The sequence below is a fragment of the Macaca fascicularis genome, chromosome 11 (assembly GCF_037993035.2).
Source record: "Macaca fascicularis isolate 582-1 chromosome 11, T2T-MFA8v1.1".
In the NCBI taxonomy this organism is placed as follows: Eukaryota; Metazoa; Chordata; class Mammalia; order Primates; family Cercopithecidae; genus Macaca; species Macaca fascicularis.
In genome coordinates this window covers 129,169,826-129,310,631 of record NC_088385.1, presented here as the reverse complement: position 1 = coordinate 129,310,631, position 140,806 = coordinate 129,169,826, and the positions used below count along the sequence as shown (strand labels likewise).

Here is a 140,806-nt window from a genome sequence, read left to right as displayed (position 1 = left end):
ATGACCCCAAGAGGGGTTCATATGACAGCCACAGCACCCCCAGACCGACATCCACATGAGCCTTCTGCCCTGCACAACTACTCAACCCGATTGTCCCATCTTTTGGCAGGCGCAGATCAGGCCTCTATAACTGCCAGAAATCACATTCAGCTGGTGAAACTGCAGGTGGACGAGGTGCACCAGCTCTCCCGGAAAGCAGAAACCAAGCTGGCAGAAGCACAGATAGAAGAGCTCCGTCAGAAAACACAGGAGGAAGGGGAGGACCGGGCTGAGTTGGAGCAGGAGGCCTACCTGCGTGAGGATTGAGGGCCTGAGTCCACTGCCCTGTCTCCCCACTCAGTGGGGAAAGCACGGGCAGATGCCATCCTGCCCAGGGTTGGCATGAGTATCTACACCGAGAAGAGGTGGCGGGTCCTGCTTTGGCCAATCAGGCGAGACGCCTTTGTGAGCTCTGAGTGCCTCCTGTGGTCTCAGGCTTGCACCTGGACCTGGTTCTCAGCCCTTGGGCACTGTACCTTGTTTAACATTTCACCCCACTCTGTACAGCTGCTCTTACCCACCCATTTTTTCACCTCACACCCAAAGCATTTTGCTGACCTGGGTCAGAGAGAGGAATCCTTTTTGTCGTGCCCTTAAGTTCAGCAGCTGTTTAACCTGTTTTCAGTCTTATTTACATTGTCAAAAATGATTTAGTACTTGTTCCCTCTGTTGGGATGCGAGTTTTGGCGGGGGGCAGGGAACCTGTCCAGTTTGTACGATTTGCTTTTAAGTGTTTCTAATGTGTTCTCTGATCTCCCCTCACTGCCCTGTGAGGACAGCTCAGGCCAAGGAGTGAAAAGACTACTTACTAAGGGAAGGGATGCAGAATGTTTACCTGGTGCTCTCAACAGGACTCTTAACACAGGCCTCTTGTTCCTTTCTTTCCTTTGTGTTTCTCTGTTGTATCCAAAGGAGAAGAGTAAGATTTTGTTTGCATCTAAAAGAGAAAATACGTCTCTCTCCTGGGGTCCTATGCAGCCTCCTTCCATTAGGCCCCAGACTGGCAGCGCCCCAGACTGGCAGCGCCCCAGGTGGCTACAGGAATCCCCGACAGGTTCCTGGCAGCATTTGCTACCCTTTGGCTCCCATTCAACATATGCTAGACAAGTTAGCCAGGTTGCAGTGTTTTTAATCAGAGCTAACAACGTGAGGGGAGTTACAAAAACCAAGTCGCATGTTCTGTAGACCAGCAGGGATCAGTTTCTCACGGTGATAGAGAATCAACACTGAGTCCACTCTCAGGCTGTTGCCCAACCCACCCTTCAGCGCTGGGGTATGGGGGCAGCTGCACACTTGAGCCCCTCATCTGTCACCAGTGCCCACATGGTCCACATCTCTAGGGGGCTGAGGCGGTGCACCAGCAGGAGCCCCCTATACAGGCAGGGGTCTAAAGGGTCCAGGGGCTGCCGGATTCCAAATGTCTTGAAGCCAGCATGGTGCATGGGGCTCAGCCCCAGCCGCCTCAGGCACATACCCACAAAGACGTCATCAATGGGGAAGAGTTCAGCCTCTTCCATGGTAGCCTGGAGGCGCCGCACGGTGGCTCTGGACATGACATACCCTCCCCCACCAGCATAGGGTGGGTAGTGGGTGGCTCTGTACATTGAGAGTGGGATGAAATATTTGACCTTAGTGTTCCTGTTGGGCAGGGCTTGATGGATGACATCTCCCACCAGGAGGTCCTGGGCCGGGTCCCAGCCATCCAGGAACTCTAACACATTGGGAATGTGGACAAAGACATCATCATCTCCCTTTAGCATGAAGTGGGCCTGGGGGCAGGCAGCCACCACCCAGCGCTGCAGGTGCAGCTCCTTGAGCGTCAGGTTGAAGAAGTCCTCAGTGAAGTCCCACTGGAGGATGTCATCAAACTCTCTACTCTCATAGGCCAGCAGCTGGGCTGGGGGAGCGGGTCCTGCCACCCCCAGGAGGAACACCAGCTTCAGCTGCCGGCCCTTAGCCCAGCCCCCAGCCCTGCCCCACGTGCTGCGGATAGCCGCACGGCGCTCCACGTGACCAGGCTGTGACTTGATGGCCAGGAGCAAGAAGGTATCCTTGGAACAGCCGGAAGGCTCCAGCAAGATAGAGAAATTTCGGCAGTGGCGATATGTCAAGAAGAGGCGGTGACGGCTAGGCAGGGACAGAGAAGCGCTAGCCACTGTGTGATTGGGTGGACACCGGCTGTGACGGGGTGCTGGGGGAGCCCAGAAAGGTTGGTGGGCCGTGGGGTCTCCTGCGGGCTTGGCCTCCTTCCTCAGGAAGAGCAGGCAGCCGAGCAACAGCACAGCCAGGCTGTACGAGACCAGCCAGCCCAGCCTGCGGAGCATTGCCGGTCCCTGCAAGGAGAGAGCCACCTGAGCAGGGTCCAGTCCCGGGTCCCTGTTGCTGTCCCCAAGAGCTGGGCAGGAGTTAACCTGCACCCCAGCAGCTAAGTCCCTGCTGGCTTCTGGACTTCTTTTTTTTTATTCTCAGTGTGTCCTCAGGCTCTTTCCAGAGTCCTCCCTCCCCTGAGGATGGGCTAAGCACAGCTCCTTTGCCAGCCCTTGCCCTCCTCTGCCATCATCTGAGGACTCCTAGGTCTGTCTTTCCCAAAATGATTTGCTGCCACTTTACAGCTGACACCATAAATGTTCCCAGCCATTGTCCCAGGAAACTCGAGCACCTGATGAGTTTTAGGCACAGACTCAGTTTAGCTTGAATCAAATTCACTAAGTATGGAACTGACACCATTTCCCAAAAAAAAGCCTGGTGCCTGTGGGGTCCTGTGTTGGGCATCTCCAAGATGACCAGGAGTGCACTGCCTCCCTTGGAGAGGAACCAGCACCACGGGGTGGCCGTGGCCACCAAAGCACACACCCTTTACACCTGCCTCAGAGGTTCGGGCTTCCAGGCGGTAGTGAGACAAAGCCACACACAGCAAGAGGGGGAGCAGGAAAGCTGGGGACTTGTATCAGGGATGGCTTCGGAGGCCCCCGCCCTGCCTTCCCACCATGCTCTAAGGGCTGATTTCTCCCAGGGACCTGAACAGAGAAGGATGAGGAGACAGAATCCAACCAAGTGGCCCGAGTTCCACAGTAGCAAAGCCAGGCTTCAGTTTCTCATCATTTTGGTCCCTTTGGTGTCTCCCTCTGCCCCAGTCCCCTCCCCTTCACCTCCACTGCCAAGTCGTCCTGTCCCTTCACTTCTGACCAGTCTGCCGCACCGGCCACTGCCACAGCCACCGCCACCAGAAAAGCAACTGCTAGGTGCTAGGGATGCAGTGGCAAGCAAGACAGGGTCGCTGCCCTCTCAGAGGGAAGCACAAAATACATAGGAACCGGGTATGTTGAGAAGTTACAATCTAATGCAGATAATTGGCTGACGGGGAGGACGGATCCTATAGCCAGGGGTAGCTAACAAAGCCCTCCTTGATGGAGGGACGTGTGAGCAAGAACTGGGTGAGGAGTGGGACCTTGCCTGAAGACCTGGGGTCTCTGCAGGCTGAGGGCAGAGTCAGGTAGCTCCAGGGCAGGAGTGAGGGGAGAGAGAAGGGAGAGGGGGGCCCAGCGGGTTTACAGTAGGAGACGGCCTGCCCGGCCAGTGAAAGAGTTAAGGTTTTGTTGGTTTTTTGAGACAGTGTCTCTGTCACCCAGACTCTACTGCAGTGGCACAACTATAGCTCACTGCAGCCTGGAACTCCTGGGTTCAAGCGATCCTCCGGCCTCAGCCTCCCCAGTAGCTGGGACTACAGGCGTGCAGGGCCCGGCTAATTTATTTTTTGTAGAGACGTGGTATCTGGGCTGGTCTGGAACTCCTGGCCTCAAGCGATCCTTCCGCTTTGCCTCGGCCTCCCAAAGCGTTGGGACTACAGGCGTGAGCCACCGGCCCGAGTTTTCTGAGCGCCCTGGAGATCTATGCGGGGGCGGGGGACAAGGGGGTCTGGCCGAGGTGGTGAAAGAATCCGACCTTTGGTAAAAGGCCACTCCTACCACCCCTTCCCTGGTGGGCTGCGGAAGGCTGGGGAGGAAGCATGAAGGGCAGCTGGAGACTGTCTCCGTGCTCGGGATGCCGGGCGGCGGCAGGGTCGAAGGGAGATGAGTCTCGGGTATGAGAGCACCGCAGGCTATGGGCGAGGGGCCCGGGTGGGCGGCGGTGCCATTCACCGAGAACAGCGCACGGCAGGTGGCTTGGTTCCGTCCCGGGAGGTTTCAGTCCAGGCTGCGCCGCGGCCCGGGTGGTCCGCGGGCGTCCCCAGGCGCTGGCCGCACAGCCTCGCCCCGCCGCCCTCCGAGCCGCGGAGACCCCAGAGCCCGGCTCTCCACCCGCCGCAGGGCGCACGACCCCTTCTGGTGGAGCGCGGGTCCTGAGGCTGCGCTCGGCCTCGGGCGACAGCCGCCTCTGGTCCTCACAGGACTAGGTGACCCAAAACGCCCCGGCGCGGGCAGGGGGCGAACTCTGGTTCATTCTTTCAACGCGACAGTCTCTGAAGGGCTGGCGGCAGCAGAGACCCACCCCGCGGGTCCCCCGGGCCGGGCTTGGCGGCAGCGCTGCGCGTCGGGCGCGGGCGGCCCAGGCTGGCGGGGTCTACGACGCCCGGCTCCGGCCTCTGTCCCCAGCCCGGAGAACCAAAGCCGAGCGGCCCGTGGGTCCCGAGCCGTGCCCGCCGAGGCCAGACTCGCGCCGCACCCGGGCGGGGCCGGCGTCCTCGCGGGGACCCTGGGGAACCGGGGAGCGGGCCGCGGGGTGCAAAGACACGGCCGCCCTGGCGACGCCCCTCCCCGCACGGTGACCCAGCCTCTCACAGCAGCGGGGGCCCGGCCCCCAACCTACCTGAGCGTGACGCCGGGGTATGGGCGAGGAGCTCGCGCAGCGGAGCCAGGGCGGATGGTCCCCAGGTGCACTGAGCTCTCGGGGCTCGGGGGTGGGCGGGGCTTCTGGAGGAGGCGGGGATTTAGGGCGGAGATTCTGGCGGGGGCGGGTTCTGGCGGGGGCGGGTTCTGGCGGGGGCGGGTTCTGGCGGGGGCGGGTTCTGGCGGGGGCGGGTTCTGGCGGGGGCGGGTTCTGGCGGGGGCGGGTTCGGGCCCTCCCGGGTCCCAGCAGCGAGTCTCCGCAGCGCCCGGGGCTGGACGCACGGGTCCCGTGCCCGGTCCTGGGGTCCGCACGAGCGGGTCGGGCAGAGGCTGCTCCTCCTCCCCAGGACGCCGGCGCCACGCCCGCCCACCCCGACGCGCGCAGCGGGACAGACGCCGAGGCGGGAGTGCTGGGAACAGCGTTTATTGCCCACGCCCTACACGGCGAACATGCGCAGAGCCTCCTCCGCCGAGCGGCACTGGTTCAGCTGGATCTGCACCTCTACCGTCAGGGGCTCGGGGTGGTAATCGCTTTCGTAGATCGGATTCACGGCTTTTGGCTTTTCTGAGAAAATTAAAACACGAGCATAAGCCCCGGGAGACGGATGGGCTGGCGTTCTCGGTCGCTTTGACCCATCCCAAATGCAAGCCCTGGGCCCTATCCCAGCAGGAGCTCAGTTTCCGTCCTCGGGTCTTAACCGTAATAAGAAAATTAAATTGAATTTAATTAGATCATTTAATAAGTCGCAGCTGTTTGAGTTGCAAGACTGGCTGCTTTTTGCTTTGAGACAGTGTCTTGCTCCGTCGCCCAGGCTAGAGTGCAGTAGCGCGATCTCAGTTCACTGCAGCCTCCGCCTCCCAGGTTCAAGCGATTCTCCTGCCTCAGCCTCCAAGTAGCTGGGATTACAGGCGCCTGTCACCACGACTGGGTAATTTTTGTATTTTTAGTAGAGACAGAGTTTCACCATGTTGGCCAAGCTGCTCTCGAACCCCTGACCTCAAGTGATCCGCCCGCCTAGGCCTCCCAAAGTGCTGGAATTACAGGCGTGAGCCACAGCGCCCAGCTGCAGATATTTTCTTAAAAAGGAAGTAATTTGCCGGGCGCGGTGGCTCAAACCTGTAATCCCAGCACTTTGGGAGGCCGAGACGGGCGGATCACAAGGTCAGGAGATCGAGACCATCCTGGCTAACACGGTGAAACCCCGTCTCTACTAAAAAATACAAAAAAAAACTAGCCGGGCGTGGTGGCGGGCGCCTGTGGTCCCAGCTACTCCGGAGGCTGAGGCAGGAGAATGGCGTAAACCCGGGAGGCGGAGCTTGCAGTGAGCTGAGATCCGGCCACTGCACTCCAGCCTGGGCAACAGAGCCAGACTCAGTCTCAAAAAAAAAAAAAATGAAGTAATTCTAGCACTTCGGGGGAAACAACTGAAAGCATTTCAATAAATTATAACATTTGCCCTAAAAATGAAAAAACATTGTTACTGCCACCATGAAGTTACCAATTTTCCAATACTCAAAGATCTTTCTAATGACGTGGGTGCTGATAGTAAAGAACGTGATTTTTGGAAAATGCATAGTGACGGGTGTCAACAGTTGGAATGTCTGCATAAGTCGGTTAACCTGTAGTTTACAAGTAACTCATGCATGTTACAAACCGTGCATGGTAAAATATCCATTCAAAATGCAAACTAGACTTAATTTTAATCTGATTATGAAAAATTCAATATAGATTGTTTTCACATTGTAACAACCTTTAAGAAACTACCACTTGTCAAATTTGGTGTAATATTAAAGAAATTATATTATTTGAAGGTCTATTAAAATACTCCCCTCTTTTCCAATTATAGGTCTGAGGTTGGATTTTCTTTATGCACTTCAATTACAGCAACATATTGCAAGCGGTTGACTGCAGAAGTAGCTATAAGAATCCAGCTGTCGCCGGGCGCGGTGGCTCAAGCCTGTAATCCCAGCACTTTGGGAGGCCGAGGCGGGCGGATCACAAGGTCAGGAGATCGAGACCACAGTGAAACCCCGTCTCTACTAAAAATACAAAAAATTAGCCGGGCGCGATGGCGGGCGCCTGTAGTCCTAGCTACTCAGGAGGCTGAGGCAGGAGAATGGCGTGAACCCAGGAGGCGGAGCTTGCAGTGAGCCGAGATCGCGCCACTGCACTCCAGCCTGGGCAACAGCGTGAGACTCCGTCTCAAAAAAAAAAAAAAAAAAAAAAAAGAATCCACCTGTCTTCAATTAAGCCAAACATTAAAGAGATTTAAAAAAACTTTTTTTTTTTTTTTTTTTTTTTTTTTTGAGACGGAGTCTCGCTGTGTCTCCCAGGCTGGAGTGCAGTGGCGCGATCTCGGCTCACTGCAAGCTCCGCCTCCCGGGTTCACGCCATTCTCCCGCCTCAGCCTCCGAGTAGCTGGGAGTACAGGCGCCTGCCACCACGCCCGGCTAATTTTTTGTATTTTTAGTAGAGACGGGGTTTCACCGTGTTAGCCAGGATGGTCTTGATCTCCTGACCTCGTGATCCGCCCGTCTCGGCCTCCCAAAGTGCTGGGTTTTTTTTTTTTGAGACGGAGTCTCGCTCTGTCGCCCAGGCTGGAGTGCAGTGGCCGGATCTCAGCTCACTGCAAGCTCCGCCTCCCGGGTTCACGCCATTCTCCTGCCTCAGCCTCCCGAGTAACTGAGACTACAGGCGCCCGCCACCACGCCTGGCTAATTTTTTGTATTTTTAGTAGAGACGTGGTTTCACCGTGTTAGCCAGGATGGTCTCGATCTCCTGACCTCGTGATCCGCCTGCCTGGGCCTCCCAAAGTGCTGGGATTACAGGCAGGAGCCACCGCGCCCAGCCAAAACAACCTTTTAAGGCCATCTTAACCCACAGATAAGTATCACAAATCATGTATTCATATAGGCATGGGTTTTGAAGTCCAGTAGCATATGCCCTTCAACGTTTACTTCTTCAGGCTGGTGTGAAATGGCACGATCTCAGCCTACTACCTGAGCTTGAACCTGCCTTCCAGGTTCAAGCAACTCTCCTGCCCCAGTCTCCTGAGTAGCTGGGATTACAGGCACTCACCACCGCACCTGGCTAATTTTTGTTTTTGTTTTTGTTTTTGTTTTGAGACGGAGTCTCGCTCTGTCACCCAGGCTGGAGTGCAGTGGCAGGATCTCAGCTCACTGCAAGCTCCGCCTCCCGGGTTCACACCATTCTCCTGCCTCAGCCTCCCGAGTAGCTGGGACCACAGGCGCCCGCCACCTCGCCTGGCTAGTTTTTTGTATTTTTTTTAGTAGAGACGGGGTTTCACCGGGTTAGCCAGGATGGTCTCGATCTCCTGACCTCGTGATCCGCCCGTCTCGGCCTCCCAAAGTGCTGGGATTACAGGCTTGAGCCACCGCGCCCGGCCTAATTTTTGTGTTTTTAGTAGAGACGGGATTTCGCCGTGTTGGCCAGGCTGGTCTTGAACTCCTCACCTCAGGTTTATATAAGCACGCCAAAGTGCTGGGATTACAGGCGTGAGCCACCACGTCGGGCCTGTTTCCACTTTTCAGCTTCAGCATGATGGGTTGCTCTGCTGTGATCAGGCCTCGTGCCTTTGCAGCCACCTCCCATGGCTCTCCCTGTCTCCTTTCTCTCCCTCCCGGCTGGATGTTCTTTCTGAACCTCAAATCTGAGACGCACCCGTTTCAGATGCTTCTGCAGCTCCCCACAGGACAAGTCCAGGTCCCTTTTACAGCAAATGAGGGCCGATGGCCTGAAGCTGGAGGCAGATACCTCGGAAGCAGATGAACCCCAGGCAGCCCCAGCTCCAAGCCCTTGCCCCCTATGGCTCTACCACAGGTGCCTTCCCCACCCGCGCCACAACCCACACAGGCCCTGTGGTCTGAGGGCTGCAGAGAAGAAATAACAACACTGGATCCTAAGGGGGGATGTGGCCTCTCCCCAGGCCAGGCCAGAAGCTACCATTCCCCACCCTTCTGTTCCTTTGGCCTCCACCAGGGCTGGCTCTCGGCGGGTCCTACTGACACTCCCTGCCCTCAGTCACCACCATCGGCACTCACCTTTTTTGGCAACTTTCTTAATCTTCTTTGAATCCTGAGAGAAAGAACCACAAAACGAGATGCTTACTGGAGAGGGGAGGTGCTGGAGGAGTGTCTCTGGGGGCCCACGTCCTCCAAGACATCTGACAGGTCCAGGAAGGCGGGGGTCTCCTGGTGAGGGTGCCTGCCCCAGCCCACCCCCAGGGGAAGGCTGCTGACTGGGCCAAAGTCCCCAGAGGCACCCTCTGTGCAGGCAGCAGCACCAGCAGCCTCGCTGGCTGCGTGACCCAGGGAAAGGCCCTCCCTGCCACCTCCTCCCCATCCGGTGACCTAGGCCCTCAGCCCTTGCTTGCCCACAGGGTTCCGGTGGGGAGGGCGAAGGCAGAGGTGGAGGATGTGGCTGGGGCCCGGCTGTACCCTGGCCAGTGTCAGCCTGTCCGATGTCAAGGTGCGGACCATGCCGAAGTTGCACACAGTGGACACCAGGGGCTCCCCGGCAAGCAGGGGCTCCAGGATCACCAGGCCCCGGCCCAGCACCTGGAGGATGGGGGGGTCCTGCCGGAGCTCCTTGGGCAGCTCTTTCTTCTTCTTCGGCACCTTCCACTCCTGCTAGGGGAGGACAGGAGGGTGGGACATGTCGAGGCAAGGATGTGGCCAGGCTGCCCTCCCCAGCACCAAGGCCCAGTACCTTGGCCGGCTCTTTCTCTCCTTGCCCCTTCCTGTCTTTCTCCTTCCCTTTCTTGTCCTTCTCCCCCTTTCCTCTCTTGGCAGACAGGGGACTGTCAACAGCAGGTAGCACCACAGGCCAGGAGAGAATCTAGGGGGAGGAGAGAATCCTCGAGTGAGCAGAGGCCCAGGTGGGCTGCCTGGGGTCGCCTCTCCCTCACCCTTTCTGGAGCGGCGCTGAGACCTCATCTAACCAGGGAGCGGGGCTCCCATGGGGGACGGCCCAATGGGAACAGGAACAGGGGCAGAAGTGCAGCCTGTGGACAGCGGGCGCTGACTCCGCCTGCCCACCTTCTCTTCCACGATGGTCACAGTGGTCCCCGCCAGCAGGAAGGCCTTCAGTGGCACCAGGTCCCTGAGAGAGTGCTGCATCTCGTAGCCGCACGGGATGACCTCAGCCCAGGGCTTGTGGGTGGTGTTGAAGAGGACAGTCCTTGGGGAGGGAGAGATGAAGACGTGGGTGCCGTCAGCCAGGGGCTGTGGCCGGGGACCCGGAACAGGACTGCGAGGGGACATCCGAGGAGACCATGAGCATCGAAGCCCACAAATAGCGTGAGGCAGGGCCCGGCTGCCAGCAGGTAGGGCAAGGGGACCAGAAGGCCAGAAAGGAATGTGGCCACAGAGGAGACAGCAAAACAAAGGTGCGTGGAGCCCTCCTTCAGAGGCAGGACCGCCCTGAGCAACTGACAGAAACCAACCACAATGCACCAAGAGTTGTTTGTAAAGAGTTCAGCCAAGGGCTGAGCGTGGTGGCTCTGGCTTCTAATCCCAGCACTTTGGGAGGCCGAGATGGGAGGATTGCATGAACCAAGGAGTTCGAGAGCAGCCTGGGTAACATGTCGAGACCCCGTTTCTACAAAAAATAGACACATTAGCTGGGCGTGGTGGCACATGCCTGTAGTCCCAGCTTGAGGTGGGAGGATTGCTTGAGCCCAGGAAGTCAAGGCTTCAGTGAGCCATGTTCATGCCACTGCACTCGAGCCTGGGCAACAAAGTGAGGCCCTCCTACAGGAAAAAAAAAAAAAAAGCAGAGGCTGGACGGGGTGGCTCACGCCTGTAATCCCAGCACTTTGGGAGGCCGAGGCAGGCGGATCACGAAGTCAGGAGATCGAGACCATCCTGGCTAACAGTGAAACCCCATCTCTACTAAAAATACAAAAAATTAGCCAGGCATGTTGGCACGTGCCTGTGGTCCCAGCTACTCAGGAGGCCGAGGGAGGAGAATCGCTTGAACCTGGGAGGTGGAGCTTGCAGTGAGCCGAGATTGTGACAGGGCACTTCAGCCTCACAGAGTGAGACTCCATCTCAAAAAAAAAAAAGCAGAAACAATTCTAGCCTAGCCCCAGGCTAGAACACACAGGCGACTGGAGTTTCCTAAGTCTCAGAACACCATGGCAATCCTGAAGCAGCATCCCACTCGGGAAGTGACTTAACATAAACTGTTCTACCAACTGAATCACAGCATGAAGGAGAATTAACAATATACTCCAACAAATTTAAAGTATGTCCAAGTTGAACGTTAATAGAAACCAGAAGAAAATAGAATAAATAACTTATTTCATCACTGAGGATAGAGAACACTTTCCCTCCAAGATAAGTAGAGACCAAGTTGCTAAATGAAATATCACAGCAGGTAAAGCCCAGTAAATTAACGAAGGCTTGTAAACTGTGAAAAACCAAGTGTTACAAGGGAAATGTAAAAATCGTGAAACTAGGCCGGGCGCGGTGGCTCACACCTGTAATCCCAGCATTTTGGGAGGCCAAGGCGGGCAGATCATCCTGGCCAACATGGTGAAACCCTGTCTCTACTAAAAATACAAAAATTAGCCGGGCATGGTGGCAGGTGCCTATAATCCCAGCTACTCAGGAGGCTGAGGCAGGAGAATTGCTTGAACCTGGGAGGTGGAGGTTGCAGTGAGCCGAGATTGCACCATTGCACCCCAACCTGGGCAACAAGAATGAAACCCCATCTCAAAAAAAAAAAAATTAAATTAAAAAAAGAAAAAAGATTGAAGCACTGATGCTACACCATGGATGAACCTTGAAAATATGATACTCAGTGAAAGAAGCCAGACACAAAAGGCCACTCATTTTGTGATTCCATCCATATGAAATGTCCAGAACAGGCAAATCCATAGAGACAGAAAGTACTTTAATGGTTACCTTGGACTAGAAGGATAGGGGAATCGAAGGTGACGCCTAATGGGTACCTTTCTGGGGTAATGGAAACGTTCTGGAATTAGACCGTGGTAATGGTTGCACGACTCTGTGAATATACTAAAAACCACCGACACATGCGCTTTAAAATGAACGTTATGATATGCTAACTATATCTCAGCCGGGCGCAGTGGCTCATGCCTGTAATCCCAGCACTTTGGGAGGCTGAGGCAGGTGAGTCACTTAAGGTCAGGAGTTCTGGTCTCGAACTTTCCTGGTCAACATGGTGAAACCCTGTCTCTACTAAAAGTACAAAAATTAGCCGGGCATGGTGGCGGGCACCTGTAATTCCAGCTACTCAAGTGGCTGAGGCAGGAGAATCACTTGAACCCGGGAGGTGGAGATTGAAGTGAGAGAGATCGCACCACTGCACTCTAGCCTGGGCGACAGAGCGAGACTCCGTCTCAAAAAAAAAAAAAAAAAAAAGAAGAAGAAGAAATGTAGTGAAATGGACACATAGAAAGAATCCAAGATAGAATGTGAAAAATTGTACTTCTCGCCAGGCACGGTGGCTCATGCCTGTAATCCCAGCACTTTGGGAGGCAGAGGCGGGCGGATAACCTGAGGTCGGGAGTTCGAGACCAGCCTAACCAAAACGGAGAAACCTTACCTCTACTAAAAATACAAAATTAGCTGGGTGTGGTGGCACATGCCTCTAATCCCAGTTACTCGGGAGACTGAGGCAGGAGAATCGCTTGAACCCAGGAGGCGGAGGTTGCAGTGAGCCGAGATTGCGCCACTGCACTCCAGCCTAGGCAACAGAGTGAGGCTCCATCTCAAAAAAAAAAAAAAAAAAGAAAAAAAAGGAAAAGAAAAATTGTACTTCTCAGCTTAAAGAAATGTTGACCCTCCTGAATAAAAAATGGCATTAAAAAAATCCCAAACCGGCCGGACGCGGTGGCTCAAGCCTGTAATCCCTGCACTTTGGGAGGCCGAGACGGGCGGATCACGAGGTCAGGAGATCGAGACCATCCTGGCTAACACAGTGAAACCCCGTCTCTACTAAAAAAAAAAAATACAAAAAACCAGCTGGGCGCGGTGGCGGGCGCCTGTAGTCCTGGCTACTCGGGAGGCTGAGGCAGGAGAATGGCGTAAACCTGGGAGGCGGAGCTTGCAGTGAGCTGAGATCCGGCCACTGCACTCCAGCCTGGGCGACAGAGCGAGACTCCGTCTCAAAAAAAAAAAACCCAAACCAGTGATAACATATGTACATAAATGATACAAACATATGAAGGCTAGCACTCAACAATCTAGCAGAGAAGTGAGGAGAAGAGTTGAAAGTCTATCTGCACACTGTCACCGTGTCCACTGCAGTCATCTTCCTCAAATGTGAAACCTGATCTCATTACTCCTCTGCTGAACAACTTTCCCATAGTTTCTGCTTAGGAGAAAGGGGTCTTTTTCTCTCTCTCTCTCCAGCCCTGTCTCTTGCCAATCCCTGCCTTCCTCCATAGTTAATCTTCTTGCTACCATTCCTCCTGTGAGAAACAGTTTAAATGGTCCATTTGCAAGGCATGAAAAATCTAAGTACTGGCAGCCAGCCTTGCAGACGTGACAAACCACACGACTCAGGCACCTAGAAAGTCACGCTTGGCCGGGCGAGGTGGCTCAAGGCTGTAATCCCAGCACTTTGGGAGGCCGAGATGGGCGGATCACGAGGTCAGGAGATCGAGACCATCCTGGCTAACACAGTGAAACCCCGTCTCTACTAAAAATACAAAAAAAAACTTAGCCGGGGGAGGTGGCAGGCGCTTGTAGTCCCAGCTACTCGGGAGGCTGAGGCAGGAGAATGGCGTGAACCCGGGAGGCGGAGCTTGCAGTGAGCTGAGATCCGGCCACTGCACTCCAGCCTGGGTGACAGAGCGAGACTCCGTCTCAAAAAAAAAAATAAAATAAAATAAAAAAGAAAGTCACGCTTAGCGAACAGGAAGTAGAGGAGGGGTCAGCCCATAAAAGGGGGCCAGGCGTGATGGCTCACTCCTGTAATCCCAGCACTTTGGGAGGCCAACGTGGGTGGATCACCTGAGGTCAGAAGTTTGAGACCAGCCTGGCCAACGTAGTGAAACTCTGTCTCTACTAAAAATACCAAAAAAAAAAAAAAAATTAGCCAGGAGTGGTGACGTGCGTCTGTAATCCCAGCTACTTGGGAGGCTGAGGCAGGAGAATTGCTTGAACCCAGGAGGCAGAGGTTGCAGTGAGCCGAGATCGCACCACTGCACTCCAGCCTGGGCGACAAGAGCAAAACTTGAGTGGGGAAGGGGATGCAGTATGATCTTATAAGGGGATAATGAAACTTAGGTGACACCCAGGAAGATTGTAACCCCACAGTACTCAACCAATGAGGAACTGGGAGAGGGGTTTGCCCACTAGGAGATAAATGACCTGTTGTGACTGCCCCAGCTGCCTGCCTACCAGTCACCGGATCTTGCAAAACTGCCATTAAAAGTCTCATTTCCACTGTTCTTTGTGTCTAAGTCTATGTGCCCACCCTAGGGGCAGAGATTTGTCCTGTACTTTCTCTGGTGTACCGCTTGTGACATTAGAATATGTAATTACTGTTTGTTCACTTCCTTCATGAAAAGGTAAGTGCCCAAATAGAACAGATCTTTTTTCTGAGACGGAGTCTTGCTCTGTCTCCCAGGCTGGAGTGCAATGGCGCGATCTCGGCTCACTGCAACCTCTGCCTTCCGGGTTCCAGCGATTCTTCTGCCTCAGCCTCCTGAGTAGCTGGGATTACAGGCATGTGCCACCATGCCCAGATACTTTTTTATATTTTTAGTAGATACAGGGTTTCACCATGTTGGCCAGACTGATCTCGAACTCCTTACCTCAAGTGATCCACCTGCCTTGGCCTCCCAAAGTGCTGGGATTACAGGCATGAGCCACTGCGCCCAACCCTCTAGAACAGACCATTTTCTATCTGATTTGTTGTTTGTAATCCCGATACCCAGCATCACACCTGGAAATGGTATGTGGATGACTGGCATTTGCTAATTGTTGAACTTGGGCAATTACATATGGCAAATAATTATATGGAAAATATAAAGGCTTACAAGTAAACTAAGGAATATAACTTAAGACAATTTAAAATAAATCTATTAGACTGCAAAAACAAAATGTATTTTTAGAAAATCAATGTGGAAATTCTGTTTTAGGACATGGTAGACTAGACTATACTGGACAAACCTTCCTGCTGAGAACAGTCATATCAGCTGGACACAATATTAACATTATCTGTTGAAGGTGCTGAAGAGCCAAGTCACAGAATTTTCAGGGCCAACATCAGGGCAAAGGGGAACAGTCAAAGAGAATGAGCTTAGTGCCACATTAATGCTCAAGAGCCAATTCCAAAAGTGGTGGCTGAGAAGCTGAAGGGAACTTTAGGCAACCTCATGGGCACTAGGGGGACAAAAATTTGTGTTCAAAGCCCTCCAAGGAGGTGGGCCCCTGGTAAACACTCCAGATTTTCCTTGGGTTTTCTGAAGAGCTACTAAAATAACACATAATAGAAGTGCTAGAAGGAGAGGCGATAGAAAAAGGAATAGAGAAAAATACTTGAAGGATAATGGCTGAAAACTTCCAAGATTTGATTTAAAACATTCATCTATATATTCAAGAAGCTTGACAAGCTCCAAGCAGGATAAATGCAAACATATTCACACCCAGACACATCATAGTAAAAATACTGAAAGACAAAGTGAAAATCCTGAAAGCAGGAAGAGAAAAATGACTCATGACAGACAAAGGAATCCCAATAAGATGAACAGCTGACTTTTCATCATAAACAATGGAGGCCAGTAGGCAGGCAGGAGACATATTCAAAGTTCTGGGGTAGACCAGGCATGGTGGCTCACACCTGTAATCTCAGCACTTTGGGAGGCTGAGGAGGCTCGAGTGTGAGTTCAGGAGTTCAAGACCAGCCTGGGCAATATTGTGAAACCCCGCCTCTACTAAAAATTAGCTGGGCATGGTAGCAGGCACCTGTAATCCCACCTACTCGGGAGGCTGTGGCAGGAGAATCGCTCACTTGAATCCAGGAAGCAGAGGTTGCAGTGAGCCAAGATCCAGCCACTGCACTCCAGCCTGGGCAATAGGGCGAGACTTCCCTCTCAAAAAAAAAAAAAAAAAAAAAAGATGTTCTGGGGTAGTGGAGGGAAAAAAATACCAAAACTGTCAACCAATAATTCTATACCCAACAAAACTATCTTTCAAAATTGCAGGTGAAATATCAAGAGAAAGAAAAAACTGACTTTGTTGCCAGTAGATCTGCCTTACACGAAACATGAAAAGAAGTTGCATACATGAATACATTAACTTCCTGAAGGAAGTTCTTCAGGCTGAAAGGAAGTAACACCAGAGGGTAATTCAAATTCACACAAAAACAAAGAGCACCAATAAAGGTAATCACGTAGGCAAATACAAAAGACAGTATCGTCATATATTTCTTGTCCTTGATTCTAATTAGAATAAAATACAATAGCATAAGATAACATCTATAAGATTGTAGTTTGGGCTATAACATGTAGACATGTAATATATTTGACTATAACAACATGAAGGAAATGGAGGTGAGAATGAAGCATACTGGAGAAAGAAAATGACACCAAGCCCAGGCATAGTGCCCCACAGCTGTAATTGCAGCACTTTGGGAGGCCGAGGCAGTAGGATTGCTTGAGATCAGGAGTTCAAGACCAACCTGGTCAACATAGTGAGACCCCACCACAAAAAAGAAAGAGAGAAAGGAAGAAAGAGGGAGGGAAGGAATGAAACCAGAAAGTAAATCAATTCTTTTCTTTTTTTTTTTTTTTTTGGAGATGGAACTTCTTTCTTATTGCCCAGGGTGGAGTACAATGGTGCAATCTCGGCTCACTGCAACCTCTGCCTCCTGGGTTCAAGCAATTCTCCTGCCCCAGCCTCCCAAATAGCTGGGATTACAGGTGCGCATCACCACTCCTGGCTAATTTTTTGTATTTAGTAGACACGGTGTTTCACCATGTTGGTCGGGTTGGTCTCCACCTCCTGAACTTAAGTAATCTGTCCACCTCGGCCTCCCAAAGTGCTGAGATTACAGGCATGAGCCACAACAGCAAATCAATTCTAAAGGAAGACATGAAAGGAACCAGAAATGGTAACTAAGAAGGTTAACAAGCTTAAAAAAAAATTTTTTTGTGCTCTCCTTTCTACTCTGCAAGACATGGATTATATAAAGCAGTAATTATAACAATGTATTGTTGGGTCTGTAACATGTATGTTTATAATAAAATTAATATTTATAACAATTACTACAATCTTCATAACAAAAGTAGCACAAAAAAGAAAGAAGAAACAGAGCTAGACTGGCAAGAAAGAACATGATATACAGGATGGAAGATGGAAGATCCTTACAGCACTTTATGTGCCAGAATACATCTTAGATGGATTAAAATGTTAAACCAAAAAAGGTTTTCACACCCAAGGGCTGAAATGAAAAGGGCTGTTAATTTATAATCTCTCAATCGACTCAAGAAATTCAGGCTGGGTGCGATGGCTGACGCCTGTAATCCCAGCACTTTGGGAGGCTGAGGCAGGCAGATCACTTGAGACCAGGAGCTCGAGACCAGCCTGGCCAACAGGGTGAAACCCCATCTTTACTAAAAATATAAAAATTAGCCGGGCATGGTAGCACATGCCTGTAGTCCAAACTGTAGGCGCAGGCATAAGAATTGCTTGAATCCGGGAGGTGGAGGATGCAGTGAGCTGAGATCACACCACTGCACTCCAGCCTGGGTGACAGAGCGAGACTCTGTCCCCGCCAAAAAAGAAATTCAATCATTCCGAAAATCTTGGCTGGTCAGGGAAGTGGGACTCAGTTGTACTTTGAGTAGATGGTTAGAGTAGAAGGATTGAGCTAAGTTCAACCCTTCAGAAAAGAGGGCTGAACACTAAATCTAAATGCTGCCAGCACAGCTAACAGCCTAGTGGGGCCTTAACCATTCCTGGGGCTGGGGGATCCAGGAGAGACTCAGTCTCAGGACCTTTTTTTTTTTTTTTTGAGACAGAATCTTGCTCTATCGCCCAGGTTGGAGTGCAGTGGCGCCATCTCAGCTCACTGCAAGCCCCACCTCCTGGGATCACATCATTCTCCTGCCTCAGCCTCCCGAGTAGCTGGGACTACAGGTGCCCGCCACCACGTCCAGGGCTAATTTTTTTGTATTTTTAGTGGAGACGGGGTTTCACCGTGTTAGCCAGGATGGTCTCAATCTCCTGACTGCCCGCCTTGGCCTCCCAAAGTGCTGGGATTACAGGCGTGAGCCACTGCGCCCAGCCAGCCTCAGGACTTTTAATGGAAGGCCACAGTGTGGTCTAGGCTTGTGACCCTACTGCTCTGACCACTTGCCCTGGTTCAGGTTTCCATCCTTACCCTGGGGACGGGCAGAGCCGGGGATCTATACGCAGCCGCAACTTGGCCAGCTCTTCTGCAGAGGCCCTTGGCGTCTGCAAGACGGTCGAAGGCCCCGAGATGACAGACAGCTCCGACTCTCCTGACTCCTCCACCTCAGACTCCAGAGATCCTTCGACCTCTTCAGTGACCCCTCCAACAATGTCTTTGATGACATCTTCGCCGACCTCTTCAGGAGATTCCTCAACTAATAATTCTGAGCTGGGAGAGGGCTTGACGATCTGCAGGAAGACAGAAACTCGTCCAAGGCTGCCGTCCTCAGGACACGCTCAGCTGATGCCCGGGGGTGTCTGTAACACAGCTCCCGACACCTGGATGAGGTTCACGCATGAGCAGATACACCACGCCAGGAGGCAGGAAGGCTCTTAGAAACCCAGTTTTGTTTTTTCTGAGAGACCTATGTTAAGAGTAAAAGCAAGAACCACTTCTACGTGGGAGCAGGAGACAGGCGTCATCACATTTCTCCTAGTCGGATGGTATCCTTGGGTTTTCTTCTGATGTGGAGGGAGATGGGAGGAGTTGTAGAAATTGCAGAATGGGGCTGGGCGCAGTGGCTCACGCCTGTAATCCCAGCACTTCGGGAGGCTGAGGATCACTTGAGCTCAGGAGTTCCAGACCAGCCTGGTCAACAAGGTGAAGCCTCATCTCTACTAAAAATACAAAAATTAGCTGGGCGTAGTGGTGGGCACCTGCAATCTCAGCTACTGGGGAGGCTGAGGCAGGAGAATCGCTTGAAGCCAGGAGGCAGAGGTTGCAGTGAGCTGAGATCGCACCAGTGCACTCCAGTGAGACTCTGCCTCAATAAATAAATTAATTAATTAAAAGGATTTTCCTGGGGCCCACGAAGCGGTTCAGCCTTCACAAGAGCCTCCCACACTCCTAGGGACAGCCCAGGGCACACCTCGGCCAGCTCGCCTGTGTCCTCAACCGCTTCACCTTCTTCGTCTCTCACAAAATCGTACGTCACGTAATAGCTATAAGCGACGAAAGGGCCTTCGGGCCCGGGTTCCGGGTCTAGGACAGAGGTGTCCAGGACTCCTCTGATGTTTCCGATGGTCACCACAAACTGCGCCTCCTGTGCCAAGAGATCTGCAGAGAGGAATGGGCAGGACAGGGGGCCCCGTGGAATGGAAGTTGGCAGACAGAAAACAAGAGGGCTGGGAAGGCACAGGGCCCTGGATTCTCTCCAGCACTCAGGGCTGAGCCTTGGTGAGGCAGTCAGGTTCAGGCCACCGCTCCGGTAAGCTGGCCTGGAGTGATCTGGGTGTCATTATACCCTCTCTTCAGCTTGTCTTCCTGATCTGTATATGGGAGTGATAAGGGCTGCTGCAGGTCACCTTAGTATTATCTAGCACGTCACAGTGACCTGAAGAAGCCTCCAGTGCACCTTGCAGCATGAACCACAAGGGGGTGATCTCCAGCCACCAGGGAGGTGAAGAAGCTGATTGAAATAACTGTCCCAAGTCCCTACAGGTTTTTATTTTTTATTTTTTTAGAGACAGGGTCTCGCTCTGTCGCCAGGCTAGAGTGCAGTGGTGAGATGAGAGCTCACTGCAGCCTCCACCTCCTGGGCTCAAGTGATCCTCCCGCACCACCTCTTTTTTTTATTTTGTCTCGCTCTGTTGCCCAGGCTGGAGTACACTGGTGTCATCTCGGCTCACTGCAACCTCCACCTCCTGGGTTCAAGAGATTCTCATGCCTCAGCCTCCCGAGTACCTGGGATTACAGGCACTTGCCACCACGCCCGGCTAGTTTTTGTATTTTTAGCAGAGATGAGGGTTTCACCATGTTGGCCAGGCTGGTCTCAAACTCCTGACTTCAAGCGATCTGCCTGCTTCAGCCTCCCAAAGTGCTGGGATTACAGGCGCGAGTCACCGCGCCCAGCCTCCCCCTCTCATTTCTGTCTCCAAATCCCAGTCACGGAATCAAAGCCTGGCGGAAAACTCTGGCCCAGAAGAGAGGCTGTACCTGACTAGGGTCTGGGTCAAATGGGGAGTTGCAGGACAGAGGGGTGTGCGGACCCAGGAGGGCGGGGCACAGCCAGGCGGAGGCTGGGGTGTCACGCGCCACCCCCTCCCTGCCTGCCAGCACCCTCACCGCCATTGAGGCTGAGCCCCCGGAAGAGATGCTTCTCGTTGGGAGACACGGTGATGTCGTCCAGCACGCAGAGCTGGGCCAGGCTGTCGATGGTGAGGCCGCGGTAGTAGGGCACCAAGGCCAGTGGGTTTCCCTGCAGCACCAGGAGTCGCAGGTGCCGGAGGGTCCTCAGGCTGGCAACCATGCTCTGCAGGTCTGTCAGGTCATTGAAGCCCAGGTCCAGGGAGACGAGGTTGGGCCTGGAAGGTAAGCAGGACCGTCTGAGGGTCAAGAAGCCAGGTGAGCAGGGGACAAGCAGCCCTGCAGCCAAACCAACGGTGGGCCTGGGCCTAAGGACTCTGCCCACCCATGGCCTGCACACCCTGTCCTACCCTTGACCCAAGTTAACCCCGGGTCGGGAATGAGTGCCTGGCTCTTCGTCTCCACTCTCCGTAGCACTGCCGCCCTCAGTCAGAGCCAGAGACGCCCCCACCGACCTCCCCTCGCGTGACTCCTCTCTTCTTGGCCAAACCTCTCAGTAGCTTCCGTAGAGCTTTGCACACTGCGTGCGTCTAGGAGGCTCTGCACAAATACTACGGGCAGACTGGATGGCACAGCAGGGGACAGCCACCGTGGGGGAGCTGTGGACAGGGGCAGGAGTGGACAGGGCAGGAGTGGGGTTGACGCTGGGGACTGGGAGGAGGGAGCCAGAGGCTGGAGGGCTGGGCATCCTAGAAGCAGGAGATGGCGTCTCAAAGGCAGACTGGGGCAGGACCCCAGGAGGCAAGGGGGCTGGGAGGGGCCTGCAAAGGGCATGGGCCGAGGCCTGTGGCCAGACCAAGACACAGGGCAGGGGCAGGGTGAATTTCCTGCTGTCACAAACTAGAAAGCGACTTGATCTCAGCTCTGAGAACAGACGAAAAACACAAGCGGCCGCTGCCAGCGCAGCGTCCCCCAATCCTAGCCTCACTCTTCCCCTAAGAGCAGAAGAGAAGAGGAGGAAGAGGAAAGCAGGGTCCGAGAGGGGCTTCCCTTCCCTGCTGCATCCGCCCGCTCCAGGCATGCAGAGGGTTGGACCCCCCAAGGGCGTGCCCTCCAGGTTCCTTGGGGGAAGGAAAGGGGGGAGGCGGTTCTACCCCTTCCGTCCTTGCTGGACTGCTGAAGTCCTGGGACTTCTCACAGCATGCTTTGCAAAGCCTTCCTCTCCCAGCTTCCTTTGATGGCCTTTTCTGGGTGGTCTCTGGTCCCCCTCCTACCCCTTAGGTCCAGGATGTTAAGTTTTCTGCCGCTCACCCACGGAGGAAACCAAGCTGAGTATCAACTGGGAGCTGAACCGTCTGCAGGCTCCTAATGAGCCTGAACCTTCAACAGCGATGGAGCAGCTGGCGCTAGGAGGGCTTGGTTCCAGGGCAGCGGTTCTCAGCTTGGGGGATTTTGCTGCTCAGGGGACATTAGGTACTGTCTGGAGACATTTTTGCTTGTCACAACTAGCAGGGAGGTGCCCCTGGCATCTGCAGATGCAGGCCAGGGATGCTGTTCAATATCCTACCATACCCAGGACAGCCCCACAGCAAAGAATGATGGGGCTCCAATGCCAGCGAGCCCAAGGGGAGAAACCTTCCTCTAAAATATGGCACCAGGCAAAGTGCAGTGGCTCATGCTTGTAATCACAGCCCTTTGGGAGGCTGAAGTAAGTGGATCACTTGAGGTCAGGAGTTCAAGACCAGCCTGGCCAACATGGTGAAACCCCATCTCTACTAAAAATACAAAAATTAGCCAGGTGTGGTGGTGGGTGCCTGCAATACCTGCTACTTGGGAGGCTGAGGCAGGAGAATCGCTTGAACCTGGGAGGTAGAGGCTGCATAGTCGAGACAGCACACAGCACTCTAGCCTGGGCAAGAGGGAAACTCCATCTCAAAAAAAATAAAAATAAAAAATAAAATAAAAAAATTAAAAGACGGCACCAAAGCAAAGGCTTTCACACCCACCACCTCTTGTTCTCTGGGCTTTTTGTTTACAAAATCCCACTGAAGGGGGATTCAGAAAAATAAACCATAAGTCTGGAGTTAGCAGCCAGCTGGGAGTTACAGAAAAGACCAAAGCTGAGTTCTCACGCCACCGGGGTAAAATCGCCTCAGCCTGATACTTAATCCCTCCCTCTCGCTTTCCACCTGGGCTCCGGAGTTACCAGTGATCAGCGGTGACGTAGAGACTTTCCAAGGGGCCTAGAAGCTTGTTGTGGCCTAACCCCAGGTGCTGCAGGCCGGCGGGCGGGTGGGCGCACAGACACTCCATGCTGCTGATCTCATTGCCGTAGAGCTCCAGCACCTGGGAGACCACACGGAAGGCCCGGGACGATAGGGCGCCAAGTCAGCGCTGAGGATCAGGCCCCTCCCCTCCGTCCCGCAGAATTTAGTAGAGGAATCACAGATTACTCACACCCCGCCTCCCTGGCGCCACCCGGCCTCCCTTTAAAAAACCCAGGAAGAGGCCGGGCGCGGTGGCTCAAGCCTGTAATCCCAGCACTTTGGGAGGCCGAGACGGGCGGATCACGAGGTCAGGAGATCGAGACCATCCTGGCTAACACAGTGAAACCCCGTCTCTACTAAAAATACAAAAAAAAAACTTAGCCGGGTGAGGTGGCAGGCGCCTGTAGTCCCAGCTACTCGGGAGGCTGAGGCATGAGAATGGCGTGAACCCGGGAGGCAGAGCTTGCAGTGAGCTGAGATCCGGCCACTGCACTCCAGCCTGGGTGACAGAGCGAGACTCCGTCTCAAAAAAAAAAAAAAAAAAAAAAAAAAAACCCAGGAAGAAAAGATTCCTGCAGCAGGTCTCGGGAAGTTTCTTTGCCTTTTGTGAAAGACACGTCAACATCTGGAATGGGGGGTGATGTTGGATTGGCAGTGGGGATCTGCATAACATCTGGCACCTTCTCAACCCATAGGAATGTGTCCCTGGGAGGCCCAAAGGGCCCCTCGATGGATAAGGCAAAAATCCAAAGCTAACCTTCCTTGCTTGTAGTTCTCATCCACGGCCTCACACACCTTTTTTGTTGTTGTTGTTTGCTTGCTGGTTTGGGCTTTTTAAATTTTTACTTATTTATTGTTTATTTATTATTATTTTGAGGTGGAGTCTTGCTCTGTCGCCCAGGCTGGAGTGCGGTGGCACAATCTTGGCTCACTGCAACCTCCGCCTCCTGGGTTCAAGCGATTCTCCTGCCTCAGCCTCGAGAGTAGCTGGTATTACAGGCACCAGCCACCACACCCAGCTAATTTTTGTATTTTTGTAGAGACGGGATATTCCTGTTGCCCAGGCTGGTTTCGAATTTCTGAGAACAGGCAATCTGCCCACTTCAGCCTCCCAAAGTGCTGGGATTACAGGCGTGAGCCACCGCACCTGGCCTGTGCCACATTTTTTGTTTGTTTATCCGTTCATCTGTTTATAGACACTTGAGTTCTGTCCACCCTTCTGCTACTGTGAGTAAAGCAGCTCTGAACTCTGGAGTACAAGAATCTGGCTAAGTCCCTGTCTTCAGTTCCCTCATGGATACACCTAGGAATGGAAGCACTGGGTCATACGGTAATTCTATGTTAAACTTCTAGGAAAGTGCCCTACATTTTAAAAGCCTGGAGCTGGGCCCTACCCTCCACCCACACTGGCCACACCTTTGTGGGGTAGGGTAGAGCAAGGCCTCTGGGCTGCGGTGGCCCAAATACTCAAAACAGACCAGGGCTCCTTCACCTTGAGTGTTGGGGGCAGATTGGTGGCATCCACCTCCTTGATTCGATTGGCGCTCAGTACCAACTCCTCCAGCTTTAGAAATTTCAGGAGGTCTTTATCCACCAGGGTGACCTGGAAGAGGGGAGAGGAAGCTGAGGGCTATAGCAGGCAAGGGAGCACAGGCACAGAACCCATGTCCACATTAGGAAGACAGCGGCTCCTCCATCAGTTACCTCCCCTCCCTCCCCACCCCCTGCTTCCCTGGAAGCCGTTCCCACACTGCATTGTTCTGCCAAGATCCAAGAGCCTCTCCCAAACTCCATCCTTCTCTGACCATAGGCGGTGCGTGATTTTCAGGCCAATGACCTGTGTCCTGTGTTGGACCATAAGCCACCTGTGAGGGCAGGAACCTCTCTCCTTTCTGTCTGCCCCAGAGCCACAGTGAACTCTGGGCACTGCAGTCAGTCAAGGTGTCCAGGAATCACCCAGAGCAGGGTCTGACTAGAAGCTGCAGTGACCCATCCATGACTCCTCAGTTCCTGTGGCCTCAAAGACATCCGGACCCTTTCTAGCGGGGCCTCCCTTCTCCAGGGTCACCAACTGTGCCAGTCTGCCAAGGACGGAAGGGGTTCGTTCCCAGGACACGAAACCTTCTGCACTGAAACTGAAAGTCCCTGGCAAACTGCTACCAGTCACCCTATTTGTCCCCCAGTGCCGTGTCACTTCCCAGTGGCTCTGGAAAAAGCAAGCCAAGCCTGGGGAAGGCTGAGACCAAGTTTCCAGGCAATGTTTGGGCTGGCTTGCTGACATTATTTATTCACTGAGACAGAGTCTCACTCTTGCTTGCTTGCTTGAAACAGGGTCTCATTCTGTCACCCAGGCTGGAGTGCAGCGGTGTGATCATGATCACTGCAGCCTCTACCTCCCCAGCTCAAGTGATTCTCCTGCCTCAGCCTCCGAGTAGCTGGGGTTACAGGCGTGCACCACTATACCTGGCTAAATTTTAAAATTTTATAGAGATGGGATCCCACTATGTTGCCCAGGCTGGGTCTCTAACACCTAGACTCAAACGATCCTCCTACCTCAGCCTCCCAAAGTGCTGAGATTACAAGCACCAGAGAGCCACCGTGCCGAGCCTGGGCTCTGTTACTGATACAAACAAAAAATGTTTTTTGGTAACAAATTAAAATAGTTGGAACTACACCAACCACCCTCCACCCTGACTTCCATGGTTTAAATGAAGTAAAACTAACACAGACCCTTTGGAAAACCTTTACTAGAACCCAGGAGGGTCCACTGCAGAACTCAGCTGTGGAAGATGTGCCATGATGGCCTCCAGGGGTAAAGGAAGAAGAAACGCGAGGCTGACCGAGTAGCTGGCCCTGCCTGGCACACAAGCCAGGGAGATGAAGCAGAGGGCAGGCTGGCCTTGGCTTCAGCCCCCAGGGCAGGATCCCTGAGGCACTGTGGGGAAGGGTGCCCTCCCCGCAACCTCCCTTAGGGAAGCGGCCACCCTAGCATCACCCCCCTACGTGCCCAGCACTCACCTCCTTATCTACCACCCGCAGGGACCGGAAGTAGGAGTAGAAGAAGGTGTCTGTGATCATCAGCGGGTTCCGGATGGCCAGTTCTCTCAGGAAACTGTCTTCAGCATTCGAGTCGTTCAGCAGAGCCCAGGGGGAGTGGGGGCTGCGGACCAGGCCCAGCAGGGCCTCCACCGTCTCCTCCCCGGGGCTCACCACATCCTCCTCTTTGGGGACCAGCTCTCTCCATGTTCGCCAAGTTTGAGGAAGAAAGCGTGACTTATTCTGCAGTGGCAGAGGTGGGGATTTCTCTAGGTGTGACACAGCCCCCTTAAGGACACCAAATGCTCAAAACAGAACAGATCATAAAACTGGATGATTAGGGATCAAGTTTAGAAATCTAGAGAGTGGGCTGGGCACGGTGGCTCACGCCTGTAATCCCAGCACTTTGGGAGGACGAGCCAGGCGGATCATGAGGTCAGGAGATCGAGACCATCCTGGCTAACACGGTGAAACCCCGTCTCTACTAAAAATACAAAAAATGAGCCAGGCGTGGTGGCGGGTGCCTGTAGTCCCAGCTACCCGGGAGGCTGAGGCAGGAGAATCGTTTGAACCCGGGAGGTGAAGGTTGCAGTGAGCCGAGATCACACCACTGCACTCCAGGCTGGGTGGACAGAGTGAGACTCCATCTCAAAAAAAAAAAGAGAAAAAAGAAATTTAGTAATCAATAATTTTGACGGATTATTAGCCGTGGATATAACTACAGATGAGGTGAGATACAACATAATTAAAAGATCCCATTCCTTTTAAAAAGGCGGGCGGATCACTTGAGGTCAGGAGTTTGAGACTAGCCTGGGCAACATGGTGAAACTCTGTCTCTACTAAAAATACAATAATTAGCTGGGCATGGTGGCAGCTGCCTGTAATCTCCGTTACTCAGGAGGCGGAGGTTACAGTAAATCGAGATCGCGTCACTAAGCTCCAGCCTGGGCAATAGGCCTTCCTGGGCTACACCTGGGCTCCCCTCGTGGTTGAAGCCACGGAAGGGAAGGGTCTAGGACTCTGGACACAGGTAGGATGCAGGGGTAACCCCTTCTCCTGGACCCAAGGTCACAGGCTTCAGGCTCAGAGCCACGTCTCACACTGCCTCAGGCTCTCATTAAATGCTCGGAGGCTGGGAAAAGTTGTGGCACTCTTTGCCCAAAACAAAAGCTTTTCACCCCAAAGGAACCTGCCCACTGGAAATCTGGGGTGTTGGCATCGAGTCAGGGAGAGGCCCCGGCCCAGGTCATCTGAGGTGCTCAGGACGGGCCCCGCTCTCCTCCCCCCCGGCAGTGCCCACGGCCCGGTCCCCACCTTCACCCTCGAGCCCCACCCGCCCCCACGTTGGCGGCCCCCAGAATGCGCAGATCCGAGGCCCCAGGGACCAGCCCGCCCCGCTCGCCCGGGCCCGTGCCTCCCCGCAGCCGGTCCAGGCCCCCAGAGTCCCAGCCCCGGCGCCCGCACCCAGCTGCCGGCGCCGCACGGGAACTCGCGCAGACACAGCTTCCGCAAGTGCTCGCGCACCGCGGCGCTCACGGTCCCGGTCCCTGGCCGCTGAGTGCCAGGCCAGGCCTCAGACTCAGACTCAGACTTGTAAGACGCCTCCATGGCCGGGCTGCGTTGCCAGGCAACCGCCAGGACGCGTGCGCGGGGGCCGGGGCCTCTCCAAGCGCGCTCACCTGCCCCGAGGAAAAAGCTCCCCATCCGGATCACAGACAACTCGGCCCCAACCACCTGGGTTTTCTCTTCTGCCCTCATCTACAAAAATGGGATAACAGCTGGTGGTTCTAAGTGCAGCAGCTCCCGCAGGCAGTGAGCGCTGTAGCTGACCTGTTTCTTACCTCCTGTCAAGCACTCCCCACGGAAAGTCATCCTATACCCATCTGACAGCTGGAGAAAGGAGAAGAGGACCCAAGGTCAAACCTCTCGACTCCAGCCAGCCAGTGGGTTCCAGGGTGGGTCTCTCTAAGCCTGGAGTCAGGGGTTTCATACTGTCCACCTGTATAACTGTTTAAGCACCCAGTCCTCATTTTATGTTTTTAACTTTTTATTTATTTTATTTCATTGAGACAGAGTCTCACTCTGTCGCCCAGGCTGGAGTCCAGTGGCGAGATCTCGGCTCACTGCAATCTCAGTGTCCCGGGTTCCAGCGATTTTCCTGCCTCAGCCTCCCTAGTAGCTGGGATTACAGGCGCGCATGACCACTTCCGACTTTTTTATTTTTTAGACCGAGTTTCACTCTTGTTTTCCAGGCTGGAATGCAATGGCGCGATCTCGGCTCACTGCAACCTCCGCCTCCCAGATTCAACCGATTCTCCTGCCTCAGCCTCCCCAGTAGCTGGGATTATAGGCGCCTGCCATAACGCCCCACTAATGTTTTGTATTTTTAGTACAGACAGGATTTCACCATGTTTGCCAGGCTAGTCTCGAACTCCTGACCTCAGGTGATCCACCACCTCAGCCTCCCAATGTGCTGGGATTACAGACGTGAGCCACTGTGCCCGGTCTAACTTTTTGTATTTTAGTAGAGATGGAGTTTCACCATGTTGCCCAGGTTGGTCTCAAACTCCTGGGCTCAGGCAATCCGCTGGCCTCAGCCTCCCAAAGTGTTGGGATTACAGGTGTGAACCACCACGCCCAGCCATGAAGCTTCTTTTATAAGGACATTAATCTCATTCCTGAGGAGCCCCCACACTTAATCACTTCCCAAAGGGCCCCACCTCTTAATACTATCACACTGGGCATCAGGTTCTGACAAATGAATTTCGGAAGAACACATTAACATCTCTCATTCTTTTTAACTATACGATATTGGGACAACTTTACTGTTATTAGAAAAATTAGGCTGGGTGACTGGGAGCGGTGGCTTACCCTGTAATCCCAGCACTTTGGGAGGCCGAGGTGGGTAGATCACAAGGTTAGCAGATCAAGACCATCCTGGCTAACACGGTGAAACCCCATCTCTACTAAAAATATAAAAAATTATCTGGGCGTGCTAGCAGGCGCCTGTAGTCCCAGCTACTCCTAGGAGGCTGAGGCAGGAGAATGGCATGAGCCCGGGAGGTGGAGCTTGCAGTGAGTGGAGATTGTGCTACTGCACTCCAGCCTGGGCGACAGAGCGAGACTCTGTCTCAAAAAAGAAAAAAAAAGAAAAATTAGGTTGGGCATGGTGGCTCATCCCTGTAAACCTAGCACTTTGGGAGGCTGAGGTGGGTGGATCACCTGAGGTCAGGAGTTTGAGACCAGCCTGGCAAACATGGTGAAATCCCGTCTCTACTAAAAATACAAAATTTAGCCAGGCATGGTGGCATGTGCCTATAAACCCAGCTACTTGGGAGGCCGAGGCAGGAGAATTGCTTGAACTCATCAGTCGGAGGTTGTAGTGAGCCAAGATCATGTCACTGCATTCCAGCCTGGGCAACAGAGCAAGACTGTCTCCAAAAAAAAAAATAAATAAAATAAAAAAATAAATAAAAAAAATTATCCAAAACAGGGAGTTAAGGCAAAAAGATGACCATGTGTCCTTTCGAAAAAGAAAATATCCTTTTTTTTTTTTGGGGGGGGGGGACAAGGTCTCACTTTGTTACCCAGGCTACAGTGCAGTAGCGTGATCACAGGTCCCTGAAGCCTGGACCTCTTGAGCTGAAGTGGTCCTCCCACCTCAGCCTCCTGAGTAGCTGTGACTACAGGCATGCATCACAACGCCTGGCTGTTTTTGTATTTGTAGTAAAGACAGGGTTTCACCATGTTGCCCAGGCTGGTCTCGAACTTTTGACCTCAAGTGATCCACCCACCTCAGCCTCCCAAAGTGCTGAGATCACAAGCGTGAGCCACCATGCCTGGCTCTCAAAGAATAAAATAAGTATCTTTGAGTCCATAGTGATATAAATAAATCAAGGAGATGAATCACAGACATGGCTCCTGCGATTTTAATGGAGCAACAGATGGACAATGTGCAGTGAAGGAAGAGAAGACTGAGAGGGGAAATCAAGCATCCTGTTTGGAACAAGTTAAGGTCCAGATGCCAATGGGCATCTACTCTGTCAAATCAGCCATTGGTTAGGAGTAAGAGCTCAGGAATGAGGTCAGGTCTGGGCGGACCACAGAACCCAAGATGCACAGAATGGGCCCAGCCAGGAAGTCCTTCCACCCTTCATCCCAAGTCCCCCTGCCACCACCACTGTCTCTTATCTCTTCCTTCTCATCCAAGCTTCTTGACACAGTGATCTATGCTCACTTTTTCTTTTTCTTTTTTTTTTTTTTTTTTTTGAGACGGAGTCTTGCTCTGTCGCCCAGGCTGGAATGTAGTGGTGCAATCTTGACTCACTGCAACCTCCACCTCCTGGGTTCAAGCGATTCTCCTGCCTCAGCCTCCCGAGTAGCTGGGATTACAGGCGCCCCGCCACCATGCCCAGCTAATTTTTGTATTTTTAGTAGAACGGGGTTTCATCATGTTTGCCAGGCTGATCTCGAACTCCTGACCTCAAGTGTTCCACCTGACTCAGCCTCCCAAAGTGCTGGGATGACAGGTGTGAGCCACCATGCCTGGCCTATGCTCACTTTTTCCTCACTTCCCAAACCACCACGATATAACTGCCACACCAACAATTTATTCAAACTCTCCCAGCAAAATTTCTGTGACCTCATGTTGCCCAATCTAGTGAATCTCCGCAGCCTTTATCTTATTTGACCTCTTCGTGGCTTTTGATGATGCCAACCATTTCCTCCTTCTTGAAAAACTACTTTTCATCTTATTCCATGACAGCATATGTTTCTGGTTACTTTTCTTTGTCTTTCTCTTTTTTTTTTTTTTTTTTGAGATGGAGTCTCACTCTGTCACTGAGCTGGAGTTCAGTGGCGCGATCTCAGCTCACTGCAACCTCCGCCTTCTGGGTTCAAGCAATTCTCCTGCCGCAGCCTCCCAGGTAGCTGGGACTACAGGCACATACCACCACACCTGGCTAATTTTTTGTGTTTTTAGTAGAGATGGGGTTTCACCATGTTGGCCAGGATGGTCTCGACCTTCTGACCTCGTGATCCGCCTGCCTTGGCCTCCCAAAGTGCTGGGATTACAGGTGTGAGCCACCGCGCCCAGCCTTCTTTTTCTCTTGAGAGTGCCTTCTCCATGTTCTAGATTAAATCATCTTCTCCTTGTCCTGTTAATGGAGGCATGTCCCAGGGCTCCATGCTTGACTTCCACACCTCACACTGCTCGTCTCTTACTGGCTTATAGTTTTATCTGCCACAATACCTTGATGGCACCCACATTTACGTCTGTAGTTCCCTCCTTCACGCTCCAGATGCACACGTCCGATGGCCTGCTGTATGTCTTCAGCTGAGCATCCATAACGCTTCCCATTCACTATGTCAAAAGCTGAATCAGGCCGGGTGTGTGGCTCGCACCTATAGTCCCAGCACTTTGGGAGGCCAAGGTGGGTGGATTGCTTGAGCCCCGGAGTTCAAGACCAGCCTAGGCAACAGAGCAAGATCTTAATTCTACAAAAAGTTAAAATTCAAAAGTTAGCCAGGCATGGTGGTGTGCTGTGTGCCTGTAGCCCCAGCTACTCAGGAGGCTGAGGCAGAAGGATCTCTTGAGCCTAGGAGTTTGAGGCTGCAGTGAGCTGTGATCACACCACTGCACTCTAGCCTAGGTGACAGAGTGAGACCTTGCCTCTTAAAGAAAACAAAACAAAACAAAACAAAACTAGCCAACCAACAAGCAAAGAGCTAGAATTCATCACCTCACCCAAGCCCCAAAGGCCTTAGGCCTGTAATCCTCTCAGTTTGTACCAATGTCATTCTTCCAGCTGCCCAAACCAAAAACCTAGAAGTTGTCCTCAACTCTTTGCTCTCCACTATCCCCATATCCAATCAAACACCACTTCTGGCCTGGCGCCATGGCTCATGCCTGTAATCCCAGCACCTTGGGAGGCCAAGGCAGGTGAATCACAAGGTCAGGAGTTCAAGACCAGCCTGGCCAATATGGCGAAACCCCATCTCTACTAAAAATACAAAAAAAAAAAAAAAAAAAAAAAGGCCAAGTGTGGTGGCTCACACCTGTAATCCCAGCTACTCAGGAGGCTGAGGCAGGAGAATCGCTTGAACCCAGGAGGTAGAGGTTGTGGTGAGCTAAGATCGTGCCACTGCACTCCAGCCCAGGTGACAGAGCGAGATGCTGTCTCAAAAACAAAACAAAACAAAACACAACAACAAAAAGTCACCTCTTATGTATTTTCCCTCCTAAACATTTCTACAATCCATCCACACCTCTTCATCTCCACTGTCACTATTACCCTGTTCTCACGCCCACCTTTGTGCATGCTGATTTTGAGGTATCAGTGGGACATTGAGGTGGACATTTAGGTCTGGAGTGTGAAGGAGACAGACACTAAAGTATGAGGAATCCAGATCACGGGTGGAGTCCATGGAGCTGGGGAGAGGGGCAAAATGGATCAGGATGAAGTTGTTTTAGGAGAGGAACAAGAGGTTGTCAGGAAAGTGGAAGTGGTTGGCAATGTTTCATGCTATAGATGGGTTATGTAAAATGAAGGCTGAAACCCCGGGAAGGCTGACAACATGTGGTCTCTGGGTACTGTATTAGTTCTCTATTGCTGCCATAACAAATATCACAAACAGCAGTTTAAAACCACAAATGCAGCCAGGCGTGGTGGCTCCCACCTGTAATCCTAGCACTTTGGGAGGCCAAGGTGGGTGGATCACTTGAGGTCAGGAGTTCAAGACCAGCCTGGCCAACATGGTAAAACCCCATCTCTACAAAAAATACAAAAATTAGCCAGGCATGGTGGCACGCACCTGTAATCCCAGTTACTTGGGAGATTGAGACAAGAGAATTGCTTGAACCCAGGAGGCAGAGGTTGCAGTGAGCCAAGATCATGCCACTGCACTCCATCCTGGGCAACAGAGCCACACTCCATCTCAAAATAATAAATAAATAAATAAAACCACACATGTGGCCAGGTGCAGTGGCTCGTGCCTATGATCCCAGCACTTTGGGAAGGTGAGGTGGGATTGCCTGAGCCCAGGAGTTCAACACCAGCCTGGGCAACATGGTGAGACCCCATCGCTACAAAAAATACAGAAATTAGCCAGGCATGGTGGTGGAGGCCTATAGTCCCAGCTACTTGGGGGGCTAGGGTAAGAGGGCTACTTGAGTCTGGGAGGTCAAGGCTGCAGTGAGCTGTGATCATACCACTGCACTCCAGCCTGGATGAGAGAGCAAGATCCTGTCTATTAAACACACGCACACACACACACACACACACATTTTCTTTCTCATAGCATCTGTAGGTCAAAGTCTAGCATGCCATGGATAGATTATTTGCTCAGGAACTCACTGAACTAAAATAAAGGTGCTGGCTGGCTAGGGTTCTCATTTAGGTCTCAGCATCCACTTCCAAGCTCAGTGGTTATTGACCAAATTATTTCCTTCTCGTGCTTTCCACGCTGCCCCCACCATCTTCAAGCCAGCAACAGCAGGTGAGCTCTTCTCTCGTTTGGAATCCCTCTGACCTCCTCTTCTGCTTGATGGGCTTGTGGGATTGTGTTGGGGCGGCCCAGGGAACCCAGGAAAATCTATTTTAGGTAAACTGAATAGTAACCATGACCATACCTACAAAATCCCTTTTGCCATGCAATGCAACATAATTATGGCAGTAAACACCTGCGGATGAAGGTCATGCCTACCATGGACTCTGCTAGAGGATTTTGATTACATTAGTGGGGTGGTGAAAGCCATATTGTGGTGGTTTGGGAAGTAAAGAAAAAGTCAGTGGTGGCTGGCGGCAGGGGGACTTGGGAGGATGGGTGGGAGGGCTTCCTGGTGTGTCCCCTCTGTGCATCTTGGGTTCTATGGGCCGCCCAGACTGACCTCATCCCAACATGGTGAAGCTCCATCTCTACTAAAAATACAAGAATTAGCCAGGCATGGTGGTGCATGCCTGTAATCCCAGCTACTCAGGAAGCTGAGGCACGAGAATCGCTTGAACATGGGAGGTGGAGGTTGCAGTGAGCTGAGATTGAGCCACTTCACTGCTGCCTGGGTGACAAAGTGAGACTCTGTCTCAAAAAGAAAAAAAAAAAAATGCTACTACTAATAATAAATAAAGTGCCTCAGGGCCAGGCATGGTGACTCATGCCTGTAATCCCAGCACTTCGGGAAGCCAAGGTGGGAGGATGGCCTTGAGACCTCTCCAAAAAAAACAAAAGACAAAACAATTAAGAAAAGAAAAAAATAAAGTGCATCCGATCCTTTGTTTCCCTACTGAAAGCTGTCCAGCACTGCCTCGTCACATGCGGAATAAACCCGGGCTCTTTGTCCCAGCCTTAGGCCTCTGTGATGGGGCCGCAGCCCGCCTCCCCACCACCCTCCTGTCCTCTCTCGTCACCGAGGCTGCCATGACCCTCTTCCCGTTCTAGGAACAGCATCGAGCTCATTTTCGCCTGAGGACTTTGCACTCCTGTCCTGTCGCCTTGGAACACTCTTCTCCCAGGTCTTCGCAGGACCGGCTCCTTCTTGCCTTTCAGTCTCTGCTTCAATGTTGTCACCTCTCAGAGAGACTTTTGCTGATCACCTGACTAAAAGTATCCCGCCCGTCACTCTCCAACCGTAGCAGTGCCTTCTAGCTTATTTATGAATGTTGTTGCTATTGTCTGCCACGGCCCACCGCAATGCCGGGCCCACAAGGGCGGGGACCCTGTCTAACTTCTTCGCCACTATTCCCAATACCCTAGAAAAGGGCCTGATCAAAGCTGGCACTAAAATATGAATAAGGAGGCCGGGTGCAGTCGCTCATGCCTGTAATCTCAGCACTTTGGGAGGCCAAGGTGGGAGGATGAGCCCAGAAGTTTGAGACCAGCCTGGGCAACATGGTGAAACCCTGTCTCTACGAAAAAATTTTAAAACTTAGCCGGGCAGGCTGGGCGCGGTGGCTCACGCCTGTAATCCCACCACTTTGGGAGGCTGAGGTGTGTGGATCACCTGAGGTCGGGAGTTCAAGACCAGCCTGGCGAACATGGTGAAACACCATCTCTACTAAAAATACAAAAATTAGCTGGGTATGGTGGCACGTGCCTGTAGTCTCAGCTACTTGGGGGGCTGAGACTGAGGCATGAGAATTTCTTGAGCCCGGGATGCGGAGGTTGCAATGATCAGGCCACTGCACTCCAGCCTGAGTGACAGAGCAAGACTCCATCTCAAAAAAAAAAAAAAAAGATATGAACAAGGATTTCAAGCAATAACTCTGGAGCACAGCCTCTGGTTCTGGGCCCTGAGATTGCAGAGGCATGATGGAGAGTCCAGTGATGTCCAAGGATACACGGAGTTGAGATGAAGCCTTCGACCCACCACACTCACAGCCGTTACGGGGCCGTCCCTGCACACCGGCGTGGGCATAGACTGCAGAAATTTCCAGAGATACCGCATTCCGCACATCTCATGCCAGATTCGCATTTCCTCCCCAGAAATTCCCTGTGGGCGCTGGCCTTGAACTCCTGGACGTCACCTGCTCCTTGGTGGTACGGTTGTGTCTGTCAACCCTGGGCTTCGAAAGTTTGTCTAGTCAAATCAACAGGTTCCTTCCACGAAGAAAGGCAAAGATGCATGCATGTGTCTTTTTGTGAAGTATGTGTGTGTCTGAGTCAGGCATCTGCCCACCTTGAGGGTAACCTCAGCATTTCCTTTCAGCCCTTTCACTCAGCCGTGGCCAGCAGAACTTTGTGTGTTTTCTGGAGAAAAGCTGAGTAAATGGTTTTGCCATGGGCGGGACGCTGACTGCTCTTCCTCCTCACCCTGGCCCTTTATATATCTCCAGGCAGCCATGGCGAACACATCTGGCTCCAGAAGCCCCCACCGAAGCTGGCCTTGCTCTCTCTCGCCATGGCCTCTCACTCAGGTATTGCTCGCTGGTCCTGGTGCTTCCGGAGTCTTGGGCATCATCTTATCTCACCAGGAAGATTCTGGAAGCACTGCCCCCAGGGTTGGCTCAGCACAGCTGCAGGGGGAGCCGGGGTGGACAGGGGTGTGTGATGCATGCGTTCACGGCATCGTTCTCTCTCCAGGCCCCGCGACGTCCGTGCTGTTTCTGCTCTGCTGCCTGGGAGGCTGGCTGACCTCCCACACGTTGCCCGTCCATTTCCTACAACCAAGTGATATACAGAAAATAGTCGAGGAATTACAGTCCCTCTCGAAGATGCTTTTGAAAGATGTGAGTGCTCTAGAGATTTCTTTTCTAAACGATTTCTTTAAAATGCCTTCCATTGCCCTCCGAAGAGGTTCATCTCTCCAGACCTGAAGCCAGAGCTGTGGCTATGCCAGGAAGGGATGGGGGCAACTAGACAGGAGAAGATGGCTTTTTTTTTTTTTTTTTTTTTTTTTGAGATAGAGTCTCACTCTGTCGCCCAGGCTGGAGTGCAGTGGCGCGATCTTGGCTCACTGCAACCTCTACTTCATGGGTTCAAGCGATTCTCCTGCGTCAGCTTCCCGAGTAGCTGGGAGTACAGGCACATGCCACCACGCCTGGCTAATTTTCATATTTTTAGTAGAGACAGAATTTCTCCATGTTGGCCAGGCTGGTCTCGAACTCCTGACCTCAAGTGATCCATTTGCCTCGGCCTCCCAAAGTGCTGGGATTACAGGCGTGAGCCACTGTGCCCAGCCAAGATAGCTTTGATCAAACAAACAAATACCCAAACTTGGAAGCAATTCATGAAATTGGCATTACCCTTCTCATCTGCCTTGGCATTTAGACTTTAGCCTTGGCTTTTATAAAAGGCAGAGGTTGTTACCAACCAAAGATGACTGGGCAGTTCAGGTTGATGAGGTGCTGCTGGCAATTTGGTCTGACTCAAAAATGGTTAGTCCTTAGAAAGAGGGCAGGGAGGGAGTGGTCTAGACTCCTTGGTTTGTTTGGGAAAACTCTCCCCTGTATCTTGGATGCCTTTCTGGACAAGCCTAACACTGTCCTCTCTAAGTGGGGCGTACGTGGCTTTAACACAGAGTACAAAGGGCGGAAGTCCATGGAAGGCCAGATGTGCTACAGTTTCCACCACCCTGAGCACGTGAGAGTGGGTTCTGGAAGGCTGGGGAGGCCTCAGCTGGATGGGTCAGTGGTTCAGAGCACAGGCTTCAGGACTGCAGCCACCTAAGCTCTAGTTTCATCTGGAAATGGGGTTACTGATGGCACAGCCTCATAGGGTTGTGACATTGATCAGATAAATATATCCACCAGGCGGGTTGTGGAGGAAGCATGCAAACATTCACTGTTAGGACTTGCAGCTGTTATTGCAAACCCAACACTCACCATTTCTCCTCATTCCACAGGTGAAGGAAGACAAGGGGGTGCTCGTGTCCCAGAATTACACGCTGCCGTGTCTCACCCCTGACGCCCAGCCGCCAAACATCATCCACAGCCCAGCCATCCGGGCATATCTCAAGACAATCAGACAGTTAGACAACAAATCTGTTATTGATGAGATCATAGAGCACCTCGACAAACTCATATTTCAAGATGCACCAGAAACAAACATTTCTGTGCCAACAGACACCCATGAATGTAAACGCTTCATCCTGACTATTTCTCAACAGTTTTCAGAGTGCATGGACCTTGCATTAAAATCGTTGACTTCTGGGGCCCAGCAGGCCACCACTTAAGGCCATCTCTTCCTTTTGGAATGGCAGGAACTTAAGGAGCCTTAAAAAGATGACTGACAGCTAAGTGTGGGAACTCTGCCGTGATTCCTTAAGTACATTTTTCCAGTGAATAATCTCAGTGACCCCTCAGATGGGCTAGTCCTGGGAGGGCTGAGATGTAAATTTGTGAATTACCTTGAAAAACATTAGGTTATTGTTATTAGTCTTGGTATTTATTAGTCTTGGTGTTTTTCCTCAGGAGGCTTAAATCTTACTTATGATACCTTTGTGAGGGCAGGAGGTGGCAGCTATGTTAATTTATTGATATTTATTGTACTAAAAGTTGTTAATGCTCCCTGCGGGAGCCCTTGGAATCTATTTAATAAATTATATTGAATTTTTCTCATAATCTGTGATGCGTTTTGTGAGGGGCTTGACACTGGCAAATGGGACTCCAAGCTGGGTAGCGTTGTGGCAGAGGGCGGATGGACATGCTCTAGAAAGACGTATCACTTTACCACTGTCATTTCTTCCCACTGGACAGGCTCAATAAAAAATAATGACCCTGAGCTGGGCACTGTGGCTCACACCTGTAATCCCAGCACTTTGGGAGATAAAGGCAGGAGGATCACTTGAGCCCAGGAGTTCAAGACCAGCCTGGGCAACATAGTGAGACCCCATCTCTATTTCAAAAAAGAAAGAGAAAAAAACTAATGACTTTGGCGGGGCATGGTGGCTAGTTTCGTCTGGAAATGGCAATGGTGATGGCCACAGCCTCATAGAGTTGTAACACAGATCAGATATCCCAGCACTTTGGGAAGCTAAGGCTGGAGGACTGCTTGAAGCCAGAGTTTCGGACCAGCCTGGGCAACATAGCAAGATCCCATCTCTAAAAAAACCAAACCAAACCAAAACAAAAAAATCAGCATGGTGGTGTGCTACTTGGGAGGCTGAGGTGGGAAGATTGCTTGAGCCCAGGAGTTCGAGGCTGCAGTGAGCTAGGACAGTACCTCTCACTCCAGAGACAAAGCAAGATCCCAGGAGCAATAAATACTCATTGAGCATTTTCTTTATGCCAGGTCATGTTAAGTACCATCCTCTTTTCATAGGTAGGGAAACTGAGGCAGGAAGTCAGTCAGTCACTTGCTCAAGGCCACACAGCTATTAAGGGGTGGAGCCCAGACTCCAGCCTGGGCTTCTCCGCCTTACCCAGCCTTTGACCCTCCCTGGACAGTGGCTGGGTCTCACAGGCCCTTGATGCCAGGTGCGGCATGCAGCAATCTTACAATGTCCTCTGCACAACTCCCCACTGGGTTTTCAGGGCCTAGGGGACTTCTTCACAGCCAGGTCCAAAGATTTTGTCATTTGAATCATTGTTAAGTCCACAACTGTTAAGGCTTCTTAGAGATCACCCAGACTCAAAGCCTGGTCCCTGGGCCAGCAGCAGCAGCAACAGCCCGTGGCAACATTTTAGAAATGTCAATCATCAGGTCTCACCCCAGACCTACTGAATCGGAAGGTCTGTGGGTGGAGACAGCAATCTGGGCTTTGTGGAGCCCTCCAGGGGATTCTAACACACCCTAGAGTTTGAGAACCACTAATCTTGAGTCAACCAGCACCTATATCTTCATTTTATCTCTGGGGAAACTGAGGACCGAAGAGGTGTGGTTTGCACAAGTTCACACTCAAGGGGGGATGTGGTTAGGACTCTGAGACATGCACTTCAGTCTTGGACTTCTCATTTTCATTCTCGCAGGTTATTTATACTGCAGTCCCCTAGCAGGCTTTTTTTTTTTTTTTCCTTTAGAGAGTTTCACTCTGTCATCTAGGCTAGAGTGCAGTGGTGCAATCTCAGCTCACCGCAACCTCTGCCTTCCAGGTTCAAGCGATTCTCCTGCCTCAGCCTCCCAAGTAGCTGGGATTACAGGCGCCCGCCACCACGTCTGGCTAATTTTTTGTATTTTTAGTATTTTAGTAGAGACGGGGTTTCACCATGTTAGCCAGGATGGTCTCGATCTCCTGACCTTGTGATCTGCCCGCCTCGGCCTCCCAAAGTGCCGGGATTACAGGTGTGAGCCACCGCGCCCAGCCCCATAGCAGGCATTTAAGCCCCCAGATATCCTAGTCTCCAAGGATGAGGTTTTGGTGATCTTTCCAGAAAATATCCAGTGTGGTGGACTTCTCTCTCTCTTTTTGACTGTCCTACATCAGAACACCTTTACATATATTAGAAAAATTATCTAAAACTGGGAAATAAGGCAAAAAGATGACCATATGTCCTTTCAAAGAATAAGGTAAATACCCACAAGTTCACTGTGATATAAACAAATATATATATATATATATATATATATTTTTTTTTTTTTTTTTTTTTTTGCCAGGTGCGGTGGCTCATACCTGTAATCCCAGCACTTTGGGAGGCTGAGGCTGGTGGATCACCCGAGCTCAGGAGTTGAGACTAGCCTGGCCAACTTGGTAAAACCTCATCTCTACTAAAAACTACAAAAATTAGCCAGGTGTGGTGGTGCACACCTGTAGTTCCAGCTACTAGGGAGGCAGAGGCAGGAGAATTGCTTGAACCTGGGAGGCAGAGGTTGCAGTGAGTGGAGATTGCACCACGGCACTCCAGCCTGGGCAACACAGTGAGACTCCATTTCAAATTAAAAAAAAGTTTCTTTTTTAAATTCAGTTCCTCAGTGTCCACATCTTGAGTGCTCAACAGCTGCACTGGCTAATGGCGACATTATTGGGTAGCACAGACACAGAACATCTCCATTACCACAGGCAGTTCTATTAGATGGCATTGTTCTCAGAGAATGGAACTTTGTTTGACGTATTATGTATTATTCATTAGGTCCCAGGGTCTTTGAACTTAGAGAAAACAGATAAGATGCAAACGATCTCTACCAAGTAGAGAAGATGACTCCAAAGGTTATGGTCGTATTGACTGTAGGGCGTGAACCACTTTCGCATCTAACAGAGCTGTTTGATTCTGGCATTCTTTATCTTCATTGACAACAGACAGACAGACACCAGTATTAGTCTCTCATCTCCTCCTTTGAATCAGCTGTGTTATGCTGATTCCCTCAACACCGAGTTGAATAAAAGCTTGACATATGCCCGCTCTGGGGAAGGGTTGTTTGGTGGGCAGCAGGGCCTGCTGTCTGCTGCAGAAGCTGAAATGTGACACTTGTCTTTCCAGCCTCCCTCGCAGCTAGGCTGTGGGCCTGAGACCGCGGCAATGCAATCAGACTTCAAATCAGACGCTGGTGACATGAAGCAGCAGAGGTGGTGGCAGGTGCTTCGTTTCAGGGAGAGGTGGCAATTGCAACAAGATCCCCTCTCTGGAGGAACAGGGGCTGAGCCCTCAGTGGCCGCCTGGTGCTCCCCACCCTGGGTTCCCCATGAGCAACAGGCTCACAGGGATTCCGCGAACCACCTGGTATCCTTTAATGAACTCCCATTCTGATTCAATTCGCCAGAAGAGTCATTTAATGCTGTTGGATTGATGGATTGACCTAGGAGCTCCCGTAGATCTCGCGCAGGCTCAGCCTTTCTCCTTCTGTCACTGAAAGCCCGCAGTTCTGGAGATGACTCAGCCATGGGCCGGGGGACTCCGCTGCACTCTTCTCACTAAAACCACTGCATTGCTCTTGCAGAGGAAACCTTTAGAAGTTGCTAATTTCTCCTCACCTTCCAGGTCCTCGGATGAAGAGGCAAACCCGCGAAGCAAATGCTCTATTCATCCTTTGGGTAGAGCATGCAGGCTTCATTCCGGGCTGCAGGGACAGCTTCACGAGCCTGTGACCTACTCAGTCATGGGGCCCAGAGCTCAGAGGGCCCCGAGCTTGTTTTCACTCTCTGTTCTCATCACTGTCTTGAAATGCTTAGTGATTTCTAAACAAAGTGCACAGCCGGTACCGCTGAGAGGGAGGTGAAATGCAGATTCCCAGGCTCACACCCAGAGGTTCTGATTTAGTCGTTTTGGCTGGGCCCTGGAATCAGTTTTTTTTTTTTTTTTTTAAACAGAGTCTTGCTCTGTCGCCCAGGCTGGAATGCAGTGGCACAATCTCGGCTAACGGCAGCCTCTGGCTCCCGGGTTCAAGTGATTTACCTCCCTCAGCTTCCTGAGTAGCTGGGATTACAGGCGCGCGTCACCACGCCCAGCTAGTTTTTGTATTTTTAGTAGAGATGGAGTTTCACCATGTTAGCCAGGCTAGTCTCAAACCCCAGACCTTATGTGATCCACCCACCTCAGCCTCCCAAAGTGCTGGGATTACAGGCGTGAGCCACTGTGCCCAGCCCGGAATCAGTATTTTAAACAGTTTTTTTAAACATATAATTTATATACTGTAAAATTAGTCCATTTAAAGTGTATAATTGGGCCAGGTGTGGTGGCTCACACCTGTAATCCTAGCACTTTGGGAGGTTGAGATGGGCAGATCACTTGAGGTCAGGGGTTCATGACCAGCCTGGCCAACATGGTGAAAGCCCATCTCTAATAAAAGTACACAAATTAGCCAGGCGTGGTGGCGTGTGCCTATAATCTCAGCTACTGGAGAAGGTGAGGCAGGTGAATTGCTTGAACCTGGGAGATGGAGGTTGCAGTAAGCTGAGATCATGCCACTGTACTCTAGCCTGGGTGACAGAGTGAGACTCCGTCTCAATAAATACATACATACATACATACATACAGTTTACAATTAGATGTCTTTTGTGCTTGTTTTGGTTTTTTTAATGCAGATGAGGTCTCACTATGTTGCCCAGGTTGGTCTCGAACTCCTGGGCTCATGCCTTCCTCTCACATCACTCCTAAAGTGCTGGGATTACAGGCAAGAGCCACCACACCCAGCCACGATTTGATGTTTTTAAAGATATTCACAGTTGTGCCACATCACCACTATCTAATTCCAGAACATTTTTATCATCCCCAAAAGAAACTGTACCATGCTGGGTATGGTGGCTCACCTGTAATCCCAGCACTTCGGGAATCCGAGGTGGGAGGATCGTTTGAGCCCAGGAATTCGAGACCAGCCTGGGAAACACAGCAAGACCCCATCTCTGCAAAAAAATAAAGAAACTTCGTGCCTATGGGCAGGCACTTCCCATCCCTCCCTAGCCTCAGCCCCTGGTAACCACTAAGCTACTCCCTGTCTCCATGGGTTTTCCTGTCTGGCCATTTCATATACAAGGAATCAGACAACATGTGGTCTTTTTTGGCTGTTTCTTTCTCTTAGCCTGGTGTCTTCAAGGTTCATCCAGGCTGCAGCCTGTAGCAGCACTCCCATTCATTGTGATCGCTGTTTTTGGCACAAGCCCCTGAGGCCTGATGCAGGGGGTCTACCTGTATGACAACATTTGACTTGATGCCTGTTTTCCCCACAGATTCTCAGAAACAAGAAAAATTTCAAAGGGAGATAGGGAAGGAGATTAGGGGCAGACATTTGTATGTAAATCAAGATCACCTCCCACAACATATGCGAGAGGAAAAAACCTAATTCATATTTGCCTTTCCCGAACGCAACATGGGACAGAACCCACCGCAGGGGTGAGTGTGATAACTCCTAAATTATCTGGAACGCAACTATCATAAACTCTCAAGTCACTAGAATTTATGTTGATGATAATCTGCCAAAACCTAGAAAGAGGCAAAAAGGACCTCACACCTGTAATCCCAGCACTTTGGAAAGCCGAGGGGGGCGGATCACCTGCTGTCAAGAGTTCAAGACCAGCCTGGCCAACATGTGAAACCCCGTCTCTTAATGGCGGGTGCCTGTAATCCCAGCTACTCAGGAGGCTGAGGCGGGAGAATCGCTTGCATCCAGGAGTGGAGGTTGCAGTGAGCCGAGATCGTGCCATTACACTCCAGCCTGGGCGACTGAGCAAAACTCGTCTCAAAACCAAAACCAAAACCAAACAAACAAAAAAACGTCAGGCACAGTGGCTCACTCCTGTAATATGCCAGCACTTTGGAAGGATGAGGTGGGCGGATCACAAAGTCAGGAGTTCAACACCAGCCTGGCTAACATGGTGAAACTCCATCTCTACTAAAAATACAAAAATTAGCCAGGCATGGTGGCAGGCACCTGTAAGCCCAGCTACTCGGGAGACTGAAGCAGGAGAATGGCTTGAGCCTGGGAGGTGGAGGTTGCAGTGAGCCGAGATCGCACTACTGCACTCCAGCCTGGGCGACTGAGCAGGACTCTGTCTCAAAAAAACAAAAATTTAAAAAAGGCCAAGCACGGTGGCTCATGCCTGTAATCCCAGCACTTTGGGAGGCTGAGGTGGGTGGATCACGAGGTTAGGAGGTCAAGACCATCCTGGCCAAGATGGTGAAACCCCATCTCTATTAAAAATACAAAAATTAGCCAGGCATGGTGGCACGTGCCTGTAATTCCAGCTACTCAGGAGGCTAAGGCAGGAGAATGGCTTGAACCAAGGAGTTGGAGGATGCAGTGAGCCGAGATCACGCCACTGCACACCAGCCTGGGGATAGAGTGAGACTCCGTAAAAAAAAAAAAAAAAAAAAAAAAGGAAGAAAGAAAGAGGCAAAAAGACACCAATTTCCAGGGTGTATAGTGTGATCGAAACAGTCCAAAATAATTACTTTTAAAAATTCAGTACCACCGACTCACAGAGGAAAGGCTAACAAACAAACAAAACATCAAGAGTCACAGAGAAGAAAACGGTAATATGATAATATGATTTATTTATTTTAGGGGAACCTTTCTAAGATGGGGTCAAAGCTTAAACCTGCCCAATTTATCAAGGAAGAACAGAGAATACAGAGCTGTAAAAAAGCAATTTTAAAGAATATCATTTTCCTTTTCTGGAGAATGAAGAGATGAGAGGAAAAAGAAGCCAGGCGTGGTGGCTCACACCTATAATCCCAATACTTTGGCAGATGGAGGCGGGAGGATCACCTGAGGTCAGGAGTTCGAGACCAGCCTGGCCAACATGGTGAAATCCCGTTTCTACTAAAAATACAAGCGGTGGGTACCTGTAATCCCAGCTGGGCATAGCGGCGGGTACCTGTAATCCCAGCTACTTGGGAGGCTGAGGCAAAAGAATTGCTTGAACCCAGGTAGTGGAGTTTGCAGTGAGCCAAGATCGCACCACTGTACTCCAGCCTGGGCAACAAAGAGAGACTCCATCTCAAAAAAAAAAAAAAAAGACAAAGCAAATAGAAGAGGTAATCAGACAAAGAGAGACAAATGAGAAAAGAAGGAGGAGAGGGGAGACAAAAACAAAAAAAAGTTTGGCTGGGCATGGTGGCGCATGCCTGTAGTAATTCCAGCTGCTCAGGAGGCTGAGGCATGAGAATCACTTGAACGCAGGAGGTGGAGGTTACAGTGAGCTGAGATCACGCCACTGCACTCCAGCCTGGATGACAGAGCAAGGCTCTGTCTCAAAAAACAAACAAAACAAAACAAACAAAAAAAGAAAAGCTTAAATATAAAACCAGAAATTAAATAGGCAGTAAATGTGAAACTCTGCTCAACCTCACAAGTAACCAAGAAAGGCAAATAAACAGGAGGTTTTTTTATGCCTTCACATCAGCAGAGCTTTACAAGTGAGAAGGCCTGAGGGTGAGAAAGGCCCACTCAGTCACTTCTGAAACAGGCATCAGGGCCTTACAAAAGGATTCTGTCTCTACCCAGTAACCCTCTCCTGGAATCCCACATAATTTCCTAAGGGAATAATCCTAGATTTGGACGGGATATGCGCACTTACATGTTCACAGTAGCGCTGAGGGTAACACCAAAACCAAACAAGCAAACCAAAGTGGAGGTGACCTGTGTTAGTCCAGGTCCTCTAGAAGCAGGGAACAAGATGGGATTCTTTGCCATACAAGAGATTCATCAAGGCCAGGCGTGGTGGCTCACGCCTGTAATCTCAACACTTTCAGAGGTGGAAGCGGGAGAATCACCTGAGGTCAGGAGTTCAACACCAGCCTGTTCAACATGGTGAAACGCTCTCTCTACTAAAAATACAAAAATTAGCCGGGCGTGGTGGCAGGTGCCTGTAATCCCAGCTACTCGGGAGGATGAGGCAGGAGAATTGCTTGAACCTGGGAGGCAGAGGTTGCAGTGAGCAGAGATGGCGCCACTGCACTCCAGCCTGAGTGACAGAGTGAGAATGTCTTGAAAAAATACTGAATGCATAAAGAGATTCATCAGAGCTGGGCCTGGGAGGGAAAAGAGGAGGGAGCAGGGGTCTCGGGGAGCTGCCCCACCCCAGGCAGGTCTGACTTGCTGAAGGACTTGAGGGAGGAAGGAACGGCGGTTGGGGGCAGCGTCTCAGCCTGCGGTGCCATCCTGGGAGACTTCAGCATGAATGTGGGAAAATCCTCAGACAGAGGAGCCCAGGCCTCCCAGGAGCGAGCCAGCCTCCGCATCCCTGCCATGCTGTCTCTAGCTGGGAGAAGCCTGTGGGAAGTGGGGTCTCCATGTGCTGGGTGATGGATTTAGGGGCACAGCAGCTGGGGCCCTCGGTCCATTATACTTCCCAGAGCGGGAAATCTGAGGGGCACACTTTCACGGCCGCCATACAACCCCAATGACTGAAAATAAGGCAATGATCAAACAGTGGCCATTCAAAGTCATTTTCTCAAAGAATATTTGATGGCAAGGTAAATGCTTCAAGTATGATGTTAATTTATAAAAGCAGATTATAAAATATATTTTTGACGATCCCCCACTGAGTTAAAAAATATGTCTGTTGGGGGAACGCGGATGGAGCTGGAGGCCACTATCCTCAGCAAACTAATGCAAGAAGAGAAAACCAAATACCGCACATTCTCACGTATAAGTGGGAGCTAAATGATGAGAGCCGACGACCACAAAGAAGGAAACAACAGACACTGGGGTCTACTTGACGGGGAGCGTGGAGGAGGGGAAGGAGTGGAGGGAAGAGGGAGAGGAACAGAGAAGATAACTATTGGGTACTGGGCTTAATACCTGAGTGATGAAATAATCTGTATAATAAACCCCCATGACACAAGTTTACATAGTTCATTTTCTTTTTTTGAGACGGAGTTTCGCTCTTGTTGCCCAGGCTGGGGTGCAATGGCGCCATCTCGGCTCACTGCAACCTCTGCCTCCCAGGTTCAAGTGATTCTCCTGCCTCAGCCTCCCGAGTAGCTAGGATTACAAGCATGTTCTGCCATGCCCGGCTAATTTTGTATTTTTAGTAGAGACAGGGTTTCTCCATGTTGGTCAGGCTTGTCGTGAACTCCCCACCTCAGGTGATCCGCCCGCCTCTGCCTCCCAAAAGGCTGGGGTTACAGGCGTGAGCCACAGCGCTCGGCAGTTCATTTTCATACCGCTATAAAGACATACCCGAGACTTGATAATTTATAAAGAAAAGAGGCTTAATTGACTCACAGTTCTGCAGGGTTGGCGAGGCCTCAGAAAATTTACAATCACAGGCAGAAGTGGAAGAGACACTTCTTACATGGCCGCAGGTGAGAGAGAGTGGTGAGCAAAGGAGGAAGCACCCTTTTAAACCATCAGTGAGAACTCACTCGTTATCACGAGAACAGCATGGGGAAAACCCACGATCCAATCACCTCCACCTGGTTTCTCCCTAGACACGCTGGGATTACAATTCGAGATGAGATTTGGGGACACAAAGCCTAACCATACCATGTTGCTATGTAACAAACTTTCACATGTACCCCTGAACCTCAAATATAAGTTTAAACAAAAGTGTCTGTGTGTGTATGTGTGTGTCCGTCTATCTTACATATGGACAGAAAGCAAGACTAGCAAAAAAAAAAAAAAAAACTTTGGGCAGGGGGAGATTTTTTCTTTTTTTGTTTTTTCTTTTTGATCTCAATGGTGTGACCTCAGCTCCTTGCAACCTCCTCCTCCTAGGCTCAAGTGATTATCCTGCTTCAGCCTCCTGAGTAGTGAGGATTACAGGTGCCCACGACCGCACCAGGCTAATTTTTGTATTTTTAGTTGAGATGGGGTTTCACCATGTTGGTCTGGCTGATCTTGAACTCCTGATCTCAGGTGATCCACCCACCTCGGCCTCCCAAAGTGCTGGGATTACAGGCATGAGCGACTATGCCCGGCCAAGAATTTTCTTTATATTTTAATGTATTTTCCAAATTTTCTAAAGTTAGTATGTCGTATTTTAGAAATCAGTCAAATAAACATGATTTAAAGTTTTAGAAAAGAAATAGCACTTGGAGAGAAGGTGAGAAACGGAGAGGTGCGAAGGGTTTTCCAAGTCTTGGTAAAAAGGTAAAAGACTTTAGCACCCCCAGGTGTCTTACTGTAGCAGTGGGTTTGTGACATCAGTGTTTCTTCTCAACTATCCCTGACATCAGGCTCAGCTCCACTGTCCCCAGCTCTTCATCTGCTCTTCGGATCTCCCCGCTGAATGGGCAAAGCAGTCCCCTGGCGTGACTCCTTGCAGAACCAATTTTGCAGTAAAACCAATGCAATATTATTTCTCTTAGCCCTTTTATGCACTACCCAAAATGACAGCACTTTATAACGAGAAGGAATACTTAGAATGACAATTCTGAGGCTCTTCAAGATCCCAACGTTATTAATTTCCTATTCAATGGCCCTAGAAACATTTTCCCCCAACAGCATTAGTGCTAAGAGCAGCTATTCTTGGATTCCAGTTTCTAGTCCTCTACTTACTATATGTGACGTAACCTTAGACAAACTACTTTATCTCTAAAAGTTACAATTAAACAATTATACAATTTAGCAGTGTGTGTGTGTATTCACAGAGTTGTGCACCTGTCATCACTATATAATTCCAGAACATTCTTATCTCCCCATTAGTAGTCACTACCCACTTGCTTTCAGTCTCCCCAGTGTCTAGAAACCACTAATCTGCTTTCTGTCTTGATGGATTTGCCTATTCTGCAATTTTTTTTTTTTTTTTTTGAGACAGTATTGCTCTGTCGCCCACGGGGGTGTGCAATGGCGGGATCTTTGCTCACTGCAACCTCCGCCTCCCAGGTTCAAGCGACTCTTCTGCCTCAGCCTCCCAAGTAGCTGGGATTACAGGCACCCACCTCCATGCCCAACTAATTTTTCTATTTTTAGTAGAGACAGGGTCTCAGCATGATGGCCAGGCTGGTCTCAAACACCTGACCTCAGGTGATCTGCCCGTCTCAGCCTCCCAAAGTGCTAAGATTACAAGTGTGAGCCACCGTGCCCGGCCTACTCCACAATTTCCCACAAAGAGAATCATATAGTATTTGTCCTCTTACGTCTGACTTCTTCCCTTTTTCAAGGTTCATCCATGTTGCAGTGTGTGTCAGTGCGTATTCCTTCTGACGGCTGAGTAACATTCCATCGTATGGGTAGATCACATTTTGTTATTCATTCATCACTTCAAGTACACTTGGGTAGTTGCCACATTTGGCCATGGTGAACAATGCTGCTTCCAACATTTACCTACAAGTATCCCTGTTTTTATTTATTATTATTATTATTATTATTTTTTGAGATGGAGTTTCACTCTTGTTGCCCAGGCTGGAGTGCAGTGGTGTGCTCTCGGCTCCCTGCAACCTCCGTCTCCTGGGTTCAAGCGATTCTCCTACCTCACCTCGTGATCAGCCTGCCTCGGCCTCCTGAAGTGCTGGGATAACAGGCGTGAGCCACCACGCCTGGCCTACTTTTTTTTTTTTTAAGATAGATTCTCACTCTGTTGCCTAGGCTGGAGTGCAGTGGCACGATCTCGACTCAGTGCAACCTCCATCTCCTGGGTTCAAGCGATTCTCCTGCCTCAGCCTCTCGAGTAGCTGGGATTACAGGTGCCTGCCACCACATGTGACTAACTTTTGAATTTTTAGACAGATGGGGTTTCACTGTGTTAGCCAGGCTGATCTCAAGCTCCTGACCTCAGGTGATCCACCCTCCCAAAGTGCTGGGATTAACAGGCATGAGCCATCACGCCTGGCCCATTTCTCTTTTTTTAAATTTTAATTTTAATTAATTTTTTTTATTTTGAGACAAGGTCTCACTCTGTCACCCAGGATGGAGTGCAGTGGTGCAATGATGGTTCACTGAATTTCAGCCTTGCCCTCCCAGGCTCAAGTGATCCTCCCACCACAGACTTCCTAGTAGCTGGGACTACAGGCGTCTGCCACCACACCCAGCTGATTTTTGTACTTTTTTGTAGAGACAGGGTTTCGCCAAGTTGCGCCATCTGGTCTCAAGCTCCTGGGCTCAAGCAATCCACCCGCCTCGGCCTCCCAAAGTGCTGGGATTACAGGCGTGAGCTACCACGCCTGGCCCTGGATATTTCATTTGTATGAGCCCACACAACATGTGACCTTCTGTGTCTGACTCCTCTCACTCAACATAATGGTTTTGAGGGTCTTCCACCTTGTAGTACATATCAGCATTTCATTCCTTTGTATGGCTGAATAATGTTATTCAACACTGTTTTATAACTTTCAGTATAATACTGAGTGTACTTCCTTGGTTGAATTTATTCCTAAGTATTTTGTCTTCATTGATGCTATTGAAAATGAAACTGTTTTCTTAATTTCATTTTTGGGCTATTTCTTGCCAGTGTACAGAAAGACAGCTGATTGTTGCATACTGATCCCATGTCCTGCAACCTTGCTGATCCCATTCACTCACTCTAAAGAGTTTGTGTGCATCCTTTAGGGCTTTCTATGCATACCATCGTATCATCTGCAAATGGTTTTTCTTCTTTCCAATCTGAAGGCCTTGTATTTCTTTTTCTTCCTTTCTTTTCTTTTTTTGAGACGAAGTTTAGCTCTTGTCACTCAGGCTGGAATGTAATGGCGTGATCTCAGCTCGCTGCAACCTCTGCCTCCCTGGTTCAAGCGATTCTCCACCTCAGTGTTCTGAGTAGCTGGGATTACAGATGTCCATCACCACACACACCCAGCTAAGTTTTTTTTTTTTTTTTTTTAGTAGAGATGGGGTTTCACCATGTTGGCCAGGCGGGTCTTGAACTCCTGACTTCAGGTGATCCACCCACCTTAGTCTCCCAAAGTGTTGGGACTACAAGTGTGAGCCACTATGTCCTGCCTCTTGTTGTTGTTGTTGTTGTTGTTGTTGTTTGTTTCTGAGATGGAGTTTTGCTCTTGTTGCCCAGGTTGGAGTGCAGTGGCACGATCTTGACTCACTGCAATCTCTGCCTCCCAGGTTCAATACATTCTCTTGCCTCAGTCTCCCAAGTAGCTGGGACTACAGGCATGCACCACCACACCCAGCTAATTTTGTTTATTTTTTGTAGAGACGAGGTCTCACTGTTGCCCAGTCTTGGTCTGGAACTCCTGGGCTCAAGTGATCTGCCCACCTCGGCCTCCTAAAGTGCTGGGATTATAGGCGTGAGCCACTGTGCCTGGCCAAGTCTTGTATTTTCTGTTTTGCCCAATTGCCCTAACCAGAACCTTCAGGACAGTACTGCTATTGACAATATTGAAGGGGAAGGAGCAGACATCCACTTCTTGTTCCTGATCTTAGGGGCAAGCATCAGTCTCTCACATTAAACATGATGTTAGCTGTGGACCTTTTGTAGATGCTCTTCATCAGGCTGGGGAAGTTTTATTCCATCTACTCCTGGTTTGTTAAATGTTATGTTGAAAGGTAAACCTGTTTTCTCATGTGTAAAATGAGGACAACAATATCTACATGGAGAGTTTTTTGAGGTTGAAAATGGGATAACATAAGACTGGGTGCAGTGGCTCACGCCTGGGGTATATCTGATATAACCCTGTAAGCCTCAATTTCCTTATCTCTAACATGGGTATTATAAAGCATCTACCTCCTAGGGCTCACATGGCAGGCAGTGGTAGATGTGATTTAAATTGCGAGATTACTAAGTGCCTGGGACATAGAAGCCGTGTGCTATGATAGATGACAGATAAAATGAGATGTGGTCCTTGTCCTGAAAAAGGAGAGATAAAATGTGGTACTGACAGCTACATTGCATGTGATATCAGCAGCAGAAATGGAACATTGGTGTTGGTTCCGGGGACACGGCAGGGCGGGCCAGGCCAGGTCACAGTGGAGAGAGAGCGCTGGGCCTTCCAAAGAAGGAAATGCACGGCGGCACAGAGGGAAGAAGTGTGGGGTGCGGTTGAGTAGCCACAGGGAGCTCCTCTTGCTGGGGCCTGGGCTGCGTAATTGTAATCGGGAAGCAATGGGATTGAACTTACTGTTGCACTGAATGCTGAGCAATGGACAGGGGTGGGGGGACTTATTCTAGAAGACTTGTAAATTGAAGTGGTCCTGCTGAGGGCAGGTGTGGAGGGAGGCAGAGTTTTGAAACAGGAATGGGAGCTGGACATGGTGGCTCATGCCTGTAATCCTAGCACTTTGGGAGGCCGAGGCAAGCGGATCACCTGAGGTCAGGAGTTCAAGACAAACCTGGCCAACATGGTGAAACCCCGTCTCTACTAAAAATACAAAAAAAAAAAAAAAATTAAATGGGCATAGCAGCTCATGCCTGTAATCCCAGCTACCCGGGAGGCTGAGGCAGGAGAATCACTGGAACCCAAGAGGTGGAAGTTGTGGTGAGTCGAGATTATGCCACTACACTCCAGCCTGGGCAACAAGACCGAAACTCTGTCTCAAATAAAAAAAAAAAAAGAAGTCAGGCACGGTGGCTCACACCTGTAATCCTAGCACTTTGGGAGGCCGAGAAGGGTGGATCAGGAGTTTGGGACCAGCCTGGTCAACATGGTGAAATCCTGTCTCTACTAAAAAAATACAAAAATTAGCTGGAAATAGCTTGAACCCGGGAGGTGGAGGTTGCAGTAAGCCAAGATCGTGCCACTGCACTCTAGCCTGGGCAACACAGCGAGACTCCATCTCAAAAAAAAAAAAAAAGAAGAAGAAAAGAAAAAGGAGTGAGGAAAGGCCGGGTATGGTGGTTCACATGTGTAATCCCAGTGCTTTTAGAGGCTGAGGTGGGTGGGCTGATTGAGCTCAGGAGTTTGAGACCAGCCTGAGCAACATAGGAAGACCCCATCTCTACAAAAAAAAGAAAAAAGAAAAAGGGATGTATGTTACAAAGCAGGATGATGTTTCCTGATCTTTTTTGATCAGCGCTAGGAGAGTTCTGTTAGGAGGTAACTGAATTCTGACTTATACCAGCTATGTGCACGGCATGGGATGGGACCACAGTTAGCAACATTTTGGAGAAAGAATTCACCACCCAAAATCCGATGAATGGGAAGGGCAGGGCAGGCTGCTGTGAAGAAAGAAAACTCAGAAATGCTGCCAGGGTGTTACTGACTGAGCCGGACAGTCTTCATATGAACTGAGACATTTTGTCAGGAATGGGGAAACAGAGATGAAGAATAAGGAAAATTGCAGCCGGGCATGGTGGCTCATGCCTGTAATCCCAGCACTTTGGGAGGCCGAGGTGGGCGGATCATGAGGTCAGGAGTTGGAGACCAGCCTGGCCAGCACAGTGCAACCCAGTCTCTAACAACAAAATATAAAAAATTAGCCAGGCATGGTGGCATGCGTCTGTAATCCCAGCTACTTGGGAGGCTGAGGCAGGAGAATTGCTTAAACCAGGGAGGCGGAGCTTGCAGTGAGCCGAGATCACGCCACTGCACTCCAGCCCGGCTGACAGAGCAAGACTCCATCTCAAAAAAAAAAGAAAAGAAAAGAAAAGAAAAGTTGCTGCTGGGCCAGGCGCAGTGGCTTATGCCTGTAATCCCAGCACCTTGGGATCAAGGTCAAGAGATCGAGACCATCCTGGCCAACATGGTGAAACCCCATCACCACTAAAAATACAAAAATTAGCTGGGTGTGGTGGCACGCACCTGTAATCCCAGCTACTTGGGAGGCTGAGGCAGGAGAATCACTTGAACCTGGGAGGTGGGGGTTGCAGTGAGCCAAGATCACGCTACTAGACTTCAGCCTGGTGACAGAGTGAGACTCCATCTCAAAAAGAAAAAGAAAAGTTGCTGCCTTTATAGGTGCTGACTACAAACTCAGCAAATTTGATTCTTCCAAGAATCCATGGGAGAGATGTGATTATTATCCACACTTCATAGAAGAAGACGTCCAGGCACAGGACAGCTGTCACCCAGGCAGTCACTCAGGACCCATATCTCGTGAGACTAGCACTTCACAATGAGGACTCTGGATTTCATTCTAAATGTAATGGGAAGCCGTTGGAAGTTGAAGCAGCATCTTTTAAAAAGACCATTCCAGCTATATAGAGAATTGACTGAAAGCAGCAAGAGGCAAAACACAGGCCGGGCGGGGTGGCTGACTTCTGTAATCCCAGCACTTTGGGAGGCCAAGCTGGGCGTATCACTTGAGGTCAGGAGTTCAAGACCAGCCTGGCCAATATGGCAAAACCCCATCTCTACTAATAGTACAAAAATTAGCCAGGCGCGGTGGCATATGCCTGTAATCCCAGCTACTCAGGAGGCTGAGGCACGAAAATCGCTTGAACTTGGGAAGCGGAGGTTGCTGTGAGCCAAGATTGCGCCATTGCACTGCAGCCTGGGTGAGAAAGTGAAACTGTGTCTCAAAACAACATCAATAACAACAACAACAACATGAATATTCAAGTTGTCCAGGCAAGAGGGTTATTGTGATGGCAGTGGGGATGGGGAAAGGTGGCTGGGTCTGTGATTACAGATGTTCCTGGACTTACAATGGGGTCATGTCCCAATAAACCCACTGTAAGTTGAAAATGTTAAGTAAAAAATGCATTTAATACACCTAACCTCCTGATCATAGCTCAGCCCAGCCTGCCTTAAAAGGGCTTGGAACACTCACAGCAGCCTACAGTTGGGCAAAAGCGCCTGGCAGCCCAGGATGCAGGAGTGTTGCCTGTCTGCCCTCATTCAGCTCACCACCACTGCCCAGCACCACGAAGAGATCATACGGCATGTCACTAGCCTGGAAGAAGATCAAAATTCGACATCTTAAGTACAGTTTCTACTGAGTGTGTATTGCTTTTACACCATCCTAAAATCAAAAAATCCTAAATCGCCAGGCGTGGTGGCTCACACCTGTAATCCTAGCACTTTGGGAGGCCAAGGAGGGTGGATCACTTGAGGTCAGGAATTCAAGACCAGCCTGGCCACTATGGTGAAACCCTGTCTCTACCAAAAATACAAAATTTAGCCAGGCGTGGAGGCGGGCACCTGTACACCTGTAATCCCAGCTACCAGGGAGGCTGAGGCAGGAGAATCGCTTGAACCCAGGAGGTGGAGGTTGCAGTGAGCTCACATAACGCCACTGCACTACAGCCTGGGCTACAGAGCGAGACTCCGTCTCAAAAAAAAAAAGGAATCCTAAGTTAGGGCCGTCTGTATTTCGGAGGTGTTATTGGCGAGACTTGCTAATAGGCTGAACGTGGGAAGAGCGGGAAAGGAAGACGCCAGGGTGAAGTCTGAGTTTCCGGCTGGAGCAGTTGGGGAGACGCCAGTGCCGTTTATTGGCGTGCAGAATGTTTGCGGAGGAACAAGTTTTGGGCACAGAGATGGAAAGTAAGGTAAGTTAGAGGTAGAGAGACTTGAAAAAGAGAAACTTGTGAATGGGGAGGAATGAGTCGATGAAAAGGGAGAAAAATGCAAGGGACAGAAGAGATAACTGACAAGAGCAAGCCCCAGGGGGTAGCAAAGGGAATGGTCCAGGAAAAGACAAAACCTCTGCAGATGTGAGATTTGGCCACTGTTTCTGTGAAGTCTGCCCTTCCCTAAAGGGCTGTGCATGGGAGCCCAGCCTTCCACCTCCTCGGCCTGCCCCCAACCCCTTTGCTGGTGGATCTCTGCTCAGAAGCCACCTACCACACCGATCGCAGGTATCAACAAAGATTTTAATGCATTTACAATAAAGTCACTGTTGTATTCTCTAAGCCTCATTAAAATACAACCTTCAGTACACACATCTGGTTTTTTTTTTTTTTTTTTTTTTTTTGAGGCAGAGTCTCGCTTTGACGCCCAGACTGGAGTGCAGTAGCACAATCTCAGCTCACTGCAACCTTCACCTCCAGTTTCAAGCAATTCTGCCGCCTCAGCACCCTAAGTAGCTGCGATGACAGGCACCCGCCACCATGCCCAGCTACTGTTTTTTGTTTGTTTGTTTGTTTTTTTGAGAGTTTCGCTCTTTTTGCCCAGGCTGGAGTGCAATGGCGTGATCTCGGCTCATGGCAACCTCCACTTCCCGGGTTCAAGTGATTCTCCTGCCTCAGCACCCCGAGTAGCTGGGATTACAGGCATGTGCCACCACCCCGGCTAATTTTGTATTTTTAGTAGAGATGGGGTTTCACCGTGGTCTTGATCTCCTGACCTCGTGATCCACCCGCCTTGGCCACCCAAAGTGCTGGGATTACAGACATGAGCCACCGCGCCCAGCCCTTTTTTTTTTTTTTTTAATGGAGTCTCACTCTGTTGCCCAGAATGGAGTGCAGTGGCACGGTGTTGGCTCACTGCAACCTCTGCCTCCCGGGTTCAAGTGATCCTCCCACCCCAGCCTCCCAAGTATCTGGGATTATTAAATGTGTGCCACCACGCCTGGCTAATTTGTGGGTGTTTTTTGTTTTTTTTTTTTGTTTTTTTTTTTAAGGCAGAGTCTCACTGTCACTCAGGCTTGAGTGCAGTGATGTGATCTTGGCTCACTGCAACCTCTGCTGCCCAGGTTCAAGTGATTCTACTGCCTCAACCTCCTGAGTAGCTGAGATTACAGGCACTTGCCACTGCGCCCAGCTAATTTTTGTATTTTTAGTAGAGACGCGGTTTCACCATATTGGTCAGGCTGGTCTTGAACTCCTGACCTCATGATCCACCCACCTCAGCCTCCCAAAGTGCTGGGATTACAGGCGTGAGCCACCGTGCCTGGACTTTTTTTTTTTTTTTTTTTTTTTTTTGAGAGGGAGTCTCACTCCGTCGCCAGGCTGGAGTGAAGTGGCTCAATCTTGGGTCACTGCAACCTCCACTTCCCGGGTTCAAGCAATTCTCCTGCCTCAGCTTCCTGAGTAGCTGGGACTACAGGCGCCTGCCACCATACCTGACTAATTTTTTGTATTTTTAGTAGAGATAGGGTTTCACCATGCTGGCCAGGCTGGTCTCAAACTCCTGACCTCAAGTGATCTGCCAGCCTTGGCCTCCCAAAGTGCTAGGATTATAGGCATGAGCCACCGCACCAGGCCAGTACCCACATTTTGGTCAAAGGAGAATAAAAAAGGAAGAGTTGGTAATACAGCAAGTATTAGGGAAAGGAGGGACAGAAACTAGAGAAATTTACACAGATCTCAGTACATACAGGAAAGTTGACACAGCGTCACTATAGTCCACTGATGGGTGGCGCTGGGAACTTGGGAGACACCAACATGTTGGAATCAGGGCTGTGGGACAGGTGACAGGGGCAGGTGGGGAGGACCGCTAATCCCTGATCACTCAGGCCCCATCCCCAATGCAAAATTGTAATGGAACCAACCAGCTCTGTTCAGTACTTCCCCCAGGAGTGAAAATCAGTCAGCCTAGATGAAGAGATTAGACTGCTCACTGCACCAAGCCCATTAAGGCAGGAAAGTAGACTGTTATCTTAAAAAGTTTTTCCCCTCTCTACACAATAAGGGTTTTCTAGCTAATGACTTTCAGTGAAACAGAAAATCTGATCAATCAGAATGTCCCATTCCCCAGGTTTCTCATTTTGTTGCTTTTCACAAAGCCTTTGGGAACTTTTAAATGACCAACTTTGCAGGTATATATGCAGTTCTGGAAATCGTACTGAAAAGCATACTTACGGCCGGGTGCAGTGGCTCATGCCTGTAATCCCAGCACTTTGGAAGGCCAAGGTGGGTGGATCACTTGAGGCCAGGAGTTTGAGACCAGGCTGGCCAACATGGTGAACTTCTGTCCTACTAAAAATATAAAAATCAGCCCGGCCTGGTGGCAGGCACCTGTAGTCCCAGCTACTCGAGAGGAGGGGGTACGGGAATTGCTTGAACCCGGGAAGGCAGAGGTTTTAGTGAGCTGAGACTGCACCATTGTACTCCAGCCTGGGCAACAGAGTGAGACCCTGTCTCAAAAAAAAAGAAAAAGAAAAAAGAAAAAAATAAAGGCATACTTAACAGATGAAATCCATATGGTGTCTGGAATGTGCTTCAAAATAATGGAGGTGAGTGTGAGGTCTCAGAAGAAAACAAAATTGGCCCGGAGTTGATCATTGTTAAAGTAGATGATGGGCATTCATTATGACGAAGGAGCTCATTATACTATTCTCCATTTCTGTGTGTACTGGAGATTTTCTGAACTAAAAAGGTAAAAAGTACATGCATTAAACTTCAGGATAAGTTCAATCACACCACTCTATACAAGTCTAATTTCAGATCTTTACCGAAAATAAAGGAAACCATGTTCTACAGAATCGAGTCCACATCAAGATGAAATGCTTTTCACGCCATTTAGAGATTAGTCTTATAGCTACAATTACTCAAGTTGAAGTTTTGAAATTACCTACACAGTCTTCAGTGTCAACGCCTACTGTCGCTCAACCCTGCCCCTCTGATCCCCTTTCCTCCCCTGCCCCACCAGTTCCCAGAGCTGTGGGCAGAGGCAGCTAGAGTGGGGTGAGCTTGGGGAGGGTTTGTCCCCTGGCTGTCTGGATATCTGCTTCCTGCCAGGTCTGTGCGAGGTACGGGGGCACCAGGCCCTGGTCCTGGTGAGCTCGGAATCTGGTGGGGAAGAGAAACTGAGTAATTTAACGTGATCGGTGTCCTGAGAGCTGCTCCAAGACTCCATGTGTGCGTGCACCTGTGCGGCGGGGAGGGCATACGAAGGCTGGTTTCTGAGGATTTGATGTTTAAAGAAAGACCTGAAGGAAAAGAGTAGAGATGGAGAAGGGCTTGGAGAGAGGAGACAGGCCTTGGGAAAACTGTAAAGAGCAAAACCAAACCAAACCTGGTGTGTTCAGAAAACGAAAAAACAGCAAAGAAAGCAGGGGAAGGGCTTCCATGAGGGCCCAGAACTTTATCTGGAAAGCACTGGAAGGATTGAAGAGCGACCTGGCTAGACTTGGGGTTTTGAAAGCTCGTGCTGTGATGTGGAGGACAGACGAGGTCACTACTTGAGCTGCTTGGGCAATGGCGTGGCTTGGACAGGGGGGATGGCAGCGGGGACGGAGAAAAGCGGATGATGTATTTAGAAGAAACTGAGAAGAGAAACTTGGCAGGACTTGGTATTGGGAGGGGAGAGAAAGGACATCAGGGATAACTCTCTGGATTTGGGCTTGGTGAGTGGTGGATGGAGAGGCCACTTACAAGATGGAAAAGCCCTGTTAGGCTTCTCTGACCCATGTGGCCTTGCTACCTCAGATATGACTCTGGTTTATCTGTAAATGGAATTAACCACGCCACCACCTTGAGAACTGTGCAGAGCTGTACGTGCCCCTGCAGCAGCCGCAAACGTTAAGCCTGAGCAGGGCCCAGTGCACATCAAGGAACAGGACTCCAGGGCACCGGCCTCGCTCCCTCCGGATCCTGCTCCTGTCGCTGCTACTCCCTCCCCAACCCAAAAGAAAACTCGGCTTTCTCCTCCAATCACGTCTCTACCATCTTTTAGGATCCCAGGTAGGTATGGAGCTGTGCTCAAAACATTAACACAGACACTTGTTGCTGAGCTCAGTGGAAACCGAGTTCCTTCCAGCCCAAAGGAGTCTGTGAGGCGTTCACCTTTCTCTCGAGGACCCCCGGTTCTCAAGGCCCAGGCTTGCTTTGTGTCTCCTCAGGGGAGGCGTGGAGGTTTGATCAGACAAGAGCTTGTGTATCAACCCACTGCATTCTACATCGAGATCCAGATCTGGGCAGTCATCTCGTGAATCAACCCCACGGCTCCGTGCGGGGCTGGCTCTTCTTGCTGGGTCACCCTGTCCAGGCACAAGGGGCCAGATGGGTGGGTGTGGGGCCCAGGAAAATGGCAGAGAAAAGCTTCTACATGAAACAGAGATGAGCTAAACCTTCTCAGCACCTGAACAAAGGGACATTTCTACTGGTCAGTTTTCTAGTCTTTCCCATCTCTGGTATTGAGTCAATAATAAGCAGGGGAACCACAGTGCCTGGAGGTTCCCACTGTGACTGAGGATCTTGCAGAGCTGGGCCAGTGCTGGCTGTGCTGATGACTGCACTCTCTAAGCACAGAGCTCCACGGGCTACTGAACACGCAGACACACGTGATTTCACGTGAAACTGTCAAGTGTGCAGGCCTGGTGCTGTTTGCCCAAGTCCTGGATGAGGAAATGAGAGGTTTACAGGGGCACCAGTGAGCTCTGTCCACCTGGGTGCGGCCTGGAGCAGTGGCCTGCCTCACTAGCCCCTGCTGAGGAAACAGGCAGAACCTGCCACACTGGGCCTTTCTCATCAGCCTTTGCAGGGAGGCCTGTCTTTAGGAGCACTGACTTTCTGGACACACCTCCAGAATCGCCCTCCCACCCTGGGCCTCTTTCCCACCCGATGCCTCCATCCCAGGCTGATCACACCTCCCGAGATTAGAAGGAGCGAGCTGGCCTGTGCTCAGATCTCTTCATTTTCCCATCTCTCCCACTGCGCAACAGGATAGTATTTAAGGCCACACATCACAGGCTTTTCAAAAAAAATAAGGTTTCTTTATTGTCTTGGATGCAAATATAGTTTTAAAAATGCATTGTAGTGTTGAATACAGCTGGTGGAAACGTGCTTCTTGACAGCAGAGCATCAGAGGGGCGTACTCAGGGTGACGTGGGCCAGAGGGGTCCTCTGGCCAAACCAGACTCTTCTCTGGTTTGTTCTTCAAACCACGAGGTGGAACCGTCTCCTCAGAGGAGCCCTGCCACAATCACCAAAGCTCACACCAGAAAAAACCGCCGTTTACACAACAAACTGAACCTAAAAAAGGAACAGAACATGGTGCTTCCGCTGTGAACAAAATCAGCAAGCGAACCCGCTTTCCTTTCCTGGGCTGTTCGAAAAAGATTCAGCTGGAGAAACGGGGGCGCTGTGGGCGGCCCGTGGGGGGCGGCGTGGAGCTGTGGGGCCCGGGCTAAGCCCTTCCTGCCTTTTAACTGCAGGATGTAAACTCTATGGAAATGTACAGAATTTCAGTTTCTCCCAACCCTCCACAACCTCAACTCTTGAGACCACCAAATAACTGTTAGGAAACACAGAAGAGAGTCCTTCAAATGAGCTACACCCGGGTTCAGAAAGCAGAACCAACAGTGTGACTGGGGCATGGAGGTAAATTCTGACACGTGATTGGAGGGGGATTTCACAAAAACAAAATTCCATGAAGTAAACACGGACACGCAAGCTTGTGCAAGTGCACACGCGCATGCGCACTCTCTCTCTCTCTCTCACACACACACACACACACACACACACACACACACACACACACAGAGTCAACATTCAACGTGAAGAGTTCCCTTTTCTTTCTCGAAGGTTGATTTTTTGCAAGCCCTGACAAGCAAAGAGTCCCATGCGGTAGCCAGGGCAGGCCAAGACCTCAGAATGAAAAGCCCACAGCTGCTCTGTCCTCACCCACTCTGGAGGCCAGCCCTGGTACAGGCATGGGGGTGGGGGTCCTAAAACGCTTTGTCAGCGTTCCTGGAGCCCTGGTCAAGCTTCCCATGTGCCCCATGTATGTCCCTCACATCACAAAAACCTGTCCAGCTGCCCAAGGCCACGGAGTCCACCGAATGCCACAAACATGCTGCTGAGCCTCAAAGCTCTTCAACCTCCCACCTTGCTGTCCCCTCTCCCCTGACAGGTGTGCAGACAAGGTAAAATCCTCCAAAGCAGAGATGTCGAGGGCCCGGAGCCACACGCCACATCTCCGTACATCTGTGGCACGCTGGCCGGCCACCACTGCACACGCTGCCTGCCTGGATCATGCTGTCCAGCTCTCCTTTCCCTTCCCCAAGGAAATGCTGGGCCAAGCTGAGCTCCAAAACGGGTGGGTTCCTCTGGGGCCAGGGAGCAGGTGTCGAGGGAAAAGCCACTTTCCCATCAGAGGGAAAAGAGAGAGGCTCAACTCACACCCAGGGTGCCTGCTAGGAGGCCTCAGGCAGGAGCCAGGCGACAAAGGAAAGGGACAGCTGAGGGCCAACATGGGTGATGAGAGGGGCCCTCCAAGCCTTCCCACGTCAGAGCCAGGGTAAGGAAAGAGCTGGATTAAAGCAAAGTCCATCTGCCAGTGCAGAATCAGGCCCGCAGCACCCCAAATCCCCCCCCCACAGGGGTCCACTGGCCCAGGACAGGCCCAGCTCCACTCCCATGAGTTCTGAGAGCATAATGTCCTGTCCAGCAGACAAGACCTCACCATCTTGAAAACTTGAACCTGCCACCTCAGGTTCACCCAGAGGCCAGCTAGGGCCCTGCAGGAAGGGGCCTTGCCAGTTCCCGGCTACAGCTCCCCTCTGAGAGAGGCCCTTACCTGTACTCCAGCTGCCGGCGGGGCCAGTCAGGGCTCTGCACAGAGATGAGGTGGGTGTGTGAGCCCCCCACCCCAGCAACAGAAAGAGGTGCCGCATGCCATTGTGCCACTTTATCTGGGCAGGGACTGGGGGTGTGATGCCCTCCAAGAATCCAAATTTACATCCCTCTTAGCCAGAGCAGAGAAACCTTAGGATTGACTTCTAGAAAAGGGAGTGTGGTCAGGGCCCATAGGCAGGAAATGGGAGGGCTGGCTGACCACTGACCCCACTCCCCTGGCCGACGGCTCCGGGACCATGTGCAGCACTGGGGGGCCTGCTGCTTTCCAGCCCCTTCCCCTCAACCAAACCCAATGTTGTCATCAGCGCCAATGGCCAGCACTGCCGCTGCTTCCTGCAGTAAAATCCTCCAAAGTAGAGACGTCCTAAGAAGGTGGCCAGCCAGCCCACCCAGGGTGCCGGATGCTGTGTGGCCTGCCGGCCAACTCCAAGAAAGGCCCTCAGTAGCGCCTGCCCTGCTCTGGGGTCTCCCACCCACCACGGAAGGCAGCAGTGCAGGGCAGGGGCTGACAGCACAGGGCGATTTCTCAGAAACCCGCCAGGGATTCCAGCAGGACTTTTGGTTTTTCTTTTTGGATTTTCTATTTTTTTCTATTTTTTTTTTTTTTTTTTTGAGATAGGGTTTCGCTCTGTCACCCAGGCTGGAGTGCAGTGGTGCAATCTCGGCTCACTGCAACCTCCGCCTCCCAGGTTCAAGCGATTCTCCTGACTCAGCCTCCCCAGTAGCTGGGATTACAGGCGTGCACCACCACACCCGGCTAATGTTTTGTATTTTTAGAAGAGACAGGGTTTCACCATGTTGGTCAGGCTGGTTGTGAACTCTGGACCGACCTCAGGTGATCCACCCACTTTGGCCTCCCAAAGGGCTCAGATTACAGGTGTGAGTCACCGCATTCGGCCTCTGTTTTCTTTTATTTAGAGGCAGGGTTTTACTCTGTCAGTCTAGGCTGGAGTACAGTGTGGCATGATCATAGCTCACTGCAACTTCTAGGCTCAAGTAATCCTCCAGCCTCAGCCCCAAGTAGCTGGGACCACAGGCACTCACTGCCACACCCACCCGGCTAATTTATATTTTGTTTTGTAGAGACAGGATCTTGTTATGTTGCTAGGGTTGGTCTCCAACTCTTGAGCTCAACTAATCCTCCAGCCTCAGCCTCCCAAAGTGCTGGGATCACAGGCAGGAGCCTCCGCGCCCAGCCAAGATTGATTTTCTTACTCTCCAAAGCGTCAGCATTTTGAAATTTCTTTTATGAAAGTGGGGGCAAGAATCAGGGTGAAAATGAGTGTAAACAAAGCCCACCCTGAGGTCAGCTCCCACTGGAGGCGGCCAGCAGAGTGGCCTCAGATGTCCCTGCACCTGGCCCGGGAGCCCAGGACAGGGGTCAAATCTAGGCCCCTTGGTCTGGCTGGATTAATCAGGCAAGATTTGAAAACAAGAAAACCTCTAGAACAAGAAACAATCATGTCTGCAGCAGAGATACGGCACTGTGGCCCTATGGCCATGGCAATTGTGAGCACCAAGAGAATGAGTTACAGAAATATCTCCAATACAAAGACATGCATCTCCTGGACAGTGGACAGTTGCTGGGACACACACACACACACACACACACCCTTCAAGGCTCACACAACCTAACAGCCTTAAATACCTGAAGAAACAGAATCATGACATTAAGTCAGCAGAGGGAGAGGTAGGCCGAAGCAGCAGGAGGCCAATTTTATATCCCACAGAGTTTAAAAAGAATGAATCCCCAGCAAGGGGTGGGGAGAAAGCCACTGACTTAGGAGAGTTCTTGGCTCAGCCAACCACTGCGGTTATCTACACATTTTACAAAGGCACGGAAGTGGAGAAGGGCTGCATTCACGACCCTCCCCAGGGCCCACACAGCTGGACACGGTGGCCTCTTCCTTTTTCCCTTCTGGCCTTGGTGGAATTCCTACCACCGTGGCCTCTGCCTTTGGGACATTGCCTTCATGCTTATCCCCGGGTCAAGGATGGAGTCTGTTACCATTTCCCAGGGGAAATTCCAAGGACCAGCCCAGCCTCATCTTATGTTCACCCCAAAGGAAGGTGATCTGGAAAGCCTGTAAACACATGCTCTGAGTGGCTGAGTGGTGTCACCAAGCTGCTTTTGTGCAAGGCTGAAGCACAGATAAGGGGGCAGGCAGTTGGCCGGAGGCCTGAACTGGGGAGAGACCCCTGCAGGCCTGCAGGAGCCAGGGAGAACCTCCAACTGGATCTAAACTTCGGGGACAGCCCGGGGTGCCCCTCTTCACACGACTCTCAGGCTCCCTCAAAGCCCTTCCCAGGCCCTGCAGGCAGAGAGGGAGGGTGAAGAGAGGCAGAGAGGGCAGAAGTCGCCTGAAAGCCTGGGCTCCGAACCCCTCAGCAGAGCTTTAAAGTGCGTTCTTTCCACGAGGAGGTACCCTCAGCCGGGCTTCCTGAGTGCTGGAGAGAGTGCCTGCCCCTGCAGCTCCCTGCAGAGGTAGCCGGAAAAGGGCAAGGACTGAGGCTGGGCCAACCTCCCGCTGCAGGCTCAAAATGGCCCCCAGCCCAGCCATGCCTCCACCCAGCCCTGATCTGGGTAGATTCTTTGCTGTCTGATCTGAGAGATGCCTAGAGACAGCTCTGAGGGCTGACCGCCGCAGAGTGCTGCCCGCCAACATTGTTTCCTTCTCCAAACACAAGACAGGACAGACTTTTGAGTGTGGGGGCATCCTTGGTCTGAGAACTGTCCTGGTTTGGGGAACCCAGCTGAAAGACATCAGACAAGATGACAAGGCTGACAGCAGGATATGGAGTCTGATCTTTCGGACACTAGAACTTCAGGGTTCTAAGCTCCCACTGGACACGCTTGACCTGTCAACAGCTGCAGCTGGAGACAAGTAGAGAAGAATGGCAGAAGGGCCATGGTGGTGAGGTGACATTCGAGAAAGTCCTAAGCTGAGTCCCTGTGGATCCTGCAACGTCAGGTGGAGCTAAAAGGGGACTGATGAAACACACCCAGCAGGGCCTCTCAGCCAGAGCAGCCACCGTGCATCACACACTTCCATTCTGGTCCTGTGTGTCCCACATCCACCGTTTCTGCACATATGTGTCCTGGAGGCTCTCTGAAGAAGGCACTTCCTCCTGGTAGCCTGCCATGCATAAGCCTGAATAGAAGCCCAAGTCCATCCACGAGGGCCAGGCATTGTCAAGAGTTGAGGGGAGAAAGAAAGATGCCTTCCGACTGCCCCACGGGCAGGCCAGAGAGTGGAGCAGGGCATCAGGCAGAGGCATGCATGTAGACAGGACGTGGCAGGAGGGACAAGGCTGGGCCTCAGGACAGGAGCAGGCCCTGTCACCCTCATCCCATCGCTTCTGCTCACTGGCGCCAGGCCTGGCAGGCCACCAGCAGGGCAGGACCAGCACGGCCAGCACTTCCCTTTTGTCTGGGCTGCCCCAAGGGCAGAAGAGGTTGGTGACTGAGGTCACTGAGTGAGAGAGTTCACAGCAAGGGGTTCCCGAAGGCGGGCTATTGCTGTCAGCAGGCCCCAAACCTGCTTCAGACCTGAGCATGGCCTCCCGACGCCACGGTGGGCCAGCAGAGTTGGAGAGAGGCCCCAAGGCTGAGCGTCAGGAAGGGCTGGGGGGGCGCAGCCCACTCTCCATGAGCAGGGAAGGGTCTCCTGGCATCTCATGCGGCTGCATGCCAGCTAAGCAGCTAGGACTCTCCCAGTCTTTTGCCGATCCTGGTGACGGCCTTGGATGCCTGCTCCGGCAGCTGTGCCGGGTCTGTGAGGATGGAGGTGGAGGTGCTCAGCTGCCGCAGCGTGTTCAACACCACTGCAAGACAGAAAGGGTCAGACACGGGCAGTGACACAGAACCACCACACACCACACACCCGGTTTCGTACCTACAACCCATGTGGGAATGCTCAGACATGGGGCAAGTGGCAGCCGCTCTGGACTGCAGGGAGGAGTGCTGGGGGCCTACGCCAAGACCTGGGCACTCACCCCTCTGCCTCCAGAAGCCTCCCCAAATCCTAGCAGGAGCTGCCGTAGGCGGAGCATCCTATGCTGTTCCTGGTGCCACGGGGCTGCCAGCTGTTCTGATATTAAGCTTCTATAACCTTAACATACAGGATCATCTTTGCTTGTTATTATAAGAATTACACAAGAAAACACACTTGAAGGCACCTGATACAGGGCCTGGCAAATAGTGGGCACTCGATCCATGCAAGCTGGGTCTGAGCAGGCTGGGAGACATGGGAGGGCAGGAGCCTCCCGCCCCCACTGGACGCTCCTGACTGAGGGCCTCCTGGACAGCATTGTGCCCCTGCCCTGGCCCCACCTGGTTGCCTGCAATGGAGTCTGGCAAACACTGTCCTCAGCCTGGGGCTGTCCTCCCTCCAGGACTAGCATGAAGCCCCTCACCCTGGCACTGCCCCACTCACTTGGCCTGAGGATGGGCAGGGAGCAGTGCTGGTCCAGCCAGGACAGCGCCGTCCGGTGCAGCTCCTCCAGGCTGCTGGTGGACACCATGCCCTTGAATGACTCAAACAGCGGCTTGATAATTATGCTGAACTGCAGTGTGTGGTTAAAGAAAAGCCAGGCACAGAGAAGGGCTGGGGACTGCAGACCTGAAGGTGGCCGGGCTGGCCTACTGCTTTCCCCTGGGGCTGGAAAGCACCTGCCCACAGAGAATGGATCACTGGGGAAAAGGGGGAGCGATCTCTAGGCAAGGTATGTCTTCCACTTCACGAAAACACTCTGCTCTAACTGTATCTGGACAACAGGGCCAAACACCAAGCGGGCAGGGGGCAGGGACACAGAAGGTCTCTAGTCTGGAACAGGTCCTAGCACAACCACGTGATCAAAATCATTCTTACATACAGTGGCAGGAACATCAGAAGCACAGAACAGGTGGAAAGGCAGAAGCCAACCGGGCACGGTGGCTCACGCCTGTAATCCCAGCACTTTGGGAGGCTGAAGTGGGTGGATCACTTGAGGTCAGGAGTTTGAGACCAGCCTGGCCAACTTGGTGAAACCCTGTCTCTACTAATAATACAAAAATTAGCCGGGCATGGTGGTGGGTGCCTATAATCCCAGCTACTTGGGAGGCTGAGGCAGGAGAATCACTTGAACACAGGAAGCGGAGGTTGCAGTGAGCCGAGATTGTGCCACTGCACCCCAGCCTGGGCGACAGAGCAAGACTCTGTTCTCAAAAATAATAATAAATAAAGGCAGGAGCCATCTGCCTGAAAGTGGTGTTTGCCTTCTGTGTTAAATGCAAAAATGCATGCCAGTCTCCTAGACCATCTTAGTGAAGGCCTGAGGCATGTTTCCTCTTGGACTTTGATCAGGACGGCGCCCACAGTTCCCCCACCCCAGCCTGATGATGGGGAGTGTGCCATTTCATCAAAGAGGCTCCAATTCATTCCAGATGCCACCCAGCTCTATTAATGACAGGGATCAGGACCAGGGCAGGCAGTAAAACAGCAACACAGGGAATCAGAGCTGGAGGCTGTCACCTGTTCATTTAAAAACTGCCTCTTATGGCCGGGCATGGTGGCTCACACCTGTAATCCCAGCACTTTGGGAGGCCAAGACCGGGGGGATCACCTGAGGTCAGGAGTTCGAGGCCAGCCTGGCCAAAATGGTGAAACCCCATCTCCATTAAAAATACAAAAATTAGCCGGTCATAGTAGCGTGAGCCTGTAGTTCCAGCTACTCAGAAGGCTGAGGCAGGAGGATCACTTGAGTCTGGGAAGGTGAAAGCTGCAGTGAGCTGTAACTGCACTACTACACTCCAGCTTGGGTAACAGAGTGAGACCCTGTCTCAGGGGAAAAAAAGATACAAACAAAAACACCTGCCGCTTCCCGCACACACAGGTGCTGTGCCTGCCCTGCCTGACAGCTGCAACTGGGATTCTCTCCTCCCGCACGACCGTCACCGCTGACTGTCAGACCCGAGCCTCAATGCCGCAGCCAACCCAACACATGTGCTGACTGTTTACTCAGAGGCAGAGCAGTGGCAGGGTGGGGAGTGACCAGGCAGGAACCACTCCCTGTAAGAGCCATGCTGCCACCTGGAAGGCCAAGTGCAGGGTGGCCTTGGCCCAAGAGCCCCCAGAGGTGGACAGAGGTGGACATGCTCCGTCAGGCTTCAGACTGGGCTCTGCCACTCGGTGGAGGGAGTCCTGGTTTCCGCCTGTCACAGCAGGGGTGGCACTCACCCTCCCTGTGGCTTCAAGGACCAAGCTGGCTGCTGCCAGGCTTTGTGGGACCACTCCTCCTTCCCCTGCACCTTCTGCAAGTGGCTTTAGCATTGTCCTGATTTCTTAAGGACCTAGAGAGCGAAGCCCACCGTTCTGCCTCCTTAGCCCTTCCTGCAAAGCACCCTGAAGCCCCATCAGCAGCACCAGCCCACACAGCAGGCCAGGCCGGACCACTCTCTCCCGAGATAGACACTAGCACTGCCTGTCGTGAGGAGCTCGCTGACAGGCATTTAAAGAGTCTTTCTAAAGTAACTACAGTGCCAAGGTCTGTGGCTTCAGTGCATTGGCTGAGGGTGGGGAAGAGCAAAAAGAAAACCCAAAGATACAATCCAGAACTTCCAATTCTGCAAGGTCCGGCTTTTCACGTATTCGTCAAACATGTCTCTCATGTGATCAAACTGGCGCCGGGTGACGGGGACTCCCGTGGCAGGGAGCAGCTGCTGGCAGGAGCTGAAATGACAGGAGCCGTGGGAGCTGTGGAGCAGCCAGTGGCCAATAAGGGCCTTGGGACACAAGACGGACAGGGCTGGCCCAGTGCCGTGCTGCAGCCAGGCACAGGGAAGAGAGGTCTGTGGTAGGAGGGTGACGAAGAGCAGAACTACTGCAGCAAAGACACATCGACCAGTGACGAGGCCACAGGGTCCCACCACCTCTGAGGCAGGCCCTGCGTGGGGTTGGGGTGCCTGGTTGGAGCCCCAAGGCCCAGAAGCTCACATGATGGTGGCATTGAGCTCCTCGATCTCCTCCCGAAGCCGCCGGGCCTCCTCCTGCATCTGGCCCCTCTCCTGCTGCAGCTTGGTGATGTACTCCACGGTCTTCTGCAGTGTGATGGCGTGACTGGTCTGCAGAAGGGGCAGGTGGCTGGAGGCGGCACCCACAGCCAGCAGGCCTGCCACCAGCAATGACCACGCAGGGAGCACGTCTTGCCAGCTCCCCTGCCCTGCCACGGCCCACACTCTTGGCAACTCACCAGCTTGGAATTGTTGGAGATGAGGCTGTTGAGCATGTCGAAGCACATCTTGATGTTGAAGCGCCTTTTCTGCTCAGCTGAGATGTGCTTCATCTGCCGGTTCTGCTGGAGAACCCGCTGGTCACTGAGACAGGCACATTGCAGGCACACTGCCCACCCCTCCTCACTCCCTACGCTGATGCTGGGTGCCCAAGGGCCAGGGCTAGAGAGCTACGTGGGAGGAGGGCATGACAAGAAGCTGAAGGCTCCAATGAGGAGCCGCGGGGACAAGACAGGGAACCATAGAAAACCTGCTCTGCAGAACGGAGCACAGCCAGGGCTGGGAACCGCAGGGCTGCACGGGTGCATCCCAGGTGCTGCAAGCCCTGCCTTCCCCACCCCGCCCAGCCTTGGTGGTGGCCACACCCTTCTTGCAACTGATGCGGTACCTGCCATACTACGTGGACTCAGCATTGGTTCCCGGGCTTGGGGCCCACCCAGAAGCCTCCAGCGGGCCCACCGTCCCCACAGGGCTGGTTTGTGGGATGGGGCAAGGAGAAGCCCATTTCTGATCCACCCCTGCCTGGGCAGCTCTGGCTGGCTCTGAGGTCTCCCTTCCAGACAGACACAGCTCCTTGATGTCCTTCTGCACTCCTCTCCCCTCCTCCCAAGGGAACCAAGACCCAAGAGAGACATGCGGTACCTTTAGTGCAGCCACATTTTTGGGGTCGGATTTCCCTGAGCAGTTGTTCTGGGGAGACTGAGGACTGGGGCTCTGCTCCGATGCACATGGAGAGGCCTGCCCTGAGTTTGGGCAGTCCCGACCTGGTAAGGACAGACTCCTCTGAGGGACGGGGGACGGAGCCCTGGCCCCTCAAAGCCACCAGGAGGCAGCCCGGGGTCTCTGCAGGGTTATGAGGTGCTCGCTGCTACCCATGTGCTGCAGTTGGTTCTTTAAACTGCACACACATGCTTCCTTAGATTTTTCTTATTCACTCCCCAGAAATTTTAAATTCATAACAACAACAAAAACACCCTTAACCCACACAGAACACGATGGAGCCACCCTGTGTTGACGTGTTCCAGTCACTGGTGTCACTTTAGGAGATATTTCGCAGGTGGGCTCCTTATTATTATTATATTTTTAAATTAAAAAACATTTTTTATAGAGCCAAGGTCTCACTATATTGTCCAGGCCGGTCTCAATCTCCTGGGCTCAAGCGATCCACCTGCCTCAGCCTCCCAAAGTGCTAGGATTAGAGGAGTGAGCGACCGCGCTTGGCCCCAGGTGGACTCGGCCTTCTTGGCCCATCCCGCTTTACTGTAACAAATGCCTCAGCTTCCTTTCCTCTCTGTTGGATTATTTTCCCCAAACTCCCCGTGAAGCTGTACAGCAGGCTCTAAGTTCTGTGTTCTGAGACTCCGGAGACCAAGGCAATGGTTGGCCCTAACCTCTCCCTCGATTATTTGAGGGGCCTGACTCCCAACTCTCCTGTGTTTTTGTCTTTCCAGACTGAAGAGTCCTTATTCTCCAAAGCCTGTCCTTGGAAAACGCCCCTGCTGGCCGAGCCCGCTAAGTCAGAGACCCTCCCTCATTCGTGTCTTCCTGAGGAGGGAGACAACTCTTCGCTCACAGAGTTCCAGGAGCAGTTACACCATGCTTTTGTTTGTTTAAAACGGAGTCTCGCTCTGCCGTCCAGGCTGGAGTGCAGTGACTCCATCTCAGCTCACTTCAACCGCCATCTCCTGGGTTCAAGTGATTCTCCCATCTCTGTCTCCTGAGTAGCTGGGACTACAGGTGCATGCCACTACACCCTGTTGTTGTTGTTGTTATTATTATCCTGAGTAGCTGGGACTACAGGTGCATGCCACTACACCCTGTTGTTGTTGTTGTTATTATTATTATTATTAGGTAGGGACAAAAAAAAATTTATTTTTATTTTTCGCCATGTTGGTCGGGCTGGTCTTGAACTCCTGACCTCAAGTGATCCACTTGCCTTAGCCTCCCAAAGTGTTGGGCGTACAGGCATGAGCTACTGCACCCGGCCTACACCACGCTTTTATTTAAGAAAAGAGGCCATTTCCATTTCCCTTCCTGGCACGGCAGGCATTTGAGGGAAGGGGCCCCATCTGCTTACACCCTCTACCAGCAGCACAGCCTCGGGCAAACCATTCGTCCCTGACCTGGCCTGCTGGCTCCTCAGATGTCCCTGGGCAAAATCAGTCCTGCTCTGACTGTCTCACCCCTGGATGGCCCAAGAGTGGGCATGGGGCACAGACCTGTAGTGCAGAGACCTGCTGGGGAAGGCCATGTTGGTGCCCAGATGAGGCTGGGTGGCTTCTGTGGCCACAGCAACCCCAGGCTGAAGTTCCCAGAGACAGGAACCCCAGGGCTCCTCAATCCCTTCTCTGGGTGAGAACAGCAGCTCAGTGCCAGGCCTTCGTGGGCAGTCAGCTGGGACTCCCTGAGCACACTGGTCACCTACACGGCCACGTGCCCATTACTTTTTGCCCTGCCAGTGCCACCACAGGTCATCCTGCCACCCACAGAGCATGTTCCCAGACTGTGTTATTGGCAGGCTTATAAGACCTCACTGTATGTTCTAAGCCCAGGCTCCGTCCTGAGGACCCAGCAAGCGCCCCCCCATGATCCACAGCAGGCCCAGTTACTTCCCTTGTGATGTCCCAACCATCCCGCTGAGTGAACACTCACTGGGCCCTGTGACAGTGACCTGGGGGCTGCCCCCATGCAGCTGGACCTGCTCGCCCTTCCCCAGGGGGTCTTGCGCTGTGCTCGGGAAGAGCCGGGAGATGGGGGCAGGCGGGCTGTTCGTGCCATGGCCGAGATCTGTCACCAGGATGCTGCTGTGGAACTCCGGGACCCCAGGAGCCTGCAGTGACATGGGAGAGAGGTCACCCCCGACCGCTGATGCACAGCAGGGCGGCACACCCATCGTCTCAGGTGAGGGCTGCCCAGGAACAGGGTGAGAAGGACACGGCGGGTCTGTCCAGGGCCCTCCTCACCCTGGCGATGGCAGCAGGTGCGATGACCACGTTGGACTGGGACACCGTGGAGGCCAACATCCCTTCTCTCTTCAGAGGCCCTGACGTCATGATCACCGCTTGTGGTTGTCCTGAAAAGGCAGCTGCCAGGACAAGGAGGAGGTTCAGGTGCAGCCCTGGGCCACAGGGCTTGGCCCACCCTGCAGAGGCTGCCTCTCTGCCAGTGAGACAGCTTGTTTCCAACTGCAAGGGACAGGAAGACGAAGGCACCAAGGCACCTAAAACTTTGTGTGACTTCTTGAAGGAGATATGTTATAGAACCAGTAAAGAGATAGCCAGGACCGGCCGGGCGCGGTGGCTCAAGCCTGTAATCCCAGCACTTTGGGAGGCCGAGACGGGCGGATCACGACGTCAGGAGTTCGAGACCATCCTGGCTAACACGGTGAAACCCCGTCTCTACTAAAAAATACAAAAAACTAGCCGGGCGAGGTGGTGGGCGCCTGTAGTCCCAGCTACTCAGGAGGCTGAGGCAGGAGAATGGCGTAAAAACCCGGGAGGCGGAGCTTGCAATGAGCTGAGATCCGGCCACTGCACTCCAGCCTGGGCGACACAGCAAGACTCCATCTCAAAAAAAAAACAAACAAAAAAAACAAAAAAAGATAGAGCACAGAAAATGGACTAGATCATGGACATGTATTATTTAATGCCACTTTTGTTTCATTTAAGTGGTTGTGTGTGCATGCGCGCACATGTGCACACCAGGGTGGGGGTGGTGGTCACAAGTTTGAAAGCCTTTGGGATGGGAAAACATCCCTCTGCTCTGGGTCAGGGGGAGCCCCACACCGAGTTGCCCCACCTGGCTCACCTGGGGCGATGCAGGTGTTCTTCAACACCAAGGACACGGGCTCTGGTTTGGGAGCAGGCACTATTTTGTGGGGCTGCTTAGGCCTGCCCCCAGTCAAGGATACAGGTTTGGGGTGCACAAAAGTTAACCGTGGCTGAGGAGGCCGGGGGACAGGAGACAGTGCCAGTCCACAGGGGGCCGCTGATGGGGCAGGGTGATGGGTGGTGATCACAAGGCCCTGACTCTGGCTGAAGGTGGTGGCAGAGGCGTCATGGGTGAGGGTGGCGGAGGCCGTGTGGGTGATGACAGACGGCACTTTGCTCACTCCAGCAAACTTCTGTGGCTGGTGGAAGGTGGGTGGAGCTGGGGGGTTCAGGGCAGTGGCAGGAGGAGGAACTAACGGTAACACGGGGGAGACAGGTGGTGGAGCGGGGCTGGGAGACAGCAGGGGCATGGTGAAGACGGGGAGGAAGGGCTGTGGGACACTCAGTGGTGGCTCTGAGGGACCGAAGTCCGTGGGCTGGATAAACGGGTCCTCAGCCCGGGAGGTGTGTTCACAGCTCTGCCCGTCCACGTGAGCCAGGGGCGGGGCGGTGGGGGGCGCGATGAGGCTGTCAGGCAGGCTCACAGTGGGGAGGGCGGTGGTCTGCAGGACGCTCTCCTGAAAAAGGAAAAGAGGAGCCAGGAAGCAACACTGGGGTCAGACAATTCCTTTCTAGCACTGCACACTGCCAAGTCCAACTACACAGGCCAGGCGCTAGGATAGAGGCACAAAGGCCATGTCTCCATGCCCATGGCTGCTGATCTGGGGACAGGAATTTGTGTTTCCCTGCGTGTCTGCGGGGGTCTTGTTTCCATTAAAAACTAAGTAACTCAGAGCTCAGATAAGGCAACGGCCCTCACACAGCTGGCTAGCAGCCTGGGAATATCTTATTTCTGGAGTCCAGCAGAGTCTCCCAAAGTCTCTGCCATCTTCTGTTACTGAGCAGAGGTAGCCTGGACTGCAGCTGCTCAGGGCTCCCCGAGGACAATTTCACGTGTCAACTGGTCATCAGGCCACCTCTTCCTAAATAAGAAAAGCTACGAGGAATGGTTCAGATCCCAGTCTCTGCAGTAGAAATTCTTCCTGGAGCCTGTTTGAAGATGATGCCAGCTTACCAGTATCTAACTGGTCATGGGCATAAGCATGAGGGCTCCATAAGGACAAAGAATGGTACCTCGCTCAGCTCTGTAGCCCAAGCACTTGTAAGCAACTTTTTGGATTGCTTAGTAAAACGTGAAAGAAATATACAGAAGATATTTTTATTAGTAATCCATGCTTTTCTTCTCTGTCTAGCTAATTCCATGTTAATTAGTCAGAGCAGAGCTAGCTGCACATAGGTTACCTGGCACTCAGGCAGGAGCATACCTGGACCGACAGAGTCTCCCACCCATGGGTGCTGAAGGATGCTGTCAGAGGGCTGGAATCGTGCCTCTGCACATTAGCACTGGTGTAGCACCGCTTGACGCTTTGCTGGTGACTGTGTGGCTATGTCATTAGCCTTGCTCCGGCAGCAAACCTTTGATGAGTAGCCCTGTGCCTGCCAGCCCCTTCCCCCACCCATCCCCCAGCTTCCTCTACCTGTGCAGGTGGGTTGTTGGGATCTGGTACAGGTGCTGAGGCAGATGCAGGTAGCATGGAGCCAAAAATGGAGCGGCTAGAAGAGAAGAGGTCTGAAAAACAACAGCAGGGGTCTTCTGAGCTCAGTGTGCCCAGCATTTGCTGGAATCAAGACTCAAACAGGGCCAGGCATGGTGGCTCATGCCTATAATCCCAGCACTTTGGGAGGCCAAGGTGGGCGGATCTTGAGGTCAAGAGATCGAGACCATCCTGGCCAACATGGTGAAACCCCATCTCTACTAAAAATACAAAAATTAGCCCGGCGTGGTGGCGCATGCCTGTAGTCCCAGCTACTCAGGAGGTTGAGGCAGGAGAATGGCTTGAACCTGGGAAGCAGAGGTTGCAATGAGCCAAGATTGCACCACTGCACTCCAGCCTGACGACAGAGTGAGACTCCCATCTCAAAAAACAAACAAACAAAAAAATGGTGCCAACCACCATGCCTGGTTGGTGCCACCAGTGGTCCCAACTACACGGGAGGCTGAGGCGGGAGGATCGCTTACGCCCAGGAGTTAGAGGGTGCAGTGAGCTGTGTTCTTGCCACTGTACTTCAGCCTGGGCTACAGAGCCAGGCTCTGTCTCAAAATAACAAAGACTAAAACAGGCTGGGTGTGATGGCTTACACCTGTAATTCTAGCACTTTGGGAAGCAGAGGCAGGAGGATCACCTGGGCAACATAGGAGACCCCGTCTTTACAAAAAATGAAGAAATGAACTGGGTGTGTTTGTGTGTGCCTGTAGTCCCAGGTACTCAGGAGGCTGAGGAGGGCGGATCACTTGAGCCCGGGAGTTCAGGGCTGCAGTGAACCACCCAGGTACTCAGGAGGCTGAGGTGGGAGGATCACTTGAGCCAAGGAGTTCAGGGCTGCAGTGAACCATGATTGAGCCACTGCATTTTAGCCTGGGTGACAGCGCAAGACCCTGTCTCTAAAAAAAAAAAAAAAGACTCAAACAAATCAAGGACTAAACCCCTAAAGCCCACATGGCCCAGGGGGTGCCATGGCCAGAGGCATTACCCTTAGAGACACCTTTTTTTTCTGTAGAAAGGGGGCTCTGGTTGGAACCACACATGTTGGCAACTATCCTGGGCTCTGAAACACTCCCAGGCCTGGCGTTTGTGCTGCTCTCACAACAGCAGGGGCTCAAGGACCCATCTAACTGCAGGGCCTTGGCAGGGAGCTGGCTGTGTCGTCAGCGCCCTCTGCTGCTTCGAGGGAGAACTGCTTACGGTCACGGCTAAAACCAGGACCAATTTCCTTGCTGAACAATGTCCCAGAAAAACTTCCCAGACCTTGCAGTTACTACAAAAAACAGTTTAGTTTTTTAAAAAATTCTGTGCTCGCCCCCTTGCCCATTCTACCAAGTCTTGCTCTTAAAGGAAGGCAGCAATCTGCTCTGTGCTGGGCTGGGGGAGATGCAGGCAGCCATGCTCTGTCTGCCTCTGGTCCTCACCCTGGAAAGGCTCGAAGGTGTCCATGAAGTCCAGGTTAGGCTGCAAAGGAATCAGTCCCGGCTGGATCATGTCTGCATTTCCCAGATGTGCTGCAAGAATCACAGAGAGAGGAACCATTCTGTCTTCTCAGACAATGTTGCAGGAACATAAAAAAGGCCTGGAACAGACCTTCCTGGCCCTGCTCACATTCTAGAGTCTTCCAAGGAGCTGGCTGGGATTTCTACCTTCTCGTGGGTTCGTGGCCATTCCGAACCCTCAGAAGGCAGGAAAGTGTTTTTGCCAGGAAGGTAAAATTGAGTATCAGGGAATGGACACCCCAGGAAGCTGTGAAGAGCTCAACAGAGAACAGAGACCTCCCCAACACTGTTCTAATTTTCAATCTTAGGGCTCTTCCCTGAGGGGTTAACTGGAAGACTGAATGCCACCAAGGTGAGGGGTCACACCCGGGAGTGCTTCCGATTTTCTTTAGTATGAGTCACGGCCCGGCTGCCTTGGCTTAGGCATGGCACATGTCCCCCGTGAAGGGAACAGCATCCGAAATGTGCCAATGACTCAGACTAGACCCTGCTGCTATCCTCCCACCATGGCACTACGGGAATGGCAGCGGCCCAGTAGGCCCACTCTGCAGACCCACCCACTCGCTATGTGCAGCCTGGATGTCAAATGAGGTCAGCCATCCTTCCCTTCCTTACTGCCTGCCCCCAACCGTGATGCGCAGCAGCTCAGAGACGGCCCTGAAGGAACCCTGGCCCAGAGGAGGCCTGGCAGAGAAGGAAGCGGCTGGCTGTTCAAAGCCCAAGGCCCTGGTTTGGGTTACCTATTTCCCGGGGATTGGGCCAGGCCACCGGCTGGTGTGAAGAAAGCGTGGAGAAGAGGGTATCGCTGAATTCCGACATGAGCATGTCTGTGTCCAGCAGGGGGTCCTCCTCCATGGGGACGGGGGTCTTCCATCCATCCCCGTGCTTGTGCCAATATAGCATGTCATCGTCCTAACACAACACCAACATGCGGGAGGAAGCATCAAAGAGTAACTGACAGTGGGACGAAGAATTCCCACACCTGTCAGCTGGGGAAATTCAACACAGGGCTGCCCCGTGGAAGTGAGGCAGCAGGGTGGAGGCATTCAGAGAGTGGCTCCCTCCAGCCCACCCAATGGAGAGCTGGACTGCTTCTTGAGCCATTCCTGAGACTCCAGGGAGGGCCCATGGCCTGCCACCTTTTGCAGGGCTCCCCAGTGGGCCACCGAAGTCCCTGCTGTCTCGTGTCAAAGTGGAGGTCCTCAGAGCTCCCAGGCTCACCCACCTGGACCAGGCTGGAGAGGTCCTCATCCTTGTGCTGCTGTAGCTGTGGGCAAAGGGACAGGACACGGTGGTCACCAATGGCCCTAGGAGGGCCCAAGGGCTCTAGAATATACAGAACTCTTGGGGAGGCAGGCAGGGGTCCTGCTCACACCATCCCCAGGCCGATGCCTGCACAAAGGAGACTCCCACCCAATGCACAGATGGAGAAACTGAGAGCAAAGATGACCTGACTGAGGCAGGCCATCGCCTGGGCTAGTCTGGCACACTGGGCCCCAGATTTACTGCTTGATGCTCCACATCCAGGTGGGGCGGCTGTGGAGCCTACAGCCTCGGCCAGGGCTCTGAACCAGGGACTCTGCCGGCTCCCTCCCTAGGCGGGCTGCCTGAACACTCCAGCCAGATACCCTTTTCTTGAAGTAGGTTCTCCACTTGTGATACTCCCGGATCACAATCTCGATGCGGCTCTTCCAGTACTTCCCTTCCGTGGTGATGGCCTAGGACAGGGACAGAGGCCAGAGTGAAAAGAGGGGGTCTGCTTGATCAGTAAAGCTCAACTGGTGTACCGAGAAGTATCCGGCGCTACAATCAGGCCTTAGGCAATCCAGCTGGAAACCCCACGGTGGCTACCACATCACTCAGAAAGTACGTCCCACTTCTGCTGTGCCACAGCAGGCCCTCTAGCTAACAATGCGCTTTCATCTCAAGACCTAAGGCATCCAAAGGCCTTGGGGGCACGGTCCTGAGGCTCTGACCAGGAGGACGGGGTGAGAGCAGAACACTCCAGCAGAGGAAGCAGCAGGGGAACGCTGCAGAAACTCCCGAGTCCCCCATAAATGCTCCTTCCCCACAGCCTCTGCCACATTCAAAGGGCAAAAATGAACAGCCAATTCCAGGAAGTTTCACGTGGAATGTGCCCTCTAGGAGCCTCTCATCCAACCTTCGCGTGATGCCAGCGTGGATGCCTGGCATGACAGCCTCCGAGCTCTAGAGGTAAGGAGCCCCAGCGCCTGGGGCTGCCTCACTTTCTGATCTCAAGGTCCAAATCACCTCACCTACAAACACTCTGTGTGTGTCCCTGACAGCGACAGCGAAGATGCTTTTCTGTTAAAAAGAACTGATTACAATATTGCCATACCCAACAGAATGATATCCCTTGATACTGTCTAATACCAGATTATACCTGTCTCAAAACTGCCTTTCATTAGCTTACCTTCTAAATTCCCCTTTATCGTTAACAGTGAGACATGCCTAGACAAAATTAAAGCAACGCAGAAGAGTATGCAGTGAAGAAAACATCCCGCCCTCATCTGGCAGCCCTAATCCTACTCCCCAGAGGTTCCTGAAGTCTCTTAATAAAGACACGTCTGTATATTTTTCTAGACACTTCCTGTGCATGTATAATCACACATAGACACACACTTTAAAAATTAACAGAAAAGATATTAACCCCCTCAGTCCCTGGGCCAATCCCTCTGAGAAGGGGGAGGCTCTGCAGCCTGGGGTTGCCAGAGGCCACCAGCTCCCAGGCCTGGCCCCTGTACTCCCCTCTGCAGCCTCTCCTGCAGGACTAGCCCGCGGTGAGCTGCTCCTGGTAAGGTGCTGGTATGTTTCCATTCTCAACCACCCTTGGTCACTGCCAAGTACCTCCGGCCGGCGGTGCTCATCTACGTCCACAGAGCCGTCTAGGGGCGTCACAAAGTGGCACACAGGATTCTTGCGCTTCTCCAGATCTGAGCAGAGAGAGGGTGAGAGTCATACCATGATCCAGACCCCTGAGGGAGCCCCAGCCTGTCTGCCGCACCCCTCCCCCAGGGCGGACCATATTCCCCGGTACCCTTTCCTTCTTCTTCCCTAGGAAAAGGAGATTTCAGGGGAATAAAGGAATCCAGGTGAAAGGGGAGGAATCTGTCAATAACGCCTCAGCCAGAAAGGCAGTGTGGCTACTCAGAGAAAGGCCAGCCCAACACAAGCCTGCCCCAGCACACTCATCTCCCGAAGAAGCTGCCAGGTCCACGACACCCGGGCTGGAGAGAGAAGGCCCGTGCCTGAGTCTTCCTAGGCCTGCTCCCTGACTCTTCAGATGCCACCCCTCTGCTGGGCCTGATAGCCAGTAAATGTCCACTCCCCTAGGACTTGGCTTGGGCTTCCTGTCTGCACAGACTGAACTTCTGTTAGAAACACCAGGTCTCAGGAGCAGACTCTAGCCCCTGGGTGCCCAGGCCTCCAGGCCATGGAGTTCTGACCACCACCGGAGCCTAGGCTGGGCGGCACTTACACTGCATGTACCAGGCCCGCCAGATGGCATTATTGAGCCGGATCTTGTCTCTCCACTGTAGCTTCAGGCCCTTGAAATTCTTCCACTTTGGAGACACCAACTTCCCACTGAAAGGCAAGGCAAACAGGGAGACTCAGTGATTACTCTGAAATTGAAGTGAAACTACAAAGTGCCACCCAATCATTCCAGGACCAAACTCCTGACTGACCCACCCCCAGCCAGACACCGGGCTTCATGGAATTCAGGTCACTGAGGGATTTCTTCAGAGCCACACAGGGCAGGGCGTGGCGGGGATGCTGTCAGGGTGCGGAGGGCAGGACTGGCCGCAGGGGTAGCGACTGGTGTGCGCGGCGGCAGCATGTGGGGTTCACCACATTCTTCCACCTACTTTGGCATATCCTACAAATTTTCCATAACTAAAAATTAAAAGAAATCTGTTGACCACAGAGTGAAACCCAGGCTCCTGTGACCTGGTCGTGGCCCGCCTGCTTTGCCACCAGCCCCCACGAGGCATTCACAATCCAAGTACCTGAGCATCCCACTGGCCTGAGTGCCTGCAGGGCAGGGCCCCTCCTGCCTCCCAGAGCCTCTGACATGGTCCTCACTCATGATGTCCCTCCAGTCAGCCACCTTCTAATCCTTCAAGATGCTGCCCCTGACACCACCTCCTCTGAGCCGGCCTGGCCTCTCCCAGCCTGCTGCCTATTCCTGCTGGGTCCCTCTGCTCTCCTCCACTCTGGGACGGTCTCACAGGAGCTCTTATGTAGCAGTATCTGCACACACGCGCCTTTCCCTGTTGACACTGCAGCTGCTCTAGGGAAGACTGTTAGGTGGCTTGGCACATAGTAGGGGTTCAATTAACAATTCTTCACTATATGTCAAGAGCACTCGTAAATCCAGCCTCCGTGGTGGCACAGCCGTCTTGGGCAGCTCAGTTTTCCAAGCCATCTCTGGGCAGCCGGCATAGGGTTTCTCTTTTTCAGATGGCTTGAGATGGGCAAGGCACTATTTCTGGCCCATATCACAGTGGGGCTGTGGAGGTTTGATCTGACCACAGGCCACAGTCCTGCCCCTTCTCCAGTCCTACTCAGAAAGGCCACGTGGCAAGCCAAAATTTGCCAACAATAGTTGCAGCCTTCACAGGAAGCGCCTGAGCAACAACCATTCCGTGAACCTGGAACTTGCCCTGGAAGGCAGATGCCCTGGCTGTGCCGCTGGCAGGACCCTTGTGCCTATCCCCACCCAAACCCCCAAGGAGCCCAGGCTTTGGGCAATACAGGCCAGAAGGTTATGACACCCCCAGAAAAATGTCACAGTGCATCCTCTCAGCACACAAGAGACACGCAGATGGCCGGGCGCGGTGGCTCAAGCCTGTAATCCCAGCACTTTGGGAGGCCGAGACGGGCGGATCACGAGGTCAGGAGATCGAGACCATCCTGGCTAACACCGTGAAACCCCGTCTCTACTAAAAATACAAAAAACTAGCCGGGTGAGGTGGCGGGCGCCTGTAGTCCCAGCTACTCCGGAGGCTGAGGCAGGAGAATGGCGTAAACCTGGGAGGCGGAGCTTGCAGTGAGCTGAGATCCGGCCACTGCACTCCAGCCCGGGCTACAGAGCAAGACTCCGTCTCAAAAAAAAAAAAAAAAAAGAGACACGCAGACAGCAGCAGCTTCTGTGCAACCGATTAGGGACTCAGAGCAGTCACACGCCTTCTTCCTTCCTTCTCTCCCCAGTTCAAAGGCTCGTCTAACCCACCTCCATGCTGATGGCCTGGCCTCACTGGCAGTACAGCAGGCAGCTACGGCACTGGACAGCCACCGCTGTGTCATGGCGTACCTGCTGCCTACCACAGCAGTGCCCTGGGTAAAATCAGAATGACATCCCCTCCTCCAGAGTGTGTTAATAAGGACTAAATGAAAGCACTCTTGTGTACAGTAAAATACACACACACATGCATGCTTAGACAGACACACAACTGGTAAACCCTAAAGCAAACACAAAGATATTAATAACCATCTCAATGATCTAGAGTTAAGTCATTACTGAAAGGCATAAATTTTTTTTTTTTTTTTTTTGAGATAGAATCTCGCTCTGTTGCCCAGGCTGGAGTGCAGTGGCAAGATCTTGACTCACTCCAACCTCTGCCTCCCGGGATCAAGAGATTTGCCTGACTCAGCCAACCAAGTAGCTTGGACTACAGGTGCCCACCACCACATCAGCCTAATTTTTTATTTGTTTGTTTTTTGAGACAGAGTTTCGCTCTTGTTGCCCAGGCTGGAGTGCAGTGGCGCGATCTCGGCTCACGGCAACCTCTGCCTCCCGGGTTCAAGTAATTTTCCTGCCTCAGCCTCCCGAATAGTCGGCATTACAGGCATGTGCCACCACACCCAGCTAATTTTGTATTTTTAGTAGAGACGGGATTTCATCACGTTGGTCAGGCTGGTCTGGAACTCCCAACCTCAGCTGATCTACCCGCCTCGGCCTCCCAAAGTGCTGGGATTATAGGCATGAGCCACCACACCTGGCCTAATTTTTGTATTTTTAGGAGAGACGGGGTTTCACCATGTTGGCCAGGCTGGTTTTGAACTCCTGACCTCAAGTGATCCTCCTGCCTCAGCCTCCAAAATTGCTGGGATTATAGTATGCACCATTGTGCCCAGCAAAAGGCATAATTTTAAAAAATTTAGTTTTGATTTTCGTGGATACACAGTAGGTGCATATATCGAAGGGCACGATGTTTTTAACAACCCCCGCCCTGAAGTTCTTTCTCTTATGTTTGCCACATTGCCATGTGGTTCCTCTTCCTCCACAGGTGGAAAAGGTAACACCGGTGCCCTCTGCCAACACAAGGAACAGAGACCTGGGCAGAAGTCAGCTCCAAGTGCCAGACCAGCCCTGAGGGTGGGATCCACGTAGCTGCAGAAGCCTCACCCACTCTGCGCTGTGAAGAGCTGAGGACTGAAGGCAGGGAAAGCCGAGGCAGGGAGGTTCTCCTCATGCAACATGTCTTTGGTGGGCCACACGTCATGCCTGCGTGCTCAGCGTCCTGAAGGGCAGATGGCTGTGGGCACAAGGTGGATAACCAACCTGGCCGGAGCAGTGAGGGGAGGCTTTCTGGAGGAAGTGGTGCTTAAGCAGAGGCCTAGAGGATAAGGAAAGCCAGCTCAGCCGAGAGGAGACAAAGCCCACGCAGTTCCTTCTGCCTGGCCTGTGGTGGCCCCAGTGAGCAGAACTCAGCCTGATCGAGGCAGTGAAAAGCCCTCAATGTGTGAACCGGGCATGGTGGCATGCGTCTGTAGCCCCAGCTACTGGGGAGACTGAGGCAGGAGGAGCGCTTGAGCCCAGGTGTTTGAGGTTGCAGTGAGCCATGATGGCACCACTGCACTCCAGCTTAAGTGAAAGAGCAAGACCCTGTCTCAAAAAACAAACAAACAAACAAACAAAAATAACCAACCAAAAAAGGGAGTCTGAAGGCAGGGGGTAGCAGCAAACCTGGAGGGCAGAGGGTTTTAATCACATACAATGAGGGAAGCGGCAATACGCAGGGAAATTTAGCCTTACAGGCTAGAAGGTTTAGTTGAGGGTCCCCTCTTCTTCCTCTCTGTGAGCTGAAATGTTTCCCTTTTCTTTGGTGTTTACATCAAACACAGTCAGACTTCAGCAGCAACACGGAGATCAGAACTCCCAACTGGCATGACCCCTCCACCCCGAGTTTCTGTAATATCTCTACGGCCAACAGGTGGCGCTCAACAAACACAAAGAAGGGCATCCAACTCAAAATCCAAACTTAAACCAGCCACCGCCAGAAAGGGTCCACCGCCCGCACCCTCATGGCAATTTCAAGTCAAGATCGGAGGAGGCAACGCGTGAAGTTCTGTGATGCCTCAGAAGGGGGCAAGGTGGTAATGAATGCTTCAGGTGTTACAAAGGAAGGGACGCCCTCGACAACTCACGTGCAGAAACCCTGGGCAGGCTTGTATAGATTTCTCTCCTGATGGGCCTGGCAGAGCTGTTAGGCTATGCACTGTCAATCTTCAAGGAGGGGAGCGGGGACGTTTCCTACGCAGACATCCATGGGGGCCCTTCTTCACAGGGTACTCAGGAAAAGCTGCTCTAAAAGTCCCACAAGGGGCTAGGCGCAGTGGCTCACGGCACTTTGGAGGGCTGAGGCGGGAGGATCACTTGAGTCAGACTAGCCTGGGCAATATAACAAGATCTCGTCTCTTAAAAAAAAAAAAAAAAATAGGGCTGGGTGCAGTGGCTCACACCTGTAATCCCAGCACTTTGGGAGGCCGAGGCGGGTGAATCACGAGGTCAGGAGATCAAGACCATCCTGGCTAACACGGTGAAACCCTGTCTCTACTAAAAATACAAAAAATTAGCCAGGCGAGGTGGTGGGCGCCTGTAGTCCCAGCTACTCAGGAGGCTGAGGCAGGAGAATGGCATGAACCTGGGAGGCGGGGTTTGCAGCGAGCTGAGATCGCACCACTGCACTCCAGCCTGGGAGACAGTGAGACTGAAAGCATCTGCAGTTGCCGAGACTTCTGCTCCCCTAACTCACGCTGCCAGCTCAACATCTTCCAGACAAAGGTGACTGGGCTGCCTCTTAGTCTAACTTGGATTATGCCCCATTCCTTCTTTAAAGCAGACCAGAAACATGTCCTGACTATTTCTGTGAGACCACTGGCTTCCCCGAAGACACGAAATTCTCCTCTGGTCTCCACCTCCCGAACCTGCCCCTGCCATCTGCCCATCAGAAAAGTGAAGGCCGACTGCACTCACCCATTCGCTAGCCATCTCCTCCCCCTCTGTGGGAAGGCCATCAACTAGGGTCGCCAGCACAGGGTCTGGCATGTGGGAGGTGTTTTAAATATGCAGTTATTAAATGAATGCTAAATTTTCCATGAAGAACAATCTTTACACCACCCTGCCACGGCCGCCCTTCCTAGAAGGCAGGTTCTTGACGTGAAACAGGAAATTCACAGTACAACAAAGGTCTTTCTCAAAACTTTTCTTGGATGAAACTAGCAAACTATGAATTCCTCAGAGGTCTGGCAAGAGACTGCTTTGGAATGGAAGGAAATTAAATTGCAAGACATGCACAGACCAAGCTGGAAGTAAGAACAGGGGCGGGCAGAGAGGGCAGGCAGGGCATGGCAAGGTCAGGGGTCCCTAATTCTGTTGGTTCCGGCTGGGACGAACTCCTGACTCCTGCTTAGACCATTCTCTCCAAAAGAAAGCAGGCAAGAGGCTGGGCACGGTGGCTCACGCCTGTAATCCCAGCAATTTGGGAGGCCGAGGTGGGCAGATCACGAGGGTTAGGAGTTTGAGACCAGCCTGGCCAACATGGTGAAACCCCGTTTCTACTAAAAATACAAAATTAGTCAGGCGTGGTGGCACGTGCCTGTAATCCCCGCTACTCAGGAGGCTGAGACCTTGCCAATGCACTCCAGCCTGGGCAACAGAGCAAGACTCTATCTCAATTAAAAAAAAAAAAAAAAAAAGCTGGATGCAGTGGCTCACGCCTGTAATCGCAGCACTTTGGGAGGCCGAGGCAGGCAGTTCATGAGGTCAAGAGATCAAGACCATCTTGGCCAACATGGTGAAACTCCATCTCTACTAAAAATACAAAAATTAGCTGGGTGTGGTGGTGCGTGCCTGTAGGCCCACCTACTTGGGAGGCTGAGGCAGGGGAATCGCTTGAATCTGAGAGGTGGAGGTTGCAGTGAGCCAAGATGGCGCCACTGCACTCCAGCCTGGCAACAGAGCGAGACTCCGTCTCAAAAAAAAAAAAAAAAAAAAACCAAGCATGCAGAGGGCTCTGGGGCTGTCATTATGGGTCTCAGAACAGTGGTGGAGCCCATTCATTTGTTCATTCAACCATATTTGTTTGTCATGGGGCAACATTTCCTCACCATTCCTGGTGCTTCTTAGAGGGACACCCCTTAGCAAAACACCCCTGGCTTCCTCCCTACTCCCTGACAGACAGGTAGAGTGGGGCATCTCAGTGAGTGCTGTAGGACAGGTACAGTGAGGGCTGCAGGACAACCTGGGCTGGGGTCGTTCCCTCCTTCCCCTGATCCTGAAGAGGGGATGGGGGTGGAAGGTCAGTCTGGGCTTCTCTTACAAGCCATATCCTCAGCTTGGTCAACAATAAAGTTAATATTTTGGCCAACATCTGCTGACTCTTTTTCTTGTAGTAAAGTAAATATAAAAATTTACCATTTTAACCATTTTAAAGTAGATGATTCAGTGCCATTAAGAACATTCACAATGTTTTCTAACCAGCACTATTACCTAGTTCCCCACTTGTAATCCTAGCACTTTGAGGGGCCAAGGCAGGAGAACTGCTTGAGCCCAGGAGTTTGAGACCGGTCTGGGTAACTTAGTAAGACCCCCACGTCCACAAAAAATTAGAAAATTAGCTGGGCTTGGTGGCATGTGCCTGTGGTCCTAGCTACTCAGGAGGCTGAGATGGGAGGATCGCTCTAGCCCAGGAGGTCAAGGCTGCAGTGAGCCACTGTTGTACCACTGCACTCCAGCCTGGGTGACAGGGCAGGACCCTGTCTCAAAAGAAAAGAGAAAAGAAAGAGAAGGAAAGAAGGAAGGGAAGAGAAAAAAAGAGGAAGGAAAGAAGGGAGGGAGGGAGGGGGAAAGAAAAAAAATACTCTCAGAACTTCATTACTTTCAAGGCAGAATCATATTCCATGCATAGATGGACCACATTCTATTTATCCATCGTCAGTAGGCCACAGGTTGTATCCACCTTTCGGCTATGGCAAATAGCGCTGCTACAAAGTGACTCCTCCGTTTTATTTCCCAATCAGTGTAGAGCTCTGGTGGGGAAGAGTTCTCATCACTGAGCTGGTGCTGGGGATAGAATGATGGGCAAAAACAATTGTGAGCCTTCTTGAAGGGCAAGCTGACAACTGCCCATCAACATCATAACTGCACATCCCTGTGGCCCACAAGCCCCCTCCAAGGAAGTGATTCGACAGATTCACTTCACATGGGCACAAAGACATGAAGAGAAGGACATTAAACTGCAGCACTGTTTGCAGCAGCAAAAGGTTGAAAATAACCTAGATATTCATCACAGGGGACCAGTCAAAACTGGCATATCTACACAGTGGAACACTATGGGGTAATTTTTAAAATAACACATTTCTATGTGGTAACATACAGGGAAGGCCTACAAGAAGCACTGTTAAGTAAGTGCAAAAACAAAAATAAAACCAAGGTGCAAGACATACGGTATGGCTACCATTTGTTTTTCTTTTTTCTGTTTTTTTGTTTGTTTGTTTGAGACGGAGTCTCGCTCTGTCACCCAGGCTAGAGTGCAAGCCTGGCTCATTGCGAGCTCCGCCTCCCTGGTTCACGCCATTCTCCTTCCTCAGCCTCCCGAGTAGCTGGGACTACAGGTGCCCGCCACCGTGCCCAGCTAATTTTTTGTAGTTTTAGTAGAGATGGGGTTTCACCGTGTTAGCCAGGATGGTCTTGATCTCCTGACCTCGTGATCTGCCCGCCTCGGCCTCCCAAAGTGCTGGGAATACAGGCGTGAGCCACCGTGCCCGGTCCATTTGTTTTTTATTTTTATTTTTATTATCTATTTATTTTTTGAGATGGAGTCTTGCTCTGTTGCCAGGCTGGAGTGCAGTGGCGATCTCAGCTCACTGCAACCTCTGCCTCCCGGGTTCAAGCAATTCTCCTGCCTCAGCCTCCCGAGTAGCTGTGATTACAGGCATGTGGCACCATGCCTGGTAAATTTTTGTAATTTTAGTAGAGACGGGGTTTTGCCATGTCAGCCAGGGTGGTCTCGAACTCCTGGCCTCACATGATCCACCCACCTTGGCCTCCCAAAGTGCTGGGATTACAGGCGTGAGCCACCACGCCCGGTCCGGTATGGCTACCGTTTATATTCAGAGATATCCACACAGACACATAGGAAAGGAGGGAGGAGAAAAGACAGCCAGGATGGATACATAAGAAAAGGGTAAGAGTGCCACAGTGATTTCCCTTTGCAGAGATGAGCTGGAGAAGCAAGGGGTCCAGTGAGAAGGAGTGTTCACTGGTCACCATTTTGTATTGTTGAAATATGACACTGGAATGTACAGCATTCCTCCCTTTACTGTGGTATCGTGGTTTACCCATGATCAACCACTGTCTGAAAATATTACATGGAAAGTTGCAGAAATAAACAATCTATAAATCCTAAACTATGCACCGTTTGGAATAGCATGAAATCTCATGCTGTGCGCTCTGTCCCGCCTGGGACATGACTTGTCCCTTTGTCCAGCAGATCCACACGGTAGTTGCCACTCATCTGCTAAGTCACTTAGCAGCCATCTCAGTGGTCAGATCCATGGTTGTGGTATCACAGTGCTTATGTTCAGGTAGCCCTTATTTTACTTAATAATGGCCACAAAGCATAAGAGTAGTGAGGCTGGCAATTCAGATATGCCCAAGAGAAGCCTTAAAGTGCTTTCACTAAGTGAAAAGGTGAAAGTTCTTGACTTAAGAAAAAAACTCATAGGCTGAGGTTGCTAAGATCTATGGTAAAAACAGATTTTCTCTCCGTGCACTTGTGAAGAGATTGTCATAACTGCTCTGTGTTATGATTGTTGTTAATCTCTTACTGTGCCTCACTTATAAATTAAGTTTTATCACAAGTATATAGCTAACATGTGAAAAAATAGAGTGTATACAGGGTTTGGTACGATCTGAGCTTTCAGGCATCCACTGGGGTCTTAGAACACACCCCCTCAGATAAGGGGGACTACTGTATTACTTTTTCAAAGCAAACAAGGAAAAAAGACCAGGTAAGGTCCAAGACATTCCAGGGCTTCTAGTTAACTGCGGAAGACAATTCATCACAAAAAGAGATATAAACTTGTGAATGAGTCAACTCTGGGCACCAGATCCAGATATGAGGATCACAGTTATTAGGTGGTTTCAATGGGGGAGTAGAGGAATGACTCTTCCAGGAGTCCAATTCACTTGCTTCAAAAGGGCAGTCTCTATCGGCTGGTCCTGGGATGTGGGCCTGGTCCCACAGGCTGCCAGCAGCCAAAGCTAACAGGCTACAGACGAACAAAGGTTCACTGAGGAGCCAGGACGCGGGAGGGGCCACCGCCAGTGGCCTGGCAGGAGGGGCAGTGTGCAGGTCAGGCCGCCCACCCGAGCAGAGAGCCTCCTATGGAGGAAGCCCAGGGGTTTCAGGTCCTGCTCCATCCTCCTCGTGGCATCCTTGGCATCTTTTTTCTTATATTCAAAGAACATCCTGTTGGAGAAGCAGGCTCCGAGGGCTGTGGCGGGAAGGCTGGTGCACACTCCAGTGTGCGAGCGTTCGAGTGCTTGCAGGTGTTCCGCCCACGTGCGTGCCAGCTTGTTTGTGAGGGTGTATGTTTGTCTTTTTTGTGTGAAAAGCAGGGAGTAATCATTTCCATGACCATCCAAAAATAGGGCAATTGAGGGAGTGGATACTAGGCAAGATGTGCCGGCCTGCAATGGTGACTTTACCCTGCCTGGGATGGGCTGTGTCCAGGCCTTCCACTAGAGGACAGACACCACCATGCCTAGACCACTTCTAACCAACAAAGAAAGCAGAGTGGCTCCATTTCTGGCCTTGTCACCCAGGCCAGCCCAGTCTACCCTCTGCAAAACAGTGACCACATCCACCACTCAGGGCAGCGGGGTCGGCCATAGCAGATATGAGGGCCTGGGCCCAGCACACGGTCAATGCTGGGCATGCTGAGGCACGCTCTTGAGTTTTAGGAGATTCTTGGGCATGTTCTTAAGTTTCCTGTCAGATTCAAGCCATAAGTGGACTTTTAGGCAGGGGCAGGGACCCCTGGGCAGGGCACCATTTAAAGCCAGAGTCGGCCGGGCACAGTGGCTCAAGCCTGTAATCCCAGCACTTTGGGAGGCCGAGACAGGCAGATCACGAGGTCAGGAGATCGAGACCATCCTGGCTAACACGGTGAAACCCCGTCTCTACTAAAAAATACAAAAAAGTACTAGCCGAGCGAGGTGGCGGGCGCCTGTAGTCCCAGCTACTCGGGAAGCTGAGGCAGGAGAATGGCGTGAACCCGGGAGGCGGAGCTCGCAGTGAGCCGAGATCTGGCCACTGCACTCCAGCCTGGGTGACAGAGCAAGACTCCGTCTCAAAAAAAAAAAAAAAAAAAGCCAGAGTCCTAGGTTTCCTCGCCAGGAGAGTAAACCCCAATCAGACCCCAAGGTGCTCCCCACTCCTCTAGACTGGAGACGAAACCAGATTTGCAAGAGGCAAACTTGGTGTTTCACTTCAATTTGCATTATTTGTTAATGAAATTTCACAATTAAAAACCTGTGTGTTAGCCATGTGTCCCTTATTTTCTAAGCTGTTCGCCCAAGCCCATTGCCTTTTCTAATAACTTATTCTGAAATAATTATAGACTCACAGGAACTCACACAAATGGAACACAGAGCTCCATGCACCCTTCACCCACCTTTCCCCAGTGGTGGCTCTTATATCTCTGGAGCACAATGTCCAAACCGAGAAACTGGCTTTGGGACATTACTGGCAAACAGACTACGTGTCATTTACAGTCATTGAAATGTCAACGTTGTGGGTGTGTGTTTTGAGATGGAGTCTCGCTCTGTTGCCCATGCTGGAGTGCAGCAGCACAATCTCGGTTCACTGCAACCTCTGCCTCCCAGGTTCAAGCGATTCTCCGGCCTCAGCCCCCCAAGTAGCTGGGATTACAGATACTGCCATCATGCCTGGCTAATTTTTGAGTTTTTGTAGAGACAGGGTTTCACCATGTTGGACAGGCTGGTGGTGAACTCCTGACTTCAGGTGATCCGCCCACCTCAGCCTCCCAAAGTGCTGGGATTACAAGTGTGAGCCGCCGTACCCAGGTGTCAGCCATTGTTTCCCTTGCTATTTTATATTTGCAATATTATAACATTAGTGGTATTTAATGCTTTGTGATGTTTCCGCAAATGCTTCCCCTAGGATTTTCATTGTCTTTTACTTGTTTTTATGGCATGTCTTTTGTTTGTTTGTTTTGAGACGGAGTCTCACTCTGTCGCCCAGGCTGGAGTGCAGTGGCGCGATCTCCGCTCACTGCAAGCTCTGCCTCCTGGTTTTACGCCATTCTCCTGCCTCAGCCTTCTGAGTAGCTGGGACTACAGGCGCCGGCCACCGCACCCGGCTAATTTTTTGTATTTTTAGTAGATATAGGGTTTCACCGTGTTAGCCAGGACGGTCTTGATCTCCTGACCTCGTGATCCACCCGCCTTGGCCTCCCAAAGTGCTGGGATTACAGGCATGAGCCACCGCGCCCAGCCTATGGCATGTCTTTTGAATGTAGGTTACATATTTGTGTAGTCATCTCTACTGGTCTTTTTTTCTTTCTTTTTTTTTTTTTTTATTTGAGAAGGAGTTTAGCTCTTGTTGCCCAGGCTGGAGTGCAATGGTGTGATATTGACTCACTGCAACCTCCGCCTCCCGGGTTCAAGCAATTCTCCTGCCTGAGCCTCCTGAGTAGTTGGGATGACAGGTGCCCGCTACCACGCCCAGCTAATTGTTTGTATTTTTAGTAGAGATAGGGTTTCACCATGTTGGTCAGGGTGGTCTTGAACTCCTGATCTCAGGTGATGCACCTGCCTTGGCCTCCCAAAGTGCTGGGATTATAGGCGTGAGCTACTGCACCCGGCTGCTACTGGTTTTTCTTTAGAATTTCTTGTACTGCTTTCCCTGTCTGCCCTCCCACCCATTCAGAGATTTAGTTTTCACTTTTATCTTTTAAGCTTCTTTTGTAGTTGTATTGATTAAAAATATACATGTCCATAATGAAAGAAAATTCAAACAAAAAGGAAAAGTGCAAAGAATAAAAGCAAAGTCACCTTCAATTCCACCACCTAGAAATAACCTGTTACATTTTGGTGATAACATTGTGTAGCAAAGAAGCAGTCTTCCTGGTTGGGTGCAGTGGCTCACGACTGTAATTCCAGCACTTTGGGAGGCCGAGGCAGGTGGATCATTTGAGGTCAGAAGTTCAAGACCAGCCTGGACAACATGATGAAACCCTATCTCTACTAAAAATTTAAAAATTAGCAGGGTGGTAGTGGTGAATGCCTGTAATCCCAGCTACTCAGGAGGCTGAAGCAGGAGAATCACTTGAACCCAGGAGGTGGGGGTTGAGGTGAGCAGAGATCGTGACACTGCACTCTAGACTGGGCAACAGAGTGAGACCCTGTCCCTTACCCCCCCCCAAAAAAAAGAAGCAACCTTCCCAAAGAGAGGTCCAGTCTTTGCCCTGGGCTGCTGTGAGGTGAATTCTAGGCCCTTGGAATTAGAAATTAGTTCTGTCTGATGGGAGTGTCTTTGTTTGCCTGGGGGCTTTGGCCACAGAACAGTTACCAATCTGATTTACAACGGGGGCCTGGAGCACAGGGTATCAGTTCCAACCTCCAGAGGAAAGGATAACTAAAGGTCTTAACCAGACATCTGGGAGGGGCTGGAGACTAAAGGTCAACCACAGGGGTGGAATGGATCAAGTACAGTAAAAACTTGACTCTTGGCTGATTTTAATTTGAATCCTTTCCTTAAAATATACTACAACCACAAATATAATACTTTTCAGTGCGTTCTGTTTTTCCTAGTGAATTACTGAACCTGAGGGTGGTTTTGGGAACTCCCCAATTTGTATTGGTGTTAGAAATGAAGGCAGTCAGCTGGGCGCGGTAGCTCACGCCTGTAGTCCCAGCACTTTGGGAGGCTGAGGTGGGCAGAGCACGAGGTCAGGAGATTGAGACCATCCTGGCTAACACGATGAAATCCCATCTCTACTAAAAATACAAAAAAATTAGCCGGGCGTGCTGGCGGGCACCTGTACTCCCAGCTCCTCAGGAGGCTGAGGCAGGAGAATGGCGTGAACCCGGGAGGCGGAGCTTGCAGTGAGCTGAGATCGTGCCACTGCACTCCAGCCTGGGTGACAGAGCAAGACTCTGTCTCAAAAAAAAAAAAAAAAGAAAAGAAAAAAAAAGAAATGAAGGCAGTTATATGGACTGTTCTAACTCTGTAGTTGGCCCTTAAGTCCTGGCAATACATATTCATCTGATTATGTATGTATATAAATAAAGATAAAAATATATAAATAGGCTGGACGTGGTGGCTCACATCTGTAATCCTAGCACTTTGGGAGGCTGATGCGGGTGGATCGCTTGAACCCAGGAGAGCGAGACCAGCCTGGACAGCATGGCGAAACCATATGTCTACAAAAGATACAAAAATTAGCCAGGTGTGGTGGTACATGCCTGTAGTCCCAGCTACTTGGTAGGCTGAGGTGGGAGCAGCACCTGAGTCCAGGAGGCGGAGGCTGCAGGGCTGCAGTGAGCTATGAACTCACCATTGTACTCTAGCCTGCGTCGCTGAGTGAGACCCTGTCTCAAAACAAAAAAAACCAAAAAATCCATATATATATGAATAACATAATGCTTAAATAGGTAGGAACAGGTTTGTTTTATAACGCAATTTTCACTTATATGTCACAGACATCTTATGCCAATAAAGTTTTATATTATTTTATTTTTATGTACAGAATATTTCACTGTACATATTTATCATAATCTACTTAACCATTTCCCCATAGACATACATTTATATTAACAGATGTGCTTTTTCAAACAAACAATGCTGTGATAAACACTAATTTTCATTAACATAGTTGAAATTCAGAAGTCCTTTCTTTTATGTTTTTTGTGTTGTACTTAACAAGGCTTTTTCCTAGCCTAAGACTTTGAAAACACTTACCTATTTCCTTCTAGAACTTTCATAGCTTCCCTTGTTACATTCAATTCAATAAAGCCAACTGGGATTTATTTGGTGGAATGAACGTACAGGGATGATGTAGGGATCCTGCTTTAGGTAGGATTTCCTAAATAACCCATCTTTCCCCATTAAAGTAAAGGTCCATCTTCATCATACACCCCCTTCCCATAGATACATATATTTGGGGCCACTTCTGGATGCTGTTTCTTACGGGGTTTTGTACATCCATTTTTAATGATTTCACTTTTTACATAACTCTGATTCATCTGGGGAAAAAATCAATTTAGTTCTTTACACAGCTCACCAAAAGAAATTCCAACTAGTTGTCTCATTGTCTCATCTTCCCACAATGACTTATGACACTTCCATGAATATATGTTGCATCTTCACGTACACCAGGGCTTGTTCTGGACCCTGCATCACCACTGACCTTTGTCCAATCCTGTGCTGCTATCACACTAATATAATCATCATGACTCTGTGACATACTTTACTATCTAGGTAAGGTTAGCACCCATCATCTTTTAAAACAATTTTAGAATTCTTGCCTACTATTCTCTCAAGTGAACTTTACAACCATGTTGACAAATCTCAAAAGAAAACTATTCTAAAAGAAAAAAACAGAAAAACTATTTTATTTATTTATTTATTTATTTTTATTTATTTTATTTTTTTTTTGAGACGGAGTCTCGCTCTGTCACCCAGGCTGGAGTGCTGTGGCCGGATCTCAGCTCACTGCAAGCTCCGCCTCCCGGGTTCACGCCATTCTCCTGCCTCAGCCTCCCGAGTAGCCGGGACTACAGGCGCCCGCCACCTCGCCCGGCTAGTTTTTTTTTTTGTATTTTTTAGTAGAGACGGGGTTTCACCGTGTTAGCCAGGATGGTCTCAATCTCCTGACCTCGTGATCCGCCCGTCTCGGCCTCCCAAAGTGCTGGGATTACAGGCTTGAGCCACCGCGCCCGGCCTATTTATTTATTTTTTGAGATGGAGTCTCACTCTGTCGCCCAGGCTGGAGTGCAGTGGCGCAATCTCGCCTCACTGCAAGCTCCGCCTCCCAGGTTCATGCCATTCTCCTGCCTCAGCCTTCTGAGTAGCTGGGACTACAGGCATCCACCACCATGCCCGGCTAATTTTTTGTATTTTTTAGTAGAGACAGGGTTTCACCATGTTAGCCAGGATGGTCTCGATCTCCTGACCTCGTGATCCGCCCGCCTCGGCCTCCCAAAGTGCTGGGATTACAGGTGTGAGCCACTGTGCCCGGCCAAAAGAAAACTATTTTAATATGTTGATTGGGATTATGTTTAATACGTCAATTAATGTGGGCAGCACCCCACTTCAAATTGGGCCATCTCCATACCAAATTAAGGAATGTTACTCTACTTACACTACTTAACCTACTTTAAAAGTAAGAGAAATCCAAAGCTATCTGGTTTTCTATAATTTGCTTCATGCACTTCCTTCACATGTCTGATCATATTTTTCTAACATTTCTAAATAATATAAAAAGGAAACTTAGAAAGAAAAAACAGCAAAACAAAACCAAATCACGCAGTTACACCACTCAAACACAAGCACTATCCACATTTTATTGTGTTTGACATAGCCCCACCTAGCTGATACGGCAACTGCCATTGTCACCCTGACCAAGTGGCTAAGCCATAGGCAGCAGGGAAAGGTTTCCATTATATTCAGTACTAAGCATGACTGTCCCCAAAGAATACAGCTTTTCCCTAGCACCTTCATAAAAAGGTAATTAAGTGGTAGTTGGTTTAAATATTCACCAAGGTAAAATGTTTAGGTAAAGAATGAAAAACTCCACCCAATTGCAGACACCTGGCTTAAAGAGGCGATAAATCAAGGAACAGCGTTCGCTAGCCAGCGTACACACCTGGAGTCAAGACTCTAGAAACTGGCTACCAGAGATGTAACATAAACAGACCATACTTGCAAATGTTTCTAAGCACCTATGAAGACTGACAAAAAACAAACGTGATATTATCACCATTATTAGTCATTTCAAGGCACTGCCAGCTACACAGCCTACTTACAAGGCAGAGAAATCTGAAGCTGTCTGATGCATTTAAAAGGATAAGGTAACACTTGCCAGGTAGCCAAGACCTATAAATAGGCTTTTTTTTTTTTTTGAGACGGAGTCTCGCTCTATTGCCCAGGCTGGAGTGCAGTGGCGCAATCTCGGCTCACTGCAAACTCGGCTTCTCAGGTCCACGCCATTCTCCTGCCTCAGCCTCTCGAGGAGCTGGGACTACAGGTGGCCGCCACCACGCCCGGCTAATTTTTTGTATTTTTAGTAAAGATGGGTTTCACCGTGTTAGCCAGGATGGTCTCGATCTCCTGACCTCGTGATCCGCCCGCCTCGGCCTCCCAAAGTGCTGGGATTACAGGCGAGAGCCACTGGGCCTGGCCCCTTTTTTTTTTCTTTTTAACAGCAGGATCTAGCTCTGTTCCGCAGGCTGGAGTGCAGTGGCACGATCATAGCTCACTGCAGCCTTGAACTACTGGGCGCATGCAATCCTCCCACCTCAGCCTCCCAAGAATTTGGGACTATAGGCATACAACACCATGCCCACCTAAATTTTTATTTTTTTGGTAGAGATAAGCGTCTCCCAGGGTGGGTGCAGTGGCTCACACCTGTAATCCCAGCACTTTGGGAGGCCGAGGCGGGCGGATCACCTGAGGTCGGGAGTTTGAAATCAGCCTGACCAACATGGAGAAATCAGCCTGACCAACATGGAGAAACCTCTACTAAAAATACAAAATTAGCCGGGCGTGGTGGCACATACCTGTAATCCCAGTTACTCGCGAGGCTGAGGCAGGAGAATCGCTTGAACCCAGGAGGCAGAGGTTGCAGTGAGCCAAGACCGCGCCGTTGTACTCCAGCCTGGGAAACAAGAGCGAAACTCCATCTCAAAAAATAAAAAAAAGAGAGATAAGCATCTCCCTGTGCTGCCCAGGCTGGTGTCAAACTCCTGAGCTCAAGCGATCCTCCTGCCTCAGCCTCCCAAAGTGCTGAGATTACAAATGCGAGCCACCACACCTGACCCTAAACCTAAATAGGCTTGAAATAATTTTTTCCCTTTTTGAGACAAGAGATAATTCAATAAAGATTGTTCCCAATTATTTTCAGTTTTAAGGGTCTGGAATTGTATCCCTCCCCAGAAAGAGAGTTCCTGGCCCTAAAGAATATAAGTGAGAGGCACCCAGAGCAGGGATGCATTGGGGTCATACCCACTTCCATTCAGCAAAAAGAATAACTGGATCCTGCAACACCCACTGCAACCACAGGATTCTGGCTTACTTGAGGAAGAGGATTCAAAAAAGCACACAAACAACTTTGTACTGTCCTCATCACATAATAGAAATTCCAAAATAAAATCCGTTTTCTCTTTGCCTGCTAAAGATGACTTCTCCCATCTGCTACTGAGAATCAGTTGTCATCCTAAATCTCTCCTTTTCATTCTCTTCCCATGGGTGTTTTTTAGTCAACTTATTAACCGTCCAAGTAGCAGAGGAGTTTGGGATGGGCAGAAGAGCTGGAGCCTACTCTAAATCGAAGGCAAGCTGTAGAAACAGTGTTTGTATTTCAGACATGCTGCAGATCCCCTCAGCCAACCCATCTGAGGTCAAACAGCCCTTCTGTCTCTCCCGAGACGTATGAATGGATTACATCTTTGTCAGCATTCCATACATCTACATTTCTTTCCTGTCTGTGAAAAGCAACAATTTGGGCCAGGCACGGTGGCTCATGCCAGAAATCCCAGTGTGGATCACTTAAGGCCAGGAATTCGAGATCAGCCTGGCTAACATGGCAAAAACCCGTCACTACTAAGAATACAAAAAGCAGTCAGGCGCGGTGGCTCACGCCTGTAATCCCAACACTTTGGGAGGCCAAGGCGGGCAGATCACTTCAGGTCAGGAGTTCGAGACCAGCCTGGCCAACACAGCAAAACCCTGTCACTACTAAAAATACAAAATTAGCTGGGCGTGATGGCTCACGCCTTGTATTTTATTTATTTATTTATTTTTTTTTTTTTTTGAGACGGAGTCTCGCGCTCTCGCCCAGGCTGGAGTGTAGTGGCGCGATCGTGGCTCACTGCAAGCTCTGCCTCCCGGGTTCACACCATTCTCCTGCCTCAGCCTCCCGAGTAGCTGGGACTACAGGCTCCTGCCACCTCGCCCGGCTAATTTTTTGGTATTTTTTCGTAGAGATGGGGTTTCACCGTGTTAGCCAGGATAGTCTGGATCTCCTGACCTTGTGATCCGCCCGCCTCGACCTCCCAGAGTGCTGGGATTACAGGCGTGAGCCACCGCGCCCGGCCTGCTCACGCCTTGTAATCCCAGCACTTTGGGAGGCCAACGTGGGCAGATCACTTCAGGTCAGGAGTTTGAGACCAGCCGGCCCAACATGGTGAAACCCCATCTCTACTAAAATTACAAAAATTAGCCAGGTGTGGTGGCACACGTTTGTAACCCCAGCTACTCAGGAGGCTGAGGCAGGAGAATCTCTTGAGCCCGGGTGGTGGAGGTTGCAGTGAGCTGAGATTGTGCCACCTAAAAGGAAATTATATTTTTTATAGCTTCATGTGAGGGTGAGCACGCATTTAGTCACTAAAAGTCAAGGTCAGAGTGACTAATGTCTCTCTTTCATTTACCCCTGCTTGAAGACCTCCTGGAAGAATAGACTAAAATGGAATGAGAATTTGTAAGGCACAGATAATTTAAGAAAAACTACAGAGCAGGAAAAAGAAGTCTGCCTAGACAGTGATGGGCACTGATTTCTCAAAACTGAAGTCCCTGATGTACTGTTGGTTCCCTCCACACTCACAAATGAAACCAAAACACAGGCCTTGCAGGAGCTCACGGACTAATGAAAGGGCGTGACCCACATGGGAAGGAGATTTTGTGTTTTCTCCTTCCTGCAGATCTTTGGGGGCCAGTGTGCATTTAGAGGTGGGGAGGAGTCAAGCAGAGTGAGAAGAATTACGAACACAACTTGAAGCCAATCATTTATGCTGATTTTTTGACTGTAAAGTTTCAGTCCTTGTGTTATATACAATGGCCTGCTACCCTTTCCTGATATAAGGAAGAATGATAATATCTGATTCCTCTGAAGGCAAAATCCCAGATTTTACTGAGGAAATCTGATTCTGTCGTTTTTTGTTTTTTTTTTTTTTGAGATGGAGTCTCGCTCTGTCGCCAGGCTGGAGTTGCAGTGGTGTGATCTCGGCTCACTGCAACCTCTGCCTCCTGGGTTCAAGCCATTCTCCTGCCTCAGCCTCCTGAGTAACTGGGATTGCAGATGGCCGCAACCATGCCTAGCTAATTTTTGTATTTTTAGTACAGATGAGGTTTCACGATGTTGGCCAGGATGGTCTTGATATCTTGACCTCGTGATTCACCCGCCTCAGCCTCCCAAAGTGCTGGGATTACAGGTGTGAACCACCCCTCTCAGCCCTGATTCTGTCTTAATGTCATAAAAATGCATCTTCTCCATCAGCAGCATCCCAGGCCAGGCTGCCCTTCACAGGGGACACATGGCGCACCTTCCAATAAGGGCCAGCTTGGAAAGACGCTTTTATAACCACATGGTCACCGCCGGCCAGGGGAGAGCCGGAGAGGGCAGTGTCCCTGCAACCCTCTACCTTCCAATCAGGGCCAACTCAGAAAGATGCTTTTATCACCACCTGGTCACCACCAGTCACAGGAGAGCTGGGGGAGGACAGTGTCCCCGCAAATCCCCCTTTTCAATTAGGGCCAACTCGGAAAAGACGCTTTTCTAACCACCCGGTCACCACCAGCCACAGGGAGCCGGGAGAGGGCAGTCAGTGTCCAACGGCCTGCCAGCTCTACAGCCTTGGACAGACACCTGCCTTTCAGAACTTCACTTTCTTTGGGAAAAAAGAAAACTACTTCACAGAGCTGTGGTAAGAATGAAATGAAGCCAGGTATTGAGAGCAGACTGACTTTCTATCTGGAACACAGGAGCTTCTCGGTCAAAAGAATTCATACATTCAACTGATGTTTCCCAAGACGTTCAGGGCTGTCGCCTGACTCACTGTGCTGTGGGAACGCACAATTAAAGCCTCTAGGCCACTGTGGCCAAGCCTCACCGTGACTCTGGATGGGAAGAGGGGAACAACTGTGCGGGGTGCTGAGCAAAGGTGCTGGGGAGCTGGACAGCACCAGAGCTGTGAGATTAGGTACATCCAGGAAAATGCAAACGCATCCCACCAGGAGTGACAGCACAGGCAGAAGTGTCTTTCTTTATTAGCCCTCACACAGGAATCACACCTGGGGGGTTCACAGCTGTCCCGTCACCTGCACCCCAAGTTCCCCCAGTAAGGGAATGCCACTGAGGGCCCGATGACTGCCTGCAACATCAGCTCTCAGGCACACTTCACAGCAGTGACCCTTATCAAGTGCCTCTTAGTCAGGCTAGAGAGTGGACAACCTGGAAGAGGGCGACAGACAGAGGAGAACACAAGGAGGAGGGCTGGTGACGTGTGAACCCCTGCCAGTGCTCTCAGAGGAGAGGCGCGGGCCCGGCTGGAGTCCTGCACCCAGCAGCTAGTACAGCTGATGCTGCTACATCTCTCTGAGCTCTGTGAATCTATGGGAATCAAAAGCAGTGAAGGCCGGGTGCAGTGGCTCATGCCTGTAATCACAGCAGTTTGCGAAGCCAAGGTGGGTGTATCACCTGAGGTCAGGAGTTTGAGACCAGCCTGGCTAACATAGTAAAACCCCATCTCTACTAAAAATACAAAAATTAGCCAGGCTTGGTGGTACATGCCTGTAGTCCCAGCTACTCAGGAGGCTACGGCAGGAGGATCACTTGAATCTGGGAGGCAGAGGTTGCAGTGAGCCGAGATCTTACCACTGCACCCAAGCCTGAGCAACAGACCGAGACTCTGTCTCAAAAAAGAAAAAAAGAGTAGTAAAATAAGAAATGCTTCCCCTAGAATGCTGAGAAGCCAGCTTCAGGGCAGCTGCAACGGTTAGAAAGGTAAAGGATAGGCCAGGTGAGGTGGCTCACGCCTGTAATCCCAGCACTTTGGGAGGTCGAGGTGGGCGGATCACAAGGTCAGGAGATCGAGACCATCCTGGCTAACATGGTGAAACCCCGTCTCTACTAAAAATACAAATAAATTAGCCGGGCATGGTGGCAGGCGCTTCTAGTCCCAGCTACTCCGGAGGCTGAGGCAGGAGAATGGTGTGAACCCAGCAGGCGGAGCTTGCAGTGAGCCGAGATCGCACCACTGCACTCCAGCCTGGGTGACAGAGCGAGACTCCGCCTCAAAAAAAAAAAAAAAGGTAAAGAACAAAGGGTTTCCATTCCTCAACTATTTATAAGGTACAGATAAATGTCTGTTTTGATTAAAAAAAAAAAAAAAAGGGCCGGGCGCGGTGGCTCAAGCCTGTAATCCCAGCACTTTGGGAGGCCGAGGCGGGTGGATCACGAGGTCAGGAGATCGAGACTATCCTGGCTAACATGGTGAAACCCCGTCTCTACTAAAAATACAAAAAACTAGCCGGGCGTGGTGGCGGGCGCCTGTAGTCTCAGCTACTTGTGAGGCTGAGGCGGGAGAATGGCGTGAACCCGGGAGGCGGAGCCTGCAGTGAGCCGAGATCACGCCACTGCACTCCAGCCTGGGAGACACAGCGAGACTCCGTCTCAAAAAAAAAAAAAAAAAAGGCCAGGCGCAGTGGCTCACACTTGTAATCCCAGCACTTTGGAAGGCCGAGGCGGGTGGATCACAAGGTCAGGAATTCAAGACCAGCCTGGCCAATATGGTGAAACCCGGTCTCTACTAAAAATACAAAAATTAGCCAGGTGTGGTGGCAGGTGCCTGTACTCCCAGCTACTCAGAAGGCTGGGGCTTAAAGCCGGGAGGCGGAGGTTGCAGTGAGCCAAGCTCCAGCCTGGGTGACAGAGCAAGACTCCATCTCAAAAAAAAAAAAAAAAAGGCCGGGCGCGGTGGCTCAAGCCTGTAATCCCAGCACTTTGGGAGGCCGAGACGGGCAGATCATGAGGTCAGCAGATCGAGACCATCCTGGCTAACCCGGTGAAACCCCATCTCTACTAAAAAATACAAAAAACTAGCCGGGCGAGGTGGCGGGCGCCTGTAGTCCCAGCTACTCGGGAGGCTGAGGCAGGAGAATGGCGTAAACCCGGGAGGCGGAGCTTGCAGTGAACTGAGATCTGGCCACTGCACTCCAGCCTGGGCGACATAGTGAGACTCCGTCTCAAAAAAAAAAAAAAAAGGCCTGTGATTCCATCTTGCTTTCACCACCAGGAATCAAATGCATCTACACCATACAGAAACCCTCTGCAGGCCAGGGAGTTGAACATCCCAGCAACACTAACCAAAAGCCCGATGTGTCAGGCTCTGCACAGACAGTGACAATGCCATCCCTGGCCCTGCCCCTCAGGACCTCACGAGCTAACACAGAAGATAGAAAGGTCTTCCTCTGAGTGAGCAAAGGCACGTGTGGAGTGTACGGAAATGCAATGGAGGGGCACCCAATGGTGTTTTCCTTTTTTTTTTTTTTTTTTTTTTTTTTGAGACGGAGTCTCGCTGTGTCGCCCAGGCTGGAGTGCAGCGGTGTGATCTCAGCCTCCCGGGTTCATGCCATTCTCCTGCCTCAGCCTCCAGAGTAGCTGGGACTACAGGGGCCCACTACAGCACCTCGCTAATTTTTTGTATTTTTAGTAGAGACCGGGTTTCATCATATTAGCCAGATGGTCTCGATCTCCTGACCTTGTGATTCGCCCGCCTCGGCCTCCCAAAGTGCTGGGATTACAGGTGAGAGCCACCGTGCCCAGTCGGTGTTTTCCTTCATTAGGATGCCTGAGCAGAGTCTCCCAAGGATGGGCAGGAGTTAACCAGGGAAAGAGAAGGGAGAGAAAAGGGTTTCAGGCAGAGGGAATCAAGAGGCCTTTTCCAGAGCAGCTTTGGCTTCTGGACATGCTCTTCCCTCCCTTCTCCGTCACCACCATAAATGGGTCTGCAGCTTTGAAGACAAAAGATAAGTTAAGATAACACCACCCACGGTGCAGAGCCTAGGATCAAAGTCCCAACCTTGCTGCTACTTTTCCCAGCCAGGGGCTGGCCTGGGAGACAGGCAAGTCCTTAAAAAAGAAGAGCAAGTGAAGCGATGGAAATGCCAGTTGGCCAACATCTCACACTTAAGTGTAATTTTCTGAACCTATAGTCCAAAAAGATGACAGAATAGGAATCAAAGCTAACTTGTCACATCAGGTTCCAAAGTAAAGCAAACCAAGAAAGAAGGGAACGAGAGAGAGATTAGGAAAAGAAGGGGAGGAAAGGGCTTATAAAAGGGAAGTTTTTGAGAGAGACCTCTTTTGTACCATGGGTGTTCTGACTACATAAAAGTGAAAAATGGGCCGGGCGCGGTGGCTTACTCCTGTAATCCCAGCACTTTGGGAGCCCGAGGCAGGCGAGGTCGGGAATTCTAGACCAACCTGACCAACACGGAGAAACCCCATCTCCACTAAAAATACAAAATCAGCCAGGCATGGCTGTAATCCCAGCTACTCAGGAAGCTGAGGCAGGAGAATCACTTGAACCTGGTAGGGGCAGAGGTTGTGGTGAGCTGAGATCGCACCATTGCACTACAGCCTGGGCAACAAGAGTGAAACTCTATCTCAAAAAAAAAAAGGGAAAAATCTCTTCTAAATAAAAAGAAATAAATAAGCAAAGTTTGAAGGTAAGTGTCAAACTGAGAGAGGCATTAGGAAAAAAGCTTAGTCCTTAAGGTGTAGGAGCTCCACAATCAGTGAAGCTTCCCCAATGACTAACTGCAGAGATAAAAAGGATGTGGCTGTCAAGGTCTGAACCAAATGGCCCAATTTAGCACCACCAACAGGCTGGGCCCACCTGACAGTATGGACCTTTGATGTGATCGCCCGTGAGGCACCCACCAAAAATGTTTCACCTAAATCTAACAAAGCCTTTCAGGACTCACACGTGGTTTAGAGGAAACACGCGGAGCAAGGAAACATGTTCACCAGGAGACGACAAATGCAGACTGTGGAACAAACTTCAAGACAAGTGGGCCAGTCCCTTCAAAACGTCAGAGCCATGGGGGAAAGGCAGAAGGATTCCTCTACAAGAAAAAAGGCTGGCTGGGCGCGGTGGCTCACACCTGTAATCCCAGCACTTTGGGAGGCCGAGGAGGGCGGATCACGAGGTCAGGAGATCAAGACCATTCTGGCTAACACGGTGAAACCCCATCTCTACTAAAAATACAAAAAAATTAGCCAGGTGTGGTGGCGGGTGCCTGTAGTCCCAGCTACTGGAGAGGCTGAGGCAGGAGAATTGCCTGAATCCGGGAGGCGGATGTTGCAGTGAGCCAAGATCGCACCATTGCACTGCAGCCTGCGTGAGACAGTGAGACTCCATCTCAAAAAAAAAAGAGTAATTACGGTAAAGCCTAAAACAAGAAAACTGAAGATAAACCAAATACATCTATCAACAAATGAATGGAGAAAACACACTGCTGTATCCATACAATAGAATATAAACTACAGGTGCAGACAGCAACATGGATAAGTCTTAAAAACATGCCGAACAAAGGAAGCAAGACACAAGAATACAAACTGATTCCATTTATACAAAACTCCCCACAGAAAGACTAATCTGATTCACAGTGATAGTGCGCAGATGGGGAAGGAGAGGATGCCTGGGAAGGGCACGAGGGAATCTTCTGGGGTCATGGAAATGTTCTGTATATTGATTGCAGTGGTCACATGTGTGCATACATTTGCCAAAACTATAAATCAGTACACTTTTCAGGGTGAATTTGTTTACATATTATACCTTAATAGAGCTGATTGAAGTAATTATAGTAATGACACTCAGGGTTGGGGAAAATGTAAGGAGTTGGACCCTCTTAAATAACATTAGGGGGACTATTAATTGGTACCACATGCTTTTTTTAACAGCTTTATTGGAATATAGTTCACATACCACACAGTTCACTCATCTGAAGTGTATAGTTCAGCCAAGCACGGTAGCTTACACTTGTAATCTCAGCACTTTGGGAGACCAAGGCAGGAGGATCACATGAGCCCAGAAGTTAAAGACCAGTCTGGGCAACACAAGCAAAACCTTGTCTCTCCAAAAAAAAAAAAAAAAAATTAGGTCAGGCACAGTGGCTCAGGCCTGTAATCCCAGCACTTTGGGAGGCCAAGGCGGGCAGATCATGAGGTCAGGAGTTCAAGATGAGCCTGACCAAGATGGTGAAACCCTGTCTCTACTTTAAAAAAAAAAAAAAATTAGCCAAGTGTGGTGGTGGGCGCCTGTTAATCCCAGCTACTTGGGAGGCCGAGGCAGAGAACTGCTTGAACCCGAGAGACGGAGGTCACAGTGAGCCGAGATCGTGCCCCTAAACTCCAACCTGGGCGACAGAGCGAGACTATGTCTCAAAAAAAAAACAAAAACAAAACAAAAAAAACAGGCCAGGCGCAATGGCAATGGCTCATGCCTGTAATCCCAGCACTTTGGGAGGCTAAGGCGGGATCACAAGGTCAGGAGTTCGAGACCAGCCTGGCCAACATGGTGAATCTCCTTGTCCACTGAAAATACAAAACTTAGCCAGGCATGGTGGCGGGCACCTGTAATCCCAGCTACTCAGGAGACTGAAGCAAGAAAATTGCTTGAAATCAGAAGGCAGAGGTTGCAGTGAGCCAAAATCGCGCCACTGCACTCCAGCCTAGGTAGAAGAGCGGAACTCTGTCTCAAAAATACATACATACATACATACATACATAATTAGCCAGGCGTGGTGGCATACACCTGTAGTCCCAGCTACTTGGGAAGCCAAGGTGGGAGAATACCTTGAGCCTGGGAGGTCAAGGCTGCAGTGAGCCATGATCATGCCACTGCACTTCAGCCTGCGTGACACAGTGAGACCCTGTCTCAAAAAATAAAGTGTACAATTCAATTGTGTTTCATATATTCAGAGAGCTATGCAACTGCCATCACAATTTTAGAGCATTTAAAAGAAATGCCCACACTCTTCAGTTATTCCACTTCACCCCTAAACAACTATCAATCCACTTTCTGTCTCTATATGAACACATATTCTGGATGTTTCATATTTCATATAACTTGAATCATATAATATGTAACCATTTGGGACTCACTTCTTTGACTCTGCATCATGTTTTCAAGGCTCATCCATGTTGTAGCACATGTCAGCATTCCATTCCTGTTTGCCACTGAATAATATTCCTATGCATGGATATATCACATTGTTTAATCCATTCATCAGCTGGTGGACATTTAGATTATTTCCAACTTTTGGCTGTTATGAGTAATACTTCTGTGAACATGTGTGTACAAGTTTTTGTAGGGACTATATTTTCTTTTTTTTTTTTGAGACGGAGTCTCGCTCTGTCGCCCAGCCCAGGCTGGAGTGCAGTGGCGCGATCTCGGCTCACTGCAAGCTCCGCCTCCCGGGTTCACGCCATTCTCTTGCCTCAGCCTCCCGAGTAGCTGGGACTACAGGCGCCCACAACCGCGCCCGGCTAATTTTTTGTATTTTTAGTAGAGACAGGGTTTCACCGTGGTCTCGATCTCCTGACCTTGTGATCCGCCCGCCTCGGCCTCCCAAAGTGCTGGGATTACAGGCGTGAGCCACCGCGCCCGGCCGGGACTATATTTTCATTTCTCTTGGGGAGATACTTAGGAAGGGAATTGCTGGGTCACATGGTAACTCCATGTTTAACGTGTTGGGGAGTTGCCAGACTGTTTTCCATAGCGGCTGCACCATTGTACATTCCCACCAGCGCAGAGAGGGAACAGATCTCCACGCTCCCCAACACTTTCCACAGGCTAATGCTGTGAAGTAGCCTCTTACTGTGGTTTTGAGCTGCATTTCCCTAACGATTAATGGTATTAAACATCTTTTCACATGTTTATTGGCCATTTGTATATCTTCTTCAGAAAAATGTCTATTCAAGTCCTTTGTCCATTTTTAAAATTGGGTTATTTGGTTTTTTTTTTAATTAGTAGAATTCTTTATATATTCTAGATATGCATCCTTTAATAGATACATAATTTGCCAATATGTTCTCCCATTCTAGGGGCTGTCTTTTCTAATTAATACAACTTCTGAAAACTACTCTTGCATTGTATATCAGACTTCAGTGTGGATACCTAATTTGACATTGTAGTTTCACTTTTAAGAATGTATCTTAAGGAAATAATTTAAGAAGTGTTGGCCGGGCGCGGTGGCTCACGCCTGTAATCCCAGCACTTTGGGAGGCCGAGGCGGGCGGATCACAAGGTCAGGAGATCGAGACCACGGTGAAACCCCGTCTCTACTAAAAATACAAAAAAAAATGAGCCGGGCGCAGTGGCGGGCGCCTGTAGTCCCAGCTACTCGGGAGGCTGGGGCAGGAGAATGGCGTGAACCCAGGAGGCGGAGCTTGCAGTGAGCCAGGATCGCGCCACTGCACTCCAGCTTGGGTGACAGAGCAAGACTCCGTCTCAAAAAAAAAAAAAAAAAAAAAAAAAAAAAAAGAAGTGTAATGAGAAGAGCTATAAACAAGGTATTCATCAAAGGACTATTTAACTGAATCATAACCCTTACCTCACACCATACACAAATATTAACTCAAAATGGTTCACAGCCTAAATATAAGAGCTAAAACTATAAAACTTCTTGAAGAAAATATAGGAGAAAAATCTCACAGGCCTTGGATTGGCAAAGATTTCTAAAACACAACACAAAAAGCATGAAAAGAAAAAAAAAGACAGATATATTAGACTTTCTCAAAATTAAAAACTTTTTCGCTCTTCAAAAGACAACTGAGAATGATGCTGCATGTCTATTTTTACCTACATGGGCACAGGAAAAAAAAAAAAAAAAAAAGCAAAGTGACAAAACCACAGGGTGTAACTCTAACAGCAGTTTTCCAGGGCTCTTTTCTTCCTGTCTTTCCGAAATGTCTGAATCCTACTTTTGACCATGAGTATGCACCTCTATACGATGAGGGAGGAGGAAGGAAAAGAACCTCCACAGAATGATTTTCTCTTGGCAAAGGGGAAGAAGTGAATGTCCATCTCATAATTGGCAAAAATTAAAATTCAGTTAGCACGGGGATACAGTCTGCCCTGTTGATTGAGTTTACTTATTTGCCAGATTTCAAAAATGAGAATATACTGTAATTTTTTGAAGAGTTTAGGATCTTTGCCCTTTCACATGATTTGCAGATAATTTCTATTACATATACAAGTTAATCTGGTGAACAACATTCACTGATGTAACTGGCTAATAACTGGCTAATAATGGCTTCAGAGTATTCTGTAAAAGGAGTCTATATGTATACCATTATTTCACAATTATCTGGAGCTTAGTTATCCAGAAGTAAGTGAAAGTGATTCAAGATAGATAACAAAGGTCTGTGCACTTGACTCAGAGGAGAGTCTCTAAACCCTCACTAAGTTAATTACCCTTATTTTACACTCAATTTAACAAGTTATGCAAACCAACAGAAAATGGGAGATGCCAGACAAAAAGGGAAACTCACTGCTGATCAAGTGACAGCCAACAGCCTAGAGGAGACGATCATTCAATCTGAAAACCTAACTCATGAGAAAGTCTGGAATAGTTGAACAGAGAATTCAATATACCTTAAAAATGGAAGATTACCACAATAATGCAATAAATAATATTCAAAAATATGTTTCTAAATAATCAAAAGTTCTGTTCAATATGTTCAAGAAAGCAGCAAAAATGAGTATGCATTTGAGAGAGATTTCTACTTTCCATTAAAAATGGTTAATTTCATAAAACAGATGATTAAACAAAATAAACAACAATGATCTAGAAAACTGGTTAATATCAAAGGAAGCTCTATTCCTTGAGAGAGGAGCAAATTAGGTATTTTTGCAAACACATTTTAATAGCAAGCCAACCTTAATCCCGTAAAACTCAAAGGACTGACTGAAAGAAGTCATTTTAGATCCATTCACAGATTCTTCTGTGCTCCTCAAATGGTACCATAGAGGTGCTTCCCAAGTCTGTCTGTGAATAACTAATCCTGTAGATAAGGTCATTTCATCTCACCACCCGACCACCCAGCTCTCTCCACCAGGTCTACACTCCTGCACAGCAGCTCCATCTTTGAGAAAAAAACACTTGAACTTGGCTGTCTGGGGCAGGGACCTGACATGTTTTTGCACTCTGCATTTCCTCCTTCTAGGCTCTTCAAATGTCAGGGTATAACCACATTGCACTTGGAGAGCTATTAATTCAAAGGCAGACAAATGAAGTTCCTGACTTGGGGAGGAAATGGAGTCTCCATCTTCTCACTACAAACACCTTTCCATGTGAGCCGCCTCCACCCTCCCACTCACCAAGGAGTTCTCCTAATGCCCTAAACTCCTTCAGGGCTGGGATTTCCACAAATATATTTGGATATGAGGAATATTCCTCATATAGCCACACAAATAGGAAACTAAGCAGGCGCAGAGGTAGGACAACGCAACCTAAGTTGGCATCAGAAAGCCAAAGCCCTGAGGCTCTGCTCCTCCACCTGAGGGAGTTCAGCAGAGGAACTGCTCTCTCTTGCTGGTTATTTGCAGCCTGAAGCATCATACACATGATAGGGACAGACATCAGACCAAAAAGGACGTTAAGGAAATCAGCCAGGGCTGCAGGGATAGCAGGTGGGGAACCTGGCCAGAGCAGGTGGTCTCATGTCTGGAACAAGCAAGGGCCAAGTGAGGCTGGGGCCACCAGCACGCAGTGTGATGCCTGGAAGGGCAATGCCCCCAGGGCATTACCAAGAGGCACGGCTGACTGCAACAGCTGGGGTCCAGGATGCCCACTGAACCAAGAGACAGCAGTCTGCTCTGCAATAGTTTGGTTTTTGTGTTTGTTTGTTTTGGGGTTTTGTTTTGTTTTTGTTTTTTTTTTGGAGACAGGGCCTTGCTCTGTTGCCCAGGCCAGCTGAAGTGCAGTGGCACAATCATGGTTCACTGCAGCCTCAAACTCCCCAGCTAAAGCCATCCTCCTACTTCAGCCTCCCAAGTAGCTGGGGCCACAGGCACATGCCACCATGCCTGGCTAATTTTAACAATTTTTTGTAGAAGATCCTGCTATGGTGCCCAGGCTGGTCTTACACTCCTGGGCTCAAGTGATCCTCCCCCGTCGACGTCCCAAAGTGCTGGGATTACAGGCATGAGCCACCATGCCCAGCTGCTCTGCAGTAGTTAACTCACTGCCCTAAGACGCTGTTCCCGCTGCTCCTGCTGAGCAGGGAGGCAAAGGGAAATGGTTTCTCCTCTGGAACCAGTGGTCTTCCTCCCAGCCCACCCCCAGGATCAGCAGCAGAGGTGGAAGAAGAGAAGCCAATTTCAGAGCACCAGAGCGACGCAAACCACACCAACTGGCGCTTTATTCAAAACAATGATGGCTTTGTCAAGCACAGCCCAAGAGCCAGCTGAAAAACCTGTCCTTCCCTCCTAATTTCTACCCTCAAGTCCCCGTGACTTTGAGGCACCATGTTAAAAAGGAGGAAAAAAATTACATAGAATCCGACATCAGCCAACCCATGTGACCCGACAGAAGGCAGGCCAGCTGCCCTTCCAAGATGACACATCACTGGAGCTGGCTGTTCTGCAGCCATGGGTCGCCTACTGGGCAGCTCAAGCTCCCAGGACACATTTAAGTCTCACTGATATATTTCCAGTGATCCCAGCCAACAAAGAACAAAGAGCTGAAACACAGCGCTGCTGTGTCAATCTTCCAGTCGTCTGGGAGGGCAGCATACCCCAACCTCAATCTCAGCTGCTCAGCGGGGGTGGTTGCTCCCCATCTTTCCAAGAACCTAAAAGCTGCTGCCCCAGGGCCCTTTAGGACAGGGAACAGAAGGAAAATCTCTCTGTGGGGAAGAACTGGGGGGCACTGGAAGAACAGATGACAGGGTTTCTCACACCACACCCTGCCCTGCTCACTTCATCCCTACTTTACCAATCAGGGTCAGTCATCTCCAACACCCCACAAACACACCCATAGCTCCAAGGAGCCAACAACAAGCACACAAACAAAGATAAGCAAACAAACTTATCAGGCACAGCGTAGCTGGCTCCACACAGGCCCTGCCAGCTCCTCTGCAAATACAGTCTCTGGTAGGCTGCCCTAAGAAGGATCTGAAGGAGGCCGTGCATAGTACAGGTGAGCTTACCTACCTGCTGGCTCGCAGTACTGTGGAAGGCCAAGGCCAAGGCCAAGGCCAGGCCAGAGCTGAGCTGCTAACTGGGTTCTTTGCTTCCCTATGGACAAAGCCTTCTGCCAAGGTTTCTCGTGGAGGGGTGGGGAGGGGAAACCCATGGATTCCAAAACGAAAGGGAAAGAGAGACTGGCCCAATAGATAAGGGAGCAGCCTGGGAGTGTAGGGAGCTGGGAGCAGGCCTTCCACTGGGCCAGGAAATGGAGCCCTAGGAAGGAGCTCTCAGCAAGAACACAGCAGGGGGATGGCGGGCAGTGTGGGGACACCAGCCTTCACACAGCTGGGCCTGAGCAATTTTAATTAATTAATTCTTTTTTTTTTTTAGAGGCAGGGTCTCACTCTGTCATCCAGGGGGGAGTGCAGTGATCATAGCTCAGCAGCCTCCAACTTCTGGGCTCAAGAGATCCTCCTGCCACAGCCTCCTGAGTAGCTGGGACTACAGGTGTGAGCCACAACACTTGGCTAATTTTTTAGTTTTTGTAAAAACAGGGTCTCGTTATGTTGCCCAGGATGATCTGGAACTCCTGGGCTCAAGTGATCCTCCCACGTCAGCCTCCCAAAGCGCTGTGATTACAGGCGTGAGCCACCGAACCTGGCCCTGCTTGTTTAAAATTGAGGCTGGGTGCAGTGGCTCACACTTGTAGTGAGGCCAGGGTTAGAGGACTGCTTAAGCACAGGGGTTCAAGGCTGCAGTGAGCTGTGATCGCACCACTGCACTCCAGCCTGGGGGACAGAGTGAGACCCTGTTCCCTGCAAAAGAAACACCCATAACCAAAGTCCTCATGCCTTCGACCAACAGCCCCTCTGCTGAGCACTCCTCCGACAATGGAAGTGTTAGGACAGACAGACCCACGGAAGCACCACAAGCGAGCAGCTGAGAAACAAGGCTGCCAAGCCAGAGAGCAGCATCTCCGGACTCAATCTGACAAAAAGTATTTAAATCATTTTTCAGAGCGTTGAGTCAGCTCTTCCTTCCACGTACCAAGTCATTCCCCAGTTTTGTAACTCGCAGGGACATGCATCTGCAGCATTCCAGTTCCACGTGAGAGCTCACACCAGCTGGGGGGACTCACACCTGGAATCACAACTTTCACAGAGCCTTGCTCTCCCTACCTCAGGCACAACACACAGCCAAGGGCAGCAGTCACCTCAGTGACGCTGCGGTCACAGCCTCGGGGGTCTGTCAGCAGAGCGCCACTAGGCATGCAAGCTGCGGCATCAGTCCTGTGGGCACGCTGCTGACTGTGCGTTCTACCCCTGCCCCACAGCAGGCTGCTGGACATACATAAAAGCTTTCAGCTCTGGACTCAGAACAAACAGGCCACCATTCAGCTCAGCGCCTGCTGACCACCATTCCCCTAGACATGCCTGTCCCGGGAGGGTGGGACAGTGGGACAAGGAGGGGTGCCTAAAGTGGTGACAGGAATTGCTGCCATTTTACAGTCTTGAAAGCTTCCCAGGGTAAAGGGTCCTGTCAGGAAGGAGGAGGAAGCAGAGATATTTTCAGAGAAAGTAGCCAACCAGGGGTATGAAAACAGAGATGAATGGAACAGGGGCCCAGAAACAAGGGGAGAGGTTACCAAAAACACCACAGAAATATTCTCAGTGATCAACAAAGAGACATTAAATAAACAGTAGTACATCCACACAATGAAATACTATCCAGCTACTAAGTAACACTGCAGAAGCCGGGTGTGGTGGTGCACACCTGTGGTCCCAGGTACTCGGGAGGCTGAGGCGGGAGGATTGCTTGAGCCCAGGAGTTCAAGGCTGCAGTGAGCTATGATCACACATTTGCAGCCCAGCCTAGGCAACAAAGTGAACCTACCTTTAAAAAATAAAAAATTGCAGATGGATATTTTGCGGCTTGGAGGAATGCTCAAACTCTATTAAATGGAAAAAATATGTGGTGGCCTGCACCTGTAGTCCCAGCTACTTGGGAGGCTGAGGGAGGGGAATCGCTTGAACCAGGGAGGTGGAGGTTGCAGTGAGCCGAGACCGCGCCACTGCACTCCAGCCTGGCGACAGAGCGAGATTCTGTCTCAAAAAAAATAATAAAAATAAAAATAAGGAAAACATATATGTACTCACCATGCAAAAAATAAAAATAAAAAACAAGGTCTATAAGAATAAACACTAGAGGGCGGGGCGCGGTGGCTCAAGACTGTAATCCCAGCACTTTGGGAGGCCGAGACGGGCGGATCACGAGGTCAGGAGATCGAGACCATCCTGGCGAACACGGTGAAACCCCGTCTCTACTAAAAATACAAAAAATTAGCCGGGCGCGGTTGTGGGCGCCTGTAGTTCCAGCTACTCGGGAGGCTGAGGCAGGAGAATGGCGTAAACCCGGGGGGCGGAGCTTGCAGTGAGCTGAGATCCGGCCACTGCACTCCAGCCCGGGCGACAGAGCCAGACTCCGTCTCAAAAAAAAAAAAAAAAAAAGAATAAACACTAGAGAACTGACAAGTTATCTCTGGGTGTTGTAATTTTTATTTATTTTTAGCTTTACCTATATTTCTGATTTTTCTATGATAATTTGAAATGAAACTTGAAAAGAAAAAGTTAACTTTAATTTTAAAATGTACACATATGTAACAAACCTGCCCGTTGTGCACATGTACCCTAGAACTTAAAGTATAATTAAAAAAAAAAAGTAAACAAAAATCTATACTATGAACATAGAGAAATAACAATGAGTAAAATCTGGAAGGAAGCCTGAAAGATGTGGAAAAATTCAAAAAAGTAAGGTCCTAAGCTTTAAAGAATTCCCCAACTTTTCAGCAAACATATCTCCGCAGGGGAAGCACTGCATTGCGGATAAATACAAACGCTATCTGAATCTGGATTAGAGGCCTATGCTAACGCACTTAAGAACGACAAAGCTACTTGCCAACACCTTTCCAAACCAGATCAAAAAGCCAGAGCCAGGAATCCTAAGGAATCTGTGCAAGGTGGCTGCACAAGCAGTACGTGTCCATGTATGTGAATGTGTACTGCAAACACATACCCACACACACACCAACATACCACACACTCACCACACACACTAACACCATACCACACACACAGACACCGCACACACATACCCACACACCCCACACACCCCACACACAGACACCACCCACACATACCCACACATCCCACACACACCAACACACCACACACAATACACACCAACACCACACCACACAGACACTGCACACACATACCAACACACCACACACACATCACACACACCAATACCAGACACTGCACACACACCACCACACCATACACACAAACACTGCAAACACACCCACACACCCCACACACATACCAACACACACACCAACACACCAAACACAACACACACCCCACACCAACACCACACACAGACACCTCAAACATACGCACTGCCCCACACATACCACACACACACACCAACACACTCCACACACAACACAGACACCACAAACACACCCACACACACACCAACACACCACACACAACACACACCACACACACCAACACCACAGACACCAAAAACATACACCCCCACACACACCATCACACACACCAACACACTGCACACACCAACACGCCTTACACTGCAAACACACCCACACACCAACACACCACACACAACACACACCAACACCACACCCACCACAAACACACACTCACACATACCCCAACACACACCAACACACCACACACAACACACACGACACGCACACAGACATCACACACATCCACACACACACCAACACACCAGACACCGCATACACACACACACCAACACACCAACACACACCACACACAGACACTGCAAACATGTACACACACATCCCACACATCTCACACACATACCAACACACACACCAGTACACCACACCAGACACTGCAAACCCACACCACACACACCAACACACACAGACACTGCAAATACACACACCACATACACCAACATATACACTACACCCACACCACACACACACCACACTGGCACCGCAAACACACCCCCCACACCAACACATGCACCCTCCACACACACCAACACACAGACACTGCACACACACACCTCACACATCAAACACACACCGCAAACATACACACACCAATACACACACCACACACACCTCACACATATAACACCACGCACACACCCATACACCACACACATACCCCCCACACCACACCAACACACACCACACACACACCACAAATACGCACACCCACACACCAACACACACAACACAGAGACACTGCAAACACATACCATGCACCCACACCACACACAGACACCACACACACACCCCACACCCATACAGCACACACAGAAACACACACCACAAACACCATACACCATACCTCACACACACACCACACACCAACACACACCACACACAGACACTCACCGCCCCACACACTACACACACCACACACCCCACATGCCAACACACACACACCAACACACACCCCACACACATCCCACACACCAACATACACCCACACACCACACACTGCAAACACACCAACACACGCACGCCACACACACCACGCACACACACCACACACACACAGACCACACCACACATACACATAACATACACACAACACATACATATCCATACCACACACCCCACATACCCCATCACACACACAAACACACCACACACACACCACACCCCACACCCCACACACATCCCACACGCCACACACAACAACACATATATTGGGGAAGCAAAGCCGGAGATATGTAACATAATATAAAATGTGCAGGTCAGAAACTCAACAAGAGCCAAGACAGAGGTCTCCTCAGTCTAACTTAATGTTGTAATTTTGTTTCAACTCCAGCCAAATCAACTGTTTATAGAGTTCAAAGTATTGTCCCTTTCCCTCATCCCAAAATTACCCTATGCAAACAGCCCCACCTTAGTCAAGTATGGTGGTGATGCTGAGGGGTGAGAGTTTAAAATGGAATGGAACCTATAGTCCAAGAATTTCACAAAATGGAGAATATATCCTCCATTCCGAGGACAAGAATACTTAAAATCATACTTAAAACCTCATAACTCAGAGTAACTAACTGTCTCCTAGGCACATGCATACCTCTGGGGTGTACCAGGCAGACAGTCTTAGATTTGGTTTTCAGAAGATTATGGTCCTGTGACTTTAAACAGAGCAGGGCCAAGAAGGTAGACATAGCGTAAGAACACCCCCCAAAAAAATCTACCTTGGCCAGGCTCAGTGGCTCACACCTGTAATCCCAGGACTTTGGGAGGCCCATGGCGGATGAGTTGCTAGAGCCCAGGAGTTCAAGACCAACCTGAGCAACATGGCGAAACCCTGTCTCTCCAAAAAAAATACCGAAATTAGCCAGGCATGGTGGTGCACGCCTTGTAGTCCCAGCTACTTGGGAGGCTGAGGCAGGAGGATAGTTTGAGCCCAGGATGTGGAGGTTGCAATGGGCTGAGATCGCGCCACTGCACTCCAGTGTGGTTGACAGGGAAAGATCCTATCTCAAAGAAAAAAAAAAAAAGAAAAGAAAAGAAGAAAATTGAAGAAAAGAGAAGAGAAGAAAAAGAAAAGGAAAGGAAAAAAAAAAATTTTCTTGTGCCAGAGCCAATCTGTGGCAAACGGCACATCACCTTCATCGCTTAGGCCAAGACTCACTTCTAAACCACATTCAATCTAGATTAAACTCACATCCCCAGAATACCTAATAGCTGAATTCAGACCTTAAATCCAGATTTCCTCCAGTTTTTAAAATATGTCGAATCTCATAACACTAGGCTCACATTCCCAAATGGCAAGAATCACCTGAAGTTGAGTGATGGCTGCTCTTTCAGCAAACACTCTGTAGTTCACCACAGTCTCCACTACTCCCTACTGCCTGTCATTGAGACCAAGTCAACTGCAGTTTATGCTTACAGTTTTCATAACAAAGAGAGATTTCTCCATAACCATGACTTTATGAAAAGGAGGAAAATAAGTAACAGAAAAGGTCTTTTTAGCCTTACAGATATCCTATTTGCTGGTCCTTGTGAGTATTTAAGTTTGTGACCCTTGACCCAGATAAAAGAAGAAAAAGTCTTTTATTTATTTATTTATTTATTTTTAAACAGAGACAAGGTTTTTTCATGTTGCTAATGCTGGTCTCAAACTCCTGAGCTCAAGCGATGCACCTGCCTTGGCCTCCCAAAGTGCTGGGACTACAGGTCTGATCCACTGCACCCGGCCGTAAAGGTCTTAACAAACTAACTTTACCCTCCACACACATACAGATGGTGATTTGGCAAGCTCTGGTGCAAGCTGGAGAAACCAATTCCCACGTCATTTTCAGTCTAGAAGGAATGCTCCAAGGAGGTCACTTTCCCAAACACTCCTCCACTTACTGCACACAGTAAAGATAAGACTCATGGAATTTCTAGACACTGACATAGTTAGGATCTCTAAGATCATCTGATCTTGCACTTCCCAAGTCAGATTCCTAAAGATAATGTTGAAAATCCGAACTGTTTTCAACATTTTTAAAACAATAACAGCTTACTGAGACACAATTTACATACCATCAAAGTGACCCTTTAACAGCATTCAGTGGTTTTCAGTATATGCAGAGTTGTGTAACCATTGCCACCCTAATTTTAGAACATTTTCATCACAGCCTCAAAAAAAAAAAAAAAAAAAAAAACCATTAGCAGTGACTATCCATTTTCCCTTTCCCCAACCCTTGGCAGCCACTGCTCTGCTTTCTGAGTCTATGAGTTTGCTGCTCTAGGCCTTTCGCATCAACAGATCACATACATGGTCTTTCGTGTCTGGCTTCTTTTACCTAGGGCAGCGTTTCCAAGGTTCTTCCATGCTGCAGCATGCATCAGTACTTCATTCCAAACATTGTTTTCAATATTTTTTCTTTTATTTGTGGGAAGATAGCTTCAGGTAGATCAATATTTTTTAAAGTATTTACTTGCCCATGATAAAGCCATGATGGTCATTCTTCAAGTAAATGCAATTTTCCTAACATTTTATTAAGAAAATTATCAAACATACAAGGAAAGTTGAAAGAACTATACAATGAATACTCAAGTACCCACCACCTGGATTCTACAATTAGAACCACTAAGCCATCTCTCCATCCATTAATCCATCTTATTTTATCTTATTTTTCTTTTTTGAGACAGAGTCTCGCTCTGTTGCCCAGGATGGAGGGCAGTGGTGAGATCTCGGCTCACAGTAACCTCCGCCTCTCAGGTTCAAGCGATTCTCCTGCCTCAGCCTCCCAAGTAGCTGGGATTACAGGCGTGTGCCACCACACCAGTTAATTTTTTGTATTTTTGGTAGAGACAGCGTTTCGCCATGTTGGCCAGGCTGGTCTCGAACTCCTGACCTCAAATATCTGCCTGTCTCGGCCTCGCATAGTACTGGGATTACAGGTGTGAGTCACCACACCCGGCTGAGTAAGGCTTATTTCATTCAACATAGTGTTTCTGAGATTCATTCATGTTGTGGCATACACTGGTAATTAGTTTCTTTTTAAATTACTGAATGCACTTTGTTCCTAAGGAAACGTCTTTCAAAAAAGAAAGCCAAGGAAGAAGAGTAAGGTTGGTAACCATGACTCCAGTCTAACCCTCTCTCTCTTGCATCCCCCACCCTCATGGGCACCAAGACTTATAGGAGCTAAGTGGCAGATGCTAACCAGTCACACCACTGTCTTGTGGATTCCAATCCCATCATCTTTCCACATACCTCACAGCCATTTCCTTCTTCTCACCCTGTAAGGAAGTTCCTAGCTGACTCTCTAAAACAGCCTTACTATAGGAAATGGGAAGCCAACACCCGAATAACAAAGGTACTAGGTGTCTCCTCAAAAACATGTCAGTAAAACAAAATGTGGTACATCTAAAAAACTGAAGACTATTCAGCATTAAAATGAACTAAATACCTGATGTGTGTTACAACATGGATGAACTTTGGGGATCTTACTGAGGTGATGAAATGTCCCAGCACTGGGCTGTGACAATGACTGCACAACTAAAAAAAACAAAATCACTGAACCTTACACTTACAATGGGTGCACTTTATGCTATGTAAATTACACTTACAGAAAGTTGTGTTAAAAAGAAAAAAGCCTGACTACAAATGGATGAAAGAGTTTTCTGCTTCAAGGCAGAGAAGGATCTGCTTGATAATCTAAAGAACAAAAGAGGCAATTTAAAAGACCCCACTACTCAACTAGAAAACAGTTGTTTAAAACACCAAGCTAAGATAATTATATACTGTTTTAAGAATACATTGAAAGCGTTTCCTTTTAATAAATAAAAGGAATTTATTGATTCACTTTCTCTAAAAAGCTTAGTATCAAACTATCTGGGCAGGTCCCAACTGCCAGTTTAAAATGAGACAGCCCATTGTGAACGGGCTGGTTACCATGTGACCATGTAACCATATGAAGAGGTTCTTCAGGCTGTTGTGTTTTATTTGTTTGTTTGCTTGTTTGAGACAGGGTCTTGCTCTACCATCCAGGCTGGAGTGCAGTGGTATGATTATAGCTCTGCAGCCTCCACTTTCTGGGCTCAAGGGATCCTTTTGCCCCAGCCTCCCCAGCAGCTGGGATTACAGACATGCGCCACCGTGCCTGGCTAATTTTTTTATTTTTTATTTTTTAAATTTTTGTAGAGATGGGGGTCTTGCTACATTGACCAGGCTAGTCTCAAACTCCTGGGCTCAGGGAGTCCTCCCGCCTCAACCTCCCATACTGCTGAGGTTACAGACATGAACCACTGCACCCAGCCTCTTCAGGCTATTCTTTAAAAAGCTAGAATAGGCCGGGCGCGGTGGCTCAAGCCTGTAATCCCAGCACTTTGGGAGGCCGAGACGGGCGAATCACGAGGTCAGGAGATCGAGACCATCCTGGTTAACACGGTGAAACCTCGTCTCTACTAAAAATACAAAAAAAACTAGCCGGGCGAGGTGGCGGGCGCCTGTAGTCCCAGCTACTCGGGAGACTGAGGCAGGAGAATGGCGTAAACCTGGGAGGCGGAGCTTGCAGTGAGCTGAGATCCGGCCACTGTACTCCAACCTGGGCGGCAGAGCGAGACTCCGTCTCAAAAAAAAATAAAAATAAAAATAAAAATAAAAAGCTAGAATACTGGGTGAATATCCGAAAACCAGGCTAACTCCCCTACTTTCTACATAAGAAGCTGTTTTTTTGTTTTGGTGACTGAATTTGTCTCATTGGAACAGAGCAAACACGGCTGCCCTCCTTCCCTGCCCACAGGCCTAGAAGGAAGGAATAGTAACCAGCTTTCAAAGTGGATCGCCCACTCGCAGAATATTCCTCAACAGAGAAGCTGCTTTCCTTTCCAATGCCTGAAAACTGCCCAGGGCGGCTGCCTCTTCCCACAGCCATCTCTTTGGAGGAGCTGCTCCATCTTCTTGTAGGAGCTTTTTCTGACTCCTCAGCCTTTCCTCTTCACCATCACCCAACTGGGATTCTTCATGCTTACTTCTGAGACTTAAAGGTGGATGACATGGAATCCTGTTCCTAGAATTCTTTCTCCAGATCCTGGACCCCCTTCTGGAGCTACCAAAATCACCCCTTCTCTACTGCCTCCTTCTAGAAGATTTTTCTGATGGGGCAGTCAACTCCCAAACACATCAAGAATGCTGGGCTTGGAGAGGTCTCTAGGGTATTCAAAGCAGACAGTATTTCTCCAGCACCACCAGACTCAGCTGAGCAGAAACAGCCCGTAGGAGGTGCATACTCCACGCCACTCAGAATGCAAGCTCCAAACTCCAAAGCCTCCCCTGGAGAGGGACAGCGAGCTCGGGGGTAGGGGGAGGGACTGGGGGGCAAGAAGAAACCCAGGTAGGGCAAAGTAGATGGCTGTGATGCCCACCACACTGACAGCCCTCAGCCATCCTCAGGGAAGCTGCCCGCTCACGGCTCTGGCTGTCAGGGCGGCCCCCGGGCAGCCAAGCTTTGTACACTGCATCGTCCTCAGCGAGACATGCCCCAGCTTCACAGCTCATCGCTCCTTCCCCAGCCTTCCTCATTTCAGTAATGGCCCCGGCTGCTCAGGCCAAACCTCAGAGTCACTGTTGATTCCTTTCTTCCTTTCATCTGCCAGGTCCAATTCACCAGCAAGTCCAAAAACCACCCTGAATCCAGCTCCTCACCACCTCGCTGCTACCATCCTAGGCTGAGGCTGGAGCTCCACAACTGCCCAAATGGTAGCCTTGCTCCTGCTCTCACCCTCCCTAGACCCGTCTCCTGTAGACTGGCCCGAGCCGCCTTGTGGAGGTAAGACAGTACTCCCCAGTGCCACCAAAACCATCTCCTAACTTCCTACCCTGGCCCACAAGGCCCCTTGCCTCTTCTATCTTACCTCCTGCCCTCAACATTCTGGCCAAGCCAGCCTTCTTTCTAACCTTGTGATGCGCCAAGCTCACTCCAGCGAGGGCCTCTGCCTGGGCCTCTTCCCACACCTGGAACGACCATCGTGCCTGGCTCCTACTTGCCACTTAGGTTTCAGAGTTCACCCAGAAAGGTCACCTCCCCAAAGGACTTCTCTGCCCAGCCTAAAGTATCCGCCCACCCTCCCCAGCCCCAGTACTCTCTAGCCTTCACCTTCTTTCTATTCTTGCCTGCACTCACAATATAAGACCTGATGTGCTGACAATTCCCCCACCAGCATGGAAGTCCCATGAGGAGAGAGGACTAACCCATCTAGCTTACCACTGTATCCCGGAGGGCTAGAACCGTGCCTGCACACAACAGGGTGTGCCTGGAGGGAAAAAGCATTTGTGCTGGGGCGGCCAAACCCAGACCATAGCCAGCCTCATGCTCTGGGGCCCGGCCAGCCAGGATCCCTCTCAAGTAGCCCTCACAGGGCTAATTCGATTAGACAACTGCCAAAGAGAGCTGATGGTCCCAGAAAGCTCACAGCAAGGTCCATATGTGAGACATAGGCCCCAGCAGGCTCAAGCTGAGCAGATCCAGAAGCTCCTAGGAGCAGAGCTTTGTACCAGAGAATAGGGTGGTGGGTGACAGCCAGCAGCAGTGCAAGAAGCAGGGCTGTAAAGAAGGCGGAGCCAGTCTGTGAGAGCCAGTCTCTTCAAGGCGTCTGGCCGGACAGTGAAGAAGAGTATCTCCCCTGTGGGGGACCTAGCGCTGCCTGGAACCCAGGACCAGTCTCCACTGAAATCGGCCAGTACTCGGAGTCCCAGAATTAGCATGAGGTGACCGGCACTCCCATTCCACAGGCCAGCACGAGGGTCCCTGATCCATGCAGCCACAGAGCTCTGCCAAAAACACATGCTCCGTGGCCTGAATTCTAATCACAGACAAGAGAACTCCAACAAAATACAGAAAGTAATCACCTAAGACACTGGCTCTCTGGACTGCACATTTTATACCCAAAAGTAATTTGATTCTAGGGAATGAGAGCTCAGGCTCTCATCGGCCATCACATAAATCCTTTAAAAAAAGGAAAATTAACTTTCTACAATACTCTATTATAGAATTATACCAGGGAACAAGGATCCACTTTACAAACCTTTCCTTTTTTTTTTTTTTTGAGATGGAGTCTCGCTCTGTCGCCCAGGCTGGAGTGCAGTGGCCGGATCTCAGCTCACTGCAAGCTCCACCTCCCGGGTTCCCGCCATTCTCCTGCCTCAGCCTCCCGGGTAGCTGGGACTACAGGCGCACGCCACCTCGCCCGGCTAGTTTTTTTTTTTGTCTTTTTTGGTAGAGACGGGGTTTCACCGTGTTAGCCAGGCTGGTCTTGATCTCCTGACCTCGTGATCCGCCCGTCTCGGCCTCCCAAAGTGCTGGGATTACAGGCTTGAGCCACCGCACCCGGCCTCAAACCTTTCCTTTTATAACCAGGACCCTCCTATCACTAGTTCCCTCGCTGCTGCCGAGGACCCACAGCATAGCTCAATCTTTTTTTTTTTTTTTTGAGACGGAGTCTCACTCTGTCGCCCAGGCTGGAGTGCAGTGGTGCGATCTCGGCTCACTGCAAGCTCCGCCTCCCGGGTTCACGCCATTCTCCTGCCTCAGTCCCTGGAGTAGCTGGGACTAAACACACCCGCCACCACGCCTGGCTAATTTTTTGTATTTCTAGTAGAGATGGGGTTTCACAGTGTTAGCCAGGATGGTCTCGATCTCCTGACCTCGTGATCCACCTGCCTCAGCCTCCCAAAGTGCTGGGATTACAGACGTGAGCCACCACGCCCAACCATTATAGTTCAATCTTAAACCCGGGGTGGGCTCCTGTGCTGTCTTGTGGTGGGAGAAGAGTGAAGATAAGCTTCCTGTTGTCACTGTAACAAATTACCGCAAACTTAGTGGCTCAGAACAACAGACTTTATGATTTTACAGTTCTGGAGGTCAGAGGTCTGATTTGGGTCTCACAGGATTCAGCAGGGCTGCTTTCTTCCCAGAAGCTCTGGGGTAGAACCCATCCCCTCGCCTTTTCCAGCTCTGAGGGGAGCATATTCCCAATCCCGTGGCTTTCCTCCATCTTCAAAGCCCCCAACAGCAGCTGATGTCCTTCCTCCGCTGCTTGCTCTTTGGTTCTCTTTTTGATTCCCTCTTAATTTTAAGGACCCCTGATTACACCAGGCTCACTCAGATAATCCAGATAATCTCCCTATTTTAAGGTCAGTAGACCAGCAACCTTAATTCCAGCTGTAACCTTAATTCACCTTTGCCATATAACCTAGCGCAGTCACAGGTTCTATAGATGAGGATGTGCACATCTTTGGGGGGCCATTAAACTGCCCACCACACCTGTCCAAGCAGGCCACGATACAAACGTCATCCAGCAAAAGCACTTCTCCTGTTGTCCCACTCCACACCAATGTCCCATAAAGCACTGTTCCACAAAGGTTGTGCTTGTCTCTGCAGAGCTGAAGATAAACACAATTCACTTAACTTGTCAGCTTGCAAGTAGGAAAAGAAAAAAAAAAAAAACAGCCTGACCAACACGGTGAAACCCTGTCTCTACCAAAAATACAAAAATTAGCTGGGTGTGGTGGCGGGTGCCTGTAATCCCAGCTACTCAGGAGGCTGATGCAGAAGAATCACTTGAACCCAGGAGGCGGAGGATGCAGTGAACCCAGATTGCACCATTGCACTCCAGCCTGGGTGACAGCAAGACTCCATCTCAAAAAAAAAGATTTCGCTACAGATTATAAAGTTGGCTTCCAGGTCCCTGAGTGTCCCTTTCAATCCATCATATGATTCTTAATCTCCTAGGATGTGCTGAAGCTGTTAGGCTTAGCAGGGAAGTCAAAGGTGAAGACAGCAGGGATTCTGGTAAGCCGGGATCACATAATGACACAGGCTGAATGACATCAGAGCGGCTTCCAGGGGGATGTGATGTTCATGCACTCTGGGAAGCACAGGGTTTCCCCAGCAGGGACGGCAGCCACAGAGAGACATGGAGTGGCCCAAGGCATCCACTTTCCCCATCCGGGTTTCCCCCTCTGGAGAGGAACTGGCACTTGCACTCCCCTCTAACAGAAGCCAGGCGTTTGTGGGGAGATAAGGTAGGTCACTTTTCTGCTCGAGACACTTTTCCATGGACAAGTTGCGTAACCTCTCGGCAAGACAGCTAATTAACTTCTGAGCTCGTTTTTAAATTTTTATTTACTTATTTATTTTTTTAAATGAGGATTCCACCACCTACCTGAGAGGGCTGTTGTATGAGTTGCTTAAGATCATGTTAAGAAGCCAGGTGCAGTGCTCACGCCTATAACCTCAGCACTTTGGGAGGCCGAGACCGGCGGATCACTTGAGGTCAGGAGTTCGAGACCAGCCTGGCCAACATGGCAAAATCTTGTCTCTATTAAAAATACAAAAACTTAACTGGGCATGGTGATGCATACCTGTAATCCCAGCTACTTGGGAAGCTGAGGCAGGAGAATTGCTTGAACCTAGGAGGCAGAGGTTGCAGTGAGCCAAGATTGCACCACTGCACTCCAGCCTGAGTGACAAGAGCAAAACTCCGTCTCAAAAAAAAAAAAAAAAGATCATGGAAAGAGAATGTAGAACATAATAAATAATAAATGCTTAGCCTGTGTGAATTCTCTTTTCTTCTCCCACCCGGAAAATAACCTCCCTCCATCCTCTCCTCTAACTTCATCGCCCGGACTCTTTCCCCAAGTCTTCCTCCTCTTCCTCTCCTTCCTCCCCTTCCCGCATGTGGGCAATGTTGAACCAACCAGCCTCTACAAACAATGGAAGTTTGGTCCCGCACCACTAAAGCAGGGAGCACTGGGGCTTCCTGTTGGGTAATATAATCGGTAATCTTTGAGAGTTAACAGCGAAAGGGGAGATATGCATTAAACCCTGATGTCAGGAAGACCATCCACACTGCTCCTGGTCATGTCAAAACACACACACACACACACAATCTGGCTGAGACATCCTTCCCCGGTAGTGTCACAAGACCTGGTCACAGTTATCACAGCCCTTATCAACTGTTCTGCAACTATCTGTTCCCATGCCTAGCCTGTGAGCCCCTTGAGGAGAGAGACTATGTTCTTCATCTCTGCAGCCCCAGTTCCCACCTCAGTGCACACCCTGCAATGGTGCACTATCTAATGGTTAAAGACTGAAGAACGCAGGAGAAGAAACACTGCTTATCTTCGGTATGACTGCAAAAGAGAAAAACCAATTTAGTATTTGCATGAAAGGTTTCCATTTACAACTGGTTAACTGTGCCTAGCATTAGACGGTTCCTCTATTGAAAATTCAAAGTTTGAAGGACACAGCGCTCTAACCGTTAGCCCTTGCTATTCCTTAAGTCTGGCACAGATTTCTGCCTTGATCAAGAATGAAGGGTTAGCCAGGCGTGGTGGCTCACGCCTGTAATCCCAGCATTTTGCGGGCCGAGGCAGGCAGATGATCTGAGGCTGGGAGTTCGAGATCGGCCTGACCAACATGGAGAAACCCCATCTCTACTAAAAATACAAAATTAGTTGGGCATGGTGGTGCATGCCTGTAATTCTTGCTACTTGGGAGGCTGAGGCAGGAGAATCGCCTGAACTCAGGAGGCAGAGGTTGCAGTGAGCTGAGATCGCACCACTGCACTCCAGACTGGGCAACATGAGTAAAACTCTGTCTCAGGAAAAAAAAAAAAAAAAAGAATGGTTACTATACAAAGCATTCATGGAGGGGGCTACATCTTAGAAACTTACATCCCAAGGCTATCTTACAAGCCCAAATTTAAGTCTCCTCAAACACCCACTTCTTAAACAGAAACCTATTTTCCAGAAACTGCTTATCTTTAAATACAGAAAAAGACCATCTCTTCCCCCCACCACCGGAAATATTCATACCAACACTCCCTGAAATAAGGAGTTTCTAAAAAGGCAAATAAAGGAAACCAACACCAACCACGAAAAGGTACACACTAGATGTGTTCAGAATCTGTAGGTGGGGGCTGGGCACGATGGCTCACTCCTATAATCCCATCGCTTTGGAAGGCTTGAGGCGGAAGGACTGCTTAAGGCCAGGAGTTCAAGACCATCCTGAGAGGCATAGCAACACCCCGTATCTACAAAAAATAAAAAATTAGCCAGGCATACTAGTGCGTGCCAGCAGTCCCAGCTACTCAAGAGGCTGAGACAAGAGGATTGCTTGACCCTTGAGGGAGGTCAAGGTTGCAGTGAACTATGATCACATCACTATCCTCCAGCCTGGGCAACAGAGCGAGACCCTATCTCAAAAAAAGGAAATTCTGTGTGGAGGATATACATGTGTGACATTCCTTACAGTCTTAAGAAGGCAAGAACCATGAACTATGTTCTTCAGTACATAGCTCCATTGTAGAGCCTCAGAAAGCACCCGGCCAAATCAAGAATGCTTCTATTTAGTATTTGTCAAGCAGGCATTCGAAAGCTCAGCTAAGACCCTGGTTAGATACACTATTTCCTTCAGTTCATAGATAAGACACAGGCTCCTCATAAATGTCAGATGAATGCGGATGCAGAACTAAAATTCCGCCATAACCCACTTGCTATGCGGAGCCAGTTAACCCTCCTCTTGTCTGTTACTTGCCAGGCACTAGCCCCATTCCCAGCCCCATTCCCAGAGGTTGTCTCTGCTGATCCTCACTTCCACCTTGCAGGGAAATTTTATCTCTCCCATTGAATAGCGTTCTTAGAGTTCAGACAAGGAATGCTAAGGGCTTTTTTCCATCATTAACACCTGGTTTGCCTCGGGGAAAGGCAACCCCTTCTCTCCAAAATGTCCCAATAATTGAGCACATGTTTCCGGACCAAATCAAGAACCTTCGCCACAGGGCTTCTCAGCAAAACGGAGTGAGACCGACATGGAATCCCATCTGCACAGTTCCCTACCCAGTAGGCCCTGGCACACACTCACATCCAAGTTCTCAAACACCCTGTTCCCCACCCGAAGTCAGCCCCAGGCAAAGACCCTTCAGGAGGTGAAGCCACTGCCAGTTCAGGAACGGATCACAGTCAGAATCCCTAGGCCACTTCTCAGGACTCGGTAAAAAATAACCACAACTTCCCCTGCACTTAGTTCCTCCCCAAAGAGCTGTTGAACCTCATCTGGAAACAGCTGGGAGGCAGCAGCTAACAGGAAATCAAACAACAACAACAAAAAAAGCAGAGTGTACCGCGGAGAGTTAGGCAGCTAGAACGAAGAGGCCAGGGGACAGACAGGAAGTTGAAGTTGGAAAGAACCTAGGCCAGAAACAGTCACACAGAAAAGGAGACCCAGCTGGCTTTCCTCAGCTCGGGCAGGAGGGGAGGACCCAGACAGCCAGCAGGGAAGGCACGAACCCCACGAGGATGGAAACCAGACCAGCTCTGAGGTTACATCTTCTTTCTGCCCTGCCCCCAATCCCTTTTTTTCCTTTCTTTCTTTTTCTTTTTTAGAGATGGGGTCTTGCTACGTTGTTCAGACTGATCTTGAACTCCTGGGCTCAAGCAATCCTCTACCTCAGCCTCCCAAAGTGCTAGGATTACAGGCGTGAGCCACCACGCCCCTCATTGCCTCCAATCTCAACCTTCCCTCCCCGAAAGCCAGCTAGCAGTCCTCACTAGGAGAGCCGGGGTCAGAAACTCACCTTCCTCTAGCTTCCTTCTGTCCCACAGGCTACAGCCCAAACAACTGATTTTGAGTCATTCGTCTGTCATCCATACCAAAGTTCCACACTGCCAACTAAACTCAGGGCTGGACAAACCAGCCTCACACAGACAGACAAAGGGCATCTTCATGAGAAATGACTGGACAGATCCCATCCGAGGGCCTGTGGTGGCAGACCTTAGGTGGCCGACCTTAGGCAGCAGGAGACCTTAGGCACAGGGAAAAGGAGCGAAAGTGAGAGAGCCAAGAGAGCAAGGTAAGCTTCTTGCACCAAACTGATGGTGCATTTTGCAATCAAGAAAGTTAACTGAGCAATGGCCAGCTGCCAAAATATTTTTGAGAGAAATGAAAAAAAAATGCCATTACTAAAATTCTTTGGTGTTGTTTAATAAGGCTTTAGGTCATCCAAACAGAGTGCAAAGGGGAGACTGATTTAGTTTTCATTTAGCAGAGCTTACTTAGGTGAGACTTTCCCAGCCCATGCCCCCCGTGACTCCATCATCCATTCTCTCTCTGTATATGTAGAAGTTTATATTAAAATGAGAGGATTAAGTTTTCTTAATAAGATACATTCCAGTCTTTTCACCTCGAGCTTTGTTTGAAAAGGCTCTCTCGAGGCATAGCATACGCTGCGATCCAGCTGGGTTTGATTCCAATGGAAGTGCTCAAAATCTGAGACTGAAGGGTGCACAGGGCTGCAGCCTCAACACCATTTGTTTTTTAAAAAGCAGAACATCTTTACAGGCTGAGTGCCAGCTCAAACTGGCAAGACCAGAGAATCAGCAGAGACTGACCAATGCGCTGGGTAAGGGGGATGGGAGGAGGAGCTACGGGAACAGATCATCAGGGAAACCTTCAAGAGAGGAAATAGGGGTGTTTCAGGAACATAACAAAGAACAAGTTGACTAATCGTTTATTCCAGGGACAGCGGCGGTGAGGGGGTGCCATCCAGGGCTAAGTATTTAATATTTCAACTTCAGGTAAAAGCATAATGTTTAAACCTGGATATGCTTGGAGCTCACAGCTCTCTTAAAAAGGATGGGGGGTTGGGGGACGGCAAGATATTCCTGCTTTTTTATTACGCTGTTCATGGAGTCTCCTAGGAAACTTCTCCCTAGATGCCTGCAGAGCAGACCTAAGACAGCGCCAGCTAGTCCAGTTCCTAATGTAATAAGCTCAACTCGGCAGAGATCCTATCAAGAGCTTTATGCAGGGCCGAGCTGCTCAAGGCCGCTGTTGCCGGTCCAAAGAAGTTCTGTTGCGCAGGCAGAAAAGTTACCTGTAGCAAATACCTAATATTTATGCTGGGAGGGAGAGTGGAAAAGTGCTTTAATCTTTGAGGGCCAGGCATTTTCTGTGATTTGGAAAAGAGGAATCCCTGCCCAGAGCCGAATCCACATGTCAGAATGGTGTCTGGGATGTCTGCCCTCAACAATGACATCTCCCTCATATAATGTTTCGCGACGGCCAGAAAACCCTCCAACTTGCCAGGAGGACAGACTGCGCCTCCAACAGCTGTGGCACCAAAAGTCTTCTTAGGAGGCACCCAAGGCCTTCCCGAGATGGGGGAGGGCCTCCCGATGAGGTTGTAATGGGCCAGCCTCCAGGTGCAGGGACACCTAACTCTGGCCAAGCACTGGAATAAGCAATTTACCTAAGTCACTCCAGTACCACAACAGCCCCTTGGAGGCAGACACTACAGTCATTCCCCTTTTATGAAGGAGGAAACAGGCTCCGAGGTGTTACACAACCATTAAACAGCAGAGCCAGCCTCCCGTCACCCGGAACAGGTGGTCCTGACCGCTGCTGGATATGGGGAAAACACACAAAGCGTTTGGAGGAAGGAGTCCATAGAGTCGGGTAACACAAGATGCAGCCAGTGTTTATACCTCTTTCTCGTCCAAGATCGGTGGCCCCAGGACACTGGAGGGGAGGGCCTGGATAGGGAACGTGAACCCGAAAGGACCCCGGCACTGCTGGCAGGGGAAGAGGCCAGGACCCCGGCCTCTCTGGCAACGCGGGGAACCCCAGATCCATAAACCCTCTCGAAGGGGGAAGACCCAAAGGGAATGCATGAAGCCACGGGGTTGCCAGGCGGCCCTTCCCTCCACGCTTGTTTTGTCAAACAGGGGCCTTCGGCCGGGGCCTCCGGGGGTCGCGGGGGTCCCTACCTGTAGGCCAAAGTCATGCACTCGAAGAGCTTGGTGAGCGAGGCGTCGATGGACAGGTGGCAGGAGCTGGTCTTGCCGAAGCTGTAGGTCTGGCACGTCTGTTTGTTGACCGTGTCGAAATCGTAGCCCTTCTTGGGCGGGTGCTCCCGGTGCGGCGACGACACCATGAAGTGGCCGCTGTGGATGATCTGCTGGCGGCGCGGAGGCTCCTCGCGGCCCGGCCCGGCCCGAGGCGGCGGTGGCGCGGCGCTCGCGTGGGCCCGGGCCGGGGTGGCCGCGCCGAAGGCGGGCGGCGGGGACGGCTCATCCGTGTCCGAGTCGTCGTCGTCCTCAGGCACCTGGGGCTTGAGCAGCACCTGGCGGCCCCGGCTGCGGGGCCGGCGCGGGGAGCACATGAAGACGTCGGCGGCCATGAGAAGTGCTCGGCCGGGGGCATCCCCCGGAGCCCGGGGCAACACCACAGGCGCGCGAAGCTGAGGGGCGCCGGCGGGGCCCGGCCCGCGCGCCGACTGTCCGCGAGCGCGCGGCGCGGCGGGAGGGGTAGGGCGCCGGCCCCGGCGTGACGTCACCGAGGAGTCTGGCCCAATCCACTGCCCGCGTCGGCCTCTTAAAGGCGCAGGGGAACCTTTCCTTAGCTAGGCGGACCAAAAAAAATACGGGAATCGGAGGCCACGCCTCTCCGCCGTGCGCCTCGCCACCTCCTCCTCTCCTGGCGTCCGCGGGTGCTGAGGGACACGGTGGCCGGGCGGAGCGGCTCGCCGGTGTCGCCGCCTGGGAGAGGCGTCGGCGGAGTGGGACGACTGCTAGTCCCACCCCCGCCCCGCTCCGCGCCCCGGTTGTCGCCCTGCGGTCTCGCCGCGGGCCCGGCCGGCTCCACGTGGTGGGTGCGGGTGGGGCTCCTCGGCCTCCAGGCCCTGCTTTCCCCTGCCGGGCGGTACCGAGTCTTCGCAGCTCACGCCTGACTTTGCCGGACTAGGTGGCTATTGTCCCCATTATTCTCATCGTATTGATGGGAACACTGGGTGACTGAATACCGACAGGATTTGTTTAAGACCTGGCGTCCACAGAGCTGGGAACTTACTGCCCGTGCGCGTCCCCAGCGCGGCGCAGCGGTTGAGTGGCAGCGCCCCTGAGCCCAGAGGCCTCCAGACCCCAGCTCTTTTAACTTCAACTCAGGATGCTGTTATTTTTTTTAAGTTTGACGGACGAGGCAGCCCCCGAAACAATTCCAAAAGGGGAGTATCTGAGCCCGAGTTTTCTTCTCTGTCAAATGGTGAACAATCCGGTGCCTCAGAAACCTGTGACAGTTCTAAAATGGCTATAGCGGGCCGCGGTGGCTCACGCCTGTAATTCTAGCACTTTGAGAGGCCGAGGCGGGTGGATCACTTGAGGCCAGAAGTTCGAGACCAGCCAGGCCAACACGGTGAAACCCTGTCTCTACTAAAAATACAAAAATTAGCCGGTCGTAGTGGTGCACCCCTGTAATCCCAGCTACTCTGGAGGCTGAAGCAGGAGAATCGCTTGAATCCGGGAGGTGGAGGTTGCAGTGAGCCGAGATTGCGCCACTGCACTCTAGCCTGGGTGACAAAGCGAGACCCTGTCTCAAAAAGAAAAATAAATACAAATAAAAATGGCTATAAGGTGCTTAGCAGGCAGGATGGCACAAAATGAGCGCTAAATAAATGTGCCACAAGTTGGAGGATTTGGATCAACCAGACCAGAGGTGCCTAGAAATTTCCAATAGTCCACCACTTTTTGACCTGCAGAAACGGCAACTTCGCGTCGCACGACCTAACTGACAGACACTTCTAGAAAGCTGTCAAGGTTTCCAGGGCTCAAAGCCAGTCTGGGGTGGGGGTGGCAGGGCACCAGAAGAGCCAGTGAGGCCCATGAGCCAGGAACACCCATCCTAATCCTAGCAGGGCATCTAGAGTCCACAGCCATTCCTGCACTCTGCTTTGTTTTATTGTTGTTTTGTTTTTTTGAGACAGAGTCTTGCTTTGTCACCCAAGGCTGGAGCGCAGTGGTGCAATCACCATGTTGGCCAGGCTGGTCTGGAACTCCTGACCTCAAGTGAGGCCTGCCTTGGACTCCCAAAGTGCTGGGATTACAGGCGTGAGCCATCGTGATGGCTCTGCGCTTGGCTTTGAAGCTGGTTTCAGTTCCAGATTTGGATGGGGGATGAGTACCCTGCCCCACCCTCTTCCTGACAAAGGCCTCCTGAAGGGAACTGAGGGCTCTCACCAAAATGGCTCCATTAACTTATTTCCAAATGTCTGTAAGGAAAAATGGGCTGGATGACTGGCAGTTTTCAGGCGTGAGTTCTAGATTTCCCTCTTCCCCAACCTACTACTGTTCCCAGTGCTGGTTGCAAATGTTTGAAAGTCCATCCTTTGAGTTGCCTTCCTTTATCTGAAGACTTGTCTCCTTGGTAAGTTTACATGCCCAGCCACTTTTTTTTGAGACAGGGTCTGGCTCTGTCACCTGGTCTGGAGTGGAGTGATGCCATCATGGCTTACAGCAACCTCAACCTCCAGGACCCAAGCAATCCTCCCACCTCAACCTCCCGAGTAGCAGGACCACAGGTGCGCACCACAGTGCCCCGCTAATTTTTGTATTTTTTGTGGAGATGGGGTCTCTCCATGCTGTCCAGCCTGGTCTCGAATTCCTGACCTCAAGTGATCCTCCTGCCTCAGCCTCCCAAGGTGCTGGAATTACAGGGTGAGCCACATGCCCTGCTTTTATTTTTGTCTTCCTGTTTACCTAGATTTTCTTTCTGCCTTTTTTTTTTTTCTCACTGTGTCACATTGATGTGATCATGGCTCACTGCAGCCTCAACCTCCCCTTCCCAAGCTATCCTCCCACCTCAGTCTCCCTAGTAGCTGTGAACCCAGGTGAGCACCACCACTCCCAGCTCATTTTTAATTTTTTGTAGAGATGGGGTTTCCCTATGTTGCCCAGGCTGGTCTCGAACTCCTGGGTTCAGGCAGTCCTCCTGCCTCGACCTCCCAAAATGCTGGGATTACAGGCATGAGCCACCACACCTGGCCTGTATTTTCTAATTTCCAAAATAAACATGTATTACTTATACACTTTTTTTTTTTTTTTGAGGCAGAGCCTCGCTTTGTCGCCCAGGCTGCAGTGCAGGGCACGATCTCGGCTCACTGCAAGCTCTGCCTCCTGGGTTCACGCCATTCTCCTGCCTCAGCCTCCCGAGTAGCTGGGACTACAGGCACCCACCACCATGCCCAGCTAATTTTTCGTATTTTTTTAGTAGAGACGGGGTTTCACTGTGTTAGCCAGGATGGTCTCGATCTCCTGACCTCGTGATCTGCCCGCCTCGGCCTGCCAAAGTGCTGGGATTACAGGCGTGAGCCACTGCACCCGGCCTTATATACCCATTTTTAACTTAAAAAGTTAAAATCAGTTTCCTGGGAGGAGATAAGCCTTAAAGCTGAGGTTGCAAAGTGGCAACCCATGGACTGTATTCAGTGCAGAAACAAGCCTTATTTAATCCCACCATCAATTCCTAAGAGACTGTATTAGGAAAGACCCTTGGGGGAAATTGCAGTTAAAAATGCAAAAAGCAAAGGACCACTGCATGGGCGGTCCAGTCACAGAAGGTGCTCCAAGCTCACAATCAGTGTCTGTAAGGATAAGGAGGAGGTCTCGACTTCCCCTCCTTCTGAGTATCGGGCAGCGTCGGCAGGAGAGTGGCCATGCGGGATGGCGACCTGGGGAGCTAACAACCCCATGAGGACGAGAAGCCCCCACACCCAGACAAGCCACCAAACCAGAGCCTCACAGGATTGCCGTCTTTTCTCCAAAAATCAGAAGAAACACTGGATTGGAATCAAATCAGCAGTCAGACAAATAGAAATACCCAAATATGAAGGGTTACACACCAGCACAAGTCAGCAAATAGGTAAGGAAAGCCAGCACTCTGGGAGAAAGCTACCTGGGAACTAGCAAGGGGGAGAAAGTTAACAAAGATTTTAAAAATAACTAATAATTCAGGAAAAAACACAGAAGATTCTGTACCATTGAGCAACAGCCCATTATGAAAAAGGCAAATGAGGGCCGGGTGCTGGTAATCCCAGCACTTTGGGAGGCTGAGGCGGGCCGATCACAAAGTCAGGAGATCAAGACCATCCTGGCTAACACGGCGAAACCCCATCTCTACTAAAAAAAAATACAAAAAAATTAGCCGGGCATGGTGGCGGGCACCTGTAGTCCCAGCTACTCGGGAGGCTGAGGCAGAAGAACGGCGTGAACCCGGGAGGCGGACGGACTTGAAGTGAGCCGAGATCGCGCCACTGCACTCCAGCCTGGGTGACAGAGTGAGATTCTGTCTCAAAAAAAAAAAAAAAAAGTAAATGAGGTCTTGGAAAATAAATACAAATATACAAGTATGATTTTTAGAAAGCTGAGTTGAAATGAAAATATAGAAAAAAAGCAAAGTGAATAAAGCTGAAAAACACAGCAGTAAGCTAAAAGATTAAACTGAGGGTTTCTATAAAAAGTAACCAGGCATGGTGGCACATGCCTCTAGTCCCAGCTACTTGGGAGGCTGACGCACAAGAATAACTTGAACCCAGGAGGCGGAGGTTGCACCACTGCACTCCAGCCTGGGCAATAGAGCAAGACTCTGTCTCAAAAAATGCATAGTCCAGGCACAGTGGCTCACGCCTGTAATCCCAGCAATTTGGGAGGCTGAGGCGGGCAGATCACCTGAGGTCGGGAGTTCCAGACCAGCCTGACCAAGTTGGAGAAACCCCGTCTCTACTAAAAATACAAAATTGGCCAGTCATGGTGGTGCATGCCTGTAATTCCAGCTACTCAGGAGGCTGAGGCAGGAGAATCGCTTGAACCCAGGAGGCAGAGGTTTCGGTGAGCTGAGATCATGCCATTGCACTCCAGCCTGGGCAACAAGGGCAAAACTCCATCTCAAAATAAATAAACTGAGGGTTTCTCCCAGAAAGCTGCCAAAAGGACAAAGAGAAGTTGTGACATGGAGGATCCATCTAGATAGTTACAGAAAGAAAGAAGTAAATAAGAAAGGAAATAACCAAAGCAGCAATAAAAGAAAATTTCCCAGTGATACAAACACAAGCCTTTTATTTTTTATTTTTATTTTATGAACCTCCTCTTGGTTCAAGCAATTCTCCTGCCTCAGCCTCCAGAGTAGCTGGGATTACAGGCATCTGCCACCATGCCCAGTTAAATTTTGTATTTTTAGTAAAGACAGGGTTTCACTATGTTCACCAGGCTGGTCTGGAATGCCTGACCTCAAATTGTCTGCTTACCTTGGCCTCCCAAAGTGCTGGGATTACAGGCATGAGCCACTGTGCCCAGCCAAGAGCTGTTTTAACTGGGGTGAGATGATGATATGGTTTGGCTGTGGTCCCCACCCAAATCTCATCTTGAATTCCCATGTGTTGTGGGAGGGACCAGGTGGAGGTAATTGAATCATAGGGGACAGGTCTTTCCTGTGCTGTTCTAGTGATAGTGAATAAGTCTTATGAGATCTGATGATTTTTAAAAAGGGGAGTTTCCCTGCACAATCTCTCTTCTCTTGTCTGTGGCCGTGTGAGATGTGCCTTTCACCTTCCCCCATGATTGTGAGGCCTCCCCAGCCACGTGGAACTGTGAGTCCATTAAACCTCTTTCTTTTGTAAATTGCTCAGTCTCGGGTATGTCTTTATCAGCAGTGTGAAAATGGACTAATACAGATGATATCTCATTTAGTGTGTTGTTTTGTTTTGAGACAGGGTCTTATGGTGTTGCCCAGGCTGGAGTGTAGTAATTCAATCAAGGCTTACTGCAGCCTTTACCTCCTGGACTCAAGTGATTCTCCCACTTCAGCCTCCAGAGTAGCTGGGACTACAGGCATGTGCCATTACACCTGGCCAATTTGTTAATTTTTTGTAGAGACTGGGTCTCCCCATGTTGCCCAGGCTGGTCTCGAACTCCTGGGCTTAAGTGATCCTCCTGCCTCCGCCTCCCAGAGTGCTGGGATTACAGGTGTGAGCCATCACACCTGGCCTCATTGTAGTTTTGATTTGCATTACTCTGATGATCAGTGATGTTGAGCATCTTTCATATACATGTTTGCCATTTGTATGTCTTCTTTTGATAAATGTCTATTCAGTTATTTTGCCCATTTTAAATCAGATGATTAGATTTTTTCCTGTAGAGTTGTTTGAGCTCCTCATATTGTCACCTCAATAAATTCTGGAGGATATAAAGTAAAATAGTCTTTTCATCCATAGGCTACATTTGAAAGAATTACTACTAGAGGTTGTTCTCTCCAAGAAGACAAAAATGAAATTCAAGTACGAGAAAGATATGGAACACAAGAAACAGTGTAGCACAAAAAAAAAAAAAAAAAAAAAAAAAACAACAACAACAACAAAAAAAACTTAAAACTGGGTTTTTAAAGTTATGATTTAAAAAAAAAGAGTTTTGGCCAGGTCCAGTGGCTCACGGCTGTAATCCTAGCACTTCGGGAGGCCGAGGCGGGTGGATCATCTCAGGTCAGGAGGTTGAGACCAGCCTGGCCAACATGGTGAAACCCCATCTCTACTAAAAATACAAAAATTAGCCGGGCATGGTGGTGTGTGCCTGTAATCCCAGCTACTCGGGAGACTGAGGCATGAGAATCGCTTGAACCTGGGAGGCGGAGGTTGCAGTGAGCTGAGATTGCGCCACTGCACTCCAGCCTGGGTGACAGAGTGCGACTCCCTCTCCAAAAAAAAAATAATAATATATGTATATATGTATATATGCGTGTGTGTGTGTGTGTGTATATATACACCTCATTTCAGAAACATTTCTTAGAGGTCTTTCTTACTTTCTGTTACTTTTTTTTAAATTTAGTGACAGCATCCTTTTCTTGTTTTATGTATGCAATATTGTCTCTTATCTCTCCCCGAAGAATATTTTTAGTTTATTTGAAGTTATCTTTTGCTCCCTGCATTGTTTGTTTATTTATTTATTTTTCTCTCTCTCTTAGTTTGTTTTGAACTCCCTCTTCATGTTGGAAGCTCTCCTCAGAAGTCTGGAAAGAAGCCCATGAAGATGACTGATAGGATCAGTGTGTACAGCAGGAGCATGGCCTGTCAGCAAGTAAGCCAGTGGGTGGCCAGGCAGCTCCTTGGTCAGAGGCTTCTAAATGTCAGTATCTGGAGGTCTTCTCTGTGGGTGGTTCTGATTGCCCAGGGGGACCTCCAATTGCCTTCTGGGAGTGTGTATGTCTGGCTGTTCAGTTTCTGGAGCAAGGCCAGGGAAGAGGGCAGTCATTTTGCTGTTTGCTCTGCCCACTGCCACTAAATCTCTCTGCTCCCAGCCTCTGGCAACTCACTCCTTGCACTCAATGCCTGCTGTCCTCAGTTCTGGAGCCTCTTTGATTTAATTTATCCATAAGCTAAACCTGGAGAGGGAGAGAGCTAGTCACCCGAGAGCGCACAGGATGGGGGATGAGAACCCGGAGGTCTTACTGCTCCATATACAGACTTTGTTTTTAGTCCCCTCCCTACTGCAGCACTGAAGCCTCCAATTCCTGAGACTTTATGGGATTCCAAGAGAACCGGCCTGCTTTTCACTGGGATCTGCTTCTACAGGTTTGGAGCTACAGGTGTTGCCTTATTTCACTAAATATGGATCTTCTGCTTCTGTTTCTTGTTCTCTTTTACTTTGAGGGTGATTTAGGAGCAAAAGGGGTGACCATGTTTTTACCATAGTAAAAACTAACATCTAGACACTTTATTAAAATTTTGAATGATTTGCTAACATTGTAAAAATCATGACATTTCATGTTATAGAGACACTAGAATGTTAGGATTGGCTGAGCACCGGTGGCTCACGCCTATAATCCCAGCACTGTGGGATGCCAAGGTGGGCGGATCATTTGAGGTCAGAAGTTCGAGACCAGCCTGGACAACATGGTGAAACCCCATCTCTACTAAATATACAAAAATTAGCCAGGCGTGGTGGCCCATGCCTGTAGTGCCAGCTACTCGGGAGGCTGAGGCAGGAGAATTGATTGAACCCAGGAGGTGGAGGTTGCAGTGAGCCGAGATCACACCATTATACTTCAGCCTGGGTGACACAGCGCGACTCCGTCTCAAAAAAAAAAAAAGGATTTTCCTGAACTATCAGAACACCTGACAACACTGGGCCCTTATTTCCACGTCAGCAGCTGGAGCTCAGGAGCAACTATCCTCTTTATTTTTATATTATTTAATTTTTTAATAGAGGCAGGGTCTCCCTATGTTGCCCAAGCTGGTCTTGAATTCCTGGGCTCTGGCTGGGTGCGGTGGCTCACACCTGTAATCCCAGCACTTTGGGAGGCCGAGGCAGGCGGATCACGAGGTCAGGAAATCGAGACCATCCTGGCCAACACGGTGAAACCCCGTCTCTACTAAAAATATAAACATTAGCCGGGCGTGGTGGTGGGCACTTGTAATCCCAGCTACTCGGGAGGCTAAGGCAAGAGAATCGCTTGAACCCGGGAGTCAGAGGTTGCAGTGAGCCAAGATTGCCACTGCACTCCAGCCTGGTGACAGAACGAGACGCCGTCTCAAAAAAAAAAAAAAAAAAAGAATTCCTGGGCTCAAGGGATCCTCCTGCCTTGGCCTCCCAAAGTGCTGGGATTACAGGCATGAGCCACTGTGCACAGTCTGACTGTCCTCTTTATTCATTTATGTATTTATTTTGAGACGAAGTCCCACTCTGTTGCCCAGGCTGGAGTGCAGTGGCATGATCTCAGCTCACTGCAACCTCTGCAGTGTTCAAACAATTCTCCTGCCTCAGCCTCCCAAGTAGCTGGGACTACAAGCGTGTGGCACCACACCCGGCTAATTTTTGTATTTTTAGTAGAGACGGGGTTTCACCATGTTGGCCAGGCTGGTCTCGAACTCCTGGTGTCAAGTGATCCACCTGCCTCGGCCTCCCAAAGTGCTGGGTTTACAGACATGGGCCACTGCGCCTGGAAAAGTTCTTTTTAATGTACAGTTCCAGGAGTTTTGACAAACATATACAGTAAAGTGACCACTTCCACGATCAAGATAGAGGACAGGGCTGGGCGCGGTAGCTCATGCCTGTAATCCCAGCACTTTGGGAGGCTGAGGCAGGTGGATCATTTGAGGCCGGGAGTTCAAGGCCAGCCTGGCCAACATGGTGATATACATGAATTAGCTGGGCGTGGTGGCATGTGCTTGTAATCCCAGCTACTTGGGAGGCTGAGGAAGAATTGCTTGAACCTGGGACATGGAGGTTGCAGTAAGCCAAGATTGCACCACTGCACTCTAGCCTGGGCGACAGAGTGAGACTCTGTCAAAAAAAAAAAAAAAAAGAAAAGATATAGGACAGGACAGGCACAGTGGTTCACACCTGTAATCCCAGCACTTTGGGAGGCTGAGAGGGGAGGATCACTGGAGCCCAGGAGCTGGAAACCAACCTGGTAAGATGGCAAGATCCTGTCGGTACAAAAAAATAATAATTAGCCAGGCATGGTGGCGTGAGCCTGTGGTCCCAGCCACTCGGGGGTTTGAGGCAGGAGAATCCCTTGAGCCCAGAAGTTCGAGGCTGCAGTGAGCTATGACCGTGCCATTACACTCGACTGGATGACAGAACAAGACTTTGTCTCTCAAAAAATACACACACACACATATATATACATAGACACATATACAAACACACATACACACACACGAGTTCCAGTACCCATCCTCACCCCCAGTTCCCACTTGTCCTTTGTAGTCAGTCCCTCTCTCCATTCTAGTCCCTGGCAATGACCCATCTGTTTCTTGTTACCATTGTTTTGCCTTTTCCGGAATAGAATCCTCCAAAAAGTAGCCTTGAGTCTGGCTTCTCTCACTGAGCATAATGCATCTGAGATTCTGCCGTGCTGCTGTGTGTATCTGTAGCTCGTTCCTTTTTATTGCTGCGTAGTATTTCATTTTATGAACGTACCACTTTGTGTTTATACATTTACCAGTTGAAGCCATTTTAGTTGTTTCTAGTTTTTGGTGGTTATGAATAAGACCAGTGTAAATATTTACATCCAGATTTTTGCACTTTTTTAAAATTTAGAGATAGGATCTTGCTTTGTTGCCCAGGCTGGAGTTCAGTGGCATGATCACAGCTACCTGGGGGACTGAGGTGGGTGGATCACCTGAGCCTGGGAGGTCGAGGCTGCAGTGAGCCGTGATCACACCACTGCACTCCAGCCTGGGTGACAGAGCAAGGCCCTGTCTCAAAAAAAAAAAAAAAAAGAAAAGAAAAGAAAAGAGGGCTGGGCACGGTGGCTCAAGCCTGTAATCCCAGCACTTTGGGAGGCCGAGACGGGTGGATCACGAGGTCAGGAGATTGAGACAATCCTGGCTAACACGGTGAAACCCCATCTCTACTAAAAAAAAAAAAAAAAAAAACACTAGCCGGGCGTGGTGGTGGGCACCTGTAGTCCCAGCTACTCGGGAGGCTGAGGCAGGAGAATGGCGTGAACCCGGGAGGTGGAGCTTGCAGTGAGCTGAGATCCGGCCACTGCACTCCAGCCTGGACAACAGAGCGAGGCTCCGTCTCAAAAAACAAAAAGAACAAAAAAAAAAAAAGAAAAGAAAAGAAAAGGAAGAAGAGGCTGGGTGTGGTGACTCACACCTATAATCCCAGCACTTTGGGAGGCTGAGATGGGTGGATTGCTTGAGGTCAGGAGTTCGAGACCAGCCTGGTCAACATGGCGAAACCTCATCTCTACCAAAAATATAAAAATTAGCTGGGGGTGGTGGAGCGTGCTTGTAATCCCACATTCTCGGGAGGCTGAGGTAGGAGAATAGCTTGAACCAGGGAGTAGGAGGTTGCAGTGAGCCCAGACTGCACCACTGCACTCCAGCCTGGCGATAGAGGGAGACTCCATCTCAAAAA

General features: G+C 50.4%; 5 protein-coding genes across 32 annotated transcripts in view; 2 read left to right on the top strand and 3 right to left on the bottom strand.

Annotated features, from left to right (window-relative positions):
• Positions 1-904, top strand: part of DIABLO (diablo IAP-binding mitochondrial protein) — a 20,234-nt gene extending 19,330 nt beyond the window's left edge. For all 10 annotated transcript variants that reach the window (XM_074008218.1, XM_074008217.1, XM_005572485.4 and 7 more), the window contains one exon: positions 110-904. In XM_074008218.1, the coding sequence (XP_073864319.1) occupies positions 110-306 (197 nt within the window). In that variant the 3' untranslated portion in view covers positions 307-904. The remainder of the gene's footprint in view (positions 1-109) is intronic.
• A 247-nt stretch (positions 905-1,151) lies between these two features.
• On the bottom strand, positions 1,152-4,925 carry B3GNT4 (UDP-GlcNAc:betaGal beta-1,3-N-acetylglucosaminyltransferase 4). 2 transcript variants are annotated; one of them, XM_005572487.5, is made up of 2 exons: positions 4,846-4,925; positions 1,152-2,372 (listed from the first exon to the last, which is right to left on the bottom strand). In XM_005572487.5, the coding sequence occupies exon 2, from the start codon at positions 2,361-2,363 to the stop codon at positions 1,302-1,304; it is 1,062 nt and encodes a 353-aa protein (XP_005572544.3). In that variant the 5' UTR covers positions 2,364-2,372; positions 4,846-4,925; the 3' UTR covers positions 1,152-1,301. The 2 variants fall into 2 exon arrangements, with proteins under 2 accessions (XP_005572544.3, XP_005572543.3); XM_005572486.5 differs by lacking the exon at positions 4,846-4,925 and adding an exon at positions 3,982-4,192.
• Positions 4,926-5,273: 348 nt separating this feature from the next.
• LRRC43 (leucine rich repeat containing 43) lies at positions 5,274-27,285 on the bottom strand. 11 transcript variants are annotated; one of them, XM_015431675.4, is made up of 12 exons: positions 27,114-27,285; positions 25,632-25,892; positions 24,106-24,216; positions 22,553-22,692; positions 20,386-20,624; positions 19,190-19,377; positions 18,250-18,509; positions 9,924-10,065; positions 9,595-9,723; positions 9,324-9,515; positions 8,928-8,961; positions 5,274-5,430 (listed from the first exon to the last, which is right to left on the bottom strand). In XM_015431675.4, exons 1-12 carry the CDS (start codon positions 27,255-27,257, stop codon positions 5,303-5,305), a joined length of 1,968 nt encoding a protein of 655 aa, XP_015287161.3. In that variant the 5' UTR covers positions 27,258-27,285; the 3' UTR covers positions 5,274-5,302. The 11 variants fall into 11 exon arrangements, with proteins under 11 accessions (XP_015287161.3, XP_045222088.2, XP_045222087.2 ...); XM_045366153.3 differs by having other exon boundaries at positions 9,444-9,515; XM_045366152.3 differs by having other exon boundaries at positions 9,324-9,512.
• IL31 (interleukin 31) lies at positions 27,256-37,560 on the top strand. Its single transcript, XM_065525224.1, has 5 exons — positions 27,256-27,461; positions 35,111-35,217; positions 35,480-35,560; positions 35,727-35,872; positions 36,988-37,560. The coding sequence occupies exons 1-5, from the start codon at positions 27,256-27,258 to the stop codon at positions 37,315-37,317; spliced, it is 870 nt and encodes a 289-aa protein (XP_065381296.1). The 3' UTR covers positions 37,318-37,560.
• A 22,306-nt stretch (positions 37,561-59,866) lies between these two features.
• MLXIP (MLX interacting protein) lies at positions 59,867-130,394 on the bottom strand. Of its 8 annotated transcripts, none has more exons than XM_065524976.2 (17): positions 129,884-130,394; positions 79,497-79,603; positions 78,866-78,951; positions 77,626-77,715; positions 77,223-77,264; positions 76,738-76,909; positions 75,920-76,009; positions 74,430-74,521; positions 72,830-73,469; positions 71,986-72,107; positions 71,675-71,852; positions 69,665-69,786; positions 68,983-69,087; positions 68,727-68,854; positions 68,339-68,462; positions 66,189-66,318; positions 62,315-65,577 (listed from the first exon to the last, which is right to left on the bottom strand). In XM_065524976.2, exons 1-17 carry the CDS (start codon positions 130,294-130,296, stop codon positions 65,456-65,458), a joined length of 2,763 nt encoding a protein of 920 aa, XP_065381048.1. In that variant the 5' UTR covers positions 130,297-130,394; the 3' UTR covers positions 62,315-65,455. The 8 variants fall into 8 exon arrangements, 6 of the variants coding, with proteins under 6 accessions (XP_065381050.1, XP_073864262.1, XP_073864264.1 ...); XM_045366149.3 differs by having other exon boundaries at positions 68,983-69,084; XM_065524977.2 differs by lacking the exon at positions 129,884-130,394 and adding an exon at positions 80,026-80,120.
• Between the last annotated feature and the right edge of the window lie 10,412 nt (positions 130,395-140,806).

What these genes read in the sequence shown, in the direction of transcription:
- B3GNT4 (XM_005572486.5), bottom strand. Translation starts at nt 4,047, where the DNA reads ATGCTTCCTCCCCAGCCTTCCGCAGCCCACCAGGGAAGGGGTGGTAGG. An exon ending in GGAGTGGCCTTTTACCAAAG is followed by an intron (nt 2,373 to 3,981) that starts GTCGGATTCTTT and finishes CTCTCCTTGCAG; the next exon opens with GGACCGGCAATGCTCCGCAG.
- IL31 (XM_065525224.1), top strand. Translation starts at nt 27,256, where the DNA reads ATGGCCGGGCTGCGTTGCCAGGCAACCGCCAGGACGCGTGCGCGGGGG. An exon ending in TGCAGCAGCTCCCGCAGGCA is followed by an intron (nt 27,462 to 35,110) that starts GTGAGCGCTGTA and finishes ATCTCATGCCAG; the next exon opens with ATTCGCATTTCCTCCCCAGA. An exon ending in GTCAACCCTGGGCTTCGAAA is followed by an intron (nt 35,218 to 35,479) that starts GTTTGTCTAGTC and finishes ATATATCTCCAG; the next exon opens with GCAGCCATGGCGAACACATC.
- LRRC43 (XM_015431675.4), bottom strand. Translation starts at nt 27,257, where the DNA reads ATGGAGGCGTCTTACAAGTCTGAGTCTGAGTCTGAGGCCTGGCCTGGC. An exon ending in CGTGCGGCGCCGGCAGCTGG is followed by an intron (nt 25,893 to 27,113) that starts GTGCGGGCGCCG and finishes CTGCCACTGCAG; the next exon opens with AATAAGTCACGCTTTCTTCC. An exon ending in ATCTGCCCCCAACACTCAAG is followed by an intron (nt 22,693 to 24,105) that starts GTGAAGGAGCCC and finishes GTGGTCTCCCAG; the next exon opens with GTGCTGGAGCTCTACGGCAA.
- MLXIP (XM_065524976.2), bottom strand. Translation starts at nt 130,296, where the DNA reads ATGGCCGCCGACGTCTTCATGTGCTCCCCGCGCCGGCCCCGCAGCCGG. An exon ending in GCCCAATCCCCGGGAAATAG is followed by an intron (nt 76,010 to 76,737) that starts GTAACCCAAACC and finishes TGATTCTTGCAG; the next exon opens with CACATCTGGGAAATGCAGAC. An exon ending in GAACACCTGCATCGCCCCAG is followed by an intron (nt 72,108 to 72,829) that starts GTGAGCCAGGTG and finishes TTGTCCTGGCAG; the next exon opens with CTGCCTTTTCAGGACAACCA.